Consider the following 121896-nt stretch of genomic DNA (forward strand, 5'->3'; position numbering starts at 1 on the left):
ATTTTTATTTCTTTTCAGTGTTCCAGAATTCATTGTTTATGCACCACACCCAGTGCTCCATGCAATCCGTGCCCTCCTTAATACCCACCACCAGGCTCACCCAACCTCCCACCCTCCTCCCCTCCAAAACCCTCAGATTGTTTCTCAGAGTCCACAGTCTCTCATGGTTCATTTCCCCCTCCAATTTATCTTAAAAATTCATTTGATTTGTATTGGGGGGGCCCTTTCTAAATTATTGCTATCCAAGCTAAAGGATTAAAATGTACAATTTTTCATTTCATACTTATGTGATCCTATGTTTGAAATTGATAATTTGGAATTTTATATCAGTGATCCAGATTTATTTCCAGAAACAAAATTAATATCCTTAATACATTTTGCTTACATAACAGGAATTCATTTATCTTATACCTGATTTTTTTCTTACTCCAGATAATACCGAATGCTTAGTTTGTGGTATCACATGTTAGAACAGCAGAAATTATTAATTATGAAACAGATTAACCTGATCCACTAGGATATGATCATGGACTTGAGTGGAGAACACTCTTGTCAGAGGAAAAGAAAAAGTTTTAAATGAAAGCAAAGGAAGATAGCAATTGGAAAGTGGCTACGTCTCTCTAGGTAGTTGATAAATATTAATTACTTTTTCTTCCTTTTTATGTCCAAAGCAACACTAATGACCTTCCAAAAATAGTTGTTTGCTATTTAGTAGACCAACTTTGAATATAGCTAAACTCTCTTGATAACTTTTAATGCTCCAACCTTACTGAAGTTCAGGGTGTACACAAATGTTTCTTAAAATGTATTGAAATAACTGTAAAACTTAATGTCCCAGTGATTTTGCTTTTCTGTATTAAGAAATGCAATCTATATATTTATATAACAATTATACTTATATTCAAAAGTCTAATTGTATTTTATCAAAATATGAACTAAAAATTATTATGTACCACTTCTGTACTTTTTCTTTGTTTACATGTTGACAAAAATTATTTTAAATGAAATCTTATCATTCAAACTATTTCACAGAAATACCTTTGACCTCAAGTTTATTGCAGCCTTCATTTCTCATTACAATACAGATATGTACTTACCTTTCACTCATTTTCTTTTAAAAGGATTTATTTATTTGAGAAAGAGGGAGAAATTGGGGGTAGAAGAGCAAAGGGAAGGGGGGAGAGAGAAGCAGACTCCCCACTAGGCAAGGAGCCTGATGAGGGGCTTGATCCTACAACCCTAAGATCATGACCTGACTCAAAATCAAGAGTTGGACATCCAGCTCAATAAGCTACCCAGATGCCCCTCACTTATTTTCTTTTTTTTTTTTTTTCATTTTTTAAATTTATTTTCAGCATAACAGTATTCATTATTTTTGCACCACACCCAGTGCTCCATGCAATCCGTGCCCTCTATAATACCCACCATCTGTTACCCCGACCTCCCACCCCCCCCCGCCCCTTCAAAACCCTCAGATTGTTTTTCAGAGTCCATAGTCTCTAATGGTTCACCTCCCCTTCCAATTTCCCTCAACTTCCTTCTCCTAACTCCCCATGTCCTCCATGCTATTTGTTATGCTCCACAAATAAGTGAAATCATATGATAGTTGACTCTCTAAGCTTGACTTATTTCACGCAGCATAATCTCTTCCAGTCCCATCCATGTTTCTACAAAAGTTGGGTATTCGTCCTTTCTGATGGAGGCATAATACTCCAGAGTGTATACAGACCACATCTTCCTTATCCATTCGTTCACTGAAGGGCATCTTGGTTCTTTCCACAGTTTGGTGACCGTGGCCATTGCTGCTATAAACATTGGGGTACAGATGGCCCTTCTTTTCACTACATCTGTATCCTTGGGGTAAATACCCAGCAGTGCAATTGCTCTTACACTGTTGGTGGGAATGCAAGTTGGTGCAGCCTCTTTGGAGAACAGTGTGGAGATTCCTCAAGAAATTAAAAAATAGAACTTCCCTCTCTTACTTTCTTTTTTTTTTTTTTTTGGAGTTTTATTTTTTTTATTTTTTTTTTATTTTTTATTTTTTATAAACATATTTTTATCCCCAGGGGTACAGGTCTGTGAATCACCAGGTTTACACACTTCACAGCGCTCACCAAAGCACATACCCTCCCCAATGTCCATAATCCCACCCCCTTCTCCCAAACCCCCTCCCCCCAGCAACCCTCAGTTTGTTTTGTGAGATTAAGAGTCACTTATGGTTTGTCTCCCTCCCAATCCCATCTTGTTTCATTTATTCTTCTCCTACCCACTTAAGCCCCCATGTTGCATCACCACCTCAAGACAGCATGGTACTGGCACAAAAACAGACACATAGATCAATGGAACAGAATAGAGAGCCCAGAAATAGACCCTCAACTCTACAGTCAACTAATCTTCGACAAAGCAGGAAAGAATGTCCAATGGAAAAAAGACAGCCTCTTCAATAAATGGTGCTGGGAAAATTGGACAGCCACATGCAGAAAAATGAAATTGGACCATTTCCTTACACCACACACAAAAATAGACTCAAAATGGATGAAGGACCTCAATGTGAGAAAGGAATCCATCAAAATCCTTGAGGAGAACACAGGCAGCAACCTCTTTGACCTCAGTCGCAGCAACATCTTCCTAGGAACAACGCAAAAGGCAAGGGAAGCAAGGGCAAAAATGAACTATTGGGATTTCATCAAGATCAAAAGCTTTTGCACAGCAAAGGAAACAGTTAACAAAACCAAAAGACAACTGACAGAATGGGAGAAGATATTTGCAAACGACATATCAGATAAAGGACTAGTGTCCAGAATCTATAAAGAACTTAGCAAACTCAACACCCAAAGAACAAATAATCCACTTACTTTCCTATTAGAGATACAAAATGCTCACACCCTTTCTCCTTTTCTCACTTCTAAGTGAAGAAGGCAGATTTCCATCTTCTACTGATGGAGGACAACCAATGTACCAAGTCTCCTTTGTCAGCTGCTCCCAACCCCTGCCCCTGGGGCAAAGGAATTATTTAACCTTGAATCTAACCTAACTCTAAGATTGTGACATTCAGGTAGATGAGAACTAATTCAGCAAATGTAACAATGGCTGATGGCAGGCCAACTGGGATTTCTCCTAATTGAGTTCTTTTGGGGTACTATAGCTAGAATGACAGCAAATAGTTACTCTTGATCCAGCCTCAGGTAGGTGGGGAATTGACAGAGCCATCCTTTAGCATAAGCTAAGGAGGCAGCTGACTGCTGTGGTTTGAAGAGTTCAAAGTGTCTTCCTCGATTTCTCCCAAATCACCTGTAGCTCCCAAAGAGTTCACTATTTGGGGTTAAAATGCAAATGTTATGTAGGGACTATAACACTTCTGATCAACTAGTTTTCTGAACTAAATTATCCAACAACATGTGGGTTGAACAAAGACAGGTAATAATTTGGAGGCAGGAAACAGAGCAGAGTTTCGAGGTTCAGAAAGGACAGAAAGATCAGCCTAAACAAGGACAGGTAGAAGGAAATCACAAAGTATAGTTAAGGGAAAGACAGAAAACTGAGTAAAGCCGATTTTGTAAGTATAGTAAAAGGTCTGAAAAATGACATAATACTGAATGTTTTCACTAAGGGAGCAAAACGCAAATTTTCAAAGAAATCACCAAAAACTTGTTCAGTGAGTCGAAAAGTCCATCAACCACACAAAGGATATAGCAGGATCCAGATGGAAGAATGAGGAGAGGATTTTGTGAGGAGGCTATTTTTAGAGAAAGCTGGTCTGTGCTGAGAGGGGTGGGGTGCAGACCCCTAACTACAATCCTAGTGAAAAGAGCTCCAATAGGAGCACTTAGACAGGGTCTCATGTGTCTCCAAAAAGCAGGGGTGTTTGCCATTTGATTTTGCCTGGAAAGTCTGAGTCCAAAATGGGCCTGCTGGCTGCTTTAGTATCAGAGAAAGAAAAATAACATCTTCATTGATAGCTGACTGTCCCAAACTTTTTATTTTTTTTTTCAGGTATTTTTGTTTTTAATGACATGGCTTAGGTTTTAGCATAAAGCTGCCTTATTCTATTTTTAATTTTTTTTTATTTTTTATAAACATATATATTTTTATCCCCAGGGGTACAGGTCTGTGAATCGCCAGGTTTACACACTTCACAGCACTCACCACAGCATATACCCTCCCCAATGTCCATAACCCTACCCCCTTTCTCCCAACCCCTCTTCCCCCAGCAACCCTCAGTTTGTTTTGTGAGATTAAGAGTCACTTATGAGGGGCCCCTGGATGGCTCAGTGGGTTGAGCCTCTGCCTTCGGCTCAGGTCATGATCTCAGGGTCCTGGGATCGAGCCCCGCATTGGGCTCTCTGCTCAGCGGGGAGCCTGCTTTCTCCTCTCTCTCTCTGCTTGCCTCTCTGCCCACTTATGATCTCTGTCTGTCAAATACATGGATAAAATCTGAAAAAAAAAAAAAAAGTGTCACTTATGGTGACTTCTCCTACCCCCTTAAGCCCCCATGTTGCATCAACACTTCCTCATATCAGGGAGATCATATGATAGTTGTCTCTCTCTGCTGGACTTATTTCGCTAAGCATGATAAAGGCAAAGATATGTTAGTACTTCACACAAGACAAATAGCCTGAAGCCATTTCAGACCCTTTCCTAGAAGACCTCTGGGAAAACAGGAAAAAAAAAAAAAAAACAAGAGCAGTATGGGGAGAAGCAGCTGAAGAAATATATATTACCCTGATCACTAGACAAAAATTCTAAAGTTCTCGGTGAGAATATTTGAAAGAGCACAAAAGAAACAAGTTGGGTTAGACATCTTTTGTAATAACAGCATATAATGCCTGCATTTCTCCCTTCATTAAGGAGGGATTAAACAAACATACAAACAAAAAACCTTGACTACAAAGACAAGGGAGGAAAGGGAGGGAATGACTCTTGATTTTCTGTAGTAAATGCTTTCTTTTTTTTCTTTTTAAGATTTTATTTATTTATTTGACAGACAGAGATCACAAGTAGGCAGAGAGAGGAGGAAGCAGGCTCCCGGAGGAGCAGAGAGCCCAAAGCCAGGGCTCAATCCCAGGACCCCGGGATCATGACCTGAGCTGAAAGCAGAGGCTTTAGCCCACTGAACCACCCAGGTGCCCCTAATAAATGCTTTCTTAGCTTAGATCTACAAGTGGATTGATTAGTAATAGGTTACTTTAGTATGCCTATATTTGATGCAAAATTTCTAAGTGGAGTATCCTTCCACTTGCCCCTCTTAAACTGAAAACCTCTCCTGCAGCACATTCTAGCTGGGAAAAGGAGGAAAATATGTAAATCAGATTTAAAATGTAATTACTTCATGGACTATTTTAATATACCAAATTGATACTGTGTTTTGTGACTTGGAGTAAACATACTTTGTATTTATTGAAAGTGGCCAGAAAATTCACGTACTAAGTTTCCAAAAAGGGGCTGGCAGAGTTCCACCAGCAAGTAAATTTTTAAAGGGACACTGGAAAGTTAGAATAAAGGTATTTTCTGAGGCACCTGGGTGGTTCATTCAGTTAAACATCCAACTTCATCTCAGCTCAGGTCTTGATCTCAGCGTTGTGAATTCAGGCCCTGCACTGGACTCCATGCTGGGTGTGGAGCCTACTTAAAAATAAAAAAGATATTTTCTGATTAAATTCTATTAATTTGGCTGGCTCAGCATCCCTGCTACAACACTAATAACTGTAATAATGACAAAATAACTACCATTTATTAAAGACTTATTATATGCCAGATAGCTTATTTACTTGGCACATATTATCTCATTTAATCTTCATGACAATACTATTAGTTTGATATTATAATTTCCGCTTTAATCATGATCAAAATGAGATGAAAGGGTTAGGGAATTAACCACTGTCACTCAAATGTGTGATAAACACTTATGTGACCACAGTGAGAACTTCAGTATTATGTACTCTCATCTAACTAGAACACATTGTCTCAATGCCAGGTGATAATTTTTTTTTTTTTTTTTTTGTCCAGCCTACATTCAAAAGGCCATTATAATTGTAAAAGAAAGAGAATGCAAAAAAACAAAATTTCGGCTGCTTGTTTGTTTTTAACCTTTTGGGAATGATAAACTGGCAGCCCTTCACACTGTAACTCTAGGTCATACACCTCTACCACTCTGGCCACTGTGACAGCAGAGGATAGAAGAACTGGTCACTCACTACTCAGCCCCCTTGCCTGTCCCCAGAGCCATCTAAGTGAACACTCAGCCACATTGCCAAACGGGGTACTCTTAGAACATGCTACCATGTCTTATTCTTCCTGAAACACATCTAAGAGACTCCATTTAGAAATTTCACATCATAAATAGAAACATGAATAATAATACCCTCTAATGTTAACCAGTTCACGTTTAGAAACTGAACAGAGTCTATTACAAGAAAACCAAGAGCCCATTTCAACAAAGTTGCCCTTTTTTTTTTTTTTTGTTCTCCTTATTCTTCCTCTTATTCTCTTCCAGGACACTAGAACCACATGCTATTGAGAGAAAAATCCATGAGCAACTCTAGCTAGTCATTTGAAGTAAATAATTCAGATGTTAAAAGTCTGACCTATAGGGGAAGGGGGTGGGGAGTTGTGTGAGCCTGGTGGTGGGTATTGCATGGAGCACTGAGTATGGTGCATAAACAAGGAATTCTGGAACACTGAAAAAAAAATGAAATTAAATTTAAAAAAAATTTTTTTTAAATAAAGTATTGAATACAATAAGAAAAAAAAAAGTCTGACCTATAGACTATTCAGAGTCAGATAACTGACAAAAGTTTAGGAACTTGGGGCACAAGTCATCACGAAGCCATTTAAATGTTTCCCTCCTGGGGTGCCTGGGTGGCTCAGTGGGTTAAGCCGCTGCCTTCGGCTCAGGTCACGATCTCAGGGCCCTGGGATCGAGTCCCACATTGGGCTCTCTGCTCAGCAGGGAGCCTGCTTCCTCCTTCTCTCTGCCTGCCTCTCTGCCTACTTGTGATCTCTCTCTGTCAAATAAATAAATAAAATCTTTAAAACATAATAAAATAAAATAAAAATAAATGTTTCCCTCCTAAGAGTAGAAGTTGACACCAAATATATGAAAACTGAATTATAATTCAAATTATTTTATGTATCACAGTAAATAAATGCTTCACAAAATTCTTTAAATAAATCTTAACTCTTTAATATTATAGATAAGGAATTTTAATTAAAATACTTCATTCAAGAATTTTATATTATATTTCATATTTTTCATATTGTGAGTGAGGTCTCACTCACAATGACCTAGTCAAAGACCAAAATGTAACTTCTACATTAGGTAAAGTTGTCCTTGACCAATTAGCCACCAGTTAGCCTGCCTACATTAAGTTTGTTGTAATTCATTAAATATCTCTATGTTCCTTTTGGTTTTTTTTAACCCAAAAAAGATGTATCTCTCCTAAGACAAATGAACCTTAAGTAGAACTAGACATTTTTCCCATTCAATTTTCTAAAATAATCTGATAAGTTTTTTTTTTTCCTTTAATATGCCTACATATGTAAGTACCTAGACAACATTTCAAATACCTGAATTCATTACATAGGAAGTTTGGTCTTTCAGGAACATTAAACCCAAGGTGAATTCTGAAACAACTGTGTCACTTTGAAACTAAAGCTTCATTGATTGGTATCAGCCAACTACAAGAGATGCATTCCATTGAGTGCTTCCAGGATGGAATCTGCCTCCTGGCTCAGATTACCTATTGGCAGCAGCATAAGAGCATTGCACTTGGGAATATTTTACACACAAAAATATAAAGCCACTGAAAAGCCTTGTTTTACCACTAAAGAAGCATAATAATTTTTGACAAATTACCTCAGAAGCTCTGAGGGTAAAGAATTCAGAAGGAGGGATGCTTTCCCGTGCCTTGTGAATCCAGAAGTGGTAGGCAACTCCATGATGTATTATAGGAAAGAGGAAAGCATAGGAAGACCCTGTGCACCCAGGTGTTTGGGTACACAAGCATGAGTTGAACATGGCAACTCCTGGCCATCTCTTACAGTCTTCTTCCTGAAATCACTCCTCAAACAACAAAAGATACATTTTGGGGGGTTCTAATTAGCAACTAAAAATGAGGAAGTCAAAATAGAGGGCAAATGGATTGCTGTATTTACAGTGGGTATTCACTGATGGGCTTCCAACTATTTATTAAATATTGTCTAAACATTGTCTGAATTTATTGAAACTCGGGGTTTGAATCGAGTTGGCAAACTCTTCTTGACTGTTACTGTTGTGTGATTATAAATGTGACTCTCCCTCCCCGCTTCAACTTTCCACATCTGTACAATGAAGAGAACAAAAAAATCCAATCTATCTCAAATGAATGTAATGAAGAGGATTCCAAGTTAATAATTTATAAGACTTTATGGGTGAACGATTCTATATAAATGCAAGCCTGAGCAGAGAAGCCAGCAATAAAACCACAGGTATTTGACACCACATTTAGTATTTGATCCAGAACAATACCATTGTTTTAAAAATATATTTGGAAATAGTCTCACAGAGTTCTCTTTTCTGTCTCACCTCACCCACATCCTGCAAGGCTTTCTGATTATTTCCTATATTCAATGAAGAAGAGTGTCTTCCCCCCACTAAATAGATAAGAGTATTGTCAACTGCCTCTTTTTTTCTCTTCAAAATATTTAAAAGACTTATTCATGGGATGATTCATCACTTGCTCACTACAGAATAGCACTTCAGGATTCTAAGTAAATGTAGTGTCTTCACTACAGAATGTACTTACACTACATTCTTATTATATATGACCACGAACAAAATACAGCATAGGAGTTCATGCTATGTAAATAGCAACCTACTCAGTTGACAGCAATATCGTGCATCTGCTACCTGGACTATAACCTCTAAACTAGTATCTGCCATAATTTAAAAGTGGTTGGGACACCTGGGTGGTTCAGTTAAGTACCTGACTCTTGTTTCCGCTCAGATGATGATCCAGGGGTCCTAAGGTCCGGCCCCATGTTGGGCTCTCGCTCAGTGGAGTCTGTGAGGATTTTTCTCCCTCCCATTTTGCCCCTTCCTCTGAACATGCACTCTCTCTCTAAAATGGATAAATGAATCTTTTTTTTTTTTAAGTAAATGGTGGAAATTGTAAACTGTGTGAGTCAAAACTTTGTCTCACATATTATATACTTCTTTTATATTTACTAGGAACATTTATTACTTAAAGGAAAATTCCTCTTTTTATCACATTTTCCATCTTTTTATAGTTGAATTGATAGCTAGTACAAATATGGTTTTTAGTACCATAACTACGAGTACCAGTAATATACAACAAAGCCACTTCACCAGCATAAAAGAAATAATTCCACTCAGCTATTCAGGACATATCTGGTACACACACAACCAAAGAGTACTTGTGCAGTTCCTGCTTGAGAGAGTAAGGTAGAAAGTGTAGAAAACACCAGTAAAAACATATAAATCAAAATGTCAAAACAAAAGGTATAACTGCTCAGAGATTTTACAAATACCTTCAGTAGGCATAAAAAAAAAAATCAATAGAATAGGTTCCGATTTGAACAGAGAAACAGTTCTCAATGTGGCATGGGATAAACAAGTTGAAACAGATTCCTAAAATAGTAGCCTATCCACAACTCCGCAGTATTCAGGGGTTTAACTGGAAAAGCACTAACAATTTCATTGGTCTTCTCTGGAACAATCAATCACGGAAAACATAGTATTAATTAAAGCAATCTGCATATAAGTAGAAATAAAATCACCATAAAGAAAACAATCTTTGATTCTTCAAGCCAACCCCTAGAGTTTGTTTTATGTCTGCCCAATAAAATATATCTCTAAGTTCTACAATAAAATCATGAAAAATGTATGCCAACATTTTGACTGAAACAACAGGTCATTTCAACCCCCCTTATCCTCATAAGCATTGAGCCCAATTAAATGTCATTTCAAATTTCAAAAACAAACACAATTCTGTAATAGTAAAATAATCGGTAGTGTCTGTCATTTTGAAGGCAAAGTTCATTGTAAAAAATAATCATTATGCATAAATAGCTTATTCCATTCAGCAATAGTCATTATTGTAATTGTCTGGTTATCTATGGCTGCTCAACAAATTAGCCATACACTACACAACTTAAACCAACAGTTTGTATTATTATCATTATATCTCATGGTTCCATGAGTTTCAGTAGGCTTAGACAGATGGTTCTTCCTGAGTTTCTCAGGCAACTGGAATCAGAAGATGGATGGGGCTGAAGGCTCAACTGGGCCAGATGTTCAATACACCACCTTCACTCACATATCCGGCACCCCATTTGATATGCCTGGAATATTTGTGGACTGGCCATGCCCACACGTCTCCACTTCTCTCAGTTCCCCACCCTTTTCCTTCCTTTCTTTCTCCCTTCCTAGCTGCATGGCAGTGAGGAGGATCCTCACAAATGTGATAGGCTCAAAGTAGTAGACTTCTTATGTGGTAGATACAAGTTCAAAGATACTATGGAAGTTGTAAATCCTCTTATAATCCACCCTCAGAGCTGCTCAGAGGAAGTCAAAATAGAGGGCAAATGGATTGCTGTATTTACAGTGGGTATTCACTGATGGGCTTCCAACTATTTATTAAATATTGTCTAAACATTGTCTGAATGACTTATGCCATCCCTTTAATGGCATTAGACTGGTTACAGGTAGCAAGGCTATATTCAGTATGGGATTTGACTACTTAAATGTATGACTACCAGGAGGTCTGGTTCATTGGAAGGTCATTTGTAGAGATGAGACCAGTCACCACAGTAAGAAATAAAAAATCAACTATGAGATCAATGAATATTTGTTGTTTTTGTTATTAGTGTTGGTATCATTACTATTAGTATCATAGTTTTTGAACGAATGGAATACAGTTATAACAGATGCTTTAATTCCCCTGCCTGCTAATCCTACCTATGTCAATTCCAGACCAGGTTTGGTTAAGTTATCTCCTCACCTCTTTATGGTAGATATTTTCCTGCTTTCTTATATAACTGGTAATTTTTGTTTTTGGACACAAACTTGCACATTGCAAATATCATCTTGTTAGGTCCTGGATATTTTTGTATTTTTGTACCTATTCTTGAGCTTTTTTGGTGTGGGTACATAAATTGTAAATTGTTGGAAGCAATTTGATACTTGCTTTAAAAAAAAAAGATTTATTTATTTGAGAGAGAGAGCACACACACAAGCAGAGGGGCAGGATCAGTAGGAGAGTAGGAGGAAAGGGAGAAGCAGACACACCCTTGAGCAGGAAACATGACACAGGGCTCAAGCCCAGGATCCCTGGGATCACAACCTGAGCTAAAGGCAGATGCTTAAATGACTTTGCCATCCAGGTGACCCTCATAACTTGCTTTTAAGATTTGTTAGGCAAGGGGCACCTGGGTGGCTCAGTTTGTTAATCCTCTCTTGCTTTCAGCTTAGGTGATGATCTCAGGGTCCCGAGGCTAAGCCCTACATCGGGCTCCACACTCAGCAGTTCTCTCTCTCTCCCTCTGCTCCTCCAACACCCACTTGTGCTCCTTCTTTCTGTGTCAAATAAATAAATCTTTTAATAAAAAAGATTTTTTAGGCAAGTCTGGAGTGCAATCTGGGGTTAATTATTCCCCATTACTAAGGCTCCTCTAAGTAGTTGCCCAATACTCCATGAATCATGAGGTTTTACACTCTGGCTTACATAAGCACTGTGCATTGTTACTCTAATACTTTCAGAAAGTTCGTTCCCCAGAGTCAGGTAATTTCTTAACACACATGTGCTGATTAGTACTCACCTGACTACTCAAAGATCATCTGAAGATCTCAGTAATTCTTTTTGTATAGATCTCTCCTTATGGTACTGTCTTGTACCAGCCTCGATCTCGCTGACCCTCAGCTCTAGATCTTTAACTGAGGTAGTCTGCCTACTCTGCCTGGGTTCCTCCTTCCTATACCATGGCCTAGAAACTCTTTCAAGACAAAAAAAAAGGGGAGGGCAATCAGGATTCACCTCATTTTTTCATCTCTCATGGATGACTATCCTTCCTTTCCTTTGTCCAATGTCTTAAAATTTATTGTTCCTTATAATTTGCCCATTTTTTTGGTCATTTTAGGAAAAATGGTAAATCTAGTCCCTATTACTCCATTTTGGTTGAAAGCATAATTCTTCTATTATTGTACATGAAGCTAATTAAAATTCTATCTGCAAAAGAACATGATATAAATTAAAAATGGAAAATTAATAACCAAGATTAATTTTAGAAAAATTAGTGAATTAATTTGAAGAGCAAAAATTATTGTAACACAGATTGAATAGTTTAGAGGCCTACCTTTGGTAGAAACATTTGTTTAAAAAAATCTGCCTCTCTCTGCCTTAGTATTATATCCCAGTACATTTATACATGGAAACAAGGTACTGAGGTCCTGAAATGCCATTGCTAAAAAATGCTTGAGAGCAAAGCAACATGGCCAAAGTAAAGTCTGAGGCCAGGGGAGATGCTTATTACTTATGAAGGCATAAACACTGATTGGTAAGAATTGGTGAGAGTTTTTAACTCTAGGACACCCCATAGCACCATTCACATTCATGTTTTGATAGAGTATACCTATATGCTATTTGAAATCGCAAAATACCTGTCCTAAGGTCCCAAAGAGCTTGGTCCATAAAATAGATGTTCCACTTTATTTTTTATAGAACTAATATTTTCTTTCTTTCTTTCTTTCCTTTTTTCTTTTTCTTTTTCTCTTCTTTTTTTTTTTTTTTTTTTTTTTTAAGAGAGGGCAAGATGGGAGGAGGAGGAGACAGAATCTTGGGCGGGCTCCACACCCAGCATGGAGCCCAAATTCAGGCTCTATCTCACAATCCTGAGATCCTGACCTGACCTAAAACCAAGAGTCACTTTATTTTTTTCTTTTTACTAATTAACATGTAATGTATTATTTGTTTCAGGGATACAGGTCTGTGATTCATGATTACACTGTGAATTACACAATTCACAGTGCTCACCATAGCACATACCCTCCCCAATGTCCATCAGCCAGCCACCCCATCCCTCCCAGACTCTTAATCTCAGGAAACAAACTGAGGATTGCTGGAGAAGAATCAAATGCTTAACCAATGAAGCCACCCAGGTACTCCTATACAACTAATACTTTCTTCTTTCTCTTCCTTCACAAAAGCAGCAGCACCCTCTTGATTTCTTCCTCATCCCCTTGGCCAAGGCATTGCCCATCAATTCTTCCTATCTCATGCATTTCAATCTGTCTCCTCCTCTAGATCCTTCCTCTCAGTTTCCATGCATTTCAGGGTTTTGTTTTGTTCTGTTTTGTTTTTAACCAAACCTAAACAAATTATCTGTTAACATTCCACCTCTTTGAGCTCTAATCTCATGTCTCCCCTTCTCTTTCACCACCAAATTTCTATTCCATTCCTTTCTAAATTGAATCTTTTTCAGAAGGTTGACTTCAACCTTCTCAATTAAAAACATCAAAATATCTTCACTATATTCATTCTTCTTGATCTAACCAGATTTAATATTTTCCCAATGGTTTACTCTGTTTTTGTTTCCATTGCCTGAGGAGACCTATCTAGAAAAATGTTGCTATGGCCAGTGTCAAAGTCATTACTGCTTATGCTTTCTTCTAAGAGTTTTATGGTTTCAGATCTCACATTTAGGTCTTTAATCCATTTTGAGTTTATTTTTGCTTATGATGTAAGAGAGTGGTATTTCATTCTTTTGCACGTAGCTATCCCATATTCCCACTACCATTTGTTGAAGAGCCTGTCTTTTCCCATTTTATATTCTTTCTTCCTTTGTTGTAGATTAATTCATCATTCAAGTGTAGGTTTATTTCTGGGCTCTCTATTCTGTTCCACTGATACATGTATTTTTGTTCCAGTACCATACTGTTTTGATTACTATAGTACATCTTCAAATCTGGGATTCTCAAGATTGTTTTGGCTATTTGAGGTCTTTCACAGTTCCATGCAGATTTAGCATTATTTGTTTTAGTTCTGTGAAAAAGGCCATTGGTATTTTGACAGCGATTACATTAAACCTGGAAATTGCTTTGGGTAGCATGGAAGATTTAATATTTTGATGAACTGCCTCCCTCCTTGGTTTCTGAAACTTTTTTCTTTGATATTTCTCTACCAAAGATAAATACAAATCAATTGGATTTTGTTTTGAGTTATTGTCTCATACATTCTCTCTACACTAGCATCCACTTCCTTACCTAGGACTCCCAACACTGTATCTCTAGACTTGAGCTCAGACCTGAGTTCCAGATTTATATTCTTCACAGGGACTTATCCCTGGAATGTGCCATGCCTTTGCCCAAGCTATTTCTGGCCTAGTGATCCCTAGTTTCTCCAACACCTTCCTTTAAACAATATATATATATATATATATATATATATATCTCCAACCCAACTTTCTATGTGAAGCAATTATGGGCCTACACACACATGTAACATATCCACAAAAAATTGTTTTATTTTCCATCAGCTCTGTCCACATTGGACCTTCTCACCAGTGGTGAAAATTTTACAGGATTTAGTTGCTCAAGAAGGGCCCAAAATGATAGTGTTTACACATCTGCAATTATAGAAAAATGACACAATATAGCCACAGCATTAAAGAGAGAATATGTGTCATAGCCAAAGGCTATCTCACAGTAGGAGATTTGGAGACGCCAAGTACAAAATCCAATTAACCTCCCTTTATAAGGACCATGGCAGTATGTATTTACTGTCTTGAATGACACTCTAGAACCAGAGATCCCCAAATGGAAGTTATCACAGTAGCTTTTTTTTGTATTTTGCTGGTCATGTAGGTATATTCATTCTGTGTAGTTGGCTCAAATACGGATATCTTCAGGGATGTCACCAAGTCCAGGTGTAACTTCTCAATCTCATTGTCATCAATAAATAACAACACAAACCACCCAAAACTCTTCAGACTCATAGTTATAGAGCAATGCTTTTACTGACTAAGAGTAAGTACCACACAGAGACAAGTAGATAAGGCTATTTCAGGCCTACTAGAATTAACCCTCACAGAACTGCCTTTACTAAAATGCTTATCAAAAGTCTGATTTGTGGCATTAGTCTTCCAAAATTGACTAAAATCTCCTGGAAAGTAAGAACTATATTTTACTTATCTTGATCTTAAATTCTCAAATTAGCACCATTAAATGTATTCTCCTTTTTCCTTAAGTATAGTAAAGACTGAATTAAAGGACCAAATCAGTGACAAATAAGCAAGTGGAAATATAATGAAAAGTGTGTACCTACCTAGAGATTTCATTATATAAAAGTTGTAGTTTCAAATTTGCAAATCTGAATTTGCAGCAGTATAAAACCAGTGGCTTCTGAAAAATCTGACTAGAAGATTTTTTTTCAGTAACTTATTCATTAAGAAATAAACATTCACAAAAATAAAAGAATAGAAAAATGAACTCATCATCAAACTATTATTATAGTAACCAATTCATGACTCTCTTAGGAAATACATTTTTAAACTTACCTAAATCTTAAAAACAAAATATAACAAAATATAAAAACAAAAGCATGAAGTTATATTAGTGGCTAAAATCAAAAAACATTTCACAAATATAGATTATGTTAAAGGTTTCATGCCCTTTGCCATCCTCTGGAACTAGGGTGTTTGTACCCATCACAGCCAGTGCCAAGTTCCACTTAATAAAAGCAACCCTTTTAAGGAATATTTCTGTCTTGACTTAACTTAGTGGCAATTGCACAGGCAAGACTACTCACCTTGCAACTAAATTCAGCTTCACAACAAACTGACACAGCACACGCACTGCCAAAAGGACTTCATTTCACTATCACCTAACTTATCGCTAGCCTCCAAGATAGTGCTACCCAAATTACAAAGAGTGGATATTATATGTTCCTGAGTTACCAATGCATCAGCTGGGGCTCCAGTTACAGGATCTGCTCCATCTTGCTGATACAGTACAAGGAGATTGTGGTGTACAGTATCCCAAGTGCAGTCTCTGCGGTAGGGATGGGGGCAGATCCATCTTCCTGGTAAGACACAGGCTTCCAGCTACATCAGGATTATTGTTGGTGCTGTGTAAGTACTTTAGATGGGTGATGACATTTGTGTCCTCTGAGAGCTAACTCAGTTGGCCTCCAGAGCCCACTGTAGTATAATACCATTGTAGGAATCAAAAGAATATCATGAGCTGTCTTTCTTCTGCAGTAGTGACGAGAGGAAGGGCAATAAATCTATTGTGAGGCTCTACTGACACTCAACTTCTTAAACTTAAAGCAAAACAATGAGAGAGAGAGACACGATAGCAGTTACCAACATATTACTACTTCTTGATATATTTTACCATTAGGATCTATCTCCTACCATTTTTTGTTTATACAGCAATACAGAGTTTTGGTTGAAAGAAAGAAAAACAAACAGGCTCCAAGTTTGGTATCCAGCCTTCTTATTTTTATTTATTTATATTTTGCTCCCCACTATTCGCCCTATTTTAATTTTTTCTTTACAGATGCATCAAGTGTTTCTTTGCTGCACTAATTATCACAAACTCTAGGCTTTGAAGTGTTCCTTTCATGTTGTTATTTTTTGATATCCCAAAAGCCCTTATTTGATTTTTGTCTCTTCTTTATATTAAGGAATAATCTAAAGAAATAACATATGGCTTCATTTCTTTACTCCCTTCTCCAGTAAGTTTATTTCCCATAAATCTATTATTACCTAAATTCATCTATGAGAAAAACCAAAAACGAAAGCCAACTGTCCCAGAGCAACTCACACGGGGGGGTGTTGTCATAGGCAATATGTTATCTAAAGCTCTTCATTTATGACCCTGATGATATAAGAAGCACAGAACTCAAGATTTGTTAGGAAGTTTAAGAGTCTAATCAGAGGAAAAGGACTGCAGTTTGGTATTCTAACAATTGGACAATTGTTGGACAATAAATGATCAAAGAACCAAAGAGAATTAATGTTGCCATCTTGTAATACATGGATAAAATCTCTGGAGAATTATTTCTATCATGCCACTGTAATGGTTGGAGCTGCCAACTTCATTTCCAATTAAGTCAGTGACCACTGTTATTCTGTGTTATAATAGGTACCTCAGTCATAGCAATCACTAAAATGGGTCTAATACTGTGTATTTAGGCATAAATAGACAACAATTTTTTTAAATTTCTTAAAGAAATTGCAATTATAGCTTATGCCATAAAACCCAACTGTTTATAACACTACATATCAAGCTCAGTCTGGGAGGAATTTGAAGATTATTCATCATATAATTTACTCATCTGGGTTCATTTTCCTTTAATCTCAGTTTCTAAGGATCCAACCAGATCATCTTTCACAAATGTTTCCTAGAACTACAGTGATTTCCAGCCTTCTGCTTAACAGAGTCTTAGTTCCCTTATCATAGAGCTGCCAAATACTTGAAATTCACCCTGAACAGTCAGTATGGTGATAATTATCTCCTTCTTACGCCTTCCTTTTCTCTAGACATGCTCCTCTTCTGGTATTTTTTTTTTTTTTTAAGATTTTATTTACTTATTTGACAGACAGAGATCACAAGTAGGCAGAGAGACAGGCAGAGAGAGCAGGGGAAGCAGGATCCATGTCGAGCAGAGAGCCTGATACGGGGCTCAATCCCAGGACCTTGGAACTATGACCTGAGCTGAAGGCAGAGGCTTTAACCCACTGAGCCACCCAGGTGCCCCTCTTCTGGTATTTTCTATCTCAGTAATGGCATCACCACCTGCTCATTTGTCTAAGCTAGCAACATAAAATTCTTTTCAAACATTCACTCTTCCTCTTCCTCCACATATAGATTTCCACCATGCTATGGCCATTCTACCTCCAATAGGTCTTTTAAGTAGATCTCTTCTATATTCCCACTGCCTTATTTTTGATAATGTTCATGTCTCACCTTGACCATGAAGTATTTAAATGGTTTGATAAATGGGTTCATTCGTCTTTGTTTTTTCCTTTTCCAAACTGATGCCTGAATCAATTTTCTAAAATTTCTTCCCATAATATAATAATTTCCTATAGCCTCTATGATAAAGGCATTATTCTAGAAATATTTATAGAATACCTACTGTGTACTAGCTATTAAGTGCTTCTTATACAAAGATAAGAAAGATAGAATCCCATGTCCTCAAAGAACTCACAATCTAGAAAGGAAAACAGCATATCAACATAGCATGACAAGTACTGAGATATTAATGTGTAATGGTCAGTGGTAGTATAAAATGCAAGAGAGTGACCAATTCCACCAGGAGGTATTTAAAAAAGTGTTTAGATTTGCCTGAGTCTTGAAGTACATATAAACTTTTTCCAGACAAAAAAATGAGAGAAAGACTTCCAGGCCAACAACACATGCAAAGGTTCCAATACCTGAGTAAGCATTGCATTTTTAGGGAAACACAAGTTATTGAATATTGGGTTAAAGAGTATAAATGATATTAGAAAATGCATATAAAGGAGTCTAAAATTTGACCTGGAGTTTGCAATAAACTATTAGAAATCTAAGCTGGAGAATAACATGGATCATGTTTGTGTTTTAGAGGGGAAAAGGCTGGAATGAGAAAGAGAACAATTGGAACATTAATATAATAGGCAAGATATGATTAAGACCTCACTTAAACAATAGCTATGGCATTTATAACAGCTAGTGTTGGGGCAGAGAGAGTAGGACTCCTTACTATGAAACATAAGGCCCTACAAAATATGGCCTCAATCCAGCAGAGTTATTGGCACATAGTAGATACTCAATAAACTCAATAAACATTTGCTGAATAAATGAATTTACCTTCTGTATCTCTTATCTATTGCTTCATAAAAAACTGTTCCCAAACTTAGTACCTTAAAAGTATAATGCTTTTTACCTCTCACAATTCTGTGGGTTGGCTGGATGGTGCTTTTGCTAATCTTGCCTAAGTTCCTGTATGACTCCATTCAGCCTGCTTATCCGCTGAGGATGAATTTCTGTCAAAAACTCAAATATTCACATGGCCCCTTTCTTTTCAATGGTTCCTTTCAATACATGGTGACTCCCTCTCTCTCACTGGCTCTCTCTACATATACATTTCTCTCTCTTCCTCTCTCTTGGATCTGTCTACATGTGGTCTACGTACTTTCTTAGAATCTTTCTCTATGTTGTTACTCCTTTTTCATGGGATCACTCATCTTCAAGGAGGATAATATAGGCTTCTTCAACTAGGACAGTCTCAGGGTCCCAAGCTGGTGTGTCTCCTGCATGAATATTTATAAGCCTCTGTATATATCACATGGTCAAACCTGGTCAATTTGAGAAGAGATTATACAAGATGAGTCTTCCAAGAAGCATGATTCCTTGGAAGCCATTATTGTAGCAACCATACATCTCTATTTTACATCACTTCTCCTCACAAGAACCCAGTATCATAGCCCACTGTCTTTCTCCTAGGTTCCCATACATGTAACCAATTTGTATGCCTTCTTAACTTTGGCCAGGATTCTCCTCTTACAGTGCTCCCCTTTGCCTTGGGATAATCTCTGTCTCAAATAGAAAGTACCTACCTTCACAAGTCAGGTTCAATGTTTGAGAAGCCTGTCCTGAAATCCATACAGAAGGAACAATCTCTCCTTCCTTTCTTTCACTTTACTCATAAATTACAGTACTAGTCTCAATGTGCCTTAATTATCCATTGACATGTCTTTCTCTAGCCAGAATTTGAGCACCTCAAAACTAGTCATTGTATCCCATTCATCTTTGTGTATTCAACACTTATTATGTTATCTTCCTTCTTTATGCACACTTTCCTCTCAAAAAAAAAAAAAAAAAAAAAAAAAAAGATTCTGTTCCCAACCTATATGCAGAAGGTTATAAATCATTCTGTGGAGTCGTCATGTTATTACAGAAATAACCTAAAAAGAAATTATACACATTAAACAGATTTTACTCAGAAACAGAGACCTGAAAGAGGTCTTAGAACTTTACATTCCTTCTTGTAAACATATAAAGAAGTGATGATATTGACTTGGGAGTTAGAATCACATTTCTCCTTAGAGAAACAAATCCCTTGATAAGTCAATGCAAGATATAGCAGTTCCAGGAATGATATTCTTGACTACCTTCAGAAAAATATGGACCAACACCCCCAAACTATCATCAGTGTGGAGAATAATTCCAGCATCCTTGGCAGAACTAGCAAAATGAACCAAAACTAGACATAGTTTCTATAAACTCACTTCTGAGATCCCTACTTAAGAGAAGAAAGTGGAGATTTCCTAGAAAAAGGGGAGATAATCCCTCAGAATTCACTTCTACATCCACTTTGGAGCCCCACCCTTTTAGTCTTGGACAGAATTCAATACCTTGGGTCAATCTGCCGCCGTGATACTGTCAATCGAATATAGTTCAAAGAGCACTCTAAGTTGTCACTTTACACAATGTGACATTACTGTAAATTTCCAGGAGTCCCTAATGAGTGATAATAGTAGTCTATCTTACAGTCCTCTTAGGGGATGACTTTCTTTTCATATCTGGAAATTTGTACTGAAGAGTCTAACAACAGTCTTGGGAGTGACATGCAGCAACTTCAGGTAACAATTAGTCACTGGTTTATTTATCAGGTTGTAGCAGAGGCAGCAACACCAAATATCAAAATATTCTATTTATTTATTATAAATTATCTATATCTATGTATTATATTCCCAGCCTCTCTGCACCTCAGTGAAGACATACAACACCTTCTGGCCAAAGATATTTGTGGGAAAAAGCCTGTATGTGATTCTCCAGTCTCTTCTCCTGCCATGATGCTTGAATGGAGACCTCTGTTCTAGATAGTGCTACTACAATACTGTGGAGCCTTTGTCAACCTAGATGCAGAGCCCTTTGTCAATCATAGCGACCTGTTGCAGAAGCAAGAAATAAACTTCTGTATTTGGAGGTTGTTTATTAACAAGAATGCAATTAAGCCTAGTCTGGTTAATATGTATTATTCAAATATTGGGTTTTTTTCAGATGTCTTTACAAAACATTTCATCATACATTTACTGAGTATCTAGTGTGGGCCAGGAAGTCGACAGAGTATTTAGAATGTATCAGTTAACATTTGTAAACTGTCCTTGTGGAGTTGATATTCTAATCAAGAAAATCAAAATCACTAACAATGATTAAGTATACATAACATTGACAAATACAGGAGATACTGTATTAAAAATATTAAGGACAGGGGTGCCTGGGAGGCTCAGTGGATTAAGCCTCTGCCTTCTGCTCAGGTCATGGTCTCAGGGTCCTGGGACCAAGCCCTGAGTCAGGCTCTCTGCTCAGCAGGGAGTCTACTTCCCCCTCTCTCTCAGCCTGCCTCTCTGCCTACTTGTGATCTCTTTCTCTGTCAAATGAATAAATAAAATCTTTAAAAAAAAATTAAGGACAGTATTATTTATATGTTTTTTTTCTAAAATCACAAAATTAGAATATGTTCATCTTAGTGAGAATTTATCATTTATTTACACTTGATTCAAGACTTGCTTCAAATTACTTAAAATGTATAGCATTTTAAAAGGAACGCCAACAATTTTAGCAGGTTTGAGGAAAGGTAATTGAAGAAGTAAGTAGTCTACTACCTCATCAAAGTCCACTGTCATGGTAAACATAGTATCAGCCTGTGCCCCTTGAGAAAAGTCAATCAGCAGAAGCGTCCAATCATTACTTGAAAGTTGTGTAGAAGGCAAAGCCAAATTTCTGCTTTTCATTTGCTCAGATGAAACACTGAGCAAAGGGTGTCAAATTCAAGTCCTTTTGGTTCCAGAAAGTAATAAAAGAGTAAAGTAAGCCTGACTTAAAAAAAAAAAAAAAAAAGGCATTAACTGCTAATAAATATTGTTTGTTTATTTTTATTGAATTACAGTTTGAGTATAATAATGCAAACATGTTGGGCACCTGGGTGGCTCAGTGGGTTAAGCCGCTGCCTTTGGCTCGGGTCATGGTCTCGGGGTCCTGGGATCGAGTCCCGCATCGGGCTCTCTGCTCGGCGGGGAGCCTGCTTCCTCCTCTCTCTCTCTCTCTGCCTGCCTCTCTGCCTACTTGTGATCTCTGTCTGTCAGATAAATGAAATCTTTAAAAAAAAAAAATGCAAACATGTATTATAGTTGGGATTATATTTTAAATTGTACCTTAAATATATATATTTAATAAAGAGAAGCTATTAAGTATTAAATTTGTCTTTCCTAATGAATTGCTTCTTTGATTTAGAACTGGAAAATTCATCCTCTCTTCTACACCAAGATTGTTACAGAATTCAGCCTTTAGTAGGGGGTTTTATTCAGAAAAGAAAATAGCTATTCACAAACATAAGCACGTCTGGACATGTATAAAGTGTTTGCACAATTTTTTTTTACAATCAAGAAAATTACTGTACAAAGGCATTTGTAGAATTCTAGTATTCTAGAACTTCTATTTTGTTTACAGAAAACATTTTTGCAATTCAGAAACTCATTTGAAGCTCTCTGTTCTCATGATTAAGGTTAATGGAGGGAGCTTAATTTGATTAAAACTAAATGTTAGCACATGTTTGTAAACTCTGAAATCAGAGAATATCTTCTGAAATTCAGTTCCAATCAGGGAAACAGAGTTTAAGCCATAACTGTTACTTCTGGAGCCACTTTCATCAAAGGAACATAAATGGCAATACTCCCTGTCATTTTGCAGACACAACTGATGCCTGATATGGGCACATAAATTCATTGGTAACCCTTTGTGAAGGTCCTTTTAAGGGGTTAGATAGGTTGTTACATTAACCAAAAAGCCTAAGATTCATGCCTGAATCTCTGGTGAGCTGAAGTAGAAATTTTCCCAAGATGACATGAGCAAACCAATTTCTTCCAACTCTCGAAAATAAGAAACTTTACAATGTAATTAACATGTCACAACTGAGTTACCTAGCCTCTGCATACAATAGACAACTTACCCAATTGTGATTCTAGAGCATCAAGTCCAGCACTGAGCTCTCTCCATTTCAAACCACAGAAGAACTTCCAATTTATAATATAAATAAGTGTCACTTACTCCAACCAAGAGAGTCTCCATTTTTTTTATTGACATATAATGTATTATTTATATAATGGTACAAGTCCGTGAGTCATCAGTCTTACAAAATTCACAGCGCTCACCATAGCACATTCTCTTCCCAATGCCCATCCCCCAGCCACCCTATGTCTCCCACCCTTCTCCCCTCCAGCAACCTTCAGTTTGTTTCCTGAGATTAAGTTAACTATTTGGTAGTAAGTAATTCCTGGCAAATTACAATGTGTCCCTCTAATTTTTATCATCTGAGATCTTCATCTCAGAAGGAGTTTGATGCTAACCTGGATTTCTGTGGCGTGTCACCTTATATTAGAGTCACTTCCTCATATTTCTTAGCCAGTCTCCATTAAGCATTTCAAGACTTTCCTCAACACAGTTTGTTTTTTGGTGTTAATGCCTCTTATGGGCTTTATATTCAAAATTTCTTCAGTCTCATGTATATTTGCATTTGTAACATGTACAGATACTGCTTATCAGATAATATTTGCCACATCTAGGCTTTTGTCAGCTGCAACAGTACGTGACATAAATATTTTAACTTCTTCCTCCAACTTATCTTTTAAGGTATCAGCCATTTCTTTGACACTCGGAGCTAACATTTCTTTTTGGAATTACATCTTGCTGCCAATTTATATTTTCACAGGTACTACTTAACTGAATTTTATGGCATATTACTCATATTTTTTTTTAATCTAAAAGCAAGTCTAGTAAAAAAATAAAAATAAAAAATTTGGGATCTTCCCAGATCTTTAAGTTTCTCATCGAACAAGTTTTCCACAGATCAATCATATTTCTTACCATGGCTGCTTACATAATGGCATTTTAAGCTGTATTTTTTGGCCAAAAGCACATTTCCCACATTAAACACATAAGAATAATCTTCACTTTTGCCAATAAGTATGCTCTCTCCCGTTCCCGTATGTTACCCTCTCAGCTTATCATTTTCCCCACTTTTGATAAAGATAAAAATACAAGAAATCATTCATCTTTTTCTCTACAAAAGAAAATAATAGAACTGCAATGATATACGGCAATTGAAATTATGACTCTATCACATAAAGAAAAGGAAACTGTGTTTCATTCAGCTGCTGATACTGAGCTCAAGAGATCCAGCCAGTGATGGCACTGCTTCTAATTTTTCAATGAAAGGTAAAACACCAGGATTTTCTGTAAAACTACCCAGTTTTTACATGTTGAGAACTAGTTCAAACTGTTTTCAAAACATTGCTCAGTCCAAACAACAAAATAGCCCAGAGTTGCAACTAGCCCACGGCTGGTTTGTGGTCTCTATGCTGAGTCAGGTCTTTATATCACATGAATTCAGACCCTTGTCCAACTACCCTACATCTTCCTAACCTTACATTTGACTGCAGAGCCTGAGCTCATAAATTCTTAAGCAAATCAATTAAGCAATCCATTATCCATCAAAAGCACTGCTTGCCCTTTAAAAAAATGGTGAGACAATGGATTCATCCAGTAACTTATCTATACTACATGAATGTACGACCATCAACAGACACTGAAATATTTCAATGTGTAAAGGAATTTTAATAAAAACAGTATTGCAATAACGGCCCAGACAACCTATCTCACAAATGGATAGAAAACCAACATACTGTTCTTCCCCCATTAAAACTAATAGTACCTTTTTTTTCATCACATGCAGTCAAAACAACTGGAAGAGTTTTTATTTTTAAAGTCTGCACATTAGTTCTTACACATCATATACAAGCACAAAGAATATCCGACTTTTGTATCCCATGAGAAACCAATGTGCAAGGATTTGGCCACCTGAAATTTTTCTCCAAATAGCTAAGCTAGAAAGTTTATTATGATTCAATAACTTGTTATATGTAAGGTCAACAAACTCAACTGTAATTTAATGTGTAAACATCTAGGCCAGTGTCGTCCAGGAGAGAAAATCTTAAGGAAAGACCAGGTAATTGAGCTTTGAGAACTAAAATATAAGGAATAAAAAGTACAGTTGACACTGTATGTTCATATATATATTAACTGTCTCAGAAGGAGCATATTAAGTAGTATATAAAATATAGGTCTTAAAAAGTTACATTTTCCATTTACTACTAGGATCTAACAATATCTTCTCTTACATCATTAAATATTTAGTCTCAAGGGAGACATAATGTCATACAATAAGAACTGACCAATGTGATAACCCCTTCCTTCTAAGACAATAAATACTTTATTATTGGGTTCATGGAAGGGCAACAGAGAGACTCATGAAGTCCCTGAAATTATATATACATGTTTAAGGTAATTAATAATACCAACTGCTTTAAGCTTATTATTATGCTAGGTACTAGAATCAAAGGAAGAATTTGATTACTATTTCTGAGTATAAAATAAACAAACCCTATTTTTTTAAAAAAAAACTTTCAAGTAAGTCATTGGTAATTATTTAGCTGGGTCCTCACTAAATGTAAAGTGAAGAATTACAGCAGTGCAATAAATTCATTAGAAAAGGTACTGCAATGTTGAAAAAAATATATGGGTTAAGTAGTCAGACAGATCTATGTTTTTTCCAGGTCCTGTCAGCAACAAATTAACATGAAAAGAACAAGGTTCTTAAACTGTCTGAGTTCCGGTTCCTTCCTCTGTCAAAGGTAATAACAATCCCTACCTCAAAATGACTACTTTTTGAGTTTTAGAAAAATCTGAAGAACATAGCATTTCCTGGCACCTGGTAGGAACTAACAGTAAGTTTCCTTCCTCCTCTCCTTCCTATTGAATACATGTTCTTAATTGCCAAAAATATCCAGACCTTTCAATCCCAGTAACTATAAAGGCCAGAGGTAAGTAACCTGTAAATATCTATAGAAAACACAAACACCTCAACAATATCCACCAAAAAGAACCTAATAGACTTTAACCCATACTTAAGCCAAGAAAGGCCCCAATTTCATATGATAACTTTAAAAAAATAGCAGCAATGAATAAAAACTTTACCAAACCTAGACAGTAAATTCCACTTCACAAGCTCAGAGCTAAGCCACAAAGGTAAATGGAGACCATTCTGAAGGGCAGTACTAACTTCCCCTAGTCCTGCTTTGTGGGGCTGGGGGAAAAAAAAAAAAAAAAAAAAAAAAAAACTCAAGAGAGTATCTTTTCTGACCAAAATAAGCTTGAGGAATCACTAAAGAGAATAAACTAATAGATTTGGGGAAACCCATCAAAACCCCTGAGGTAAAGAATGTAACCACGGTATTTGCACCCAGGCTTCACATAATTATGTGCACCTGAATGAAATAGAGCTTTGCCACCTGAAAGCATCTTCTACCATTCATGGGGCAGACAATTTTAAGTGAGGCCTGAGGGTGAAACTGTGAGCAGAGTAGCTCCCTACTTCTCAAGAGAGACAACTTCCATTAAACTGTGAAGAAAGAAAAAGAGAGAAAATCAATGTTGTAAGAATGTATATAGCCAAACTTGCACTATTTGAGAGACTGTATATATTTCCTACTTCAGAGGGATTGAAATATCCCTTTTTTTTTTTTAAGATTTTATTTATTTGACAGAGAGAGATCACAAGCAGGCAGAGAGGCATGCAGATTGAGAGAGAGAGAGAAAGAGAGAGGAAAAAGCAGGCTCCCTGCCCAGCAGAGAGCCCAATGTGGGACTCGATCCTAGGACCCTGAGATCATGACCTGAGCTGAAGACAGAGGCTTAACCCACTGAGCCACCCAGGCAGCCCTAAAATATCCTTTCTTTTATGCAACTGTAATAGTAGACAATAGCTTTTCAATTAATTTATATGTTAAATATAAAAATTAACACTACTATGTCTTTACCCAATTTTAAAAATTGGATCTTTCAGGTAAAGGTCTAGAACTACTAATCTACCTGCTAACATTAATTATGAATCTAAGTTAATCATTTCATCATTATCAATATGACAACAGAAGATACTTAAAAATGAAAAGAAAACCAGAAGTCAGAAAAGAACATGACCAAGCTGGGGGATTAGAACAAATAACTATCAGTGAATGTGTAATTCTGGAAACAGGAAAGAACATTTTTTTAAAAAAATCCTAAGTAGAATTCTCAATGAGATGTGAGAATATTGTATTTGGTTTTTTGCGTAAACATCTATTTTTTTTAAAAAAGAAGGCAGACATTCAGTAGTCTAAAAAAGATTGGCTAAATAGATAAATCAATAGAAGTAATGATTTTTCAGAAGAGTATTTCTCTGAAAACCCAGTCTATGAATCGGACCTTGAGAAATTCTTCCTTTGAGGAAAGGATTATGATCCTATAATTATGTACCGGTAAACTATTATTATTGTGTGAAAGCTAACATTTGTTCAATAAAAGAATGAATTATTGTAAGATGAATTAATTCGTTGAAAGGCACAAAGTATCACAAACCTATAACAATTGTGAACATTTATAGCAAATCCTGTTTCTCCTCACTCTTAGGACTGAATTCCACCTGCCCGTACCTGAATTCTGTTTCTTTCTTTTCTTATTGCGGGTTTTCTCTGGTTACCAGAGCTCACACTGACTGCAGATGAAATAGGCTAGAAATTCTGGAGAATTAATGCCTGCCAGCCCGAGAGTAGGCCTCAACTACTAACTGACAAGAGTGGACGGATTAAATATCCCAGCTCCCTCACCAACTTGGCAAAGATAACTCTGAAGTTAATTTTTTACACTGGCTCCTGGGAGTTCCCAGAGGCGGTAAGCTACTTTTGCTCACAATGGTAAATCACTTGCTAAGGCACCCTTTAGTGGCCTCCCTAGTTTCTTTGTCCCAATTCCCCATTCTTTTACCTATACTTTCTAGAAACTGCTTGCCCTTGAATCCAACCTAAAATAACACTTCTTCTCCAAATAATTAGTCAAAATTTATAAAGAAAACTATCAGAAATATATGAAAGAAAATCACATCCATATTTGGAAACTGAAAAGTTCCTCAGAAGTTGATAGGCCAAGTAAGCATAAAATAACAGATCAGGAGACTTAAATAATAAATTGCAGTTTTGATATAATAAATTATAAAGATGAGAACATTATCAAACACCTACCTTTCCCCTATATCACCAGACCAAGATGATATCCTAGACAAATTCAAAGAGCAGATTATGGCTTTAAATTGTATAGAAAATAGAAGTTTTTCACTTGATTTTACAAAGCTAGTATAACTTTAATAAAAAACTAATTGACTTTGTATGCCCACCTGTGAGCTCACAGCTGCCCGCATATTCAATAACTACAAAGAAATCTCATTTAGGAATATAATGGGAAAAAATTCTAATTATGATATTAGCAAATCAAATCCACCATTAAAACAAAAGCATATTGCAACATGACCAAGTTGATTTTATTCCAGGGAAATAAAAATAACTGAACTTAAGAATTTCAATTCTAAATTCATTATGTTGACAGATCCATAGATTAAAACCACATATTTCTTTTTTTTTTAAGATTTTTTTTTTATTTATTTGACAGAGGGAGAGAGAGATCACAAGCAGGCAGAGCAGCAAGCAGAGAGAAAGAGGGGAAGCAGGCTCCCTGCTGAATAGAGAGCCCGATGTGGGGCTTGATCCCAGGACCCTGAGATCATGACCTGAGCCAAAGGCAAAAGTTTAACCCACTGAGCCACCCAGGTGCCCCTAAAACCACATATTTCTAAAAATGATTTTTTAAAAAGGATTACTTGTGATTTATCCATTCATATATTATGAATAAAACTTCCTTTAATGTGATTCAGTCTAACAGGGAAAAAAATGAGCATCATTGTACTTAACAGTGAAAAATTAAAAGCACTTCTACTAAAGTCAGAGATAAATAAGGATAAATAAGTCTCACAACCATGAGATCATGACCTGAGCTGAAATCAAGAGTTGGATGCTTAACCAACTGAGCCACCCAGTCACCCTGAAATAAGAAATTTTCAAGAGAGAAAAATAGGAGGATCTGTTCTAAATAACCATTATTTGATATTGCTCTGAAGTTTCTAGTCAATACAATGAAACAAGAAAAAGACAGGTACACATAGATAAGCAAGGAAGCAAATTATCATGATTTGCAAATGATACAATTTTCTAGCCAAGAAAAGGCAAGAGTAAAAATTTTGAAATCCATAAACAAAATTTAATGGCTAAATTATAATATTAATACACAAAATTAGTAAATCCTAAACATTAGTAATAATTGTTTAGATGTTTGAATGCAATCATTGTAGTCACAGTCCTATTGAAATATAGGCTATATTATTCATAGAAATAAACCTAAAAAGAACCATATAAAACCCCTGTGAAGAAAACTATAAAACTACTGATACACATAAAAAGACTTTCTAAATAGAATTTAATAAAGACTTTCTAAATAAAGTGGATGATGCCAGATTCCCAGATGGGAGAACTCAGTACTGTAAAGGTTTCAGTTTTCTCCAATACAATCTATCAATTCAATGTACTTTTAATTAACTTCCTAAAGAACTAATAGAAATGAAATGTAATAATGGTATGGAATATACCAAAACTATGGTTAAATCTCATGAAAAAGGGTAAATTTATGAGGATAAGCATGGGGGGGGGGCAGGAGAAGGGCAGTAGGGGCAGAGAGAGAGGGAGAGAAAGAAACTTAAGCAGACTCCATGAATAGCATGGAGCCCGATGTGGGTCTCAGTCTCACAACCATGAGATCATGACCTGAGCTGAAATCAAGAGTTGGATGCTTAACCAACTGAGCCACCTAGTCACCCTAAAATAAGAAATTTTCAAGAGAGAAAAATAAGGAGGATCTGTTCTACTGGGCAAAATGTATTAAAAGCTACAATTATTAAAACAACGTATTATTGGCAGAGGAATAAACACAGAAATTAAAAAGACTAAATAAGATCTAAATCCATAAATATATAAAAACTTTCATATTATAAATGTATCATTTCAAATCAGCTGGAAAAAAGATGAATAAATATAATAACTAATTTTGCACAGCTGGGTAAACACTTGGAAAAATATGAGTCTCTGCCTCAGACAAAAAACAGATATATTAACATTTAAGTTCTTTTTAACATAAAATTATTATAGCCAAACAGAGGATTATGTTATTTTAATATTTAAGAAAAAAGAGATACTACTTAGGTATAAGAAATCCAAAATTATAAATTTATATAACTGTATATTAATTTAAAAGCTTTTAAGTCAAAAACATTATGAACAAAGTTAAAAGATAGCAGAAATACATCACAATGTATATAAGATTCTAATATTATGTACGTTAGTATTATGTTATATTAATACAGAATAGATTGGTGGTTGCCAAAGGTAAGAGATGGGAGGGGTAGCCAAAATGAGAAAAGAGGGTCAAAAGGTATAAACCTCCAGGTATAAAATAAGTAAGAAAAATGTAATGCAGAGCATGATAACTATAGTTAATAATAATGTATTGTTTATCTGAAGGTTGTTAAGAGAATAAATCTTACAAGTTCTCATCACAAGAAAAAAATGTGTAACTATGTACATATGGTGACAGATATTAACTAGACTTATTGTGATCATTTAATAATATATACAAATATTGAATCATGTTACACATATGAAAGTAATGTTAATTTTACCTCAATAAAAAAAGAAAGGGAATAAAAGAAAATGTTTATGCAAAGAAAACAATACAATAACAACAACATGATGAAAAAGTAACTTACAGAGAATATATTTGCAAACCATATATCCAATAAAGGGTTAATATCCAACTAAATAAAAAAAAAACTGATTAAAAATGGGCAAAAAACCTGAATAGATATTTTTCCAAGGACATATAAATAGCCAATAGATACCTGAAGAGATGTTGAACATTACTAATCATCAGGGAAATGCAAATCAAAAACGCAATGAGATTATCACATCACACCTGTTAGAAGGGATTCAATAAACATTCCATGTTTATTGCAGCATTATTCACACACAATGGAATATTATTCAGCTATAAGAAAAAAGAAATCCAGCCATTTGAGACATGGATGGAACTTGGGGCATCGTGCTAAACGTAATTAGCCGGACAGACAAATACTGAATAATATCACTTATATGTAGTATCTGAAAAAGCCAAGCTCATAGAAACAGACAGTGCAATGATGATTACCAGGGACTGGGGGACAGGGGAGTCAGGGAGGTGTTGCTGAAAAGTGCAAACTTACAGCTAAAAGATGAAGAAGTTCTGGAGTTCTAATGCACTGTATGGCAACTAGAGACAAAAGTACTTTGACTATACATAATTCAAAGAGCCTGAGACTTGATTTTAAATGTTTCTCACCACAGAAAAGAAATGATAATTATGTTCTGTGACGGAGCTGTTAGCTAATGCCATGGTGGCAAATCATATTGCAATATATGAATGTATCAAATCAACACATTTTATACCTTAGACATATACAATGTTAAATGTCAATTAAATCTCAGTTAAAAAAAAGAAAAGAAATATGAAAAATTCCTTAATTTTAAGAATTCATATAAAAATAATAAGACCATATTGTCTTTTAACCTACTAGATTGGCAGTTTTAAAGTTTTAAGATACATGGTGTAAGACAATAGACACAGAAATATTTTTTTAATAGATTTTATTTATTTGACAGAGACACACACAGTGAGAGAGGGAACACAAGCAAGGAGAGTGGGAGAGGGAGAAGCAAGCTTCCTGCCAAGCAGAGAGCCCAATGTGGGGCTCAATCCCAGAACCCCGGGATCACGACCGGAGCTGAAGGCAGATGCTTAACGACTGAGCCACCCAGTCACCCCAGAAATATTTTTGATAGCTACATAGTTTGAAAACTTCTTTCAGGAGAGCCATCTCATTACTTTTTAGAATTACATACTATTTGATTCAGCAATATATGAGAAAATAGTCAAAGAAATAATAGAACAAAGGTGTAAATACAAAGATATTTATTGAAATGTTACAATAGTAAAGGAAAAAATGGAATGTTCATCATGGAAATAATACTAAATAACTTCTTAAAACAATCACTTCTGTATTAACTTGGAAAGGAGTCCACAAAATACCTTTAAGTTAAATAAGCACATGCATCCTTATATACATATTATGTATAGTTATGATTATATGTAAATATATATGAATAATTTCAAAGGATGGAAGGAAATCTACTAAAACATTAATAGTAAATAGCTTTATAAGGTGAGATTACAGGAGAACTTCAAATTTTTCCACTTTATAATTTTTACCATGATTTATATTACTAAGAAAACATTTTCCATTTTGAAACAAAAATGAGGAATAAATATAAAATTTTATTATTTTGAACAGAGTCATTTGACTCACATTTTTATTCCTGTCTTTCCAATGAAGTCACTGACCTAAATAAATATTTATATCATCTATGAGCAGCAGTAAAATAGATGACTTTTTAGAGCTTGTGAATAAAATTGTGATTTAAAGCAAAATAAACTTTTAATATTGGAGCCACAATAAAGCAGAAATTTGTTGGTTTTAAGAAAAAACTTCTAACAAAGCAACCTCTATAGCTGCAAGGTATCTGAAATTCTTTTTTTTTTTTTTTTTTTTTTTTTTTTTTTTTTTTTGACAGACAGAGATCACAAGTAGGCAGAGAGGCAGGCAGAGAGAGAGGAGGAAGCAGGCTCCCCACTGAGCAGAGAGCCTGATGCAGGGCTCAACCCTAGGACCCTGGGATCATGACCTGAGCCGAAGGCAGAGGCTTTAACCCACTGAGCCACCCAGGCGCCCCAGTATCTGAAATTCTTACCAAAAAAACTCTATATACAAAGGAAAAAATAATTAGGTTTATGTTTTTGATGAATTTGATGATTCATATTGAACAAAAACTGGCAGAAGATAAAATACAGTCAGTGACTTAATATGTTATAGATAACAATGACTGAATTTAATATCAGAGGCTTGTCAACTAGTTTCGGCATAAGTATTCATTTGCTCATTTACATCTTCTAGCTACTCATGGAGGTAATTTACAAGATCAAAAGAATGAATTTTCATTAGATTTATCAAAAGCAGCTGGATTTGTTCTCGCTGGCAAAGACACACGTTGGTTTTAATGGAAAGAACACATATAAAGGGGGGCCTGACTGGCTCAGTTGGAAGAGTTTGCAACTCTTGATCTCAGGGTCATGGGTTCAAGCCCCACACTGGGAGTAGAGATTACTTAAATAAACTTTTAAAAAAAGGAAAGAAAGAATAACATTTGTATGCCAAGTGACTATATTTTGTTAGTCTGCTCATACATTATGACAATACTGTAACATTTTCATTCATAATATAATCTTACTAACACAACAAAAAGGTATGCACATTTTTTCATACACAAAGGAATACATTTAACACACTGTATATTAACCTAAATGCAATTCCATGAAATCAAACCAGTCAGTCAACCAAGTGCATCTTTTAAATAAATATTCTATGCCTAGCAGTGTAAAATATTTTTATGTTCCAAACATACAGTTACCTCCTCAAACACAACAGTTAGTAAAAAGAGCACTGTACTACATAAATAATGTTTACAGTTTTTGAAAGTTCATATTTATATAACTATCCTTTATATCAATCTCGGGTTTCATCTTGATAGAATAATAAAAGGGATTTTGTGACAAATATAAAGAATATCTATTTGAAACAGTGTATTTACCACATGTTCTCCAGAGCAGAAATACTGAGTAGAATATTTTTATCTAGAAGATATGGGACTTTGTGTTGAATTCATTTTGTGTGATGAACAATTTAATTCCATAAACAAAATCTTAGTTGATGATTTCTATTTAGTAAACTAATTTGTAGATGCAACCCCAGGTTACAGAAGCAATATTCCTAACGCCTAAGTCTACTCAATAACCAAAGTGCCTATTTGTCATTTTGATTAAAAGTGGAAAAAGCAGCCAATTTGATGAAAAAATCAACTAACAGTTATTTGATTTTAAAAGCCAAAGCAATACGGTTCTTGAGTAAATTTCCACTGTCAAATTTCTCACCTTGGTTAACTCTAATTGTCTCAGGATAAAATGATTAATTAGGTTGAATTTTTAAGAAACATTGTGGAGGAATAGAAATATTACAAATAAGGAAAAAAGCATAAGAGAAGTAGAATAATTTTTCCAAATCCACAAAGGTGATAAATGCTGGATTCAAGTTTAGAACCCAAGTTTCTGAGCCCAAACCAAGCTTTTCCCTCTTCACTATGCTTTTTCCACAGAGATCAAACCAGTCTGTAAGTACAACGTAGACATGTTCAGCAATATAAATTTATTTTATCTCCAAATCTCTTTGAATGTTACATATGAATTACTCTATTTTTAAAAACTAGTACAAGAAGGTGGAGCCCTACTTTTAATTTTTTAAAGGATTTTAATTTACTTATTTGAGACAGAGAGAGAGCATACGAGCAGGGTAAGCAGCAGGCAGAGGGAGAAGCAGATTCACTGCTGAGCAGGGAGCCTGATGTGGGGCTTAATCCCAAGACCCTGAGATCATACCTGAGCTAAAGGCCGACAAACAACTGAGCCCCCCAGGTGCTCGGACTATAAGATTTAGAAATAATAACCCATCTCTTCCATGCAGTTAGCTAATAATCTTTTAAATTCTCTATAGTGACCAAAAAAAAAAAAAAAAAGAACAAAGAACAAAATATTAAGAAGATAAAACTTCCTGTTTCAGGTGTATCGGGTAGTCGATTCAGCTTCCAAGTAGGCTGGGGAAAATTGCTTTGTCTGCCTCAGACTCAGTTTTCTCAGCAAGAAAGGATCTAAAATACTGAGCATTTTATTGCTATTTCTTCCAGGGCACTATTAATACTCTACTCGCATAAAGGAGCTACTGCATCTTGTTATAGGGAACAGTTTTTCCATTACCCTAATTACTGCTCCGAGTATACTGGTTTGTTTTGAATTTTTTGAATAACAGTACTGTATTCTCTATTATTCTAGGTTCCTATGGTTGCAGTATTCTACCTATTTCCCAGTAAGCAATGTAATCTCAACTTTTCCATTAATAAGAAATCACAGGTTGGAGAAACTCATTTCCTAATTTGCACTAATGATGATAGGGAGAATTGACAATTACATTTTGTAGATTGGAAGATATATAAACAAACATCATTAAAACTTGAAGATACTGTTTCACTAAATGTACTTTTTCTCAGCAATTGCTTACTTTATTTACATGGACGCCCTTTGCCCTAACCGTGCCATGATAGTGAAGTATCACCAAGTATTAATGACACTTTAAACCATTTAATCTTTTCTAGCAATGATGTGAGACACTCTGATTTTCAAGTCTATGCATTTCTTTTCTCCAGCGGAGCAAGAGCAGAAGGAAAAGATCTAAATTCTACTTGTAATAAAGCTTTTATTTTAAATGAAGTTCATTAAATGCTGGAATAAGGATAGAAAAAGGACAAAATAGAACAAAGAGGTGTTTTTAACTACAGAATAGACTTTCTATCCCCTGGAAGGATTCAGTTACAGTTCAAGAACCATCAACTCCTATAAATTTAAAAAGTCTTAGTCTGCACCAACACATAAAGAATGGACCATTCTTATTTCTTCAATTTATAAGCAAGAGAATTGAGAAAGAGGGACGAAATGACCGTGCAAGACCATACCATTAATTTGAGCATCACTATGAATTAGTATTCATAGGTCAAACTTAAATTTTTTTCACCTTGGAAAACACATTTTCAATTATAGTTGACAAAAAATAAACTTGTGGTTTGGGGAACATGGGTTAGAGAGTTGATGAAAAATCACAATGTTTTATCACTCTAGGAAACACTGAAATTATAACTTCTGTTTTTACCCTTTTCTCTTTACACAAGTATTACTCCTGTTAATATTATTATATGAATCTTTATTCTTCAGAGACCTGATTATATGCCACTGGCATAGCGTGCTCAATTTAGGAGTTTGTGTTAAATAAAAATGACTTCAAATTCCAAATTTAAAGATATACAAAAGCACAGGTTTCAAATTTTTACTTCATCAAATTTTAAAGTTAACTTTTAGAGCTAAGTCAAAGAGTTGATTTTGTCTCTAATTTGATGGATGGGCCCCTAAAAGAGTCAGCAATAAGATTCATCTAATCTAAATTTGAATTCATTTTATTATTTGGAATAAAGATAATTCAGACTGCTATTAAGGAATCCATCTAATCAGGGCTCTTGAAGTAAAATTCACAACAATGGAAATGGGAAATTGAAAAAAGTCTAAAAGTATGCCTTTCGTTTGTGACAGAACTTCACAAGGAGAAACAAAATTATTTTAACATGTAAGACTAAAGTAATAAGTGAAAATAGTATTTTCACTGCAAAAGTGAGAAATTAACAGGAAGAAAACTTCAGGTGAAAGTTTTATATATATGTAAAGTTACATATGTATCCTGTTAGAAACAAGACAACTGGCCCACAATGGAATCCTTATGTTAAGCCCATGTTGCCAAACCAAGACTTAACTTGATCGTAGTTTCCACTCTCCTGAAAATGTAATCTTAAATGAATCACTCAGGAATTGCCCAATCAGCATTAGTTAGCTAATCTGCCTGATAGACTTTTGCCATCCTCTAAAGAAGAGTAATCTTACAATAACCAACCTGCTTTTTTTTATGTAGTATAACTTCCTGGTTCCTGATTCCTTCTCCCTACAAGTCTCACTTTGTACAGCAACTCAGAGCTCCTTTCTGTGAGGAGAACTTTCTGTTCAAATACATTCTTGAAATTTTTAACATACTTCAGTTTATCTTTTAACAGTTCTGGTATCAGAAGAGGGGACCAAAGAAAACTCTCGAAGGTCCCCAGGAACATCAAACAACCAGATGTAGGTACCTGTCGAGCCCCTGGAGCTCGCTGTTTTTTCACTGCCTCTGAAGGTCATGGTAAGTCCCATTCAGATCCTAGCTCCACAGTTTTTGCATTATGAACATCAGACATCGAGCACTTCTTTTTCCAAACGGAGTCCAGAAACTGGCTGGAGTCAGACTGGGCCAACTTAGAAATCAGACTGGGTCCAGAGATAGAATGGGTCCAACTTGGAAATCAGACTGGATCCAAAGATGGACTAGGTCTGACTGGGAAACTGGACTGGGCCTTGAGTCAGCCTGCGTCCAACTTAGAAATTGGAAGGGGTCCAATTTAAGCTGGACTTTATTTGCTGTGAGGCCTAGGATGAGTAAAATTTTAAGGCCAAGTGAGCAAGTTAACTTTACCAAAGAAAATCTTTAATTACAGTGGCCACAGTAGAGAACTTTTAACCTAGATAAGCTTATCCATTTATGAGGTACCCTAGAGAAAAGGAAATCTCAGCCAAAGACTCACCATCAAGTGTGGAAGGAAATTTATTTTTCCTCCTCTACGGTTTCTGGTAATTAGGATGAGACCTACTGGGACACCCCCAATCACACCAAAGCCTGCAGACAGGATCTTAAGAAAACTGGCAGAAGCCAGCAAAGGGCAAGAATTCTCATCAAAGTCAGCTCTCCCCAATCTGTCTATTTCAGGGGTGGCAGATAGGTAGGAGAGCAGGAAAATAGATTGGAGACCTTACTGTGTCATTTTGCAAAGCTAGGAGAGTACGAACTACCTTGAATTAAGGTCTGAGTGCTTGTGACAAGACCTGAATGGGTTGCTAAAAGATGGAATTCCTGGGCATGTGAGGAGAGCATAGAAGGGGATGTTGTGATGAGCAGTGAAATGGACAAAATGCCCCATGCCATCCAATCACTAATACAAAGGAAAGCAAAAGCATAGTAATATCAACCCCAGCCAGTGGGACAGCTCCAGTTCAGGAAACATTCATGATGAGAGAATATATACTCCTGCAATGCTTAATGATAAAACTGCTAAATTCCAAGGAAAAGGCCAGGGAAAATATTCAGGCATGGTTGGTGTGCTATGGGATATGGCAGGACAATGGCATTTCTGTAACTGGGCAGGAAGCAGAGAAGACGGGAACATTGTCAAATACCCTGCCCTCCGGCAGCAAGTGCATGGCACTCAGGGGACTCAAGATACTCACATACAGACTGGATTATTCTAGCCTGCAGGAAGTCTTGTTGCAATGAGGAGGATCTCCCTGAGCATGTGGTACCCTGAAAATCTATGGAGGAAGTACAATAAATTCTTGGTTAAGAATGAGAAAGGCTGGGGTGCCTGGGTGGTTCAGTGGGTTAAAGCCTCTGCCTTCGGCTCAGGTCATGATCTCAGGGTCCTGGGATCAAGCCCTGCATCTGGAATCTCTGCTCAGTGGGGAGCCTGCTTCTCCATCTCGCTCTGCCTGCCTCTCTGGCTACTTGTGATCTCTGTCTGTCAAATAAATAAATAAAATCTTTAAAAAAAAAAAAGAAGAAGAAGAAGAAGAACGAGAAAGGCCATCTCTAACTCTGCCTTTGAAGGTGCTGTTCCAGCGTCATTTACTTTAGGAATGAAAGCCAAGATATTGCAGTCTGCTCCTACCACCTAGTATGGGATGCCAATCTGTGCTGAGCCCAGTCATGGAACAAGATATTTATCATATTGGACAACCCACTGCTGATCTGGGGGAAATTGACAAATTCCAGGAATAGGCTGTAGGAAAGACCCAAGACAAAGAGGGAACTTGAAAAACCAAAAGGTTATTCCAACCCCAGGACCTTTAGAGAGTCTGACCAACTCTAAAAATTGTTAATGATGGGGCACCTGGGTGTCTCAGTTGTTAAGTATCTGCCTTCGGCTCAGGTCATGATCCCAGCGTCCGGGATGGAGCCCCACATCAGGCTCCTTGCTCAGCAGGAAGCCTGCTTCTCCCTCTCCCTCTGCTGCTCCCCCTGCTTGTGTTCCCTCTCTCACTGTGACTCTATCTGTCAAATAAATTTTTTTTTTAAATCTTTAAAAATTGTTAATGCTTCAGTTTATATTTTAACAATTCACACTCATATATGCATGTATACTTATAGGTATACATGTATATATAGATTCTATATGGATATATATATTTGTATACGTAAACATACATACTTCATATGTGTGTACAGATTAAATAGGTACATAAATCTTCTTCATTCTAATTTTTATCACATGTTAATCCCCTCTCACTGAATCCTAAATTTTACATTATTAGGACACACTTAATATCCAACAAAATTCCTAACCAGGCTAGGATTTCTGATCACTTGATCTTTGCCTACATAAAAAAACATTACTACTAATAATAAAAGGTTCACAGTTTGGGTTTAAAGTAATATTGAAAAATCTAGTCTTCTAACTATTAACAAACAAAACTCTTCCAGTATTGCTCAGCAAATAAAAAGTAACTTATTTCAGTTGTTTTGCGAGGGCTCTCATTTTACAATTTCTGATAACTGCAAAAGGAAATAATTCTTCGCTATTTACACTTCACACTCACTAATGCTAATGAAAATGCCAAATTCGTCGTATTACTGGAGCCCCCAACGTGGCTAGCTGAAAATAAGTATAGGTGATGACATGGTAAATTAATCTTTTGGTGGTAACTCCACAGCTGAATAACAAATTTGTACTAGCACATTCTAATTATGCTAACTAGTTTCCCTATCATCCCCCATGGCAGTACAGACCTAGTTCAAGTTCACAGGGGTCAAGTGATGAACTAGTTAACCTTTTCAGGATCTGTATTTTAGTTACTGCTTTTTTCCATGTAACACTTTATTGAGATGCCCATCATATAATATATTTGTTTTTGAATCACATGTAATTGACCTATCTCCATAGTAGAAGCATTTAGAATTACACAATCCAGAATTTCCAGTATTCATTTCAGGGCCGTTACTTTTTATTAAAGATCCTTCTAGCTCCAATGTGTTATTAAAATGACGATTTTTCTCAAGGGATAATTATGACCTCTTGGATGCTAACAAATACATTAATGGAATTACGTATATGTAAGCAAAACTTTTTATTTCATTAGTTGAGATCCAAATGTTCTGAACTCGAAATAATTTTTGTTTTAAATTAACAAACACATTTATTTTACATAAAAGCCAATGACTTCTTTTGTCCTGAGGATTATCTAGTATATACAAAATTTATATGGGCTAAATATTAGGAATGTTTTTGTAACTAGTCACAGTGATCTCAGCAAGCTGAACATAATGTAAACATGCTGATAACAGAACCCTGTCTCGAGTTCTTAAACACTACTTAAATATATTCATTCTATGTTTATGAAGAATGCTCTTCTCTGTCTCCCTCACCACCCTCTTCCCCCACTTCTCCTATAGGGACTATGTGGATAAATTAAAAGTTATGCTTGAAAATGCAAATTATAAGATAAAATAAAGGTAAATAGGTCTAAAAAAAAAAAAAAAAGAAAGAAAGAAAATTCCATATGGAAAGATCATGGAATGGACATTCAAGTTGTGGTGCTCCCATGTCACAATCCCCTTCAGTGGGGAAAATTTTCCAAGCTGCTAGTTTCAGAATATCATACAATTTTTAGAGTTAGGGGGTACCTTAAATGTCAATTAGTCCAACCCCTCTTTTGTTTCCTGAATTCCATCTTCAGTGGCCCATGATATAGAATATCTATCTACCAAGATCCCATTTCTGGAGAGTCTTGACTTTTAATATTTTTCTCACTTTAAAATTCCTAAATTTTCTATCCATTTGGCTTTCTAAAGTAACTTTTTAATAAAGGTAAGATGGCAGGCAGATAGTATAGGACATTTAAAGGGCTAAAGAATCCAGCAATCCAGAAATACCAATGAGAGCAGAAGAAAAAGGTGGGGGACGGCCTAGAAAAACAGTGAACTTTTAGATAATAATCACTGTTCTGCTCCCTCTGGCCTCTGAGCCTTCAAACATACTGTTCCTTCTGCCCAGGACACCCTCTGCCATTACCAACACCACCATCCCCTGCATCCACCACCATCACGAGGCCCCCATATTTACCTTCAATTCTACTTTTATCTAGTAATTTCTTTCATGAGCTTATACACATCTCTTCCAGGAACCTTTCTCTGCCCCAACTGACTGAATTGGGTACGCTCCATACTCTCCCATAGTACTCAGCATTATCTATTCATAACACACATTACATTGTGTTGAAATTCCTTGTTTACTTTTCTGTGTCTCTAACTAAAGAATAAACCCCTTGAAAATAGAGATCTTATGACTTAGCATTGCATCCCAGCTTCTACACAGTGGAGGGCACATAATGATTGTTGAAAAATGCCTTTATTAACAAATTACAAGCCAGTATTTGCTTTTCAGTTTCACTATTTTCCATGGAAAAATATTTCCAATTATATAAATGGGATAGACTAGAAAATAGAATTTGCTTCATTAAAAATCATTTTAAATCAACTTCATTAGCACAAATATATTTCTTAAAGAGAAAAATTACTCTTTAATTACATATATTTGCATACACACACATACACATACTTAGTGCCTATTTATAGATAAAGCTCTGTCTACTCATCTTCAAATAATTTTTTTTTTAAAGATTTATTTATTTGACAGAGAGAAATCACAAGTAGACAGAGAGGCAGCCAGAGAGAGAGAGAGGGAAGCAAGCTCCCCGCCGAGCAGAGAGCTCGATGCGGGACCCGATCCCAGGACCCTGAGATCATGACCTGAGCCCAAGGCAGCGGCTTAATCCACTGAGCCACCCAGGCGCCCCAATCTTCAAATAATTTTTAAACAATGCTCATCATCATTAACATTATGATTATTGGTGATTTAGTTAATTTGCATTTTCGTGACCAAAAACCATAGTGCTGGGTACAGTATATTCTAATTATATTATAATTATTTATTATAATTATTATAATTATTAATTAATTATAATTATTAATTAATTATATTATATTCTAAGTATATTCTAATTTCTTTCCATCTATCTATCAAGATATTTGTTTACTGCTCATCATTGCTCTCCCTGGGCACATACATGATGTTTTGTGGGGAGGGATTTTTAACAGCATTTTCTTTGAGGAAATTAAGAACATAATGTAAAATCTCTCAGTCTGATTTAGCCCTTACTATACCAAAGCTCTATTATTCCAAGAAACAAAACAGAATTCAATTTTCAAATTTTCCCTGCTATTAGAGAACATGAACATTCTTTTTTTTTTTTTTTTTTTTTTTTTTTGCTATTAGAGAGCATTCTTAATGATCTTTTCCAGTAGATATACTAGCAAGGTGCTAGAATAAAATTTGTTTTGTGTAAGGTGGATTCTTTTTCTTTGCTTTTTTTTTGTTTCATTACTAATTATCTTTTTTTACTCTCATTTTTGTAGGGGCTTTAAAATACTTCTTTTTACCTCTTCCATGAAAACTTTTTTCCCCAGGAAATTTCTTGAATTTTGTGTCATGGCTAACTGGAAGGGGATATCCTCAGAGTAACTGAGACTGCACTCAACTTTAATAATCACTAAGTACCTCAAAAACATGAAGAGCTCTTATTATGATCAGTTGCCCTCACCTTCATGGTTTACTTCACGCTGGCATTGTCTGCAATGCAGAAATCAAAACATCATTCAAAACAGCACCTCTAGTTAATGAATTGTGGCCCATGAGTGGAAATTAAAAATAACCATCTAACAATCATGCACCAATAAAATTGCCATAGAATTTTGCTATCATAAGGGACATGGGAATTGTTTCCCCAGTCAATTATAATGGATCAGGATGAATGCATCTTAAGATAAGAATCTTGACTCTAATTGAACACATTAATATGTTAACCTTAATAGATGCTTATTATAACTGTATTAATTACTAACTACTTGATCTGGCCAGCACCTTTTCAGGCTCTTTATCTGTGGTTTCTTTTTCAATCTCACAATACCATGAGATAGATATCACCATTTTTACATATCTTAGAACTAGTCTTAACCAAGGTCACAGAATTAAACAGTAGCAAAATCAGGATTTTAAGCCAGTCTTCCTAACTACGAAGGCTGTGCTTTTCCTATTATCCTACAGTTCCTCATAAGGAATATGTTATCATTTAATGAATAATGAAATAACAGTAAAAAGAAGTTGATTTATTTTTAATCTCACTATACACTGGGAAAGAAATTGTCAGACTGGCTAAAAAAGCAAAACCCAACAATATGCTGTCCAAAAGAACAATACCTTATATTCAAAAACTACAGATAGGTTGCAAGTAAAAGGATAGAAAACACGTATAATGTGCAAAAACACGTATAATGTGCAAAAGTAACCATAAGAGTGGAGTAACATATTAACATCAAATTGACTTTTTTTTAAATTTTTATTTATTTATTTATTTATTTGACAGACAGAGATTACAAGTAGGCAGAGAGTCAGTCAGAGAGAGGAGGAAGCAGGCTTCCTGCTGAGCAGAGAGCCCGATGCGGGGCTCGATCCCAGGACTCTGGGATCGTGACTCCAGCCAAAGGCAGAGGCTTTAACCCACTGAGCCACCCAGGCGCCCCAAATTGACTTTTTTTAAAAAAAGATTTTATTTATTTATTTCACAGACAGAGATCACAAGTAGGCAGAGAGGCAGGCATAGAGAGGGAAGGGAGCCGCTCCCCACTGAGCAGAGAGCCAATGTGGGGCTCAATTCCAGGGCCCCAGATCATGATCTGAGCTGAAGGCAGAGGCTTTAACCCACTGAGCCACCCAGGTGCTCCTCAAATTTACTTTAAGATAAGAAATATTATAAGAGACAAGGAAGGAAGTTTTATAATGATAAAATCATCAATATATCAGGAATATATAGCAATCATAAAGGAATACACACAAGAAGAGATTGTTCAAATACATGAACAAAAACTGACAAAGTTAAAAAGAAAAAGAGGTAACTGAACACAAATAGTTGATATGTTAATAACCCACTTTCAGTAATTGAAAGAACATCTACATAGACATTCAACAAATATACAGATGATATGAACAACAGTATCTACCACTTGACTAAACTTACATTAAAGCAGACTATTCATCAACTGTGGAATACATGGTATTTTCAATGCATATGGAATATTTTGGATAGATTACCTAATAGGCCATTAAGCTAGTCTCAATAATTGTCAAAAGACTGAATTTACACAATATATATTCTATGTCCATACAATTAAATAAGATATCAAAAGCAAAATAAAACTGAAAATATTTATAAATTAGACAATGCACTCTAAGTAATGCATGGGATAAAAATTCACAAAAGTAATTTTAAAATATTTTGAACTAAATGAAAACAAAAGTACAACATATCAAAACCTCTGGGATGCAGCTAAAGAAGTGTTTAGAGGGATATTTATAGCTTTAATTTTTAAGATTTTTATTTATTTGACACAGGGAGAGAGAGAATACAAGCAGGAGGCACTGCAGGCAGAAGGAGAGGGAGAAACAGGCTCCCTGCTGAGCAGGGAACCCCCCATGTGGGGCTCAATCCAAGGACCCTGAGGTCATGATCTGAGCCAAAGGCAGACACTTAACCAACTGAGCCACCCACATGTCCTATTTATAGTTTTAAGCACCAATATCTAATTAGAAAAAAAATATCAAACTAAACTTCTATCATAACAACCAGAAAAGGCAAATTAAGCAAGCAGAAAGAAAATAATAAAGATTAAATTAGAAACAAATAATAAAGATTAATTTAGATTAAACTATAAAATGAAAACCAATAGAGAAGTATCAATGAATTCCAAAGTTGGTCCTTTGAAAGTATCAACTAAATTGGTGAGCCCTTATCTATACTAATCTGGAAAATAAGGAAGAAGATCCAAATTACCAAAAATAAATAAAAATGGTCATTGCTGGCATTCCTACCTAAATTAAAAGCATTATAATAGGATATTATGAACAATTTTCTGCCAACAAATTAAAAAATATAGGTGAAATAGACAAATTCCTAGAAAGATACAAATTACAAAAAGAATTATCAAGGAAAAGCAGAAAATCTGAATAGTTCTATAATAAGTAATGAAGTTGAATCCATAATGAAAAAGTGTTCCCAAAAGAAAATCTCAATCTCAGAAGGGGCTTTATAGATGAATTCTAGAAAATATTTAAATAAAAAATAATACCAATCCTTTACAGATTCTTCCAGAACAGAGGAGAAAACACTTCCGAACTCATCATCTTATAGGCTAGAAGGACTCTGATACCTAAGACAAATAAAGACATCATAAAATATATTGTTCATGAATATAAATGCAAAAACATTCACAAAAATATAAAATAATAAGGTTTTAAAACTTAACAAAATATTAGCAAACTGAGGGGCACCTGGGTGGCTCAGTCACTAAGGCATCTGCTTTCACCTGGGTTCATGATCCCAGGGTCCTGGGATCGAGCCCTGCTTTCAGGCTCTCTACTGGGCTGGAAGCCTGTTTCTCCCTCTCCCCCTCCCCTGTTTGTGTTTCCTCTCTCTCTGTGTCTCTCTCTGTCAAATAAATAAAATATTTTTTTTAATTAGCAAACTGAACTAAACAACATATTAAACAATTATACAATATGACCAACTTGATTTGATTCTAAGAATATAAAGTTGGTGGGGTGCCTGGATGGCTCATCAGTTAAGCGAATGCCTTTAGTTCAGGTCATGATCCCAGGGTCCTGGGATAGAGCCCTGCATCAGGCTCCTTACTCAGCTGGGAGTCTGGTTCTCCCTCTCCCCCTGCTCCTATACTCTCACTCTCTCTCATTCTCTCTCATGCATGTGCTCTTAAAAAAAAAAAAAGTACAGTTGGTTTAATATCCAAAAAATCAATTAATATAAATATCATATTAATGAACAAAGGACTAAGAACCACATGTGTGGTTTGTGTGTCTATGTGGGTCATCTCAATTGACAAAAATGTATTTTCCAAAATCCAAAACCAACTCATGACTTCTTTATTGCAGTATATAGTTGACACACAATGTTACATTAGTTTCACACAATACAGTGATTTGATAACTCTATATACATCATGCTATGTTCATAACAAATGTAGCTACCATCTGTCACCTCACAATGCTATTACCATACCATTGACCATATTCCCTATGCTGTACCTTTCACCCCCCTGACTTGTTCATTCCATAAGAGGAAGCTGGCACCTCCCACTCCCCTCTGATAACCATCAGTTTTTTCCTTTATATTTATGGGTCTGTTTCTAATTTTTTTGTTTGGTTTTTCTTAGATCCCACATGTAAGTGAAATCAAATGGTATTTGTCTTCCTCTGTCTGACTTATTTCACTTAGCATAATGCCCTCTAGGTCCATCCATGTTGTTGCATGGCAAGGTATCTTTTTTATGACTGACTAATATTCCAACACACACACATACCCCACAGCTTCTTTGCCTAATACCAATTCATGATTGCAAAAACTCATCATAGCAGGAATAAAAATGAACTTACTTTAACTGATAAAAGATAACTGTGAAAAAAATCTGTAACTAATCTCATACTTAATGGAGGAATACTAAACACTTTCCTCCTAAGGAACAAGGCAGAAATATCTCCTGTCACCAGATCTATTCAAGTTATGCTGGAGATTCTAAGAGGTGCAATGAGAGGGGGAGGCAAAGGTAAGGGGGAGAGAAAAAAGGAGAGGGAGAAAGGAAGGAGATAGAAGGAAAGGAGAAGAAAGGGAAAGGTGCAAAGGAAGTGAAGCACATATGCAAATACCCTAGAGAAAAAGGGTCCTGAAGAACTAAAAAGGATTCAATACAGATGGGGCACAAAACATAATAGAACAAGCGTGCTGGAAAGAAATTTATTCTAGAAAAAAGTCAGATATCAGATGTTGTTAATGACTTTGAAATTCTTGAACAGTACATACTCATTTCATTGATTAACTAGTTATCCATTTTCAATTTCCTAGGACATTTTTTAAAGGCTAATTTTTTAATTCCTTGCATGTATTGAGAACTTTCCACCTTGCATACTTTTAAATGTTACAAAGGTCCATTGGGGGAAAAAGTACAATTATAAAGTCAAAGATATTAACATATAATAGCTTTCTTCTAGTCAGGTATTAATTCAGATTAAAATCAAGATGTGATAAATTTCCTGCCTATTAGTAGCCAAATGTAGTTTCTGAATATAGTTCCTTTTATCCGGGCCTTTAAAACCACTTTATAAATAACTGCTTAATCCAGTTGAGAGGCCAGGCAGAGAAGATAGAGAACAGTAAGCTACTCAAAGTTACTTTATAGACAGAAGTATTATGTCTTGGTGAGAGACCAGGACAGAGCAGCCCAGCAAGATGTACAGCCGTGGGGAGCTGCTGATGGGCAGCACTCCAACAGGGAAATACTGCCCCCTCAAAAGAGAATAACATGAGTAAAGATACACTGCAGCTATGTAGATTTTTGTGGCTGTAGAATTTAGATATTATGGGAATGGTGGTAGAAATAAGACTCCGAGTATATTGTAGAGATGTTTGTATTCTAGGCTGAGGGATTTAAATTCTATCCTTCATGTAAATAGGTACCCACTAAAATTGCGTCATGGAAATTAAATTGCATCAATTTTAAAATACCTTTGGTTTAAGATACCTGATTATCATGTCTCAACTTGCCAATTGTGGAATACCAGCAGAGATATTAAAATGTAAAAAAATATGAAGTTTAGAACTGATGTAAGTTATCAATTGCTGAAGCCTGATAACTTTAGATATCTAGGTAGGAAAAAAAAACTTGATAAAATCTGTCTTCTATGTTTTATATCCCTTTCTCTTCATAAATCAAAGGATTCTGTGTCTGAAAAGGTAAAAAGACTGTTAAAGAAAATGAAAATATTTGAATGGTATTTACTAGTATTTGTAGCTCAAGAGGTTAAATAATGGGTTTAATGAGGCCATGGACTTCAGCATTATCCTAAGTAGGCCAGTTAATCACTAAGAAAAATCATTTTTGCTCAAGGCCATAGCCTATACTCCCACTTGGTATCTATTTTGAAAATGCACACTACTAACCACAAAAACAACAGGCCAAGCAGAAGCACAGTATGAACAAATGAGAGAGCTGGGAAGGATGACAGAAGTTATAGAGTAAAATTCTCCCCAGTGCATATATCCCCTCGACAACCCTCCTCACAGGCTGCCATTCAGTTTCCACCGGCACATTCTTTCCTGCTACACAGCAACCCTCATGAAGACAGACACTGTCTGCCTTACCACTGTAGCCTCTTAAATCATATACTGAGGTCAGGAAATATTTCTGAACAAGTGAGTGAGCATTATTGTGGGGGAATTGTGCCACCACGTACCAGTGCCCATCTTTGGGGGAGAGCTCCAATCGAAAGAGAAGTCTGTTGAAACTGCACTAAAAGCCACCTCTGGTACCTTCTGGTAAAGTCTGTCCCTTCTTCCTTATGTCAGCCTTGCAAATACTTACAGGTGACTTCTCCCAGCCAAACTTTGCTGTTTCATTCCACAATTTGCCACATGCCATGGTTTCCAAAACGTTCTACTGTCCCCTATATGAGCTACTTCAGATCACTTCTTTTTCTAAAACTGCGGCACCCAGAATGAAATATAGTTCTTTCCCGTTGTCGCCTAGCTAACCCAAAGTACAGAATTCTCCATGACTAAATCTACGCAAAATCCTGCAATACTTGGGGACAGCACATCAAATAGCAAGATGATGCTGATAAGGTGTCCTTCAGAGAATATAAGTGGGTAAAACCATGAACTCCCTGCAAGAAGGTTTAATTCATTCATTAAAGACACTTCTATGAGGGGGTAGAATGCAGAGAAAGTGATATTGCCCTTGCAACTGGATCTACACTAAAAGATTTCTGGGAATTTTCTTTTCTGAATGGAAGCTAAGTACATTCATTAAACCTGGGAAGTTCTGAGTATTCCAATCTGCATAGTGAATTGGAACTGCAGTAGCCTGAATATGAATGGAGATGAGGTAATTCAGTAACATGAAATGGGAAATGCAGTTTAATTACCCTGGAGAATATTTTTGCAAATAAATTACTTCTACTTTTATGACAATACCGGATCACAAACTCATTCACCTTAATGTTGGGTAACAGGACTATAAAGCAAGTCATAAAAATTCTTTGTGAGCAATGCTGACTTTAGAAACCCCAATCTTATGGAAAAATCTCTTACTATTAAAATTATTTGTAGTTCAAAAATCCTAGACATGAAAGGATTCCCATGCATTTTAGAAGATCCTTCTTTTTTTTTTTTCCAAAGATTTTATTTATTTATTTGACAGAGAGAGACCACAAGTAGGCAGAGAGGCAGCAGAGAGAGAAGAAGGGAATCAGGCTCACTGTAGAGCAGGGAGGCCAACATGGGGCTCGATCCCAGGACACTGGTATCATGACCCAAGCCGAAGGCAGATGCTTTAATCCACTGAGCCACCCAGGCACCCCTTAGAAGATCCGTCTTACTTTAATTAAGGAACCAAAGAATTTGGGAACAGTAGTAAAAAGAATTTCTCATTTCTTCAAATCTATATAAAATATATACTTTACTGGCACTATAAAGTAGAATTTAATCTAGAAATGGCTGAATATAGTCTGAAAAGAGATATTCTTTTGAAGTGATAGTCTGGGACCTTAAACCAATAATAGTCCCAAGGAAAAATATTGTCTATGGAATTATATATTTCTCCTATCAAAAAAATTCTATATATATATAGTGAGCATGAACATGTACAAGAGAGGATTTTTTTTCAAGAGAGGAATTTTTATCCCTTAGAAAAACAGAGGGTAAATTTTAATAATAGTGAATGCAAATTAAGAGAAATAATAACCTATTTTTACCCATTAGATTAGCATAAAATTTAAAAGGCAATAACGCTCATTACAAATGAGTCTAAGTCATCCTCAGACTCTATTCATTTGACTATGAGTTGCTACAAATTGGGGAAAATAATTTGGAAATGTGTTAAAAATTTAAATACACTGCTTCATTAATAATGTTACTATCGGGGACTCTGTCCTATTGTAATTACGAACGCATGTATCTAAGATAAATGGATAGAGGGGTTTGTCACAGCATTATTTGTCACAGTAAAATAACCTAAACATCTATAATTATGGTTAATTAAAAATATTAGACTGTTAGGAAAGTATGAGTTAGATGCTGATGTTAATATAAGAGGGAGGTCCTTGAATTAGTAGTGAAATTTAGAGTGATATACAGAATATAGCCTCTTTTCTGTGAAACCAAATAAAAACAATAACAAACCCATATATGTGTATTTGGATGTTTGTATAAGCATATGGCGTTTAATACTGATTACCTCAGGGTAGTGACAGTACTAAGAGGTGATTTAAAAGGGAGCTTTAGATCTCCATAATCTACATTAGTTCCCTTAAAAGCCACTCCACATGAACATAAAAAGTAAAAAGTGTGCTTGCTATTTGTACACAGCTACAAGAAAGACACCCACTCCTTTCTCACCCTCCCACCCTGAAATCACCGCACCTAAACATTGCCACATGGAAATTCTAAAGTCATCATAGCTTTAGAGAAATGAAATGGAAAAGAGATGGCCTTCTCATGTACATCTTTTTTAAAAATCCATGTAATATTTTAAATGAAACTCATAAAAAAAAAAGTTGTGGTGGAACTATTGAAGAATTTATACTACCGTGTGTGCATGTGTGTGCCTTTGCACCCATCAGGGGGTTAAGAAGTAGGTTTCAGGAAGGAGATTAGTCATAAATAACAAAAAGCATATAAACGTTAGTTTTCTTTTCATTGGCTTGTTTAATTCATGTGGGGGTTTTTCCTAGCCTTTTTGTCTCAGAGCTGTACCCCAGAGTCTAGACATTGTTAGTATCAATACCAAGAAGGGTCGGAGTGCTTCTTCAAGTCATTCCATAGTCAATACTTTCTCACTTCCCTTTCAAAATTTATCTACCAGTATTTGCTTCCAAGATCACATACCATATTTTTCATACAAAGATTCTGCTGCTAATATGGTGGCAACCAGGACATTCCTTAGAATTAGTTTTCCAGGAGTTATCAACTGCTTGCATCAATTAATTGGTCTTTCACTCTCATGACCATTTCACCTTACAACCTGAAGGGCCCTCCATGGAAGAAAGTTCTCTCTGTGCTTGTTATCTAAGTAAAGCTAGAAAACGTAAGCTTCAACTCTCACAGCAGAAAAACAAGGAGGCTTATGCAGACATATTAACTTGTGCATTCTTCTATTATCTCCGTATGAACAGTCATCTGTATGCATGTAACCATATACCCATAAGTCTAAGCTTCAAGAAGGCAGCCACCATGTCTTTTGGTTTCCAATGTCCAGCAGAGTGCTTGACATAGCAAGTATTAATAAAAGCTCACTGGATGAATATAAATACAAATAACTGAGCATTAAATGTACCCTATTTACTCCAAGAATAGTTATTTTCCTCTTGTGTAAAATAAGAATAATATTATTGTTCCACATAACACTCTCAGTCACTAAAAGTGAGAATCAGATAAAATAACTAAAATGAAAATAATTTGTGTACTGCCAAGTATTATAGAAGAGAGAACTCCATTGAGAAGTTTATTGAAAGAGATCAACTTTCAAATAATGGGTCTCTGAAAAGGATCCACATAAAATATTCCATAAATCCACTACTGGGTAGAATTTTAGTTCAAGAAACACAAATTTGAGGGTTCTCATGGTTAATTCAGAAGGTTAAAAAAATAGAGCTTGGTAAATTCACTTTAATTCACTTTAAGTCTACATTGGCTGCATTTGGATTTTCTCTTGTTCCTCCATTTTGCTTTTGTACCATTGTAAATCAGATACATAGGGTATGCCTTTAGAGGACCTCAAGATCTCAAAAGATTCAAAACCAAACACTTTAGAAGTATTTATTTAATAAACTATCTATACTTATTACATATTAAAAATGTAACATGTATTCAGTTAGGTAGGTTTTTCTTTTTTCCAACTCCAATGATCACTTCCAGTTCCCAAAAAAATCTTCAACAAATATTGCTTGGCATGGAAAGAAGAGATATATGTGTTAAGGCCCTGAATAGTGTGTTAGCTGGGTCAGTAACTCACCTAGGTATAAACTTAGACCAGAATCTTGGTTTCTTTTTGCTTGGGCTTGTTCCTTCTAAGCTCATAGGAAGTACACCATAATATTTCTAAGATCACTTCTTTCTCTAACATTTTAAGATTTTATAATTTTATCACTTTCCAGTTATAAGTCTACTTCAAGTTGAAAAAAAAAACCCACATAATCCTACTTCATCATGTTGGCAGGTCTTGTTCATTTAAACCATCTTAAGAAACATTCCTAGGATGACGCTCCAGTACAAAATAGAGTGGTTGATAGCAATAAATTAATTGTACACATTAATCAAAGTAACCTAATACTTGCCAAATACTTGCCTAATACTTTCACCTGACTTTGTTCAAATACCAAAATGTCTCAGAGAAGTCTCCTTTCTTCTCTCTCTCTCTCTCTCTCTCTCACACACACACACACACACACACACACACACACACCATCTGTATGGTGGTATTGTTTATCAGCTTTCCCCTTGCATCTGAAAATCAAAACCTCTTTATGTTATTTCACTATAATATTCAGGAACGAAGATAGTTTATGGATTAGGAGAATGTGGGGGAAAGAGTGTCTGTTTTTAGGCTTCAGTCTCTGAGCTAAGGATCTCCCACCACCTGCTGCTTCCTACACTCTAAAACTCCTGCTCCAGCAAGCTTTCCTGCGAGGAGAGGAGAAAACTGGGAGGGGAAAAAGGTTGATGCGAGCTAGAGGCGGGAATGAGGAATGGGAGGCAGGAGGAGGCGTGGCCCAGCTCCTCTGTCAGGATAAATACTGAGAACTGGGTGCGGGGTGTGGAGAGAACTCGGGAAGACCGCCTGAGAAGAGCAGCACCGAGGACAGCTCCCGGCAGCGCCCGCCCCCGTCTTCCTCCGCAGATCTCTTTCACACACACAAACACACACACACACACACACATACACACACACCACACACACACACACAAACACACACCCTAAGGTTTTTGCTCACCCCACACTCGCACTGACACACACACACGCATACTCATACACGCACACACTCGGCTGTACAATGGCAGAATCCCACCTGCAATCCTCCCTGATCACAGCCTCACAGTTTTTCGAGATCTGGCTTCATTTCGACGCAGACGGTGATTATCTCTTCTCTTTTTAACTGTTTGAAGACCCCCTGTCCCTGCCCTTTTCTATCCTTTTCCCCTCCGATGAGCCTCCTAATCCTATTTTCCCTCGTTTCTTTACTTCTTCCCCCACCTTCCTAATCTTGTCTCTCCCGCTTCCTCTCAAACCATCAACTTGAAAGTTTATATGTTTTTCTATGTTAGCCCAAAACCTTCAACTTTTTTTTCTCTCCAAGAATGCTAATGGGGGGGGGGGGGAGAGTGAGAGAGAAGGAGCAGAGTAAGGGGACACCACACCCTAAAGTTTCTCTGGCTATACTTCACATCCGTACCATCCTTCTTTCCCTTAGGGGGTCCAAACTTTGACGCGAGGAGAGGGCTGCGCTACCCTTTCCGCATCCTTTCAGAGTTAATTAATGTACGGGGGGAGAGAGCTTTGCAGGTTGCCAGAACTATAGTTGTTATGGAAATTGAAAGGGGAAGAAACTCATGTCTGATACCTGGGTGGCTCTTTGTCTTTTCAGGAAGTGGCTACCTGGAAGGAAAGGAGCTGCAGAACTTGATTCAGGAACTCCAGCAAGCACGGAAGAAAGCTGGATTGGTAGGTTTAAGTTTGCAACCAAGGAAAAAGACCTTCAGCCTTAAAACAAATATTCTGAAGTTTTCATAATGAGCCACCGGAGATCAAGTGGCTTCCAGGGAATGCAGATTTATTGACTTGAGAAAGGAGAGAAAAAGCACCTTTCCGAACTGTGGGGGAGGGGGGGATGAAAAGGGGACAGAAAGAAATCCCCTAAAGGGAAAAACCTTACACTATGAAATCAGAGCTTTTAAAATATAGATTCTGTACTTGTACTTGCTTTAATAATGCTTAAAAGTGAGGGTGCATGAGACCTTTTAGCAGATCACCTCGTCTTCGATCGAGTTCTACAAGGTAATTTTTAACTTCTCTTTAACTGCGTGAGAAGTGGGGGGGGGAGGGGCGGAGAAATACATTTCTGCCCCTTGGTGGTCAGGAAACAGATCTGCAGATTATGGATCTCTTGTTTTATTGCTACTTATTTTGAGATTTGATGTGGTTGGACAGATAAGAAAATGTTCTATCTTGACCTTTCTCACTGGGGGAAAGTTGGAAAATTTGTAACATAATAATGAGCAAGAACTTAACAAGAAAGATGTTCCTTTCTGTTAAGAGGGAGAAACCCAAAAGTCAGAGATGTAAAAAGTAAAACAATTTTAAGAATTTCATATATTTTTAAAAAGCAAAGCTATACTCTGATTGAAAACAACTAATGGGGTCTTGAAAGCAAGGTATATTTGTGATTTAAGCCATTAGGTAATTAAATAAATGACAATTCTTACCAATTATGAATAACTTCCTGTGGGTTTAAATTTACCTGTTAAGATGTTCTCAGCATAAAAATAAAGTATACCCGGGTTTAGAACATAGATGGGATGATTGTACAGAGGAAAACAGGACAAGAATTTTACTAGTATACTGGGGTTTATGTAAGACTACATTTTAGAAGACTGTGTTGGATTTGGGCTAGTTAGAGCTTAATGATTTTAGCCTTTTAACTAACTACTGGCTAGAGATTTTACATTACATATTATATATAATTTTTATGTCTTTAGAGGAAAACACAGATGTATGTGAAATTTAGCAAATCACCTTAAGCACTGATGTATGTATAGATATTTTATAAATATGTTACTAACACAGTTACTTTTTTTCTAACTAAATTGAAAATTGTGTAATACACATCTCTGTACAACATATTCACAAAAGACTACCAGAGGACTCTAAACTGTATTATAATGTATTACAGAACTATCAGTTCTAAAATCATGGACCGAATGGATTTAAAACCAGATAACACTCTGGGGATTGTTTTACCCAGATTTGATATTATATAAACCTGGAAGGATCAAATAAAATAGGAAATGTTCTATACACTCTCTCTACACCCTCCCCTCCTTATATATTATCATAAATAAATTCATGTAATATTATAGTTCTATATATCTTTGACTAATAAAGCAAAAACAATTCCTTGTTTCATTTAAAATATCTGTTTGGAATAATCTTACTTGCCATACAGTTTCAAATTAAAACATTGCAAGACACTTCTAGTAGCTAAATGATTATATTTTTATTTTTTTAGAATTTTAATATTGTGATTTATTTTCAGTCTAGAAATTCAGATATTTAGAAACTATATTTTTTGAGATTTTTCTTTTCCCATTTAAATATTTGTACTGTTTTGTAAACAAATAACTTCATGTTAGAGTTCTAAAGATTTATAAGTCTTTTTCTACTGCCCAGGTTCCAGTTTTAAGCTATTGGAAATTCTGATTATTAGGTATTAATCCAAAAATAGCAGACTTGAGCACAGGTATGAGATTATATCAAGTTGCTTAATATGTTGATTGCTGAGTATTTTTCTGGGTTATGTGTATAGGCTTTGGATAGTTAAAATCTAAATTGAGATCTAGACTGAGAGGTTCATGTACTGGACAATCATCACTATACTACTGGCGTCATTGTAGTAAACCGTTTCTTCTTTTTTTGTAGAACATAAAGACTAATCTTAAAAACCAGGTTTCTTTTCATTTCTGGCCACAGGATAACAAATTTCATTGTATTAATGGAAGCACTATTTGGGTTGTCATATTATTACTGTGAAATTTTGAAAATGTCACTAATTATAAGTGATTATAACATTTTTTTAAAGATTTTATTTATTTGAAAGAAAGGGAGAGAGAGCGAGAGCACAAACAGGAGGACTGGCAGAGGGAGAGGGGGAAGCAAGCTTCCTTGAGCAGTGAGTCAGCCATGGGACTCTGTCCCAGGACCTTGGGATCATGACCTAAGTGGAAGGCAAATGCTTAACCTACTGAGCCACCCACATACTCCAACTGAATATAACGTTAATGAAATATAAAAACCCAAAATATTTTCAAAGCTACCCTTTTATACTAAACATGGTAGTTTGTCTTTAAATTTGCATTTTTATAAAGCTTGATTTTATTATCATTGTCATTACATTTTGTACTGTTTAAAACCTAGATTTTGACATAATTACCACCCAAGAAGTTCACAAACTAAATGTCATGTCTGCTAGTTAAACTAGTGGTACATGTGATTTTTGAGATTTAAAATCAAATAATTTGTTTTTGTTTACTTTAAGGTATGTGCAAAAAACTAAACTGAAGATCCCACTAATGCCAAGGGATGAACTCTTTCCTTCTCTTACTGCTGTAATAAAATTTAATAAACGCAAATTATAATTAAACCATAGAAGAGTTTTGTTTCAAAGACTACTTTATAATTAAATTGCTTGATTACCATTTGTTAATTCAGTTCTAAAAATATTTACTTTGGTTCAAAAAGAATTCTGCAATAACTAGTAGTAAGGATATTCAGCTTCAATATGAGTCTCGAACTATATTAACCTACCTATCCCTAAAGCAAACTCATGGGCTAGATAATACCATCATCTTGTTATGATAAAAACTGAGACCTTAATACACTTTTCCAAGGACATAGAATAGAATAGGATATTAGTAAAGGCTGACCTATTTTAAATTGGCTTCAGTTGATGCAACAGGGCTATCTAAAATGGGCTATGTTGGAGACCCAAGGGTATAAATTCAACTTCCTGAATACTAGGTCTATATTCAGATCACTAGTTTACAGTTCATAGCCCTCTAATCTGTCAATATGTGAAGAGATTATGTAAGCAATAGAATAGATTGGACAAAATAGTTCAAATGAGATGAAAGCATTCATTTTGTCCCTCTTAAACATATCTTCTTATACTAAATTACATGGGAGAGAAAACATCTCAGGAAAAAATGAAAACACTGGAAAATTACTCTCTAAGTTATTCTGGGAGGCAAAGATCCTGAACATATAACCAATAGCTTTCAATAAGATCATCAAAATTGTTTCTCTCTAATGAAAGAACAAATTGGTAAAGTCATTTTTTTTATCTGAAATTTTTTTTTAATTTAGTTGTTCAGTGTATTTAATCAGTAAATGCCATTCTGTTTTGGGAACCTGAAGATACTAGAAACATTGAAGAGTGACAATGTGAGGCACTCCAACATTCACATTTCTTGCTTGTCCAAACTGAAAACACCTATTATTACTTCCCATGGATAAACGTGTTAAAATAAGGAAAATGTTATAGGGCAGTTAGTTGGAACAAGAATATTTCCTGAAGGAAGCAATGTTTAAAGTACATTATATTTAAATTCACTAACAGTTATGAACTCAGTAATTCTGACTACATTTTCAAAGGATAGCATATTCTCAAAACTAAAGAAGATAAATCAGTAATTAATTAAGAAAGTATAATAGTAACCCTTTCATTTGAAACCAGTAAATACTGTGTATCAGTTATATCTTCAGTTTTCATGAGAATAGTTCATCAGTGTGCATAATTCTAAATGGTTTCAATTCCAGTTTTTCTTTGTAGAAGTTATTAACATATCAGAAGCATAACTGGTAGTTTTTTTTAAATAAACTTCTTAACCTTTTGATATAATTTTAGGAGTTATCACCAGAGATGAAAACCTTCGTGGATCAGTATGGGCAGAGAGATGATGGAAAAATAGGAATTGTAGAGGTAAGGAACTTAGTATTTTTCTGATATATTTTTTAATAAATGAGCTTTATTTTATACTTGAATCCAACTCAGACAGGATATGACAAGATCATATTTGATTTGATTTGATTTGATTTGATTTGATTTGGAGAGGCTTATTTTGCCTAAGTAAAATGTTATCTTCTATTCAAAATTATAAAATCAAAATGCTAAGAAAGAGACCTTAGAGTTTGCCTAATCCAGAGCCTAAATATAATACATTATGAAACCAAAATGTGGAGAGGTGAAATGATTTGCCTTTGGTTATGTGCCTTTTTGCTGGCATCGGTACAGTTAAAAGCCCAGGTCCCAGACACCTGCTGTACAGTTAGAAGCCCAGGTCCCAGACACCTGGCAAAGTACCTTTGCCATTACATTACCCTGCCTCACTTGGATAAAACACCTACCAAGTACATGGCTCACTGGTATTTCTTACTTAACAGCATACAGTTTTCTGTGTATTTGTCATCACTATGACAATGGCAGAAAGCTGCATCCTGGTTCCTGAAATTCTATTTTAAAGATTGGCAGTTGACCTTAGTAAAAACAAAGAACTAAAGTTAATGAATATTTTATGATGTGTTATAGGTAAGGATTTCTTCTGAGTCTCTGAAAGATAAAATTGTGGGTGTCAAATCCTATCTTCTGATGAGGACTATTCCTATGGAGGACAAATTTTGTTTATGAGTTAAGGCAGCCAGACTTTGACTATGCATCAGCTCTTCAGCATTCTCAGATTTGTACAAGAGCTGTTGTTTTCCTTACTTGTACTTTCTGAAGCTCTGGTGTCTCAGCTACTTGATCTCTGCAACCTATTAGAAAAATTGAGTGGACAGCTTTGTCCAGAAAAATTAATAGGTGATATTTTAAAATATGCCAAATCAAAAGTATAATTATATTATTATAATATTCTTAGTGTATTAGGTTGTGATGTAGTCTGGCCATCAACAACATGTAGTCATAATTTACCTTCAATTCAGAGAATTAACTTGGCTTTCAATTAATTGATCTTACAGGACATCGGTCATTCAATGTGAAATGCTTATTTTTAAGCAGCTACCTACAAAAGGAGTTAAGAAAGGACATACTATTATTACCTTTGTAATTAAAACATTTCCCTGGAGTATACACTTTCCCCTTTGCCTTTGTATAACTCATTACAATATAAATAATAAATTAACGGTACTGGGACTTACAGATTCACATAGATGTAAACTCATCAAGATACGAAATCATTAAGGAAAAGAAAATAACTTTTAAAAGACCATAAATGAGATGAGGTAAATCTATTCAAAATGAATTGGAAAATCTAAAATCAGTGAAATTATAGATGCGGTTATTTCAAAGCTTGACATATTTTATAATTCCAGTAGAGGAAGGACCATCATCTGATATTTAACATACTTTACCTTAAAGGACTCCAGTGGTCTCAGCTATTTATTTTACTTAATTTCTTCAATGAGAGTAAATTAAACAATAGTATTAAAAAAATCATGATCCAATTCACATGCATTTCACACTTTTAAAAGGACTCGATGAATCCATTTGAATCCAGGTTTTACTATACAGGGTAGAGTATCACCACTTACGAATTATAATTTGAAGCCATATTTGAATGAGAGCCTGGGGGCCACTAGCAGATGCATTGTCCTAGAAGTTTGAGGAAAGAAATTTCTCTAGAAGTTTGAGATAATAAACTATTATAGAAAAGTTTTATGTGTGAGTAAAGATAGAGGTAATAGTCGAGGATAAAGAAGCTAATGGAGGCTAAAATGAAGAATTGAGAAATTTTATAGTAATCACAGTAAGAAAATTTACATGGTATGACAATATACAATTTATAAAATGCATTCTCTCATTTGATCCTGTGACAAAATAAAGGAAGTCTAATTTATAGTAGAAGGACCTATTTTATAGCCGGGGAATCTGTGGTTTCAATAGAATTTGACCAAAGAAAAAATAAGAAATGGTGAAACAGCCAGAATTCAATCATGTTCCTCTAAACTACTCTACTTTTTTAAAATAATATATAACCTGTGCATCTTCTACATTAAAAGAAAATAGTTCCAAGCTTCAGTTGGTTGATTACTTAGGGAAAGGCTTTATGTTTAGCTTGGCTGAACAGGATGCATGAAACATAGAGGAGTTATCTAGCCAAAGCATTTGAAACATGATTTGAGCACAACTTGCAGAACAGCTGAAGAAGACAGAGTTTAAAGGGAGAAAAACTTTCAAATAAATTCTTATGTGTCTCACTTAACTAACTATCCCAGGACACAGAATTTTTTGCCCGATGAGACTCCTGGGGAAAACTAGCCAAAACTCCTCATTTTAAGGATGAAGAAACTGAAACCCTGAAAGCTTAAATGCTGTGTCCATGGCCCCAGTGGCAGGGAGTGACAAGAAGTGTATGCAAGCCTAGGTCTGACCATGATTCCAGAATTCTTTTCATTAATCTGAGTTATCAGCCACAGGCAAGAGGAGGGGTAGAATGGGGGATTGGTTGGAGAGAACATTAGAATGGGAGAGCAGAAAGAGGGATCACTGCAGGAGTTCATAGGCATGTTGATTAGGTCTAGAGTGGGTAAGTAGGAGTGAAGGGAGTAAAGAGAGGTTCTGAAAATCACTGGAAAGAAGAAATTGAAAGTTAGAGATTATGTGTCCTAAACGAGGAGAGGAAGAGTGGGAATGCCCAAATTCATAACACATCCTGGTATGTCCACTAGGAAGTTGAATAAAATGAAGTTCTTTTTTTTCCCCCAACTGAACATAGATCACTTGCTAAGAAATCCTATATATAACATGGGACACACATACACACACTCCAGCCAGCCATGATCGAATGGGAAACCCCATGTTTTCCAAAATTTATGATAATCTACCTAGTCACATCAAGATAATGTCACTTTATTGATCAAAGGGAGAAGAAGTTAGTTGTTCCTATATATTTAATAGGCATACAGATGGGATCCTCAAGAATCTAATTAAGGCAAACCAAATGAGATTCATTTGGTAGTCTGCTTTCCTATGGAAATGAGCTAAAGTGATTTGACTTTAATTGAAATGTGTTGTTCAAAAGATCAGAAAATGTAGTGATTAATTTTCAGAGTTCTATCCTGAAATGGACTGACCTTGCAAACAACATGCTTTTGAGATCCAGAAATACGTAAAATGAAGGGTAGTATATAGATGTCGTTCTTCCGAACTTTTAAAATTTCATGTCTTTAGATTTTAAAATTCACATAAATACAGTTCATTTATAAAGAGGTTGTTAATATGAACTCAAAACAGGAGCACTGAAATTTTGAGATACTTTAACAAACACCATGACAGTCGAAAAATGTTCTAAATTTATTCAGGCTAATAGCTTTATTGCAGGGAAGGCTGGTTAAAATAATTAGAAAGGAAGACTGAATGATTCAGCAGATAATATAAGTGCCAGAAAAGAAATTTCTAGTAAGTACAGATATCTCCCTTAGTAGGATATCAACTCTAAGTTTTTCACTTAATCCCTTGGGCAACGTGTGGGAAACTACCATCGTCTTCAATTTTTTTTTTTTTTTTTTTTTTGTCCAGGTCAGTACATAACACTGAAAAAAAAAAAAAATAGATCTAAAAGCTATTTTAATCCTAAAACTGTAACATCTCTCCCAGGGAGGCAGACACTATTTTCCCTCTTTTCTTCCACAGTAGGATTTGAGCATGTAAGTTTAGCTATAGTGAATGTAATTTTTCATAGCAAACTACTTTTTCACCTCAGAATTTGGGGAAATGATGAACAGTAAAATCAGATTAAAAACTTCCCTCTAGATAAATAATTTTCAATAATGAGGAAAAGGTTTTTGATTGGAGATTTTAATAGAGCATGATGATTAAAGACAAAGGCTTCAAAAGTCAAGAAAGTCAGATGGTTCAAAGGCTTCAAAAGTCAAGAAAGTCAGATGGTCGGATTTTTCAAATCTGGTTCACACTAAATGATAGCAATTCATTTATCCTCTCTACCTATTTCTTTGTAAAGAGGGATAGTATATAAGTACCAACATCAAATGTGAGAAACATCAAACAAATACATCAACCTGGCACACTGTAGTAGTTGCTATCATTATTTTTTAAAAAACTGAAAATCTACACCATTCTTCTGAAAACCAAAACTTTTAACAACTTCTTATATAATTTTTCATATTAAAATTGTTCAACTCAACTGGCCTTAAATTTATGTAAGATTATTTGCTTTCCCAATTTCTTGGAATCACTTAATTGCCTAGGAAGAATACTTCTCTGGTTTCCAAATGAAAGAAGTGAATGCTCTGTTAATATGTGTTGAAGGAGGTTAACATGCACCACCAATGTCTTTAAGAATTATGCTTCATGTGTGCTTTGACTTACGTAGCTCAGTCACTTAAGCTTTTAGTAAAATTGCCCATTGTGTGTGCTCTCTTTGTAACTAATATTGAAATTTATCACTACATCTCCTTTTTTGAAATTGTGGGAAATAATGTTTGAAATTATCTGCTTCCCTATAAGGTTCTTACCCACAGTGACTATGAATCCCCAGTATCTAGCCCAGTGCCTAGTAGGTTCTGAAACATAGCTCTGTGAGCTACAGCAAAGAATTTCAGCCTGCTCTAAGACATAAGAAGAGGGTTCTACATTATGCCTAGGAATAGAACAAAAGTGTAAAAACCCTATGACATGTTCAGTTCCCTGGGAAGCAGATCTAAGCCAAAAATGAGCAATAAGTAAATTTATTGGGGGGTGCTCTTAGGACCAATACCTGTTGAGGGGAAATAAAAAGAGAGGACTGGGCAGAGGGAAACGGTGGTCCATGATATAGTCTCGGACTATATAGTAGAGGCTTCAGTCGACCCTACAGCGGACTTGAAAGCTTCAATGGCCCCCAGACAGTATCCTTGGGAAGGCAGCGCTCTTCAGCCTAGATAATCTCCCAAAGGCACCCCAGAGGATCTCCCAAAGTAACACTCCCAGCACCTTTTAAAGGAACCTCTGACTAGAGGATCACAATATCCACCCCAAATCTATCCACAATTCAGTAATAAGTTATTTGAATTCTCTCCAAAGGAACTTTAGTTACAGCTTACGGTGACCCTAGGCCATACTCCATTGCCTTCTTTCATAAATTCAGTAAGGTATTTACTGACATTTTTACAGGTGCTGGGCAAAGAAACAGTAATAAGACACAGACCCTATCCTCAAGATGTGTGTAGTTTTTATGTATCTAGGAGAGACCGGCAACTTTTACTTCCCCACTCTGAGTGACAGGTACCAGTGCTCACACCTGAAGCTGAGGAATTCTGATTACTATCATCTGCCTTCTAATTATTGCCTTGATATTCTTCCCTCTTTTCCAAACCATAACGAAGTTTTGTGAGTTCATAAAAGAACAGTGAGGCAGCCCAAGGATTAAGAAATTACCAGTAACCTTGGATCAGGTAATACTGAATATTTCCATGGACAGCAGGGACTTAACAAATCTGAGAATAAAGCCACCTTACTTGACATCTTCAATAAAAGACCTCTCCTATTTGTAGAAATGCTCTAAGACATTAGTGCTGGAGAGTTATTGCACCCAGCTCTGAAATTTGAACTTTGACTCCCAGTATATTGATGGAAGCATCAACAGAAGGACCAAAGGTGAAACACACCTTTAAAAAGATGATTTATGTTCACTATAGTTACATCCTATCCACACATATTCATTATTGCTCTTTTAATGGTTAGCTTGTTTTATTATAATCTTTTACATATTTGAGATGCTTTTCTAATGGTTAAAATGGGATGGCTGTATATTCAGTTTAACATTAACAGTTCAAACTTATAGATTCAAAATGTGAATGTAAATATAGTTTGCAATGTTTTAAAATAAATGAAACATGTCCCAAAATGACATGGGAAAAAAAATACACATTTTTACTATATATGCAGAACAATTTTACCATCTCTATATTTGACATTCTAGAGACCTCTAAATTTTATGCCAGTTATATGAACTTTAATTTTTGAGACAAAGATGGTTAAATTTTCCCTTATTTTACACTTAGTAATTACTTACTAGTTCATTCTTTTATTTTTTTCTGTGTGTAATTTTTTTTTAAGATTTTATTTATTTATTTATTTGACAGAGAGATCACAAGTAGACGGAGAGGCAGGCAGAGAGAGAGAGATAGAGGGAAGCAGGCTCCAGGGAGCCTGATGCGGGACTCGATCCTAGGACCCTGAGATCATGACCTGAGCCAAAGGCAGCGGCTTAACCCACTGAGCCACCCAGGCACCCTCTGTGTGTAATTTTTTTAAGAAAAGTTAGATTTCGTTGAAAACACAGCTATTAAAATTCAAGCAATATAGAAAATTGCAATGAAGATAGTAAAAACAAATACTACAAATCATGTTAAGTAGGTATTTTTAATGAAGTAAAATTATCAACCAATGCCCAGCATTTAGGTCAGGCATATAATGCACTGAGGACCACCCTAGGCATAGAGGAGATTCAGACAAAGCATGGTCCCTGCCCTCCAGAAATGGATGGGCCAACCACACCTTACAAAGTGGTATCTGACAAGTTACATACCAATAACTAAAAGAATTGGCATTAGCTATTTCCTATTTCCCAAATGAATGCTTATGTAAATGCACAACTATACTAGTGACCTTTGTTTCAAAATAAGAAAAGGTCTTCTGAGGAGTCATACTGACATTCTAATAAGATATATGGCTCCGTTCCTTAGTTTCATAAGCTGAATGGATCTAATTTGAGGTATTATTTTAAAGACATAAAAACACATAAATTTGAAAAGATACATTTTATATTAAAAAGCTTTAATATACCTAAATGGATGAAATTTTTGTTAAAGGGACATGAGGAGATAGATTTTCCTATAATTTGGTAGAAATTGAGGTATATCCATACCAAAGGTGCTTGGTCTAAAGTCCAGGGATGAAGGTCCATGCCTGAACTTCAAGGAAATTAGGTGAAACATTGTATGTGTACTTTCATTCTTTAATGGTGAAGATGTAGTGATTCTAACAAAGTCTCAAAATCATTTTGAACCCAGTACATTTAAGAGACATTGGTTTCTACTTCATAACTCCTTATTTTAGTGATGAAGGTACTAAGTTCCAGAAGTGGCTGAGGGAGTTGCTGGGGACCACAGCTAATTAGCAGCTGAGCCAGGAATAGAACCCAGGCCTGCAGTGAGGCCATCAATCCAGCTCCCTCCCTCCTACACATAACAGATTACAGTCCTCTTAAAATGGAATCTGGAACCCTTTAAAAAAAAAAAAAAAAGAGGAAGAGGAAGAGGGTTCTAAAGTTACAATCTGAGATCTAAGGAGACAGGTCATAGGGTCATAAATAGGGTCTTAAACCCAAGCCCTGGATCTGAAGTGGATATCCTCTTAGCTAAAACCAACAATGTGAGAACTATTTCTTCCTATTACTGTTCCATTTTCACTCTTCATTGTAAATGGTTTTTTCCCCCTCTCTTTCCACTGCCTTACAATAGTCTTCAGTTTATCCTTTTAAAAAAAATTTTATTTATTTATTGGGGTGGGGGTAGAGGGAAAGGAAGAGGGAGAAACAGACTCCCCACTGAACAGGGAGCCTGACACTGGTGTGATCCCAGGACTCTGGGATCATGACCTGAGCTGAAGGTAGACTTTTTTTTTTTTTTAATTTTTTATTTTTTATAAACATATATTTTTATCCCCAAGGGTACAGGTCTGTGAATCACCAGGTTTACACACTTCACAGCACTCACCAAAGCACCATACCCTCCCCAATGTCCATAATCCCACCCCCTTCTCCCAAACCCCCTCCCCCCAGCAACCCTCAGTTTGTTTTGTGAGATTAAGAGTCACTTATGGTTTGTCTCCCTCCCAATCCCATCTTGTTTCATTGATTCTTCTCCTACCCACTTAAGCCCCCATGTTGCACTTTTAACCAGCTGAGTCACCCAGGCGCCCCTGTCTTCAGTTTATCTTCCCTGCATTTCTTAGGCTTTCTCCTCAGATCTAGGGATGCATTTTTTTTCCTTCCTTCCTTTACCCTCCATTTGCATTTTTCATACTTTCTTTGCCTCTCCGTGTCATGTATATCTCTACACATACCACATTCTGTGCACCCTGAGAAGAGCAGCAGTGCTCTGTGGCACGGAAGAGATGAAGGCTTCAAGCCACCGGGATGAATCTACTTGGATGTCCAGCAGATAAGGAATGGTCAGACCTGTGTTATCTGAGCTTTCTGAACACACCTGCTGCAGCCACCTCACTGACCAGGCAGCCCTGTCACTCAGGGACACCCACGCATTAGAGAAGACAATGCTTCTCTGTAGGAACAAAGTATTAAAAAGGGAAGGTCAGTCCTAGCGTTTTTCCTCTCCTGGTTTTCTAGGCAATAAAAGTTCTTCTAATATATTCAAGAAAAGCAAGCAGGAAGTAATGATAAGGGTTGCTTCCCTTACAACTTTTTCAATCTTTTTCAGTTGGCTCATGTATTACCCACAGAAGAGAACTTCCTGCTGCTCTTCCGATGCCAGCAGCTTAAGTCCTGTGAGGAATTCATGAAGGTAAAATAGAGCTCTGCCCATGAGTGAGGTCTTCAGAAAGTTACTTAGTGTAGGAAAATTGTTGTGTATTTTTTAATCTATTTGGTTTTCCTTATCCAAAATTACTTACAGACATGGAGAAAATATGATACTGATCACAGTGGCTTCATAGAAACTGAGGAACTTAAGGTAAGCAAATAAAAACCTGTTGTTTTTTTCCTCTTGAATAGAATTATGAACTCTTTTAATTAGGAACTTTTTAAAAAACTTCCCACAAAAGAAACTTACATTGAGCAATGGCACATTTTCACCCACTCTTCCACATCGTTAATGAAGTACCAGATTAAAAAAGAGACATCAAGTACTTCTTCAAATTCTATTCAGGAATGCAAAAAAATTAGCATTTTCTGTGATATAAACAAATTGTTATACTAGATAGACAGATAGAACAATAATATTCTAGGCCAAATAAGATGCTCCTTTTCATTGAAATTTGCCATTTTATTTTATAAATTTAACGAATATAAACAGATTTCTCTTTCAAGAGAAAGACAAGGAAACAATTGTTGGACACCTACAATATGTATGCACATTATTTTATCTAATCTTCATGTGAGTTCGGAAATCACTACTACCTTCGTGAGGAAAAAGATTAAGAGTTTAGTGATACAGTGAGGCCACACAGAAAGACGATGCTGGGTTGCAATGTTTAAACCCAAACTCCTCTGCCTCCAGGTTCCCTACCCATTCCATAAAACCCCCTGCCTCTCAACAAGAACAACAACAAAGTCCTACTATAATCAAACTTCTGAAAAATTATAACTTTGAAACTGAATTTGTCAGTTCATCTCTCCCAGGTGTACAGAAGAGCTGGTGGGGGAGGAAAAGATATGAAGGAGAAGCCAAAGAGATCTAAAATCAAGTTATTGATACTTTTTTCTTCTTTTAAATGGGGATAATAATACCTTTCACTCCGATTTACTGTGAAGCTTGAGTGAAATTCTGTATATGAAAGATTTTGTGAAATACACATGGCACAATACATTGTATTACTCATTAACTCAATAATTTAGTAGTCTTTCAGAAGTATGGCTACATTCTTTCTGTCATTTCCTTAAACTGACCCCAAGATTTCTCAGTCCAGAGACCCTATTTTATCAGTCTCCGGGATAGAGAGTAACTAAACAGGAGGCAAATTAATATACTTATGTGGCAGGTATAGTATTAGGTACTTGAAATGTATTTTAAGATTTAATCCTCTCAGAAAACCTGCAAGACATGTATTATCATTTCCATTATACAGAGAGACAGAAATTTAGAGAGAGTCAATTTTTCAAATTTACCTAGCTGCTCACGAAAGAATCTAGACTATCTGATAATGATTCTTGTCAAGTGTGGAAATAGGAATATCAAATTCAGTTTCCTTCTCATGGTTTAACATGGCTTGAGTCACAGACAATTTTAGAGATGGAACTAGGACATTTGCACCACTGTAAAATTGCTCAAACACAGTCAACAGCAGCCTCTTGGAAATATAAACATTTCTAACATGAAAACAATATGTTTTATACAGACTTGCAGCACAACAACCTAGAGCTCATGAGGTAACAGTTAAGTTATTGTGTCTTTATTCTATAGGACAAAAAAACCAATCTTTTAAAAATCATTTCAAATTCACCATGAAAACCTTAGCTCATTTCTAATACTGACCTTCTTTGTTCTACATTTTATTCTCAGAAAGAGATTCTAAATAGAAGTCCTCCTCTCTGGGGAATTTTGAAGATAAGTTGGTATTCTTTTTTAATGGATCTTTCAAGAAAGCTAATTTTAAGATCCATAATAGAGTAAAACATCACTTGCTCTCAGACACGACTTTGAATCTCAGCGGCCCCAGGTTTCTCCCAGGCTATTTTTGTGACCACCATTTTAGTCTCTGATGAAGCTTTTTAACCCAATTAATCTCTGACAAAAGACTCATAAGGCTCAAAAATAAAATTCACCCCCAACACATAACTTTGAATTTTCCATGCTTCACTTTGGATTTGAAATGGAATGCTTGAAATAAAAATGCATTTAATCAAACCAAGAAAAAGGTCTCCTTCCTCAAAAAGAATAAAGTTAAACCAGCCCAGCAGAATTCATACATTTGGGAAGAAGATAAACCACTGCAGAACCAAAGAAACCCAATCCTTCAATATATCCAAACACAGTACCTGCTTAGTTTTCCATAACTGCATTAATTCATTTTTGGAAAAAAAATAAAGGAGTTGCAAATGGACAGCTCTAGACAAAATGAATATTATATGCCTAAGTGTTAACACTGTCATTTATGTGGTTTTTGGAAAACTTTTGATTTATTTCTGTTTAAAAAAACTTAACTCCCTCCTAACCTCCAACTGTCAAATTAATAATGATCTTTTTTCATCCTTCCCACAATAATCTCTATTTTAATGTGATTCACATACCCTTCAAGGATTAGAGAACATCATCTGTGGCCAACTGTCTTTGACTGAACAGCCAGTTGAAGCTTTCTAACCAAGGTGTTTGAGACTGCATCCAGCCCAAAAGCTACGTGACTGGCCCTTCAGAGAAACAAGCTTCCTACAATCTATAAACCTCACAGTTTGTGAGCACAGAAAATGCACTTCAAATGATAGGTAGCTCTCCATCTGGCTTGCTAATAATTTTCACTCTTGTTACAATGGCAGAAAAAGGGGCTTTCTTACAGGAAAGCCATATGAGCTTTTATGAAGATATCATTATGTAGAAATGCACCCATTGGGCTGGCTGGTATACAAGCTTGTACTCAGATTCCTACACAGTGTACAATCCAGATACACATTTAATTGAAGTCATAAAAGCAGTGCAACATAGACCACAACAGATCAGGTCTCAGTAAAATGCATGTATCTTACCTGTCAGAGGCAGCATCGTGGCTGGAATGCCAAGTGAACCGAGTGCCATAATCTCCCTTCCGAGGTCCTCTCCTCACCCAGTTCTATCCTCCAAAGGAGGCTTTCTTTGCATTCTCAGGACATTCCATTTCAAGGCAGGCTGAAATGGAAATAGATTATAGGTTACTTATGACACTTACCTGAGTGTTCTTTTTCTTAACAGAACTTTCTAAAGGACCTGCTGGAAAAAGCAAACAAGACTGTCGATGATACAAAGCTAGCTGAATATACAGACCTAATGGTAAGACTGATCTTGGAGAGATAGTAGCCAAGAACCTATGAAGTATTACTGTGTTCTTGTTAATTCTCAAGGCTATGGAGGATGAGATAAATAAACCATGTGGGCATCACATGCGTTTAGGTATCATTTCCCTTGAAAAGTAAGACCAAGTGAGTGCTGTCATCATTGGTTTAAGGCTCAACACATGAGCATTTCCTTTCTTGTGGAGGTAATTTATATCTATCAAAAGATCATTTTTCTGGGACGCCTGGGTGGCTCAGTTGGTTAAGCAGCTGCCTTCGGCTCAGGTCATGATCCCAGCGTCCTGGGATCGAGTCCCACATTGGGCTCCTTGCCCCGCAGGGAGCCTGCCTCTCCCTCTGACTCTGCCTGCCACTCTGCCTGTGCTCTCTCTCTCTGACAAATAAATAAATAAAATCTTAAAAAAAAAAAAGATCATTTTTCTTACAAAGCCAGTGTAATTATATAATTTATACACATGTAAGTTACATTGTAGATACATAAATTAGATAACTAAAAACATTTTTTGAAGGTTCTGAATTTGTTTTTATCATGACCCACAAAATCATTAATTTTGTAAGAGTTTAAACAGAACTTACAACTACTTTATTCTTTGGGTGACTAAAAAAAAATGGGTATTTTAGAATATGGTCTTGGTGCTTGCTTGAGAAGTTCCAAATGTATCCTAAGCCTGATGCTATGATAAATAGTGTAACCAAGATATCTTATAAAACATTGATAATGAGCTAAGGAAACTGCTTCACACATAGACCCTTAATGTTTTAGGAATGAACAAATTTATGAAGTTCTGGATAGAATAATCCAATGCCCATAAAGTTCATCAATTTCAAGTAGGTAGTTTCCTCATTTGATGCATAGCATTAGAACTATGAGGAAAAGTCTTTGCCAAACTGATTCAGCTGTGGATCAGTATTTTGGCAACATTATAATTTTTGAAATTCAGGCAAAATTTTTAAAATTGTCCAAATCAGTACATATATTTATACATGCTTTAAGTACTGTAAAGGAACAGTGAATTCTTACCTTACAGATTTACATAAATACCCCCACAATAGTGCATATTATAATAATTATGTTCTATTAGATTGATAAAGGAATTAGGCTTTTTAGTTACCCTGGGAAGTCATCTTATACAAGTCTTGATTATAAACCTCAGTTATGAGGTTTACTTTCAAACTGGGAGTCTACTTTTATGCAGAGGGGGAAAAAAACACACTAGAACATTACTATTGTCTTATTCACTATAGAATGATATTATAAAGCGGGACTAATCTTTAATTTCAAAATTAAAAATTTTTCATTGCAAGAAAGCATCTTCTTTAATCCATAGCACTAGCATATGAATGTGTCACAGTGGGGACATCTAAGCTCTGAATAGCTTATGGGAAATGGACAATAACCTACATTTATCAATTTTCTGTTTTGTGCCAGTCTTATGGGATGTCTATTTAAAGTAAGAACTCCTTTCAGGTAGAAATTTGAAGCAGTCTTTTAAAAACTACTCAGATGGGAGTTTTCCCCCTGTTGGACTGGCCTGGCATATCTGATTCAATGTCATAAACCAGTTCAAATCTGAGAGGCAAATTAATCAAGTACTAATTAAGATTTAAATATATATGTAGGGAAATAGTCCCCTATGGACACTAAATTGTGTGCTCAGGTGTCCAGTGTCTTGGTAGACAGTTTGGTGATATCAGAACTTATGGTCAACAATTTATAAAATGTGTCAGTATCAGACTCTGAAAAAATCTGCCTCCTACAAAGCATTCTTAGAACATTTCAAACCAGAGACTGTTCTTTTTCTCCTTAAAGAGACTTCACTAAACCTATAACCATTATGACCTGATCACATTTTTTGAAAAAACAAAAATAATATTGCTTTTTCACATATGTAGCATGTAAACTTTATATTTATATATAATAGCATGTAGCATGTAAACTATATATTTATTTTAATATATCTCGTCTATAAGCCCTCCATGTACAATAGTTGCTACTTTCTAAAAAACATTCATGCTTCCTGAATAAGAGTATGAGTGTATTTATATCTGAATGGGTCTTGGTGTATGATGTGAATGTAAGTATGGTGAGGAGGTATCTACTATCCAAGGAAAATAATTGAAAATTAGTCAAAAATTCTGTTCTCTTAAGAATTTATTCATACTATCTGCCTGTTGCTTCTCTTTATGATTTATGCTATAAAGGAGGGAGACCAATATTTATTTTCATATTATTGTTTGGAAAGTTTTAGAATATACTTTACACTGCCAGACACCAACTCTCCCACATCTTAACACATACACATAGTTGCAAGAAAAATAAATTACGGTATTCCATAATCTAGCTAAGATCTTTATTACCTTGACTATTCTATATTATCCTGATAAACTTTGGCAATTGACCCAACTTATAGAACTGAAAATTTGCACTAGAAGTTTAATAAAAGCTAGTTTCTAGAATTTTACAGTCTATATGAGTAATTGATAACTCCAAATACTTTATTTTGAATTTTCTTCTCTTTCCTACAATAAATCATTCTTCAGTGGTTACAATAATAACCTTCTGTCTTTCAGCTGAAATTATTTGATTCAAATAATGATGGGAAGCTGGAATTAACTGAGATGGCCAGGTGAGTTTAAGAAGTACACAGATGGAGCACTTGGGTGGCTCAGTGGGTTAAGCCTCTGCCTTCAGCTCAGGTCATGGTCTCAGGGTCCTGGGATCGAGTCCCACATCGGGCTCTCTGCTCAGCGGGGAGCCTGCTTCCTCCCTCTCACTCTGCCTGCCTCTCTGCCTACTTGTGATCTCTCTCTGTCAAATAAATAAATGGAACATTTTTTTAAAAGAAAAAAAAAGTACATAGGTGTTATAATGAATTGATCCTTATCCAAAAAATCTAATCTATTATTATTTCTCTCTCAAAAGGTTACTACCTGTACAGGAGAATTTTCTTCTTAAATTTCAGGTATTTCTCTTTTCCCTACCATAAACAATATTTTCCTTGCAAAGTTAGACTGTGGGAGATTTGCCAAGGGAAATACACTGAAATAGAATAGTAACACTTTAACCTTTGCTCCCTTCTCTATCATCCAGGGAGTCAAAATGTGTGGGAAAGAGTTCAATAAAGCTTTTGAGTTATACGATCAGGTAAAAGTTTTTTCTTATCTATAATTTGGTTATTTAGAAGAATTTAGAAAATGCTCAGAGGGAAGAAACCCTAAATAAAACTCAAGGTCCATATTACAAGAAACATGAGCTATTAAAATTACTCAGCCAATTTACGCTTGTCATAGTATCTTGTCATATGGTATTCCCAATTAGGGGATTCTTGATTCAAGGCCCATGCTACAATTGATCTATTTTGAGGCTTTGAATAAGATACCAAACTCCTCTAACCCTCAGTTTCCTCATTTGTAAACAGGAGATCACTTTCCAGGGTGGGATGAGGGTTAAGTTAGTTGAAAATATCCAGGAGAATCCTCCCCATATAATAGATGGTAACATCATGTATATGAGGTAAGGCTGTTTGTGATGTCAGTAGTTACCATCCTTTATTTTTTCCTAATTTCCCTACTCCTGGATCAAATCACTCCTCTGTGGGCTCTGGCACAGCTCTGCCACTACCTGGTGTGATATCAGCCTAGTCACACAGCTTCCCCAGGCCTCAGAGTCCATATTCACGTGAACATACTTAACAACAACCTAATAACTTCAACAGGAAGGGATACTGTTAACATAAAGTGAGATGTTATATGTAAAAGTACTTCAAAAAGTTCAAAGTATATTTTAAATGTAAGGTTGTTGCATGAGAGGCAATTCACATGTATTTTGGACCTTTGGAGCAATAAAGAATTTGGAGGGTCTGACATTAAGATGTTGGAATATCTGCCAAGTATGCAGTAGGGAGACTTTGTGAAGAATCAGTTATTTCCGTTTTCTTACACCCCCTGTTACTGTGCAGTGGGTTGTATACTGGTTTATTTCTGCTCCCTCAGGATGGCAATGGATACATAGATGAAAACGAATTGGATGCTTTACTGAAGGATCTGTGTGAGAAGAATAAACAGGTAATCTAGTTACCATGCCACTCACTTTTTAAGCAGACTATAAGGATCCATCTAGAAGCACCACACATCCGTTTTTGGAAATCTACTTTAAAGATTTATAGAGCAGCAGAAGTAGAATTCAATTCTTAACCTGATTTGGTACTGGCCTAAAACTGTGTAACTGTGATAAATAGATTTTTAAACAACCTTGCGATTTTTCATATTTGTGGAAGAATTTAATCTACCTCTTAATGGATTGATGTAACAAGAAGTTTTCATCCTACATTTTATCACTTGACAGTGGTTAATTAACTTCCATATTTAGCTGGATAACAATGCTATCTATATTCTATACAGGATCTGGATATTAATAATATTCCAACATACAAGAAAAGCATAATGGCTTTATCAGATGGGGGGAAGCTGTACCGAACGGATCTTGCTCTCATTCTCTCTGCTGGAGACAACTAGAGTTGGTGACCATGACCATTTACTAGCGATACATTGTATCTAACAATAACTGTGCACTGTAAGGGAGTAGGCTGTATTTTCTTTTGTATCTGTAAATTTAACTGCATTTAGATGATTACCCAGGATGTGTGGCACATTCTTTTCAGCTTGTTTCTACACTGTTTGTAATGTACAGTTTTTGTAACTACATGACTGAAAAAGGAGAAAGTCTCGGCTTAAGCCAGTCAATAGACCCAACTGAACAAAAAAATAACTGAACATATTCTTGCTTTCATAAATATAGTTGGACAAGATTTCCCTGAAAATTCCACTAGGATTAATCTCTAAAATTCTAGTCTCTGATGTGTAAATGCACATTTGTCACTAATGAGGAGAATTATATCTAACAAGTTACCATTTCAGACAATCACAGGTCTGTCCCACAAAATAGTCTTAAGCTGTATTTCCAGTTATTAGGAAGAATGTGCTTTTGCATCTAAAATACCAAAATATCAATCAATAGTTAGTTATTCGTGGCTCTATGAGGTTAACAGTCTCACTAGACAAGACTTAGTTAATTAATCAACAACACGTCTATGCTTGAATCCATACCAAGCTATTGGTTCAAGTTAATCTGATGACAAGGAAAGGTAGCACAGATGACACAAATCTGTCTGATTCTACATCTGTATTTCCAAGAAGCCTACTGTCAGAGTATGACCTTAATCCATTTTCTAAACTGTTTTCACGTGTTGCAGATTATAATTATTCTAGTCAACTGCTGTTTTTATGTCATATTGTGTGATCTCTGATTAAATTATATATGCCTAGTATCCTGGTGTCTACTTTGCATACTTCCTGGATTTTCTTCCTATGTAGGACTGTCCGTTTCCATCAAGGGTATCTGCTGCCTCTGAAAATATTTTTTTCTAGCTATAACAACTCTATTTTTTACTACATAATTAAATTTTAATGTAAAATTCATAGCACCCTGATTGTTGAATGTTATATCATCAATAATTTTGTGTATTCTGTGAATTCTATATATTTCGTTTTGTGATCAGCATTCAAGATAGCTCTATTTCTATCTGCAAATAGTTTCAAATGAGTTAAAAATAACATCTGAAGAGAAATACTAATGTAATCATTTAACCTATTTAGCAAGGGAGATTTTATGGTCTTTTGACCTACATCCAAGTCAGTTTCATAGATCTGTAGCTAGAACATCCTGTTACTGGTTACACTTGACATGTAATGGGTGGTAATTTGACACTTTGATTGTGAAGCAAAGAGCTAAGAGACATATGTCTGTATGAAATTTATAAAGTTACCGCCAAAGAGTTAATGGCTGTGGGTCAGTTTAAATGTCTCCAACTCTATAAATTCAGCACTAATTTTCTCAATTCATAGAAATCACAAACAAAATAAAAGTGAAGTATCTCTTTCCCCCAAGGATGAACAGAAAAGAGACTTGCCAAAAAATAAAATTTAACAAATGATGTGTTAGATTGGCTTTGCTTCTAGTATGTACATGGAAGCACTGACCTTAGGTTGAATTTAACAACTAAGAATAAATAAAGAGGAAAATAACTTTAATCTCTTGTATTTTTGTTTCTACCTCAAAAAATTCAGTTGACATGTAATTGGTAATCAATCCAGGTGAAAATGTAGGATACTCAAGTTATTATGGCCTAAGAAATCAAAATAAATGTCAGTCTGCCTGATTCAGTGGAATACATCTGCTCTTAAAGGAGCCTCTGACATCAAGATTTACAAAGAAATCTCAAAAATCCAAGTATTTGGGAGTCCTTTGCCCAACTGACATGATCAAATAGTTCTTGGTGAAAGATTTCCTTGACAGAAATAGGAGGGATATACAGATTTTCTACAGTCATCTGTTCAATACAGATGAAATGGCTATTCATTATGAAGTGAACACCAAAATAAAGAGCAGGTACACCAAAATAAGCAGCACCGAGAAAGAAGGAAAAACAACAGCCACAGGAAGTCTGATAGGAGTATAATCTGGGGTGGGGGGGACTTCCTAGAAAGCTAATAACAATAATAATAGTCATGAATCCAGCACCCCTCCTGTTATGGTGAACTTTAACATCTGAGCACTGTCAGGGAAAGAAATTCTTATAACTCAGCTAAATCAGTCACCTTTACCTGTAAGTGACAGGCCTGCCTCCTGGAGCAGAAAACAGAAAAGTGGAAAACGACTCTGACAGGACAAATGTAAAATAGCTCATACACACCTATCTCATATCACAGACAAAATTCATTCCAGGTGTTTTATCAATCCAAATGCAAAAGGTACACAGACAACAACTTATTAGGATATCTCCCACTCCTCATGCATAGGAAGATTCCTTAACAACCAATAATGAAAAAAAACAGATTGAAAAATTGGATTCCTTAACAACTAATTTTGAAAAAAACAGATTGGAAAAACTTAAGAACTCTACTCCAAAAAGAGTCACTATTAAGAAAGTGAAAAATCAAATATGAGAGTGTGAGAAGATACTTGGTTTGGCTCAAAATCTTGGGAGTTTTCCAAGTGAAATCTGAAATTTTTCACCATAGCTAGAGGGCAATGAGAGACTGAAGAAGCAGGCCACTCCAAATTACAGGTACCAGATTAATAAGCCAGGAAACTTACTTAGGAGGTTTGTCCTGGGCAGCCCCACAACCAGTAAATGCCCACACCATCCACCCGAATCTTAAAGCTTATATAGAGGCCTTAATTGGCTTCAGTCATGTAGTATGTGGTCCAGGTGGTTTCAACAAGGCATTGCTGTCTCCACGCTGCATCCTTGAAAACCGCTCCAGCCTGAAACGGAGTGGAGAACACGTGGAACCAACATTCCAAGGATGGGGGATGGGTGAGAAACCTCTGATTGCAGGTACAGCTCTTGGGTCAACCAGTGGTCATGTCCTCTTGATGATCTCCCACATCAATTTGTAACACATAATTGACAAAGGTACATACGCAGAAATATATAAACATTACTCTAAAAATAAATCTTAAAAAGCATAACCCAAAAGATGTGTGAGAAATTTAAACAGACATTTTACAAATAAAAAAAAAAGACCTCTAAATAGCCAAAATAAATAAAAGCAATCAACTTTATTAGTACTCAGGAGAAATACAAATTAAAACAATTGGGATACTGCTATGCACTCATCAGAAAAGTTAAAGCTAAGTATTAGTGAGGTTGTAGCACAGTGGAAATTCTTACTGCTGGGTAGAAAGTTAAATCGAGATAATTCTGGAAAGGTCTTTGGCAGTACCTACCAAATTTGAATATATACAGACACCTTATAACCCAGCAATTTCACTTTTAGGTTTTATCAACCCGACAGAAAAAGGTCTGTATAGTCACCAAAAGAAAAGAAGGTTTACAGTTGCATCTAGCATCATATTTGGCATAGCTGCAAACTAGAAATCCAAATGTCCTCCAAGAGCCAAACTAATATATAAACTGTTGTATATTCATGCAATGGAATGTTATATAGCAAGGAGAATACATCAGCAATTGTCACACAGGTAAAAACCAAAAACGAAAGAATACTTAATATGTGATTCTACAAACAAAAGTAGCTTAGCTCTTTTGTTAGAAGTCAAGATAGTAACTAGTTTCATAAGAGGGAAGTCAGGCTTCTGGATTCCTGGTGATGTTTTGTTTTTTACCCAGGTAGTGGTTACACAAGTGTATCCATTTTGTGATAATTCATGATTTGTGTGCATTAAGAAATCCTACATCAAATAAAAGGTTTAAAAATGGTGTGTGAACAGGAATTTAGGGAGGCCTCTTTGAAGAAGCCAGCCCCCCAAAATCAGGAAAAGCACATTCCTAGGACAAATAAGCACCTAGGTCAAACAACCCCAAGGAATGGAAAGAAAGCTGCTGCAGCAGAGCCCAGGTTCAGGGGAGAGTGTGTTTGAGAGCAGGCAGCTCCTCCACCGCCAAGATAAATTGAGATTTTATAATTAAGGGCCATTTATTCTGTCTTCAAACATAAGGATTATTTTACCTCACAGTTGAGAAATTTAAGATACCAGAAGAAATTCAAATTAAAGACACTGAAGTTGAGAATGAAGTTAGGAAAGCCTAATGAATAGTTTTATGTCCACTAAACAAAATAACAAAATTGATCAAGAACAAAAGAAATTTACAAGCTTTTCCCCTCAAAAGCCTTTGCAAGAGAACTATATCTCATCAACACCCTGTTACTGCCTTTTGGCTTTAAATTATGATCCCAACAAATAGTCAAATTGGGAAGGAAATGACCTTGACTAATTGAGTGACCTAAGGCAAGTTCATAACTTCTCTGAGCTCTCAGTGTCCTCGATTATAAAATGAAGGGGTTAAGACATATCTTCTAAGGTTTCCCAGCTCCAAAATTCCATTATTCAAAGTCACTTAAATTATTGCTGCTTTAGTTTTTGCCACAAGAATAATATAACAACAGCTGTTACTCCATACCTGAAACATTTCCTATATTTTTCATATATTGATTGGTAGTGATATTGCTACCAATAGCCCTCCCTTTAACTTACTGAATATTAGCTTTTCCAGTATTGGAAGCAAGACCCTTCAAAATAGCACTAAATGGAATGGCAAAGTGATAATTCTTAAGATGAAACAGTGATATGATTACAGCCCCAAGGTGGTAGGTCATTATATATAGTAACTATTCATCAATAATGTCTCTTTCAGACTTCCTAAAAATTTCAATTAATTAATATTCTCATAATTTCTCTTTTCTGGCCTTCTCTTCCATGTTTATAATCTTTTCTTCCTCATTCAACATCGGTAATAGACTATAATAATGATGGGGCCCCTGGGTGGCTCACTTGGTTGGGCAACAGCCTTTGGCTCAGGTCATGATCCTGGAGTCCCAGGATGGAGTCCCACATTGGGCTCCCTGCTCAGCAGGGAGTCTGCTTCTCACCCTGACCCTCCACTTCTCGTGCTTTCTCCCTCTCTCTCAAATAAAGAAAATCTTAAAAACAAAAAAAATGAGGGGCACCTGGGTCGTGCAGTCAGTTAAGCATCCCACTGTTGGTTTCAGCTCAGGTCCTGATCACAGGGCCCTAGGATCTAGTCCTGCATCTGGCTCCACGCTCAGCAAAGAAGTCTGCTAAAGTTTTTCTCTCCCTCCCTCTCTGCCCCTCACACTTGCACTCTCTCTCTTAAATAAATAGAGCTTTAAATATATATAGATATACATATATATGTATATATATATGCACAAAACTATATTATATATAATATGTATTATCTATATTATATATATATAAAAAATACTGATGCAAACTCTAATAATAGAAGAAAAATGCATTTAAAAACTTAGACAAAATTTTTTACAAGACCCAATTAAGACACCAATAGGTAAAAAAAAGCAAACAGGAAGTTCACAAGTATAGAAAAGTATTCTAGAGCCCCAGTAAATAAACACATGCTTGAAGAGAAGCTATCATTTTTTACTTATGAAGTTCGTAAATAGTTTGAAAATGAGAATACTTCATGCTGGTAGCTATTTGGTGAAACTGACACTATCATACACAGCTTAGGGTGTTCTAAACCCATACAAATCTTAGGAATAACAATTTGAAACTGTGTTTCAGGGATCTTTAAAAGCTTCATAACCTTTGATTAATAATATTACTTCCAGAAATCTGTAAGAAGGAAAAAATTCCAAATTCTAAAGGGTTTCACACCCAAAGATGTTCATCACAGGTTTTTAATATACTGAAAATAAAAGCCTAATTCTGAGAATAATTAAGTAAAGTATGATATATGTAAACCATGAAATACAAAAAAAATTTATGAAAAACACAGTATCTGATTTGTCATACAATCTAAACTGTTTTTAAAAAGAGGAAAGTTGAAAAAACACTGGGAAAAATATGAAATTATAAAAAATGTAAACATTGAATATTAATTGAACCAAAATTAAGGATATGGTTTTATGGGGAGACTTAGTAGAAGGAAAGAGTATATTTTGGGGGGAAAAAATGAACTCAAAAAAGCTGAAAAGACTACTATATGGAAAGTGAGCTTGGAGGGAGAATTAAGGTGATACTCTTTCTGTGCAAATTATATAAACAAATTATCTTCATAAAGTATAAAATTAAATAAAAAAAGCCAGGGACGCCTGGGTGGCTCAGTTGGTTAAGCAGCTGCCTTCGGCTCAGGTCATGATCCCAGCCTCCTGGGATCGAGTCCCACATCGGGCTCCTTGCTCGGCAGGGAGCCTACTTCTCCCTCTGCCTCTGCTTGCCATTCTGTCTGCCTGTGCTTGCTCTCTCCCCCCATCTCTCTCTGATAAATAAATAAAATCTTAAAAAAAAAAAAAAAAGCCAAAGACTGAAAATAAATATACCAAAGTATTAACAGAAACATCTTTAGGAAGTTAGTCTTAAATGTTTTCTATTCAATTCTCAAGTTTTCTGTAATAACCAAGTCTTAAAGTGAAGGGATAGAATGACAGAAAGGCCCACCTTTCATTTGTGCATTTTACATTTTACAGTGTTTTCACTTTTTTGCCTCCCTTATTCCTCATGAGAACCGCAGGAAGCAGATATTAAAATCCTGAATTTTATAAGGAGGAAAATAAAAAGCAATGAAACTCATACAAGCTCATTTATATACTTACTGGCATCTTTTTTTCCCCTACACTATAAGAGGTATTAATAATTTGAAAAAGAAGATGTAGGCAGACAAGAAGAAAATGAGGGTTAGCATTAAGGATAAAATGCAGAATGTGCCTGCACTGTGAGAGTGTGAAGAAAAGCTCAGTATGATTGAGAATGTCAAGGCCACTTATTCCAAATCTACAATGTTACCCATTTATGTACACAATTTAATGTAAATTATGTACACAATTAATTGTGAATGTGGTAAGTGTTTCCATGTGAGACTTACAGCATATATATTCAAACAGGAAAACTAGATTCCTTGACAGATGTATTCAGAGGAGCTAAGATGGAAGTTAGTTCTTTCTCTTGGTAATTTGAACAATGGAGACAGTTTACAGAGATCATGTTTATGAGTAACTCGTCTGAAAACAAAATAGACCTATTTTTAATATAAACTCAAAATTACAGCTATATACATTTGAGACTGTGGGTTTATTATTTGATTCTCAGGATGACAAATTAGTCAAACCACATATGAAACGAAATGAAATGACACACAAAAATATTTTATAAGCTTGTTCATCATTTCTACCTAGAGAAATCTAGTCTTCTTTTAAAGCTGAGATGGAATGTTATCTCCTAGGTGTCACTTTCTCTACATTTTGGAGACAGAATGCATTACTTCCTCCTCCATACTTTTACACTGCTAGAATAATATTTATCACACTGCATCCACAAATAATTATTTATAGGTCTCTCTACCCTTCTAGATAATGTTTCAAGAAGGCAAAGGCTGTAGATGGTTCATGTTGTATCCTCAGTGCCAAATAAAATGGCAGACTGTAAGACAGGTCCTGGAAAAAGTTTGTTTGAATTAATATTGAGCTATCTAAAGAAGATAATTCACAAGTCCAGTGAAAAGGAAATCTAATAGAAAGGCAGAGTCCAATAAATCAGAGTCCATTAAATTTATTGTATACCATCACTTTCTTTTTTTAAGGCCCCATCATCACAGGCATGGTTTAATACATAACTCAAATGCTACTTCGACCATTAAGATTCTCCTGATTTTTCCAGGCTATAATATTTGTTTCATTCACTGTACTTCCAAGCATTTTACCTCTACCATAGCCTTCTCTTACTTGCCTTTTTATTAATTATTAAAAAAAAATTCTGGAGGGAAAATATCCCATCTTATATATCTGTTAATGTACAATATCTACCTACCACTGGCCTGGCACATGATATACACTCAGTCCTGGTTTGTTGATTAACAATTTATTAGACTTGAAAATAATTCCAAGTATCATAAACTATAACATTTCCCTTATAACCAAGATGAAGGCAAGAGTGGTCTTAGGAGCCTTCTGTCTTCCTGATGAGTCCTTCTATTCTGTCCCACTCCTCGTTGGTAACCTAACACAAACAGAAAAAGGCAATTTTATGTGGTTCTTGCATATTTTTAAAGCTTGGTATCTTAGCTGCTAATATATTATATTCACAAAATGGCATTACCTTCCTCAGACTGTTGAATTCCCCTGAAATAAATACTTCCTCTCCACCATCAAATCTAATGACCTGAAAAAAAATAACAAAAACTCTGAAACTAACTCCTTTTGAAAGTTTCTGAGTTAGCCATTTTCCCATCTTAACTGGATGTAACATCTCCTTGGCACTTTCAATCAAAACCCAAAGTCTGAAGACAAAAGTCATGATTAAACCCAACCTGATTTACTAATTTTAGAACCTCTTTCCCCCATCTCAACAATTTCAAATTCTACCCACCTTAAAGGCATATCTACCAGAGTAATTAGCATTTAATAAAATTAATTTATCAATGAACAAACTCCATAGGCTAAACACCTACATTAATATTTTAATATTATCTACAGCTAAATAAATATTTTCTTTTTTAACTTAATTTTATTTTTTCAGTGTTCCAAGATTCACTGTTTTTAAGTCACATTTATATTCAATATTGTCATGAATGGTTCCACAATATGCCTTCCCACCCCAAATACACCACCCCAAAAAGTCAAGAGAAAACAATACTTACTGCCCCATTAATCCAAGAAGCATAATCACTGCAAAGGTAAGCAGCAAGATTTGCAAGTTCTTCCACAGTTCCTAGCCGACCACAAGGAATTCTAGCAATCATATCCTTCTCAAATGTTCCCATTGGGTCAAGACGACTAAAGGCACCCTTAGAAATTGAGAAAATAGTTTTGCTGCATTAAAAAGAATTTAAGAACTAGTTTGGACAAAATGGAATATTACGATGGGAGACTGTTTATACCTCAGGCCTTGTAAACAACAAAGAATTTTGTCAAATTCTTCCAAAGTCTCTTCAGCTCAAAACAGGTCATTTTATCTAATACTGACCTATAAATATCACCAGAAAATATAACCTTTTTACCCCCATCTATAAAATGAGGAGAAAAACTGTTGTAAGCATCAAATGAGAAAATGTATATGAAAGTACTCTGAAATCTGTACAAGCTTAGTGTGGGGGATGCCATGGTACTGTGTTTGATTGAATAATCACAGAAGAGTGACTCAAGTGGGAAACCTTTAAAAGGAAATTCCTTTTCTTCATTCTTCTCAAAATAACTGGAAAGGAAGAAAACAAGTATGTAGGAATATTAAACTGAAGTAGCTCCTAGAGGGGGAAAAAAACCCTGTAACTAAATTTGCCAACCAATGTCTGACTTCTACTAATGATGCAAAAGTGCAGACCAAGATAAAGTATGCATGGGCAGTGATTTTTTTAAAAAGAAGATTGAATTTCTCTGTATCAGTGCCTAGAAGTCTAGGTGACAGTTTTCTTCAATAAAACCGGTGAGAGACAGAGCAAAGTTGCTCTCAGGAGGCTCCTTGTGAGCCCTCCAGCCCTTTTGCCATCCCTGGGCAGGTATAACCCAGCAGAGGCAAAGGGCAGCAACAGGTCCCAATTCTGGCTCTGTAGGGATTGCTGTGGAGTTTCTATACTCTGTTTTCTTTTCATCTCTTTAAAGCTACATACTTGTTCCTTGTGTACAACTGATAATTCTACTGCTACACTGTAAACTCCTTGATGGCAAATCCTCTGTCACAAATGTTTGGTATCTTGCTCAGTACCTTTGCACATAGTAGTCACTCAAATATATTTTAAATAAATAAATAAAATGCAGGTGACCTTTCCTAGGGGTTGAGGTCCTAAAAAGAAGCTTCTGTGACTCCAGGTTTCTCTTCAAAGAATGTTCAGCACAGGGCTGCCCTGAATTATGTGTTTTAATGTATGCTTTTGAGTTATTTTTCCATTAATTGTATTAGATTCTTTATTACTAGAGTGTCAAACATGATAATCAAGTTTCATTCACTCAACTAGTTCTTCTTTCTATTTTCTGCCCTTTGAATAACTAAATAAACTATGCAGCCATGTTCGTATTGACATTTAGTACCCAGAACTACCTATAATCCAAAATGTTCCTTAATACTGTTTTCTAATGTATTTATACAACCAGAACAAGCTATCATACTTCACGTAGGCCTTTGGAGCTACAGGTTAGTTGGGATTGTAAATTCTTGCTTTACACAGAAACAAAGAGTGAGAGTGAAGTTATCTGGGGCAATGTGAGAGAACACAGAACCTGTGGGCCTTCTGGCCGTAACTGCATTAGTAGTCATTGTGAGTCGCAATGAGTATCTGTAAGCATTTTTTATTACAGGAGAAATGCCTGTCATCAGAAAGATTTGTAATCAGAGAGACATGGGATTATATAACATACATAATGGAGTGTTTACAAATGAAAGGCACAGACATGAGTCAAAGAAAATGCTACCTATAGAAAGACCAAGCCTCTATGATAACTTCCCAGAACATTTCTTAAAATAAAAATATACTTACACTTCCATGAACTAAAAAAGAGATGTCAATCAAAGTTAAGAGTCCATAAAATATGGTGAGGATTAAGAAATATAGGTTAATATCAGATTACTGAAGCAAATCAGACGAAATACCAAAATGGATGGCATAAAAGATCCCAGATTAAGATGTTGAAACAGTTCTTATCAAGAAGTTACACAGCTGTTGTATTCCTGCCCACCTCCTTATTTATATTGGATAATGGCAAACCCCTCTTCCCTACCACCATGGCTCCAAAGTCAGGCATCTCTAACAAGTCCTGCATACAACAATCAGAATATTCCTATCAATGTTTCATTCCTTAATCATACAGGAGATAATAGGCAAACTAAAACTTACTTTTGTTTTTATAGGCCCTGGTTGAATCACATTAAATCGCAGTCCATATTTACCCCATTCAGCTGCAAGAGACCTAAAATTTTAAAATATTTTAATATTCTAAAATATTATACTATATGTTAAAAATAATAATCCAGACTCACTGCATGTTTACTATATGCCAGAGACCACAACCCCAACAAGTAGGTACTATTATCATTCCTCGTGTTACAGACAAGGAAACTGAGGCATAGAGAGATTAAATCACTTGCTCTGAGTCATATGGCTAGTGAAAACCTCAAGCGGTCTACCTCCAGGTTTGTGCCTTTAATCACTCCACTATAATATCTACCATTTGCATTTTAGTGTTCTTAATCACAATGCTGTACTACCTACTCCTTATATTTAGAACTAAGTCCAATATCAAAATACATTATTAGAGCAAGTATCATAATTCAGCATAAAGAGGTGAGAGAATCATGACCCTCCGCCACACTTTCTGGAGTTCAGTGCAACATGTACTACTTATATATAGTACATTGAATTATAATGTTTGCAACATCATGAGTACTTTTAAGGAAGAGATGGATTACATAGTTATAAAATATTAATCACATCCATGTTTAATGAGGCTTTAATACAAGTGCTGCACTACACTCAAAGGGAAATAGGAATCTAACAAAATCTTACTAAATGTCATGAAGCAAAACATAATAATAGCAAACATGGAAACTTGAAGCAATCTGTTTTAAAAGCCTACTTGATAGGTCTAACTTTCACTTTCTAAACTCGTTCTACGACTTTACAGTTATATGTACATCTCTGTGTATATATACTGAGTCTAGCTTTAAAAAATGACTTAAGGTAATGACTTTTAAAAAATACAATGCAAATGAGGAAGATAAAATCGTTGAAAGGAAAGAGAGACAGAAAAAAGAAGGAACCAAGGAAGGAGAAAGGAATCGAAAAATGGGTAAGGAAAGATTAAAAAAAAAACAAAAAGGAGCTAATACCTAAATGTTTTGTGGCATTCTATACAATCACAATAGGTTGGTCACAAATTTGCATCCACTCTTTCCAAGAAGCCCTAATCAATTATACACTTTGCAGAGCCCATAATGGAAAGGCAAGTTAATTTCTCAGGAAACGCATAATTGTGCTTGATTAAAAAAAAAAAAATCAGAAAAGCATTTCTTTCAAGAAGACTTCTAAAATGAAAAATGTGTAATACAGCAACACAGTACGGTGTCCTTGCAATAGATACAAAGAGATAAGTCTTATGAAACTGTAAGATATCAGTTAATACATTCTGACAAGATCACTTCAAAGGCCAATTCAGCAAAACTCATTCGACAGGATAGGGGGCAAGTGCTCCAACTACAATCTGCTAATCTATCTTAGTCCACCGGGTGAATTTTAGAGAATGGGTGGACTGCACCTCTTTCAGGCAAATCATACATCAAAACTGCTTCTGAGTCACGCTTTTGACAGAATTCATGACCATACCTCCCCTTGGCATGTGCTTGTAGTGCACCTGCTCCAAACTGCTAGGGAAGTAGCAACTTCGTGTCTTAACAGAATTACGAGCTGGTGGGATTAACACAGTAGTACTCACTTGCTCATGGCTTCCACTCCTGCTTTGGCAGAAGCACTTGGTACTACAAAACCTGACCCACTTTCAGCATAGATGGTTGTAATAGAAAGAAATACTGCTCCTGAAATTTGAAAAGGATATAGTAATTAACAATACAGCTAAGTCATTTCACATCAAGAAAACATGATTTAAAAGACTGGGATCTGATTCAAGAGGACATAACAAAAATGTAGCATCTTTTAAACTTCAGTAGCCCTAAATTAATGACAAAGTAATCTAATGGAATTGCTACAACTTGCTAGTACTCTTGCTGTCATGCAAGATGACCCAGTCTGTGCTTACTGGAAATTCTATGGCAGGTGAGTCACGATGGTGACCCAAAACTCAGAGGCATGGCCGTATAACCCCCTGCATAATCAGCTGGATGGGCTTTCCATTAACTAAGCACCCACTTAAATAAGAATAAATCAGGGACACTTGTGTGGCTCAGTTGGTTAAGCATCTGCCTTCAGCCCAGGTCATGATCCCAGGGTCCTGGGGTTGAGCCCCTTGTCAGTCTCCCTGTTCACCAGAAAGCGAACTTCTCCCTCTCCCTCTGTTGCTCCCCTCACTTGTGTTCACTCACTCTAACAAATAAATAAATAAAAATCTTTTTAAAAAATAAGAGCAAATAGAATCAAAACTATATTAGCAAGGACTTGACTTCCAGTCATGAGGGACTTGCCCTCTCCCTGTAAATAGCAAGAAAACTGTATAAGATACATAATTACATGATACAACTATTTTCAGATACTGTATAGCAAGCAGGGAAATACAAGGACTCCTGAGAGAAGACAAATGAAATGAGCCCTAAGGTCACCCCAGATTTTTGCCTAAAGGTACTGTATGTGTGTGTATATATACACACACATACACAATATACTATACAATATACTATGGTGTATACTACAAATATACACATTATACACACACACACACACACACTCACACACACGAACTGTACACTAAACAGGAAAAGAAATACAAGTAAAACATAGCATTCTCACTGAGTTGAGGAAACAGATTTCAGAGTTTGGGGAGACTGAGGAAGTTGGAATTTGTAAGGAGAGTTCTCCCAAGGAGGGAAGGATACAGAGACAGAGTTCCATAAATCTGCATAGTATCTCCTCGAGTCTTTGGCCAAAATCAAGCTATACATGTTTAGGGGGAGATTTCATTAGACCAGGCAAAGAACCGTCAGACAGCTGTACGCTAAGCAGTTCCTAGAGCTCACATGGACGGGGAGATAAGTGAGTTCTAGGCAACTTCACTGAACATCTAGGATTTTCAGTGGAGAATTCAGAAAGGCCATGCCTTATTAGGAGAGCTAAATTAGCTCAAAAATAAAGGCTACTCTAGATGTACCCAAATAAAGCTAAAAATGAACACCGAAATGCTCGAGCTGATCTAATGACTTTTGTTGGACACCCTATTTTCCTATTTTACAGATGTTTAATCCTCAACCCAGAGCAGGGAAGTGACTTGGTCAAGGTCAGCAGCTGTCCAACTAGTAAAAAGTAGACTCGATATTCAGGCCTAGATATCTTTATACTATTCTACCTCTGTTGGTTATGGGAACTAAAATTGTTTATTATTTTAGTTTTCATAACTTGGATAAAAACTAGATTTTAGAACATTTGAGTCTTTTGAAACTGGACATAATCTTACATTCTATCTAATCTTACATTTAAACGAAGATTTTATTTTTAGGTAATCTCTACACCCAGCGTGGTGCTTGAACTTAATGGGGACATCAAGAGTCACATGCTCCACCGATTCTGCCTCTAGACTGTGACTTTTAGTGTTTCCTTGTTATTATTTTTTCCCATTTTGAAGTAATGAAGCCACTTGTAGCTTGCAATCTGGGATGACAGAGTTCGTTTCTCTTACAAAGGCCCCATCACCAGGGGTGGTGTGATCCCCACATCCACAAGTCTCTCTGATTGGAAAGAAGGGCAGCAGAGACCCTTAGAGCATTGTTTTAACCAATCCCCTTCCTCCCTGTCATTGCATTGTAACTGGGACAGAAGAAATAATGGGGAGTGTGGAATTTTTGTAAGAGGCAGACAGAAAAGCATAGACAATTAGTGTGGGCATATAAGAGACACTTGTATATTCTTAGGCTCAAAGTTTGATAAAGTACCTTTCCATGTGGCAGCACTTAATGTCAATTTGCTAGGTTTCTCTGTGTGTTTTATACAAAAATGGAATTGATAAACCATTTTCTAACAACAACAACAAAAAAAAAATGACAAGCTATTGCTCCCTTTCTTCATTTACTTGACCTCAATAAATAACAGATTCATTTCTGCTTGTCTGCACTGGGAGGTTAGAAATCTGTCATTTCCAAACTTCTTCTATAAGAAGTTATTCTAGTTTAAAGAGTTGGCCTTGGGATACCTGGGTGGTTCAGTCAGTTAAGCGTCTGCCTGTGGCTCAGGTCATGATCCCAAGGTCGTGAGATCAAATCCTGCATCAGGCTCCTTGCTTAGTGGGGAGCCTTCTTCTCCCTCTGCCTGCTGCTCCCCCTGCTTGTGCTCTTTCTTTCTCCCTCTGACAAATAAATAAAATATTTAAAAAATAAAAACATTAAAAAATTAAAGAATTGGCCTTTCTGCAAAAAGAAAAATGTATCAATAACTAACTCTGGTAATCTGAGAATTTTTTATTTTCGAGTTTTTAGCACCACTGTTAATTTTTTTTTTTTTTTTTTAAGAATTACTCATTTATTTTAGAGAGTGTGCATGAGTGGGGCAGGGGCAGAAGCAGAGAGAGAAAAATGCTCAAGCAAACTCCACACTGAGCATGGAGCCCGACATGGGGCTTTGTCCCAGGATCATGTCCAGAGCCAAAATCAAGAGTCAGTTAACCAGTTGAGACACACAGGCACTCCGCCACTGTTCACTCTTTAGAGTCCAGCTGTATTGTTCTACTCTGCAGCATTAACCCAATTAGGATAGTACAGTAGAATTTTGCCTCCTCCTTACATTCAGGGGCAGCGCTATCTCATTCTAAGCAGTGGGCAACCCAGCTCTTCAAGGCTGAGAAAATAACACCTAAAGGGAGAAAGAGGAGGACAGTATCTTTCATCTTTAGTTTCTAAATTATATAAAATGATTTAATTCTTCCTCTCCCACACCTGAATAAAATTTGTTAAATCTGAATCAGAAGTTAGAGCACTTTCTACTGCAGCATTTGCTTTATGTAAGTAAGTATCACTTTTTAAAGTAGTTTTTATGGTTTTGCTTTAAGGGTGATGCAGTTAGCATCTGCTGTCAATGATCCTTAATTGTGTACATGGTTGTTCTATATCCCTCCTTTTCCACAGAGTGATTTTGGAAGAAAAGTATTTTCAGAACTCTGAAAGAGGAAGAGTTTGATATACAAAAGGAGTTGCCATAATGATCAACCATTCTTATTTCTCATACTCTCAGAATGGCACTCCTGCCCCCCCTTTACCCCTCATGTTGGCCAGGATATGCTGAGTTTTGTTACTACTTTGGAAAATGCAGAGGGGAAGAGAGACTAACTATTTTTGGAGGAGGAATAAAATGTCTCTGAAATTCTTCAAACGATTTTTATGATCTTTCAAACTTGTATCCTTGAAGTATGTATCCTTAAAGTATGTGTACTGCTTTATAAAACATATAGTTTCATCCTTTTGCAAATATTAAACTTGTAATGTTTTTTAGTGTAGCAGCTAAGTAAGAAATAGAAAATCATGATTTCTTGGCAGCTAAAGATTATTATTTTAAACTTTCATTTATTTCAATTTATTGAGAATCTATTGTGTCCCAAGCACTGTTGATTATTGTAAGTTTTGTGTCTTTTTTAATGTAGCTTTATACAGTGAGTTATTTTCAAAAGCAGTTTGGAAAACAAAAAATTTAAATATTTACTGTTACATTTACTGTTTCTGACAGCCATCATTCCATCTGAATATTTGAGTTTCTATTTAGTATCATTTTTATTTTGCCTGAAGAACGTTTTTCAATATTTCTTGTAGTACACATCTGCTGGCATTGAATTCTTGCAGCTTTTGTTTGTCAGAAAATACTTTTATTTTTGAGAATATTTTGCTGTGTACTGAACTCAGGGCTAATAGGTTTTTGGTTTTTTCCTCTTTCAGCACCTTCGAGTTATCATTTTATTGTTCTCTAGCAAACATTGTTTTCTGATGATGTCAGTGAATATTTTTATTAACTATTCTTTTTTTATATTGTTCTCTGTTTCCTCTGATTGCTATTAAGATTTTCTCTTTTGGATGCCTGGCTGGCTCAGCTGGTAGAATAGGTGATTCTTGATCTCAGGCTTGTAAGTTCAAGCCCTACTTTGAGTGTAGAGATTACTTAAAATAACATGTTGTTGAAAAAAGAAATTTTCTCTTTATCATTAGTTTTGAGTGACTGATTAGGATATGCCCTGGTATGGTTTTCTTTGTATTTATCCTGCTTAGGATTTGTTGAGCGCCCTGGATCTACATATTGTAGTTTTTGCCAAATAGGGAAAATTTTCAGTCTTTGTTTCTCCAACTGATATTTCTGCCCCTTCCATCTTTATATTATCTTCATAATACATCAAAGTAAGATATATATGGTTGCTACAAGAAATTTTAACAAATGAAGTTTAAATGTTCCATCAAACTAAGCAAGATAACTCCAGCAAACAGTAATTTTTAAAAGGATACTAATACTACCCTAATAAAGTCCAACTGATGACCAGGAATGTTTTTAAACATTCTTTAAATGTCCCCACTATTCTAAGAAAGGCATGGACACAATACACATAAAGATACTCATATGGTCCTACTCTACTTTAAAATCTAAACAGCACTTAACTTGCACTCATACTACTGAAAGATAGGAAAGCCATATTCTACTCCTGCTCTACGATTCCTTCCTTGTCAAGCAAGGAGCACTGCTTCCATACTACTTGATTTTGTCAAAATGACTGGTCATCTTCTATTCTAGTAGTGAAGCTGACAGACAAAACTGAAAGAAGTATTAAATATGCCCTCAACTTCTCTTGTTTTTGTGGGTCTCAAAAATATTTCATTTCATAAACAAAGCATCACCTTTGTGCTTAGTAATGAGTTAGGAATTCGTGGAGAGAGGACTGGAGACAGGGCTGAAAGGGTTTGCACATGGGATATGAGTTGTGTATCTTGCTCGGTGAAAGCATTTCCAATCTTGATGGATGCGACAAGAGTTACAACAGGGAGTAATAACAAATGTAGCATGTGTCTTTTGAAATACAAAGGTGTCCGTAATGGCCTTTGAAAGGGCTTCTTTCATTGAGTTGTGCAACTACAGCTGGGCATGAAGATTCTGTGCGGCTTAGAGAGAAACAGCCAAACAAGGGGTGGTTATGAAAGGGATGAGGCTGAGGGCACCGGATGATGGAGAGGGAAGGAAAAGGAACTGGCCAAGGACAGTAACAATGGATTAGAAATAAAAATATTTTAAAATTTATTTCTGTGTTTACAGTTCACACACTAGTCTAAGACAGGAAGATCATTAAAAACCTTGGGTTTTCTGATAACTTATTAAAACTTAGCATATGAAACGCATAAAATATTTTACTTAGTTCATGTATTTACTATTTCTCCTATCTATTGACCAAAAGGATGCTCTCTCTTCTTATTCTTTCTTCAGTTAGTGAATTGGTTCAATTTATTCTTCCTCTACACAAGGCTGCTGGTAAGATTACCTCAGGAATACTTCCAATGACATCCATCTAACCACAATTTCCTTTGGACACATTTCTTAAGTTACTTTCCTCTTTCCCCTCATTTTATGTGATTAATCTGCCTAAACAGTGACCTTTCACTCCCTCCCTTTCCCCCATAAAGGCTTCACATGGTTCAAGCTGTCCTGGACTGCTTCTGACTATTCCCACTGCTTAGACACCCACCAAATTCTTCATATTATTTAGGCTAGCATATGTTTATTCACATGCATGAAGAAGCACATGTGCATTGGCAAGGCAATTTATATTTTTCATGAAGCTTTTATAGCTATCAGTTTGTTTTATTACTAAACCTTTGAGAAGTAATTAATTATACAATCTGTTTTACAGATGGCAAAGCTGAGTAAAGGTAAAAATATCATGACTCCCTAAGTGTCCAAGTATCAGAGTAAACTCGATGACTATGTCTTAAACTGAACTACAGTTCTTCTTTTTTCTCACTAGACTTTAAAAATGTCAATTGTAGGGGCACCTGGGTGACTCACTTAGTTAAGCATCTGACTCTCAATGTTGGCTCGGGTCATTACCTCAGGGTCCTGAGACTGACTGAGCCCTATGTAGGGCTCCTTGCTGAGCATGATTCTCTTTCTCCCTCTCCTTCCACCTGCACTTTCCCCACCCCCCGCAGCTTGTGTGCTCTATCTCTTTAAAAAAAAAAAAAAAGTCAATTGTCAATTCTGACAATGATAGTTGATGCTTAGTAGGTATTTAACAAACCATAGTTTCTTAACTGTAGAACTGAGAATTTAAAACATCTACCTCATATATTAAAAAAAGACTAACTCTGAGCCACCTGTAACTATACAGGAATAAGGTAAGTCATATCTTACAGAGTAATTGCAAACATTAAGTGAGTTGATAAATCTTTAGCATTTAGAACAAAACCCAATACAGAATAAATAAGCATTCAATAAATGTTTGGTATTTAAAAAAAGGAAGGAAAGATAGAAGGAGGAAAGGAAAGGAGAAAGAGAAAGGAAGAAAATTAAAACATTTCCTTATAAATAATGTTTTGTTTTTTGCTTGTTCAGTATTCTAACACCTGTTCAGTCATCTATCTTTATTTAAGTGACTCTTAATCTCACAAAACAAACTGAGGGTTGCTGGGGGGAGGGGGTTTGGGAGAAGAGGGTGGGATTATGGACATTGGGGAGGGTATGTGCTTTGGTGAGTGCTGTGAAGTGTGTAAACCTGGTGATTCACAGACCTGTACCCCTGGGGATAAAAATATATGTTTATAAAAAATAAAAATTAAAAAAAATAATAATAATAATTATAGAAGTTGCAGTAATGACTACAGAATACTGATATGATCTCATGTGGGAGGAATTCTCGCTTCTTGGTATGAAGTAATCCACGTGTTACCTAAGCTAGTCCAAAATCAAGTATAATATCTGGGTAGTATATCCTATAATAAAATTTAATAAAAAATGTTTTATTGAGATAGAATACAAACATGTTTTTTAAAGACAACCATGAATAGATGACCAATATTTTCACTTGGATGTCAAGTCATTTAAGATTCTGATAAACAGCCGGGACGCCTGGGTGGCTCAGTTGGTTAAGCAGCTGCCTTCGGCTCAGGTCATGATCCCAGTGTCCTGGGATCGAGTCCCACATCGGGCTCCTTGCTCGGCAGGGAGCCTGCTTCTCCCTCTGTCTCTGCCTGCCATTCTGTCTGCCTGTGCTTGCTCTCGCTCCCTCTCTCTCTCTGACAAATAAATAAAAAAAATCTTAAAAAAAAAAAAAAAAGATTCTGATAAACAGCCAAATAGGACGTATATCATGCCATGTTGAACACTCTTCTAATATGTTTTCGACAGAGGCCTAAGAGACGGTTTGGGGTGTAGGTTAAACATGGTATCAATTTCAAAAGGTAGGGCTGTAGCCAGCACATCATATCATCTGTTCACAAAAAAACAGAGCTGAGAATGCCAGAGCAGGTAGGGAGGAGGAAGCAACATCTGCATATAAATTCACCTCAAATATGTGGCTCATCCCCAAACTGAACCAGCACGGTCACAGCTCTAAGAAACGCAATTAAGAGTACTATCTGGAAGCTGAAAAAGTGAGCCTTACGAAAATTTTAGCAAAACAAAATCTAGCAATATACAAATAGACAATATATCATAACTAAGCAAGATTTTTATTCATAATGCAATGTTGGTTTGAAATCAAAAATTAATCAATGGAATTTACCATACTACTGGGTTTTTAAAAATTGGCATCTCAATAAAGATAGAAGATTTGACCAATTTAATGCCTATTCATAATTTTTTCTTTAATTTTCAATAAACGAGATACAGAAGCAAATTTCCACAACTGATAAAGAGCATTTATGAAAACCTACAGGTAAACTCTTAATTAATGATGACTAAATGAGTGCTTTGCTTTTGCTATCAAGAGGAAACATTTGCTTTCACCACTCCTATTCAACATTGTCCTATTTAACACTGGAAGTCCCAGATGGTAACTTAAGGCAAGAAAAGGAAATACAGATTAGAAAAGGAAGACAGAAAAATTCTTTTTTCACAAACAATTATCGAATATAGAAAATCCTAAAGAGTCTACTGAAAAAGGTGTAAGAACTATTAAGTAATTTTAGCAAGCTCACAAAAAAAAAGGCTAATATACAAAAACAAACCCATTGTGTTTCTAAATACTAGAAGTAAAAAATTTAAAAAATGAGAATATCATTTAAAATAGCACCAAAAATATACAATTATTTGGCAGAAATTTAACAAAATTTATTTAAGACCTTGCACACTAAAAATAGCAAAACATTGCTGACAGAAGTTAAAGACCTAAACAAATGGAAAGACACTGCATGCTGAAGGACTGAAAGATAATATTGTCAAAATGTGACTTCTCCCCAATATAATCTATAGATTTACCACAACCCTCTTCAAAATTTCAGTAGACTCTCTTGTAAAAATTATTGAATTCTAAATTTATAATGAAAATGCTATAAACAGGGGTGCCTGGGTGGCTCAGTCATTAAGCATCTTCCTTCGGCTCAGGTCGTGACTCACAATACCTGATGTCAAGCTAACATAAAGCTAAAGTAAGCTATATAGGATAGATGTATGTATTACAAAGCTAGGTCATCAAATAATGACAGATGTATCAGTTAAACAGAATAGAGAGCTCAGAAATTGACCTACGTTTATATCACCAACTGATTTTCCATGAAAGGACCAAAGTATTTTACTGAGGAAAGGATGGGCAGTTGGAGGCAAAAAATCACCTACACTGTTATCTCAGACCAAATGCAAACATTAAATCCAAATGGATAACCTAAATGTAACAATGAAAACTATAAAAGTTCCAGAAGAAAACAACAGAGAAATTAATTATTACTTTGGGTTAAGGAAAGATCTCTTAGGATTCAAAAAGCATGAGTCCTAAAAGAATAATTTCATTAAGTTGAACAACATCAAAATTAAAAATGTTTCATCTTCAGAAGACATTGTTAAGAACATGAAAGACAAATCATAGACTGAGAAAAGGTATTTGCAAAACATGTATCTGATAAAAGATTTATATTCAGAATATGGAAAATAACTTTTTGATCCAATACCAAGAAGACAAACAACCTAACAAGAAAATGGACAAAAGATTAGAACAGACACTTCAAAGAATTTATACAACTGATGAATAATCACATAAAAAGATGCTCAACTTCATTAGTTACTAGGGAAACATAAGGGGATATTACAAATGAGGGACCACTACACAAACTAAGGAAGGCCAAAATGTAATAGAACCAATCCGGTGTGGGCTAGAATATGGCACAAATGCATCTTACAAATTGCTGTTGGGAATACAAACTCCTAGAGCCAATCTGGAAAACAGTTGGGTAGATTTGTCAAAATGCAGTTTCTTCTACTCACTAAAAGACAGTGATAAGGAAATGAAAAGACAAGCAGCAGATTGGGAGAAAATATTCTAAATACATGCTATATCTGACAAAATATACAGTCCAGACTAAACAAATAATTTCTAAAAATTAGTAATAAAAAAGACAAACAACCAGATAAAAATGAATTAAAAACTAAGATAGTGGGGATGCCTGAGTAACTCAGTTGGTTAAGCATGCAACTTTTTTTTTTTAAGATTTTATTTATTTATTTGACAGACAGAGATCACAAGTAGTGAGAGAGGCAGGCAGAGAGAGGAGGAAGCAGGCTCCCTGCTGAGCAGAGAGCCCAATGTGGGGCTCAATCCCAGAACTCTGGGATCATGACCTGAGCTGAAGGCAGAGGCTTTAACTCACTGAGCCACCCAGGCACCCCAAGCATCCAACTCTTGATTTTGCCTCAAGTCATGGTCTCAGGGTCATGAGATTGAGCCCCTTGTTGGCTCCACACTCAGCATGGAGTCTGCTTAAGATTCTCTCTCCTTCTGCCTTGCCCTGCCCCTTTCTCATGCTTTCTCTTTCTCAAAAAATAATAATATTAGTTGTTGTTGTTATTATTATATATTTATAAAAATATATACATATATATGTATATATAGTGAGGAGTAAGTAGAAGATAGCAAGAGGGAACCTTTGATGGCAGTGGAAATGTTCTATGTCTTGGTTGGGGCAATAGTTACCTAAATGTGTAACTTTAGCAAAACTTTGATCTGAATATATAAAATTTGTGGATCTCACTATATATAAATTTTATCTCAATTTTAGCAAACTAAAATTAATACGTTCAAGTTATGTTATGCATTGATTTACTCTTTTCTTTAAGAAGCTTATAATAATCTTGATTTCATACTGTTTGCATCCTGGTATATGAAAGTACTTTGTAAATTAAAAAGTACCATAGTGGTATAAAGTATTATTAGTGCTACCTCAAAAAAGTATTTTTATTAATTATTTTTATTAACATATAATGTATTATTTTCCCCAGGGGTACAGGTCTGTGAATCGTCAGGCTTACACACTTCAAAGCACCCACCATATCACATACCCTCCCCAATGCCCATAACCCATCCACCTTCACCATAACCTCCCTCTCCCCAGTGACCCTCAGTTTGTTTTGTGAGATTAAGAGTTTCTTATGGTTTATCTCCCTCCCAATCCCATCTTGTTTCATTCTTTCCTTCCCTACCCCTCAAAACCCCCACTCCATCTCTCAAATTCCTCCTATCAGGGAGATCGTATGATATTTGTCTGATAAAGTATTTCTTATATGTCCCGGGGCACCTGGACGCCTCATTCAGTTAGGCATCTGACTTTTGATTTCAGCTTGGACCATGATCCTGGGATTGAACCACAAGTCATGTTCCATGCTCCATAGGGAGTCTGCCTGACATTCTCTCCCTTCTTCTTCCTCTTCCCCTCCCCACCCATGCTCTCTCTCTTTCTCTAAAATAATAAATAAATAAATCTTTAAAAAAAAAAAAACTTACATGTCCTAAGATCATCTCTTGAGAGTTTTAAGAGGTATCTATTGTTTCTAGTGTTCTAGGGTTTGATGGAAAAATTTAGTATTTATCCTATCTTTGTGGCTAGATTTAAATAAAACCCCATATTAGTCTCTCTTTTGATCTCTTCTCAATGCAAGTTCTCTGATTCTTCAATAAAATTAGGTCTTCTTTTTCATACTATTCACTAATTTTTACATTGATACAAGACATCCTAGAGATGAACGGACCTCTGCATAATATTTTCAATATCCTTCCCAATAAGGATCAGCCACATATTTATTGACTTTTGTGATTATAAAAGCACATTGGGCTAATGTCTTTAAGAGTTTCCTAAATCTTTAATTTGTTCATAATTACTAATTTTTATCAATGCTACTTAAAACATAGTTTAATAATGTCCTTCTAATTCTTACCTTCTCTAGCTATGGCCACTGTTCTCTTCATCCTCAATCATCTGCTATCCCCTCTCTGAGTGTATGTCATCAACAACTCCTGCAAGCAAATGTCTATCTTTCGGTTGCGGGTACCCTTATCTTCTGTAGTCTGACTTCCCTCGATATCTTACCTTGACTGATTTCTTAAACTCCAGACCACCAAACATACTTCTGACCACAGATTACCACAGATTACCTGCCCCCTGAACTGACTTCTTTGACCTACTTCAGAGATCATTAGCACCTGAATTTCTTAACTCTTGCTCTAATACCAGAACAGACCCTGTGCACTATACTCTCCAGAGCCCAGTGGCATAAGTCCTTCAAACCCTGTCAGGTTATGGCATCAATAACTGACAGGAATCTTGGAAGAATAAAAACTGGCTTCCATTTTTTAAAAAGTCTTAGCTAATATATTTTTAATGAAGCCCATAGAATTTTAATCCAATGTGATGAATAAAAATAGATCATATTCTGTTAAAATGAAAGACAATAATGAGAAAAGGGAGAGTCAGACAGAAATCAAGAGTCAGCAGAAGGAATAGAAAGAGAATGAGGCAGAGGAACACAAAGAGGAGAAGGACCAAGCAAAATAGGGAATCAAGAGTGAAGAGCTGACAGAGAGAGACAGAGAAAGAAATAGAGAAATAAGTAACAGATAAGGAGAAAGAAAATCAGACAGTGACAGGCAGAGAGAGAAGAAAAACAGAGTCAGGGAACCTTGGACAAAAAGGAAGAGAGAAGAGCCCATTCTTCTCTCTCTTCCCAATCGTCCATCTCTTCTGGAAAACAACAACAACAACAAAACCAACCACAAACAAATAAGCAAAAACTCACAAAATTACAAACAAACAAAAAATCATGGAAACTCCAAATGGAATCGATATTCACTTTGCTGTAGGGGGAATGAGTGACCTGGGACTTCGATTTCAATGAGTGCATGGAGAAAGAATGGAAGTTCTACAGACTCCAAAACATCTAGCACCTCTCTAATAGCCTTCTGCCTGTTCTATATCCTTTTTCCAGTTGGCTTCAGAATTATCCACACAGTAAAGAAGAAGAAATTAATAGGGCACCTGCGTAGCTCACTCAGTTAAGCCTCTTGCTTCAGCTCAGGTCATGATCTCAGGGTCCTAGGATCAAGTCCTGCATTGGGCTCCCAGCTCAGTGAAAAGTCTGCTTCTCCCTTTCCCTCTGTCTGCTGCTCCCCTTGCTTTTGCTCTCTCTCTAATAAATAAATAAAATCTTTTTTAAAAACTAAAAAAAAGAGAAGAAATTGAATCTAATGAGGCAAAAACTTCTGAACCAGAGGACAGAAACTGGCCAGCTCCATGCCTTCTCTTCTCCCCTGAAAACCCAAAGGACATCCTTCAAGGAAAACAAGGACTCTTCCTTCTTTTCCTAGCTCAGAATACTTTCCACCCTGAGAAATAACCCTATCTTTTAAGTCCAAACCCTTCCCACTTGTTCAGGGACAGAGTTTCATTCACCTCTATCATTTGGCCATACAGCACAGGACCTGCTACACAAAAGTTATAAGTAAGTGTCCCTTAAATGAACAAATATACACTAATTCTAGACATATAAGTATATACACACAAACATATATGTTTACACACAAACATATGTATATATGTATATTTGCTGCTTATATTATATGAACTTTTATAAGGTTTGTACACAATACTAAACAAAAATGTTCTAGTAATTTCCCTCTAGATCTACTCTCAGCAGTGTTCTGAACCACACTGATGTCATCATAATCCAAACTATTCACTCAGCATAAGCTCTCTCATCTAATCAGAAAGGCCTGCTGATTTTATCTGCTAAGTGTCTCCTAATTTATCCCTCACATAATGCAGCTACATGCCAAAAGAAAAGTTGGAATGGTCTCCCTACTCTATTCTATCCCCACATTGTTGCCAGTATCCTTTTTAATCAAGTCACATTCTTCATGAAACACCTTCAAGAGAAATCCATAAGGAAATAACTCCCCATTTCCTTCAGAATTAAAATCCAACTTTCTACTTTGGTGTTGGGAACATTCCCAATTACACCCAACCCACCTACCAACAGTCATTTCCTACCATTCTCCCTCTGCATCTCTAACCACATCAAATTTGTCAACGATCCCTAAACCCTCGTTTTTCTCTTCCCATGGACATTTACATTTAGTCCCCACCCTCCGTCCACCCCCACTTCTCCACATCTAGATATGGGAAAACTCAGCTCAAATTGCATTTTGTTCCTCAACCTCATACTCATCCTTAGGGAGAATTAGTCATTCCTGTCCCTGGGTTTCCAATATACATGAAATATGTATTTATTATAGCTCATATCATAGCATGTGGTAATTATTTAAGTAATTTCTTCTCCATTAGACCATGAGCTGTACAGCTATCGACACTGCCTTATTGGTGTTTAAAAATATCCCAGGACTTATCACACAGAACCTGTGTGTAGTAGGAACCTGAAAAATACATGAAAAATTAATAAACATACCTTTCTGTGCTTTAATTAGTTGTTTTCCAATTTCTAGTGTCACATAGGCAGTACCATTTAGAACTATGTCAGTTATGGTCTTCCAAGCATTAGGAGAGAGTCTTTCGGTGGGAGAAATAAAATTCCCTGCCGCATTGTTTATCACAATCTAATAAATGAATAAGGCAAGTGACACAAATTTTTAGATAAGGAATAACATTTTCCCTGAAGAGTTTTTACTTCTGAAACTTATTATTCCAAATAATACAATAAAGCTAAAGCTGATAGTCTGCTATAAAATAATACCACCAGATTTGGTTTGGTTTTACTTTTTTTGAGCCTGTAAAAATCTCCTGAGTATTTACCAAATTTCAGAATCCTAATCCCTGTCAATAGCAGGGTAGAATCTATCATTATGAAAACAAATACAGATAAGCATATCTACCATCTGTCTATACTGTATTTCAAGGAATCTCAAAATGTCGTTCAATTTCTGGTGATATTTTGGCTTAATTTACCCAATGAAATTCTTGGTTGATAACATGTTTCTTCACTATCAATAAAGATTCTACCTAGTTCTATTAGCAGATCAATATTATTGGTCTGTCTGAAAATACCTTTAACTTAGAACAGTGCTCTGGGACTACCAGAGGAAATGACTTCTTTCTGATACATGAACCAAAAAACAGCAAAATACCCATGCACATCTTGAGTCTTAAAAAGAAAAATTTGGAGTATCTTGTAGATTTCTTTACTTGAATCATTCTCCTATACTGATAGAGATAATCAAAAGTTATTAGGAAAGGCAAAGAGCATGAACCATTTAAACTAGATATTGTGCTCTTGGATAACTGCTCTTCTTATTTCATGATCTTATTAAAGAAAGTGAAATCAAGTTTGACTGCAAACGCATTTTTAAAGTATTTCCGAAAGGCAATGGTGTAGCAGTTCACCTAATCTGTTCCCTGCTCTGACCAGAGCTGGATCTTTCCTAGGGACAGAAAATAGGGGCTTCTCAACACAGCATTTGCTCACATCAGTATTTTATTTCCTTAGTGCATCCTCAGCACATCTTGGTGGGTGTCATCAATGTCAAAGGCCCCATCAATGGTCAAAGGCCTCATCACCATTACACTTACATCAGGATGTCCTGCAACTTTGATCAATTCTGATACAGTGTTTTGCACCATTTCAGGATTCCTCACATCACACTGAAGCGCATGAACCTGAAAAATATCAGAGAGAAAGAGGAATCCTCAATTTTTTAGACTTCTTAAACCAAAAACATGAATAAGTTACTTAAGCATGTTTTAATTCCTAAATCTAAATTAAATAACTCTTTTTAATATACCTTATTTCCAGTTTGAGAAGAAATTTCTTCTGCAGTCTCTTTTAAAACATCAATCTTCCTAGAAATAAACACATAGTACTTCACATGAGTTCTGAAATGACTTCATATTATTTTTTCTTTTTAATTCCATAAATTAAAAAACAAAGAGCATCTATAGCTTAAACAGAGGCAATCCTGACAAAATACAAAAGCTGTATCTACAAACAAATCAGTTTGAATGAATTCATTTTCTACAAGTTAAATTAGTACAATTTTTGCATATCTAATACTCAATTACTGAATTATTTACTTTTAAACTAGTTGTTTTATATCTACACACATATTTAAACTTATTTCTGTAATACAAAAATACTGATTCAAAGGGATACATGCACCCTGATGTTTATAGCAGCATTATCAACAATAGCCAAATTATAGAAAGAGCCCAAATGTCCATCAACTGATGATAAAGAAAATGCAGGGTGTGTATACACAAATACACACACACACATATATTTATATGGATAAAGAATGGATAGATATACATATGAATAGATAGATATCTATATACATATATGAATGGATAAAGGAGTGTCTTGATGGAATATTACTCAGCCATCAAAAAAGAATTAAATCTTACCATTTGCAGCAGTGTGGATGGAGCTAGAGAGTATTATGCCAAGGGAAGTAAGTCAGTCAAAGAAAGAGAAATACCATATGAATTCACTCATGTTGAATTTAAGCATCAAAACAGATGAATATAGGGGAGGGGAAAATAGAAAGAGGGAGGCAAATCAGAAGAGACCCTTAACTATAGAGAACAAATTAAGGGTCACTGGAGGGGAAGTGGTTGGGGAATGGGCTAGATGGGTGATGGGTAGTAAGGAGAGCACTTGTGATGATTACTGGGTGTTATATGTAAGTAATGGATCACTAAATTTTACTCCACAAACTAATATTATGCTATATGTTAGCTAACTAGAATTTAAATGAAACTTGAAACTTGACAAAAATAAAACAAATAAAATTATTTCACTAATTACAATAATTTCTGTTCCCTTGCCCAAGCCTGCTTTCGAAAGAAAACATACTCATGATATAATGTAAACTTCTACTATACAAAATCTGTTATGTATAAAATGTGTTAGATTTTAGACCGAATTTAAGAATATAAAAGCATCATATGTATTGTTTCATACTCTTGAAAGAAACATGAAAAATAAACCATAAACATATATTATGTAGTATTACAAAGAAAATAATATATTAGGGGTGCCTGGGTGGCTCAGTGGGTTAAAGCCTCTGTCTCCGGGTCAGGTCATGATCCCAGAGTCCTGGGATCAGGCCCCACATCAGGCTCTCTGCTCCGCGGGGAGCCTGCTTCCTCCTCTCTCTGCCTGCCTCTCTGCCTGCTTGTGATCTCTGTCTGCCAAATAAATAAATAAAATCTTTAAAAAAATTTTTTTAATTATTTGTAAAAACATAATATTTTTTTTAAATGTTCTTGCCAATTTGCATTAAAGGAAATATCTGAAAGAAATTCCTTTGGCCCTTTGTAATTTACATGATGACTTGTCATTCAGATTCTTATTCAGCCTATGTAAAAATCTGACACTGTGCAAAATAGGAAGAAGGTGTAGATTTTTTTGACCAGTCTCTGGTCTCTAAAGTTCAGTCTCTGAAGTTGTAGACTTACACAGTTACAGGATCCCAGGATAGACCTAAATAAGAAATTCCATCTATATGGCCTTATCCTTCCTACATTTATCACAATAGATGTTTTAAAACATCTGCCCATCTTATAGAGAATGGAAGGATTATATCCATTATCCTAATACAACGTTAATTATCCCTAGAAGCAGTAACTATAATCACTCTTACTGAAAACAGCCTCAATACAGTGCTTTTTAACTTAAGCTTCAGGTACAAGAAAAAAAATTCTATCACTAAATTTGAGAAATATATATACCATGAGTTCCATAATCAATCATTACTGATCTTCCTCAATCTAACAACGGGGTTACATCCCTGGTAAACCCACTGTAAGTTGAAAATACCATAATGTGAAAATGTATTTTAATATACCTAAGCTACTCAACATCATGGCTTCATCTGGCCTACCTTAAATTAGCCTATAGTTGGGAAAAATCATCTGACACAAAGCCTGTTTTATAATAAAGTGTTAAATCTCTCATGTAAACTTACTGAATACCACACTGAAAGTGAAAAACAGAAGGGCTGTATGTGTATAAAATGACTGTGTTCTTGGTTGTTCACTCTCACAACTGAGCGGCGGCTCACTGGAAGTTGCACTTCACTGCCGGCATCAAGAAAGAGCATCTTACTGCATATTATCAGCCTGGGAAAGGTTCCAAATCCAAAATTTCAAGTACAATTTCTACTGAATGTGTATCACTTCTACACCGTTGTGAAGTCGAAAAATCCTAAACTGAATCAATGGAAATCATGGTCCATCTGTATTTCTATCATTACAAATTATAACTGGTTTTTCCAAGGAGATTTATTTAAATAATCTAAAGGATATGCCATAGAAAATTAAGATGAAAAACAAAACTCTGACAAATAGTGTTTTCAATATCATGGCACAGAACTGTTCTATAATAGGCTCTTGCCAGATAACTCACTGAGCATGACTTACCGGCTGGCTATCACACACTGAGCTCCCAGGCTGGACAGAAGAGTGGTCATTCCTTTACCAAGGCCAGTACCTCCCCCAGTCAGAAACGCCACTTTTCCTTGAAAACTATTAGGTGGTAGCATGGCTTTTTGAAGGGGTTTGAAGAATTTAGACTGAAAAGCTTCATTGTTTTGATACAGTATTTTTGTTCCATAACTGAAAAACTGAAAGGGAAAAAAAAAGATTAATTAAAATTTTCAAAAATGCATTTCCACAAAATAGATGATTTTCAAAAAACTTACTCTTGAATTTACTATTAATCAAATTCTTGGGTTAACAAACCCACTGTAAACATATTGTATTGCATTTAATCAATTATGATTTTCTTACTGAAATGTTAAGCAACATAGTGGAATGGTTAAAAGCATGGGCTTTGGAACAAGACTACAAAGGACAGAATTTTCCCATTAGTCGCATAACCTTCAGCAAGTGATTCAACCTCTGTGTGCCTCAGTTTCTTCTATAAATGGAGACAATAACAGAACCTAACTCAAAGGATATTGTAAGCATCACATGAGTAAATACAAGTAAAATACCAAGACCATTGTTTAGTTTAAACCAAGCACTTCATAAATGCTAGTATTATTATTTACAAGGGTTCTGCTTAAATTTAACTTTAAAAAGCACTAACATAGCAAGGAAACAGTCAATAAAACTAAAAGGCAGCCTACTTAACAGAAGAAGATATCTGCAAATGTCTTATGAGATAACAGGCTAAGATGCAAAAAATCCAAAATCTATCAAGAACTTATGAAATTCAACACCCAAAAAAATAAAAAATCAAGAAATGGGTAGAAGACATGAATAGGTATTTCTCCAAAGAAGACAACCAAATGGCTAACAGACACATGAAAAAGTGTTCAACATCACTTCACATCAAGAAAATACAAATCAAAACCACAATGAGATACCACCTCACACTGGTCAGAATGCCTAAAATTAACAACTCCAGAAATAACAGATGTTGGCGAGGATGCGGAGAAAGGGTAACCCTCTTACACTGTTGGTAGGAATGCAAACTGATTCCACCACTCTGCAAAACAGTATGGAGGTTAAAAATAGAGCTACCCTAAGGCCCAGCAATTGCACAACTATGTATTTATCCAAAGAATAAAAAAATTGTGACTCAAAAGGGACACATGTACCCCAATGTTTATAGCAGCAATGTTCACAATAGCCAAAATATGGAAAGAACCCAGATGTCCATCAACAGATGAATGGATGAAGAAGAAGTAGTATACATACACAATGGAATATTACCCAGCCATCAAAAAGAATGAATTCTTACCATTTGCAATGACATGGATGGAAGTAGAGGATATTATGCTAAGTGAAATAAGTCAGTCAGAGAAAGACAAATGCCATATGATTTTATTCATATGTGTAACTTAAGAAACAAAATAGATGAACACAGGGGAAGGGAAGGAAAAATAAGATGAAAATTAAAAGCGAGGCAAACCAAATCTAGGAAACAGAGGATTGCTGGAGGGGAGGTGGGTGGAGGGAAGGAATAACTGGGTGATGGGCATTAAGAAGGGCACACGATGTAATGAGCACTGATAAATCACTAAATTCTACCACTGAAACTAATAAAAAAATAAAAAATGATCCTAGTTAAAAGATGCAAATAAAAGTTGCAAAAAAAAAAAGGAAAGAACATAAAGCACATTCATCTTTTAACAAGAATAATTTGGATAAAAATAACATTCCATTTTTGAATCATTGAAAAAAGTTATTCAAATTTCCTCATAAGGCTTATTAAATCAAATGTCTTTTCCTATGTTGTCTTCCTGAGAGTAAATTTAGAATAGATAACTATTTGTTATATTTGAAATAGGGGGAAAATAATATCTTACACTAAAAATATTTGTATTGCCCTATCTTATCATTCTTACAATTCACATTCTCACATTACTTGTGAAAAACCCTGCCACTCTCTAACATCTAATTCTAAAAACAGACTTTTTTAAAAAACATTTTATTTAATTATTTGACAGAGAGAGATCACAAGTAGGCAGAGAGAGAGAGAGGAGGAAGCAGGCTCCCCGCTGAGCAGAGAGCCCAATGCGGGACTCGATCCCAGGACCCTTAGATCATGACCCGAGCCGAAGGCAGCGGCTTAACCCACTGAGCCACCCAGGAGCCCCTAAAAACAGACTTTTAAGTGTTGAACATAACAAACAATAAAGAGTTAATTTCATCAAATGCTTACCATGTGTCAGGCTTCAATTATCAAACCAGTTAATCTTCACCACGCTATGAAATAGATACCATTTTTACCCCACTGTACAGGAAGGACCCAGAGAAGTTAATTATATTGCCCAAGTCACAGAACAAAGATACCAATGTGGTCTGATACTCCAGCGCCCTCCCTCATCATCACCTTGTGTATTTCCTCACTACTCACTGAACTTCTACAGACCTTAATGATCACCCCAAAGAGGCACATGATATTCCCCAGGTCATGGCTGGAAATTTAAACTCCAGAATCTTATCATTTCCTGATAGAATATTCCTGCATGCTAAGTGGGTTTCCATCAGTTGGTCTAGGATATCTAGAAATGTATACTAAAGAAATAACTGGCAATGTAGTCAATGATTTAAGAGAAGGCTGTTTATCAACAGGAAGTACACAAGAAAATGCGTATGATACAATGTTAAGTGAAAAAGGTACACAATATGTTCTGAACTATAAATAAAAATATATGCTTAGAAAAAAGACTACAGGGGCACCTGGTTGGCTCAGTGGGTTGAGCCGCTGTCTTTGGCTCAGGTCATGATCTCAGGGTCCTGGAATTGAGTCCTGCATCAGGCTCTCTGCTTAGCAGGGAGCCTGCTTCCCTCTCTCTCTCTCTCTGTCTGCCTCTCCGCCTACTTGTGATCTCTCTCTGTCAAATAAAAAAAAATAAAATCTTAAAAAAAAAAAGAGACTACAAAATAACAACAGTAAGTAGATTCAATATTTACCATGTTCCAAGGTCTACTAAAGACTTTTAATGCATTACCTTGCAACAATCCTGTAAGGTGAATTCTATCATTATCGCCAAATTATAGGAAAAAAAGCTGAAACATAGAAAGTCAAGTAACTAATTTTTAAAAACAAATAACCAGTTGAAAGGAGCCGACTCAAATCCAAGATGTGTCTGAGTTCAGGGTCCATCCATTACCTTCCTTACACAGTTATTATCTCTAGGTGATGAGATCATGGATGATTATTTTTGCTCTTTGTTTGGTTGGTATTTCATATTTTAAAATCTTTTCAGAAGTATGATTTGCTTTTATACTCAGCAAAAACTGCTGTTGAAAGACAAAAATTTGAAAACATGTATAAAGTAATTGGTGAAGATAAATCTGTAAATCTGATTATGTTCCATGCTTGCTGGTCGTTGTATTTCCTTTAACTTCATGTTGACAAAGCATTTTCCTTTTGTATCCCTTTGCCAGAGCATAATAATCCAAGTGACCTACAATAATAATCATTCTCTACATAAATGGCAGTTTTACTTAAGGTTGCCGCCGCCTCCAGGACTACTACATTAAGATGATGAATCAGGAAATTTGCACAAGTAGGCTGGTGAGTTAGTCACTTCCCATTAATAATGAAAAAAAAATGTATTCTAATTTTTCAAAGGCTCTAAAATGAATTTTTATTTATTTAGTGTTGATTTGTATAAGGAATACGATGTGGTACTTCATGAAAGATAAATTAAGTAACTAAATAAAGTATTTGTGTATATACAAACATTTTTTTATTTATCTTAAAACATTTTCCAACCTCCCAAATAATAAATCACTTTGATAATAATTCCTACTAAGTGTCTATAAGGTATCAGGTTACTACATAGCACAGGCTTATCTGTTGTATTTTATTTGACCTAATCAATACTGATTTTTCCCACCAAACCAGAAGTGAAGAAATTGATCTATTTTAAATCATATTACCTTCTGATAATTCATAACATATATGTTATTGAATATTAAATTCAAACCATCTGTTTGCCTAAAAGCAGGTTTTTCATTTCAATATTAAGACCCATAGCGATGACCAGACCTCACAGAATCATGTTATATTCAGTCTCCTATTTCCAAAAAGGAAGATCCTGAATAACCTGAGATAGCATTTTGGCCATTTCTTTTTGAGTAATAAAAAGTGAATACAAAACAGACTGTAAAGTTTTCAAATCTTGCTTTGTGTTTTTTCTAGAAATAAGTTGTCTTCTGAAAATAGATATAACACCTTTCGTATCAAGATTGATTTCTCAGGACATTTTTTTTTATGTAAATTCAAGTTAGTTAACATGTAGTATATTATTAGTTTCAAGGGTAGAACTTAGTGACTCATCAGTCGCATGTAACACCCCGTGCTCATTACATCAGATAGTGCCCTCCTTAATGCCCATCACCCAGTTACCCCATTTCCCCCAACCCCCTCCTCTCCAGCAACCCTCAGTTTGTTCCCTATAGCTGAGTCTCTTACAGTTTGCCTCTCTCTCTGTTTTTTTTTCTATTTTTTTAATTTTTTTTTTTATTTTTTATAAACATGTATTTTTATCCCCAGGGGTACAGGTCTGTGAATCAGCACTCACCAAAGCACATACCCTCCCCAATGTCCATAACCCCACCACCCCTTCTCCAAACCCCTCTACCCCCAGAAACCCTCAGTTTGTTTTGTAAGATTAAGAGTCACTTATTGTTTGTCTCCCTCCCAATCCCATCTTGTTTCATTGATTCTTCTCCTACCCACTTAAGCCCCCATATTGCATCACCACTTCCTCATATCAGGGAGATCATATGATAGTTGTCTTTCTCTGCTTGACTTATTTCGCTAAGCATGATACGCTCTAGTTCCATCCATGTTGTCACAAATGGCAAGATTTCATTTCTTTTGATGGCTGCATAGTATTCCATTGTGTTTATATACCACATCTTCTTGATCCATTCATCTGTTGATGGACATCTAGGTTCTTTCCATAGTTTGGCTATTGTGAACATTGCTGCTATAAACATTTGGGTTCACGTGCCCCTATGGATCACTACGTTTGTATCTTTAGGGTAAATACCCAGTAGTGCAATTGCTGGGTCATAGGGCAGTTCTTAGCAAACTCAACACCCAAAGAACAAATAATCCAATCAAGAAATGGGCAGAGGACATGAACAGACATTTCTGCAAAGAAGACATCCAGATGGCCAACAGATACATGAAAAAGTGCTCCATATCACTCAACATCAGGGAAATACAAATCAAAACCACAATGAGATATCACCTCACACCAGTCAGAATGGCTAAAATCAACAAGTCAGGAAATGACAGATGCTGGCGAGGATGCGGAGAAAGGGGAACCCTCCTACACTGTTGGTGGGAATGCAAGCTGGTGCAGCCACTCTGGAAAACAGCATGGAGGTTCCTCAAAATGTTCTCTCTCTGTTTTTATCTTATTTTTCCTTCCTCTCCCCCATGTTCATCTGTTTTGTTTCTTAAATTCCATATATGAGGGAAATCATACAGTATTTGTCTTTCTCTGGACAGCTTTAAAATCTAAAATTCTTAAAACTCTCTAACATCTTCAATTTTGGCAAACAAATTTACTTATTAGAAGTTCTAAAATCTTCCCTCTCCCAAAAAAAATCAGCTATCATCTACCTTCCCCTCCATATAACTCTCCCTCATCATATAAACAATATTTTCTTCCTTCATGTGGTCCTAAATGATAGCATCTAAACTAATGAAAAGTGATCATACTTCTAATCCCTCAGAATGGCAATTCTTTTAAGAGTCTTGACTGTCCCCTTCTAGAGAATGAAAACTATATACTATTGAGATTTCATCTTAAATTACCTAAGTATTTTGGCTGGTCTCAAATGCTAGAATAAATAGCTACAACAAAGGCAAATTGGTGACTCATACCACATGTTTTGTTAGGCCTGCCCAATGTTTGAAAATTTTTGAGCCAATATTTGGATACCGAGAGAATTCAGATAAAAATCAGAAGCTCAACCAACACGTAGGTCCAGCTTCTGATAAGGCTGAGTTAATGTCTCCTTGAGACAAGGCCTGAGCTCTGTCCAGTCCCCACACACAAAGGTAAAGTGAATCCTTTTCACTGGGCTACCACTGTCATTTCTAGGACCATCCAGAGCTTAAGGCATTTGAGTTCATGACCCTTTATCTAAATGAAACCCAAGAATCCAATACATATTAGAAAGCAGAAATGATTTTTTTCCTTTTTTCAATACCAATATAAAAACAATTGTTTAATATTCTAGGTATACTATAAAGAAAATTGAGTTTCAAATCTGTAAAAATCATTATTAACAGACCCTCACACAGAATTCATGGAGCTAAGGAATGTAATATTTAAATAACTCCTAGAGATCTTACCATCATTGTCACCATTACTAATTGACTAATTGGAGGCTGGGCCTCCACATTAAAATCCCATACCTTGAAAACACTTATGTCCCTGGAGTGCCAGTCGGTTAAGCATCTGCCTTCAGCTCGGGTCATGATCTCTGGATCCTGGGATCAAGGTGGACCTCAGGTTCCCTGCTCAGCAGGGAGTCTATTTCTCCCCCTCCCTCTGTCTCTCCTCCCCACTCCGGTTCTCTCTTTCTCTCTCTCAAATAAATAAATAAATAAAATATTTAAAACAAACAAACAAAAAACAACAACAACAACAAAAAACACTGACATCCTCCAGAGTAAAAAATGCAAAAATTAAACTCTTTAGCATAATACTCAAGCTGGACAACATGGCCTCAACCTACCTTTCCCGGCCCTATTTCTAACCATTTCTACCACTTAGAGGTATACTCTATGCTCACCAACCTCTTAACATTCCTGAAACCTGCCAATAACTTTCTCCTTTGGCCTTGCTCCTGATTTCTTGTCTTCCTGAACTACCCACTTTATTTGTCAACCTAGCAGAACCAAACTTCAAAACAAAGCCAAAGTGTCAAAAATTGTTGACACTTTTGAACATGTGCCTTTGTTACAAATGGGCCAAACAAATCCCTCCCTCCAACAGGATCTCCATTTTCAGCACCAGACTGCGAGCACCCAGGAAGACAAAACAGTCGCCATTCATTACTGTAATTGGGTTTCTAACACCAGTTAAAACATTCAGTAAATGCTTGTTTCACTGATGGTAACCCTGACTGGCCAGGCTCCAATGCCATCAAAAGTGCATGAGTGCAGACAAGTAGTCTTAATGGAGCTATGGATACAAACCCAGCTCTCTGTCACTTGTTTCATCAAGTTGAAATAGTCATTTCCCATGATTCTAAATAATGCCATCTCAAAAAGTAGTTTAACCCCCAAAATTAGTTTAACCCAAAAAAACCTATTGATACATTAATATTAACAAGTTATTTGCAAAAAGAAAAACTGGGCAAAGGCTTTAAAAGATAGTCCACATGCAAAAAATACAACCATTGTTATAACTGAGTGAATGTAATTAAACAAGATATCATTTATCTCTCACAAGATTGGTAAGGTTCAAAATCTCATAATACATAATACAAAAAAATTGCTTATTCAAGTCACTCCTAAAATCTGCTGATATGAGTTGGAGCAACTTCTTTGGAGGCCAATTTGGTAAAATTTATCAAAATATTTGACCCAGCAATTCTACATTTAGGAATTAATCCGATAGATATACTCATTCGTTCGGGTATGGAGGGAGAAGCTATGTTCAAAGATATGCACTACGATGAAAATGAAATTAACAATTCTCTTCACAATCACATCAACAGGAATAAAATGCTTACTAATATATTTAATAAAAGTATAAGATTTATAAATTTAAAACTATAAAACACCATAAGAGATTAAAGAGGCCCTAAATAAATAAAAAGACATCCTGTGTTCACGGATTAGAAAACTTAATTTTGCTAAAATGACAATACCCCCAAACTGATCTACAGATTCAATGTAATTCCTATCAAAATCCCAGTTGGGTTTTTGCAGAAGTTGATAAGCATATCTCAAAGTTCACTTTTAGAGACTCAGAAATGCAAGGGATACAGAATAGTCAAACATATAGTATACAAAAGATTGTTTGTAATCAAAAAGACTAGAAAACAATCTATCAGCATTTCAATAGGGGATATACCCCACCAGTTAGGGCACATCCATACAACAAGATACTGTGTATTTTGCAATATTCTATTAATATTCTATTAATTCTATTAATATTCTATTCTATTCTAATAACAATATGTGGCTATTCAATCACTCAACAAATATTTGTTGAATACCAAGAATACAAGGCAATACATGTTAAAGGAAAAATCCACAGTAGGGAAATATGTATAAAATACTCCCATCTGTGTGGTGTTTTTTAATGAAAATATCTCCATATATATGTTGATATATAAACAAAAATTATTGGAATGATCTACAAGAAACTATTCAGTCCCTTAGGAGAGGGACTTTCTATACAGTCACTGCATATCATTTTGTACTGTTGAGTGTTAGATATGCTCATAAATTAATTTTACTAAAAACAGTTAACATAGGGGCACCTGCATGTCTCAGTCAGTTGTGTGTCTGACTCTTGTTTTCAGTTCAGGTCATGTTCTTGGGGTTGTGGGATAAAGAGCCCAGAATAAGACTCCCCACTCGGGGGGACTCTGCTTCCCCTTTGCCTCTCCCTTTGCTCCCCAACCCCGGCTTGTGCACTCTCTCTAAAATAAGTAAATAAATCTTTTTTAAAAATAGCACAAAATCAAATCATATTTGCAAGCACATGATCTAAAAAGGGTATAAAGGAAAAGTTACAGCAAGAATACTAGCATATGATCAGTGTTCTGAGGATGTTACTTAAAGTGTAAGTACTATTTATTCCACACATAAGTGTGAGCTATACTTAAAAGGAAAATGAAACACGACCATATCTATTTATTTGGGGGGGGGGTTCTAAGTACCTATTGGTTTAGGTTAACACGAATTTTTTTTTTTAACACGAATATTTTTTTAAGAGCAAATTTATCCTGACTCAAATTCACAGAATAAGAGCTTTGCATATTGGGCCTTGACTGTCATATAAAAATGTCAGCTTGGTAAAGACCTGACAATCTTGTTTTTCAAAGGTTATCTTCGGGAAATGTGTATTTTTGCACTCCCAATGCAACCCAATAGTCCGTGCACAATAAGCCTCTAGTAAATTACTTCCTGATGTATTTTTTCTAGTTGCCTAGACCACTGCCACTTCAGCATAGTGGAGGTGTCTCTTAGCCAGAAGCATCTCGAAGTTACAAGAGAGAGCTGGGCAAGATGCTCGACTTAATGCTCCAGCACAGAAACAGTGCTACAGAATGAAGAACTGTCCCACCCACAAATACCAACAGAAATCCTACAAACTGTAAAAAAAAAAAAAAAAAACTTAAGAGCCCCAATTCTGCCACAGGCCCTGTTGCACTCAAGCTGTGTGCCTGCGTGGATTGCTTGAGTATCTCTACCCTCTCCTTCACTTAAAGCAGGGCACTGAACAGAGGCCACTGATATTCTGAGCTTCTGCGGAACACGGATCCCGTTGCCACAGCAACTTGAAGGTAAGGCTGAGCAAACATAAAAGAAAGTGAGCTGGACCCCAAGCTGCAGTGGCTAGGCTGAATTATGCAGTTGTTGCCAGGAGCAACACAGAAATTACATTTTTAAGTCATGATACACCTTATAGCAATGAACATGAGTCTGAAAAAGTAGTTGCTCTGAGCTTCATGGTATATACTTCCTGTTTTTATTACAGTTCTTACTTGTCTGCAGTTACATGTGGACCAAACAGATGCTTCCCCCACGGAGATGGGGAGATGAAATCAAGGAGACAAATCAGCAGGCAGTTTGAAATCTTGAAGTGGGGTCTTCACTCCTGCTTACCTCTCATTTGAATAACCTCATTGATGCCCATCACACTAGTCATAACTAATATGACTACCTTTTTTGAACCAAAAAATAGAACCCCTGTTCTTGGAAAGGTTTTGTTTTGATTTGGGAATCTGCATATATATATGAAAAAATATTAGAGATAAACACAGTATGATTTGGTATGGAGTTGAGTCATTTATCTATTTTTAACGAGTTTTTTAAGGAGCATCTCCTATGCCGTAGGCACTGTTCTAGGAAATGGCCATCTAGCACTAAGCAAAACAGATACAATCTTCTACCTTGAGAGATTATTTTTAGAGGGAGGGGGATAAATAAATAATATATATACTTACATAGTATATTAAAAGCTAATACTCTCTGTGGAAAAAGGTGTTTAGAGGCCTGCTCTATACTGTTCTGCCTATGTTGAGAAGCAATGTAGGAGGCAAGGCTGGAAGCAGGGATGATGCTTCTGTAGCTGGCCAGGCAAGAAGTGATGATGGCTTAGACCTGGATGCCATCACCAGAAGGGGCAGGAAGTTAGCAAATGAAATTATTTGCTCGTAGGAAGGGCCCAGAAAATAAGGGTGTAATAAATTATCACTGTACTTAATATCATCTGGTCCAATTATTTCTTGCCTCAAAGCCCAACCTCAGCATATGTTGGTCTATTTCACTAAAGGCAGATAAGAGGGCCCCTACTTTCCTGAAAAGGTCAAACCCATTCAGCTGAGAGAGCCTTCTTCATCTCCCTCCCCTTTACCTCAGAATTCTATTACTCTTTGCATTGCCTTTGTGTTTTAGAAAGTAAGATCTAACTCTGAGCTAGAAGGAAATGGAGATCAGTCCCACAGAAGGTGTTGGTCTAGGGGAGAAGTAACGAGGGCAGCAGAAATAAAGACAACACTTTCCACACATATTTAACATGTAGTCTAGCCTGAATTCAGAAGCTAACCAGCTGGAAGTGGTGAGCAAGAAAGGGAGAGATGAAGATGAGCAAGTTCTCTAGCTTACATGGCTACTTGTTGGAAGCTGCTATAAAGGATAGGATTGACATGGGAAGACCCAAGTTGGAGGATTGAAGACAATGAGTTCCGTATTGGAAAGGCCATACCTGCAACACCTGTGGGACATTCGGGTGAACATACCTAACCTGTGGTTGGAAATACAGTTTTGGAGTCCAGAAAATAATTCATGGCTAAATGTAAGTGGCAACATTATTCAAGAATTTTGAGAGCCTGCAGTTCTACCACTGATGCAATGCAGTGTGGGAGTTTCCCCATACTGGAAATACCAAAGAAGAATTGTCCCCTTACTTAACTTACTGATATTTACCCAGGCATTTCTGATTCCAAAGTGAATCATCACCTCAGGAAGAGAACAGCATAGGATAATTGAGACAGTTAATCATTTTCTACCTGGAATTTTCTTTAAAAACCAAGGGTTGCCAAACCTTGATGGAATGCCTTCTATTATGGGCTGTAGGCAAACCTAACTTTAGAAATTCCCTCCTCTTTCAATGTGTTTTTATAATGATTTTTGTGGATATCTATGTATATTTTTAATATTCTAAAATTAGCTTTATAGTTTTGGGAGGAAGTTTGTTTTGAAATTTCTTCACATGCATATTTGAGCTCTGACACCACCACTGATCCATGGGATTCCTTCCAGTGACTCCCTTCAAGGCCTCTTTCCCTTCACCTGAGAGATCCAACCCATCTCCAGTCCCACGTATTTAACCTCCCAGTCAGTATCTTTCCTCTCCATCCACTGCTTGACTTCCAAGGTCTTCCAAGGTCACCCACAAATACAGAGGTCCTACTTTATGTCATCTCTTGTCTCTGGTCTCCAGTGTCTCCTCTCTTCAGTTTCTCTGTGATGCTGCCCTCCAGAATACTGCAAACCTGCTCATGGTACTTTTCACCCTAAGGCTGATCTATGGCTCCCTGGCAGCTGCATAAATTCCAGATTCCTTTGCTTCACACAGCATGGCAATTCCTTGTGACTTGGCTCTTATCCATCTCTCCGGCCTCTTTTCCCTCTGCTTTACTCCCTTGAAATCTGCACTCAAGAAAACAAAACACTCAGGGTTCTCCAAACATAAATTGTTTCCTACCTCCTTATCCTACCAATTCGATCCCCATATCACTCAACATTCATCATTCCAAAGGTAGTTCTAAGAGTTCTTCGGCCTTTCCTAACACTCCCAGACAGAATTAATGTTCTCATCTCCATTCCTGTAACCAGTTCGTCCTGGTAAGTGCCCTCTCTCAAAGGCACGGCCCTTAGCTCAAGGGCCAAAGACAGAAATCTGGGCTTTGTCTCATACCGCACATCCAAACCACAAAGTCCAGTTTGTTCTACCCTAAATAGCTCTAATGCTGCCCTTAGTACAGACTCCTTATCATTTTTGTTTGGACTTCTAGTCTCCCTATGTCAAGTCTTACCTGATTATTACTTCCCTGCTCACAACTGTGATGGTATTACAGCACCTCAATATGACCCAATCTTCCTTCCTCACCCCACCACCAACCAATCACCAAGGCCTCTCAATTTTCCTCTTAGGTATCCCTTGACTTTTAGTTTCTTTGCATCCACAGCCATTTCCTATGGGAGGCCACCACAGAGAGAGGAGTACCTAGATTTGACTACATGTCTCTATTTTTTTTTTAAAGATTTTTATTTATTTATTTGACAGAGAGAGATCACAGTAGGCAGAGAGGCAGGCAGAGAGAGGGGAAGGGAAGCAGGCCCCCTGCTGAGCAGAGAGCCCAATGCGGGACTCCTTCCCAGGACCCTGAGATCATGATCTGAGCCGAAGGCAGCGGCTTAACCCACTGAGCCACCCAGGTGCCCACATGTCTCTATTTTTACCTTCACTCCCATGCTGTCAGGCCAAAGCTCTCACTCTTTAATGTGGTCCACTGGCTGCTCAGTGGCTTCTGCTCATTAGTCGCCCCACCTGTCTCCCTATTCTCTACCTATACACTTTAGCCTGGCTTTTCACACAGACCACTCTCCCACATAGAACCTTCTTACTCATATTCCTCCCCTTGGATAACTCCCAATTCATCCTTCAAATTTTAGTCTAGATGTGTACCCCAAAATATATTCCATAAAACTGTACACCCCTCCTTTTGGGAGTGGGAAATGGCTTCTTCCCCAGTCCTGATGTGTCCTTCACATCAGGGGAGCTCAGTTAATGTAACTCTAGGCTTCTTCCCACACCCTTAGTTTCCTGGTCTCCGGAGATAGTTTATCTGACTGGTAGACTTTGACAGAATAGTTGGGCCTGAGTAGTTCTTAAGCCTTCCTCCTGAGATTTAGCTGCCTTCAGAGAACAATTCTACTGTCCTTGAGGCAACAAGTTTGCCTAATTCAGGAAGTCCAGTTAGCGGGGCCAGCTGGCTCTCACGTGGAATGGTAGTAAGTGATACTTTGGCCTCTGTCTTTACTCTTGTTTTTCAAACTGGAGAAGAGAGATGCTTTATTTCTGGACCTCTTCTGAGATCGAGAACACTCATCATAATACTTACCACATAAGACCATGTCATTCGATTATAAACTTCCAGAGAGAAGAAATCAGCTCTTTCTCATCCTTGTATCTCTAGTACACTGCCTAGCACATAGTAAATGCCCAGTCTGTCACATGAGTGAGTGAAGCCCACCATACTCTGACCCCGGCAACCTCTCCAGTCTCATCGTCACTGTACTTTTTTTTTTCCTCTAACCCTATATTTTAAACTCCACAACACTAAGTCACATTTTTTTTTTTTTTTTAAGAAATAGGCTATGTTCCCTCACTTCTTGATATATGCTATTCCTTAGGTATCATCACATTTGAGGCCCTATATAGTCCAACTCTGCCTTTAAAAGTCAGCCCTGGGAGTCACCTCCTCCATGATGCCTCCTCCAGGTACACACCATTTTGTTTACATATGTATTGTAACATACCTCTGCATTTTCAGTCTACTCACATCCTGTGTGACCTACTAGACAACCATTTTTCAGACATTTATATATTCTATAAAGCACAGCAAGAAATACACTTTATATTGCAACACGGTACACACATTCATTCATCTAACAGATATTTATTACCTGTTTACTCCATGCTAGGCACTATTACAAGCATAGAAATACAGCAGTGAACAAACAAGATATAAATCCTTGACTCCAAGAAGGTTCTATTCTGGAATTTTAGGTTGGGTACAGAAAGATTTCTTAAGCTTTCCAAATAGGAAAGCTTAGAAGGAAAGAAGATTCAAAACAGACAAGGAAAAAAAAACATCCACTGGCCTTCCATTTTTTCCCTGACAATATTCAGTGTCAGAAGACAATGAAAACAATGTTAACTCAGTTCTAAGGGGAAAATAAACATAATACATCCAAGTAAATTTATGTCTATGTAGCCATCCTTTTTACCAATACAGACACCTGGAATGATGTTCACCAAATTTAAAGCCTGGTTATTTCTGTGTGGCCAGTTTAGGGTCTTGTGCTACTTTTTTAAACTATATTACCTGAATTCATATTAGTTAGGTATCATTTTTATAAAAATCCTAAAGTATTACTCTTGGTAAAAACAAAAGGAAAAGAAGTATGGCAGTGTGCATCGCAGACATTTTATAATTAATTAATCCACAAAAGGAAGAATGGTAAAGTAAAAAAAAAAAAAGAAGTTCACAAAGTAAACTTAAGATGAACTGTGGTATTTCATATTCTATTCTATTTTTCTTAAACTCATTTTGCTCCACAGAATTGATTTCCATATCTACGCATGATTATCTATAGCTTGAAAAATATATATGAGGCTTGAGGTACCTGGGTGGCTCAGTCATTAAGTGTCTGACTGTCTGACTTCCACTCAGGTCATGATCCCAGAGTGCTGGGATCTAGCCCTGCTTCCTGGTCCCTCTGCTGTTCCCCCTGCTTGTGCACACTCCCATGCATGTGCAATCTGTCTCTCTCTGTCAAATTTTAAAAAGCCTAAAAAAAAAAAAAAATTATATATATGACTTAATGATAGTACAGATACCTTTTCAACCAAGTATTGCCAAAGAATGCCCAACATTTAATAGGCACTTGTTTAGCATTTCCTGATAAGCAACTGAATGCCTGCACATTTTCCTGAGAGTAACTTGAGAGCAGAGGTCATTATTTTTCATCTTTGCAACCCCAAGGCTGGGCACCCAGCCAGTTCTACAAACTGTTTTATAATGAACTTTGTGGTGATCAAAATAAATGTTTGTTGCACTGAGTTGAGGCCTACTAGGTAAACAGCACAATTTTTTTTTAAGATTTTATTTATTTATTTGACAGAGAGAGATCACAAGCAGGCAAAAAGGCAAGCAGATAGACAGGAGGAAGCAGGCTCCCCGCTGTGCAGAGAGCCCCATCCAGGACTCAATCCCAGGACCCTGAGATCATGACAGAGGCTTAACCCATTGAGCCACCCAGGCACCCATAAACAGCACAATTTTAATATAACACTTCATAAGTACGACTGTTGAACAAATGAAGCATTTCTTTCGGTAACAAAAATTTGGAGATTCAATTGTAATAACTAGTATTTGCCAACAAAAACATGATGTTTCTTGGAACAACCTCTCACTTCACAGATGTGAAGACATTTCTCAGAGGAGTTCAAACCCAAGGCTGCATGTGCCAGGAAAACAAAACACACCACAAGAGGTCTCTGTTGGCTCTGAACCCTTATCCTCAAAACTTCTATTTTTCTTAAGCAAAACAATTTCAAATTGTCAGATTACAATTAATTTTTAAATGAGTTCATTTTCTCCCTCTCATACTGTATTGTCTAATAGTGTCAAAAGAGTTGGGATATGCTCTGTGTGACCTTATTACTACAGTCCTAATGATTTGTTGGGGGGCTGGGAACAACCTTTGAAGACTCTTCTACCTCACAGAGCTGTTGTACACAGAGCAAGTGCCAGAAGAGGCCAGAAAACACAGGCTTCTCTCGCAATGACCAAAATCTTTAAAGGAAAACCGTATCCAAAAAATCTTAAGTGTTGAACAAATACCACTTTTTTAAAAGAAAGTTTTCTTACTTGAGAGATTTATACTATTCTCATGTTCACATTTGGAACTACGGTCTCCATTTCTCAAAAAAAAATAATGGCTGCCCATTTTCAACTGGACTAAAAAAACGTGCTTGGGAGAAGGCACTGTCTGCTTTTTTCCACATCTGCCTTCTTTTTCTTATCCTCTCCAGCTGTCTTCACCTGCATTTTTTATTTGAACTCTGGGTCAGGCGGACATACATAAGTTGACAAAACAAAAAGTTGTCTCTCCCAAAGTATGCGGCAAACAGAGGTTGCCCCCAGCCCAAGATACACCTCTCCCAGCTTTAGCTCTAGGAAAGGGAGTCTAGGTAGCTGGGTTTCGGGTTTTTTTCTTCTTATAAAAGTTTTTAAGTGAATATGTTTGTATTAGTTTTGAAGCTTCCAGGGACATGCAAACTCTGAGAACCGCACTTTCTCTGACAGCAGAAGGTGATTTGCTCCTTCTTAACCATAACCCCCGGCTCCCACCGCCCCCCCCCCCACCGCGCGTCCCCGCGCGTCCCCGCGCCCCGGAATGCCCTGTCCTCGCTCCCCGCACCCCGGGTTCCGGACCTTCGCTGTGCGCGCCCCGGGCAGCCTGTCCCGGAGACCCGCACGGGCAGGGCGCTCGCTGGAGCCGAGCCGGACCCTCAGTCCCTCCAGCGTCGCCTTACCCGCCGAGGACCGTGGTACCCAACAAGGAACACCCGACCTAGCAGCGCCATTTTGGACCTCCACGACTCAGTCCCGATACCCGCGGGGGTCAGGGGGCGGGGCCGGGGTAGGGAGCAGGGGCGGGCGGGGGACAGAACCGGAGCTGGGCGGGGAGCCAGGGCCGGGGCGGGGATTGAGGGCGGGGGCGGGGCCGGGGCGGGGGCGGAGGCGGAGGAGGTGGGGCCGGGGAGGGGCCGGAGGCGGGAGGCGGGAGGCGGGAGCCAGGAGAGGGGAGCCAGGGTTGCTCTCCGCGCTGCGACGCCCGGCGCCCGCTACCCCTAGTCCAATTCGTAGTTGGTGTGGCGCTGGATCTTACATCATCAGAGTAATAACATCTTGGATTTAAATCTCAGCCTCCCTTGTCCGGGGGCGGAGGAACAAAAGCAGGAACTTCCGGGCGGTTTTAATTTTCCGCAGGACATGCCTCCCCCTATCTTTGAGAGGCAGAAGCGGTTTGACCTCGGGTCCCGCCTTTGCTTTTCTCGCGAAGGGACTACCCAAGGGGTACTTTCAGTTCGTCATT

At 36.3% G+C, this 121896-nt stretch overlaps 2 protein-coding genes across 4 annotated transcripts; one reads left to right on the top strand and one right to left on the bottom strand.

The window, feature by feature from the left end:
• The first annotated feature begins 52858 nt into the window (after positions 1 to 52858).
• CALB1 (calbindin 1) lies at positions 52859 to 74946 on the top strand. Its single transcript, XM_082719423.1, has 11 exons — positions 52859 to 53200; positions 53713 to 53789; positions 57748 to 57822; positions 66339 to 66422; positions 66534 to 66590; positions 69519 to 69596; positions 72191 to 72246; positions 72543 to 72582; positions 72711 to 72764; positions 73613 to 73684; positions 74021 to 74946. Exons 1-11 carry the CDS (start codon positions 53122 to 53124, stop codon positions 74132 to 74134), a joined length of 786 nt encoding a protein of 261 aa, XP_082575549.1. The 5' UTR covers positions 52859 to 53121; the 3' UTR covers positions 74135 to 74946.
• A 6769-nt stretch (positions 74947 to 81715) lies between these two features.
• On the bottom strand, positions 81716 to 121472 carry DECR1 (2,4-dienoyl-CoA reductase 1). Of its 3 annotated transcripts, none has more exons than XM_082719700.1 (10): positions 121334 to 121472; positions 104694 to 104896; positions 102056 to 102113; positions 101844 to 101930; positions 100726 to 100873; positions 86600 to 86699; positions 85006 to 85078; positions 82819 to 82965; positions 82278 to 82340; positions 81716 to 82178 (listed from the first exon to the last, which is right to left on the bottom strand). In XM_082719700.1, exons 1-10 carry the CDS (start codon positions 121382 to 121384, stop codon positions 82119 to 82121), a joined length of 990 nt encoding a protein of 329 aa, XP_082575826.1. In that variant the 5' UTR covers positions 121385 to 121472; the 3' UTR covers positions 81716 to 82118. The 3 variants fall into 3 exon arrangements, with proteins under 3 accessions (XP_082575826.1, XP_082575827.1, XP_082575828.1); XM_082719701.1 differs by having other exon boundaries at positions 121233 to 121442; XM_082719702.1 differs by having other exon boundaries at positions 121372 to 121437.
• Between the last annotated feature and the right edge of the window lie 424 nt (positions 121473 to 121896).

The sequence above is a fragment of the Mustela nivalis genome (assembly GCF_964662115.1).
Source record: "Mustela nivalis genome assembly, chromosome: 2".
Classification (NCBI taxonomy): Eukaryota; Metazoa; Chordata; class Mammalia; order Carnivora; family Mustelidae; genus Mustela; species Mustela nivalis.

What these genes read in the sequence shown, in the direction of transcription:
- CALB1 (XM_082719423.1), top strand. Translation starts at nt 53,122, where the DNA reads ATGGCAGAATCCCACCTGCAATCCTCCCTGATCACAGCCTCACAGTTT. An exon ending in GAAAAATAGGAATTGTAGAG is followed by an intron (nt 57,823 to 66,338) that starts GTAAGGAACTTA and finishes AATCTTTTTCAG; the next exon opens with TTGGCTCATGTATTACCCAC. An exon ending in TAGAAACTGAGGAACTTAAG is followed by an intron (nt 66,591 to 69,518) that starts GTAAGCAAATAA and finishes TTTTCTTAACAG; the next exon opens with AACTTTCTAAAGGACCTGCT.
- DECR1 (XM_082719700.1), bottom strand. Translation starts at nt 121,384, where the DNA reads ATGGCGCTGCTAGGTCGGGTGTTCCTTGTTGGGTACCACGGTCCTCGG. An exon ending in CAGGGCCTATAAAAACAAAA is followed by an intron (nt 82,966 to 85,005) that starts GTAAGTTTTAGT and finishes TCAATTTCTAAG; the next exon opens with GGTGCCTTTAGTCGTCTTGA. An exon ending in CTTCTTGGATTAATGGGGCA is followed by an intron (nt 82,341 to 82,818) that starts GTAAGTATTGTT and finishes ATTTTTTTTCAG; the next exon opens with GTCATTAGATTTGATGGTGG.